We start from the raw sequence: 144,179 nt of genomic DNA, 5'->3' as shown, positions 1-144,179 counted from the left end.
AGAGAATCTGCACCTGTGGCCTCCCCACCTCAGACAGCTGGCCGCACCTTCCCTTTGTCCTGAGGTTCTGTTTGAGATTTTCAGACTGATGTTTTGGTGTGAGTTTCTTTCTCCACCTTTGCTGTGTGGCAGGACTGAAGGCAGACGGTCCCTTGCAGGATGGAGTTACTGATGGACACTGAAGCCCAGCCTGCCCGGGTCCCTGCAGGGTCTGCCTGGCTGTGTTGACACCAGACACCTGTAACTGCTGTAGCAGGCGACAGCTCTCAGATAAAAGACTTGCAGATGGAAAGTGCTTTTCTTGGCTTTAAGAAAATCACCATCTCCTCTTGTGGCTTTGAACCTGTGCGGCTGCCAAGGAAGGGTCTTTGTTTTCCTTATCTAGCCGACTGACCTGCTGCTGTCACAGAGCTCGGCCCAAGACAGAGGCGGGCTCATTTTCTTGTAATTTCTTTCTAGTGGGAGAAAGCCAGAAAATGTGCTCCTTAGGTTCAGGTTGTTGGATTTGCTACAGGAAAGATCAGACCGCACTACAAAGTTTTATCAGATAATTATGTTTTATTTAACCACAAAATAACAGCTCAGGACTTACAAAGGATTGAGAGCATTGGAAGGCAAAATACTGAAGTTGTGAACTTGCTCTTTTCTTTCAAAATCATATTCACATTTCCAACTAAATAAATTATTGTCTTCACCATTCCTGACCTTCCAGGGCTCAGTGAAATGTGGGATGAGCAAAGGAGAGGCCACGATTTCAAGAAATGGGTTGTAATTAGAGCCCTGCTACAGATTTACTCAGAAAAATCACTTTCGATTTGCCTGTTTAATTAGATGTTCTTTGAGATTATCTACTTTCCTTCCCCTAGCACAACTTATTTGATATGTTGTGAACAAATAGTTTGTAAAAAGAATGAAAGTAAATATTTTATATGAAAATTCGTATCAATTGGTATTTTTTCTAAAAATTATATGTTGTACCAAAAGCACATTATTTGTGCATAAACAGTTAAACATTTTAATAGTTAAGCACATTTACATTGGTAAATGTCTAACTTGTTGTTATCTATACACATGTATCTTAAGGTCAGTCTCGACTTTTGGTCACAAGTTAGAATATATTTATTTTCATTCCTTTGTTAATCAATTAGATATAAAGATCAATAAAAGTAAAAATAAACATAGGCATACATGTAGGTTTGGATATGTATATCAATAAAATATAAACACATCCACATTTTCAAGTTCATCTTTTTTTTTAAGCAATTCCTGTTCAAGGAATGGGAGCACGATTAAGTAGGAAAATATTAGGGGAGATTTCAGAATACTTGATGTCTATAGTTGTTTGTGTGTATAATTTCAGAACAAACTAATTTTATAAACAGGATAATAAGATTTAACACACTCACCTAGTAGATGATGAAACCCTTGATGATTAAATGTAATGATACATCTTACACGACATTAAAGAATATCCTCAAAGTGGTCTCCAAAGTAATAATACAAGTAATAATGTAAAAAATACAATTAAAACACAACAGTTATGTTATCAGGTCAGTACTTCTATGAATATCTGAGAATAAATGCTTTTTTGTCCATATTCTTGGACGCAACTTCAAAAAATCTCATGAAATTGCGTCACTGGTTATGTGTACAACTTTGATCATGCTAATTGGGTGCCTATTTTTGCCAGCAAGGTTCGCAGCCATTCATCCTTGTTTGTGGGATGTATGTTTCTCCCAAATTCATCTTAATCCAAACTTGTCATCCAAAACTAATTCTGTCAGCTCTGTGAACTGTGAATGGGCATATTCTGAACTACACAGATCTGCAAAGTTAATGGTGCTATAAATATTCTTTGCAGGTTTGTGAATGTGGTTGCTTTGAATTAAAAGATCAAACAAAAGATTAATCAGAGTAGATCAGAGTTGCCCCGCGTTATACTGCTTTTAGACTATTTCCTCTAGTTGGAGAATTTTCACGAAATACCATAAAATAAAGACAGCTCTCCTTGAGTAATGTTCAGCATTAAGGAACAGGTATACATTTCTAGTACTGGACCTATTCTATTCTATCTGATGTGGGATTAAATAGGTGCGTGTATCTTCCTTGAAGAAAAGAACACACTGGAACCAGAGTAAACTGCATGGCATTATGGCCTTTTCTCTGAAGTGAGATTTCCTCAGATGTCTTGGGTGCATTACAGAGAGACTGGCTGTCCTTGAGCTGTACCGGACTTGCAGTCACTGTCTCCTGGTCACATCTGTTTTGCTGGTTTCCTGGGGGATCTTCTGCTCTACATAAACCACCAGACAGAGTCCTCTGTGCCCTTTGAGAGCCATTCTTCAGCTGTGCGTTCTGCAGGGCGCTGGGCTTTCCCCTTGGCAGGTGGTTTGGTCCTGGCCAGTCCATCTTTCTTCCTGGTTTGGGTGTCAGAATAGATCTCTTGGATTCATCCCTCCCCTTTCCTCCAGTTTGTTTAAATTTAAATGTAGCTGGCATTATCAGATTGTGTACTGAAAAACTTCTGTTGAAACTTGCAAACTAATTCTTAAGATCTTTCTCTTCTTTTGTCTTAATGGTAACAGAAATGAAAGTAAGATATACATGATAGTTTACTTAGTTTATGTTCATTAATATTGCAGGTTTTAAGTAGGAAGTATAATATATGAAGATTTGCTTCTCCTTGATCTTTTGCAATAATATAATTTATATAGAGTTATTAAGATTTTAAAAACCTTCAAAATTCTTATACATTTGCACAAGCATTTTATATGTCATGATTTCTTGAAGATTTTGAGTGCTTTAGTTTACAAATATAGGTTGTATGTCACCATTAGTAACATATTGTCATGAAATATGCATTAATATACATATTATCTCACATATTTATTTTTTGCATGGTGAGAAGACATAGAATTTACTCTCAAAGATTTCCAAGATTACAGTGTATTGTTACCCCCTGAAAACACCAGGTTGTAGAGAGCTCACAAATTCTTACTCTTCATATCTGACTGATATTTTGTATTCTGTGATCAGCATCCCCTCACTGAAACTTGTGTGATTCCCATTGTATTGTTTACCTTATATAAATAAATTTTTAATGTTTTATATATATAAGTGAGACCAAATAAGATTTGATTTCTGGGTCTGGTTTACTTCACTTGAGAAATATACTTCAGTTTTACCCATTGTTACAAAGGATTTCTTTCTTTCTTTCTTTTTAGAACAGGCATTCAGCTGTGTATGCACCATTTTCCCATCCATCCTCATGCCATTGAGGTGATTCTTATCCCAACTGGAGGGAACAATAGCTGTCCCAAAACAATGTGCAAGATTTCCTTCAAGCACGTATTTCTTTTGGACACATACTTAATCTTTTGTAGCCACAACTCCTGCGTGTTATGGTTTATGTCTGGATGTCCCCCAAGGCCTCATGCAGATATGGCAGGGGCTTTACAGAGGTGGCTGAATCTAGAGTTTATGACTGATTCATGGTTCAATGCTAAAATTGTGGGTGTGAGTGCTACAACCACCCTAGGGTGAGTAGCTTACATAGAAGAGACAGAAAGCTCTCCCTCTGTCTCTCCCTTTGTCTCTCTGTCTCTGTCTCTCTGTCTCTCTGTCTCTGTCTCTCTGTCTCTCTGTCTCTCTGTCTCTCTGTCTCTCTCTCTCTCTCTCTCTCTCTGTCTCTGTCTCTCTCTCATTGCTTTTTCTGTTGCCATGAACTATTGCCCCTCTGCCATGTGCCACTCTGCATGGGAGCCAGCCTATTAGGAACTGAAACCTCTACATACTGTGAACTAAATAAACTTTTTCTTCTTAACTTTGGGTGTTGTGTATTTTGTCCCATCAGTAAAAGAAAAGTAACTAAGACAAAACTTGATACCAGATGTGGAGTCCATATTGTGACTACTCTTCACCATATGGTCCAAGAAACTTTGGGAATGGCTTGTTTGAAGTGTTTGAAAATGTTCAAAAGTGCTGGTTAAAAACGTAGAGCTGGAACACCTTAGGCTGTTCTGTATGAGATTCTGATTAGAACTCAGAAGACCAGAAGGCTGATAGCAATTCTGCAACAGCGCCAGTTTCAGGAGGTTTCTGCTATGACAAAGGACTGCTTTGCCTGTTAGACTCCAGATGATGTACGTTATGGCTTGGAAGAAAGTTTGTCTGAATTTTGCACATATTGAGAGACTTTGCTTGAAACTGAGATTAAGAGTGGTTGACTACTTAATATTGCAAATGGAATTTCAAGGCAGTTGAATATTGAGTGGGTGGCATGACAGCTCTTGGGCCTTTTAGCCAGATTTATGTTGAGAATCAAGAGCAAAAGGCCCAGCAGGATGATGTGAAATATTTTGAGTTTGACTACAAAAGAGGCTCCAGTAAAGCCATGAATTGTAAAGATAGAGCAGAGGAGATCTTTATTGCTGAGAAGGAACAGGAGAATATAAAAAATGACATGAAGGTATCTAAAGAATGTCAATCTTTGCAGCCCACCTCAAAATTGCAAAAGTAAAAGATTTTACTTTGAGAAGAGCACCCCTGAGCACCGTGTCCCAGAGTGGCAGCAGCCACACCATGTTCCAGAATGGCAGCCACCTGGAGAGTTTGTTGCTTGGAACTGAAGTCAGAATACTCAGAGATTCAGGCACTTAACCTTTACAGCCAAGAGAGAGGAAAGTCTGACTACTGCTCCAGCTGGTAGCAGCATGAAGAATTCACAATTTGTGGGGACTAGGAAGGCTTCCACGCAGTTTCAGAAGAAGGCCTGGGAATGTGTCCCTGAGAGGGAAATGTGTGAAGTTAAAGGTGCAATGGAGACCTCAGGAGTTTGGAGAAGCCAGGAACATGGATCATCTGAAGAACACTGCAAGGAAGGTGTAGAGCAGACCTAAGAGAGAAGCTATGGGAGCTGCTACCACCAGGTGTGCCATGGAGTGGAGCCACCCAAGCCCTTTGGAGTTCACATCTTGTCACAGATTGTCTCAGATGCTGCACATGGCGCTATGAGACTTAATGGTTTTCCTGCTGAACTTTGGGCTTGCTTAGGTCCCAATCCTTTATAAGCTCTTGTTTGTAACTTTGGAATGGAAATGAGGTAACTTGTACCATTGAATGTTGGATGTATTTAACTTTCTTTTCATTTGTGCAGGGCTCCCACCTAAGAGTTTGTGTTCCATCTCAGAGGAGATTTGGAACTTGAACTTTTCATCAATGCTGAAACTTTTAGGATTTTGGAAATTCTTAGAGATGTGCTAAGTTCCTTTTATATGAAGGAATGTACATGAGTCTTTGGGAGACCAGAGGTGGAATGTTATGGTTTGTGTCTGTATGTCCCCTTAAAGCCTCATGCAGTCATCGGACGTGGGCTTTTTTTGAGGTGGAAGTTGTGGGCTTTATGGAAACAGCTGAATCTAGAGTTTGTGATTGATTCATTGTGCAGTGCTCGGATTATGGGTGTGAGTGCCACACCCAAACTAGGGCAGCTAGCCTGAACACCATACAAGGGACAGAAAGAGACTCATGTGTGCCTCTGTCTGTCTGTCTGTCTGTCTGTCTGTCTCTCTCTCTTTTCATTGCTTTTGCTGTCTTCTGCAGCAACCATAAAATGTCTCCCTGGAACCAACTTGCTACAAATACTGAGGGATCACTATATATCAACTACTGGACTCATTGAATCATGTGGTGTTTTATTTTTAATATTTCTCAGAATATTTCATAATATTTTCCACAATGACTGTACTAATTTTCACATTACTTTTTTATTTTAAAAAAAGAAAATCTTTTTATAATCATAAAATTTTGAAAATTATGTTTTGCATCTTCAATTAAGGAAAATTATAACATCAATTATTTTTCATAAACACTTCAGAGATTAATTGGAATAAGCATTTTACTTATACCAAATATCTTTTTCATATAAGCACTCAGTTTTGTAGTATAAGTGCAATGGTTATTAAGCTTAAAACATTAAATTTAAGCAATATGGAAAAGTTTTATGACTTTATATGACCAACAAAATTTATTAAACATATTTACTTATATTCACAGATTCTTTTAATTGTCATTTTTATGTCGTTTTGTTAAAGAAATGTTATTCAGATCCTATCTTAGTTTTATGTCAATATGTTTGATTTAATGCTATTGAGCTCTTAAATACCTTGGATATCACCTTATTATAAAATATAGGAATTTCAAGTATTTCCTCCCCATTTTGTAGGTTTGTTTTTTCATTCTGTTATTTCCTTAGCTGTACAGTAGCCTTTGTCTTTGATGTAATTTCATTCTTTTTGTTTGATTCCTGTGCTTTTTGGATCATGTAAAAAAGTCATTGCAAAGATCAATGTAGAGATTTTCCGTATTGTATTTTCAAGTAGCTTTGCAAGATAACCTTTCTGTGTAAATTGCTAATCCACCTTGCGTCGGTTTTGTATGTGATAGGACACATGGGTGTGGAAAGTGAAACTGGACCCTTATGTGGTGCCATATCCGAGACAACATAATTTATTTAAGGCTCTGTCCTTACCAGTGTGTGTTCTTAGCACCTGTGATGAAAATAAAACCCACTGACTTTAAGTGTGTGGCCTGATGCACTGATTCTGCTCCTCTGACCCGTGCATGTGCCTGTTTCCTGACGGTTCCGATCACCATGTAGCTGTAGAGCTAAGGAGATCAGGTCATGTGATGTCTTCGGCTTTGACTTTTTGCACAAAATTTGCTCTGGTTTTTGTGACTTCTGTGCATTTAGAATCTTTCTATTTGTCAAAAATATTGTAGTTTCGATATTGATTCTGTTGACTCCAGATTGCTTTGGTTCTAGACTTTATGAATTCTTTTAAACCTTGAACATGGTATAACTTTCCCTTTGCCGCTCGTTTGGTTTCCTACAGCAATGGTTTAAGATTTTCAGTGTATAATTCTTTCTTTTTTAAATTTATTTTTTAAATTGTGTAGCTATGGTAAATAGGATTATTTCTAAATTTCTTTTTGGATAGTTTCTTATTAGTATATAGATATAATACTGTTTTTCTATGATTATATTCTGCAAAGGTACTGATTTCATTTATTTGTTGTAATTGCTTTTGGGTAAATCTCTAGTATTTTCTGTACAGAACATTATTTTGTCTGCAACCAGGAACAAAGTAGCTTCATCCCTTCTAATCGTATGCCTTTGTTTCTTCTTATTCCTGATTTTCCTTGTTAGTGCTCCCAGCACTGTGCTGAAGGGAAGCAGTGAGGTTCTCAGTTTTGTCTTGTTTTTGAGCTCAGTACGTCTTTAGGCTTGTCCCCCTGTTGAGTATGGTGGTAGTTCAAAGCTTGTCAAATATCACCTTAAGCGTGTTGAAATAATTCTTGTATACATAATTTTTCAGAGTTTTGATCATGAAAGGATGTGGAAAAGTGTCAACTGCTTTTTCTGTAGCTGATTAGATGATGAGACTTTGTCCCTACATCTGGTTATAGATTGCAGAATTGTGTATCTTCAATATTCATTGTATTTGACTCCCTACTATTTTATTAAGAATATTTCCACTCTATCACTAGGGATACTAGTCTGTCCTTTTATTATGATATCCTTATCTTACTTTTGCATCACCGTTCTCATAAACTAAATTGAAAACATTTCTTCTTCAAGTTTTTGGAGAATTTGAGATGATTGTTATTGTTCATTTTTCAGTGTTCCCTCAATATGCATAATGATTAACAAAATAAAATAAAACTTGCCTGTTATTACTTCTCTGTATGAAAATTCTGTAAAGTATAGTGATATTAAAAATGGCATATACTTGTAGTCACAGACCTATGATTTGGGATTTGGAGAAAGTATACCATGCCTGAGGTCTCTGTTGAGAAGGTTTCATCAGCAAGGATCAGAAGGTTGGGGCTGGAGGATCTGCTTCAGAGACGATGTCTTCATTTACGTGGTGGACCTGGGGTCACGGACAGGCTGAACTGAGACTGGCTATCAGAAGGCGTGCATGTGGCCTTCCAAGAATTACTCCACTGTGTAAACACCACATTTTCCGTATGCACTCGTGTTGGTGGAGATGCAGGCTGCCTTCTGGATGTAGTTATTCTGAATTGTGTGGCTGTGAACATTGCTGTACACACTGTGCTGTAATGTAATGCAATGTAATGTAATGACTTAACTCTTTAAGGAAGACACTTAGAAGGGGAACCGCTGGATCACATGGAATCTCCTATTTTTGTTCTTTGAAAAATCTCCATACTGATTTCCTGGATTCATCTGGAAAACATGATTTTACGTGGAATAAATCAGACAGAAGCTTAAATACTGCATGATATCTCTCATTTGATCAAGACAAAGTGTAAATAAAAAGCAAAGTGAAGATCTGAAATACCGAGTCAAGGATATAGATCTTTTGCCAATGGGAAGGGGTCCAAAAGACCGCGGTTGAGGGGGACGGAGGGTGGGAAGGGAAGGCACACAGTGAGGATATGTCGTGTACAGGTAACAACTCCTCACAGGGGATGCAAACACGGCGTGTCATAAACAGGATCTAAAACGTGATGATAGTAGTAAAATGGGACAGGGGACCTAGAGGTGGGGAGAGGATGAGGAAGGGGAGTGAAGAAGTTCGGGGTATGTTTCCAGCAGGGCCGGGCTCTTTCTGAGAGTCCCCGGCTGAGTGGCTGCCGACTCCATGGTTTCTGAGGGCAGAGAAGCTGGGGGATGCTAATAAATTCAGGATCGCTGGGGAATCTGTAATACTCACCTATCAGAGTAGAAGTCTCGCTTTAAATAAAATTTTGGTGAGTTCTACAAAAGTGGAGACGGCTATGAGCACAGAGGAAATGACCCGTGAAGATTATCACGTTCAAGAATACAAATGTTTCTCAAAAATATCTGATTATAAAATCTTACTCCACAAAAATCATATGGGCTACATATGTACTTTTAGGGAACTCACTATAGTTTCTTTTGGCTACTCATTAAAATTTTGGGGAAGGCACTGGATCTCATATTAAATACTTCACTGCTACCTGCAATATAATTAATGTCTTGTGATTGAAGTTTGTGCCAGGTATTAACAAATTAGCCATGGCAAAGGGAAAGAAAATCCAGCTGTTGGAAACTATGGATATTTGCACCTAAAATTTTTAAGACGTTATGTACCCATAGAATGTCACTGGGGCTACCTCGTTTTCATGAGTCTGATGACTGGAGTAACATAGGTCTAGGTCTAGCGTGGAGAAGTGGGTTTGGTTCCACTGAAATAAAGTGACTGCCACAATAAGGCAAGTCACATGAAACCCTGGCTTCCCAATATATATGATTCTGGTTCACGATACCTACTAAATGTATGGTGGCTTCCTGTTATAAAACTACAAACCTCAGCTCTGTAAAATCCTAATAGGCACCCGGAGCCTCGGTGAGTCGCAGGCTTCCTCCTGGTGCTGGGACCCTAGGACAGTGGTGACTGCTGCCCAGCCAGGGCGGTGGTGCCAAAGGCAGAGATGATGGGGGTCTTTTACAGTAAGACAGTGACAGCGAGACGCGGCTGTGCCCACTGACCGCCTTTCACCCAGAGCGTCTGTGCGCAGGAAGTGCGTTGGTACAGTTTCCGAGAAGGAAATCCTTTCCGGATTGGAGTCAAGGCCGCTGCTGTTTACCAGAGCATCATACACAATTTTCCAAAGGCTCCGTTGTCATCACAGCCGTTCCCACTACATGTCGTCCAGCGGTTTTTATCTCGAGAAGCCACTTTCTTTGCCCATCACTGCCACTCCTCACCCATGACTTTCTCATGAGATTGCAGGAACACGGTGACGTCTTCAGGATGCGCTTACAGTTCTGATGCTCTGATTGAGTCCTCTATATCTGCCACCATGGAGACCTTGAGTCTCCAGAGTCACCCATGAAGACCAAGATTGGCCTCTTCTGGGATCGATAATAACCATGTGTGGGGCCATCTAGTCTCATCTGGGGGATGGGGACTGCTCTCAGGCCATGGCCCATCTGCAGCAGAAATGCACCTCTTTAATCACACTTTTTGAAAGTCAAAATTATCCCCCATCTATGGAACACAGTGTGGATGTCAAAGAAGCAAACATGAGAACAACACGACTTTCATTGCATACTTACATCAGGTCTCGCGGATGACCAGGCACATTGCCAAGGAGCAGTAATAATTTTTTAAAAAAACCTTAGCATCTCTTTTTCTCTTTTTCTGTGTGGTAGGTCTCCATGATGCCTGAAATCCCCAGGGCCGCATGTTGTCAGCAGATGTGCTGTGCTGCAGATGGCAGTGTTCCATTTGGGGCACAGGCAGAGGGGATGCAGGGCAGTCGTTGGGGCCGGAGGCTTTTGGAGTGGTGTACAGACACTGGCTCGACACTAAAGTCACCACCTACATTGGTCTCTAACAAGAGAATCCGGCTCTACTTGAAGCTTTGGTTCTTCTTCTCCAGCCGTGAGAGTCCTACCCTGCATCTTTATCTGATATAATGCTACTTTTCCATATTAAGAAACCCCGCTGCTTAGTCTAGCCTCCTTCCTTGATCCTTTAACCGGATATTCTAGATGATTTGCTGCAATTTCTCCATCAGTATTTACTCAGCCCGGGGCATTTTTTGATACAGTTATGGCTTCTTGCCTTCAACCTCATAAGCCGGTTTCTGGCTTCTAAATTATCCTTTTGCAGCTTCCTTTCCTCACTCAGACATCACACAATTAAGGAGCAGTGGGCTTTGACCTGCTCTGAATTTGGCTTTGACTGATGAAACGCTGCGGCTGGCTTGGTCTCCCATCCAGGCCACTCGTGCTCATCAGGGATAGGCAGTCGGGCCACAGTACTTTCTTATCAACAGTGTGCTCACTGGAGTAGCACTTTCAATTTCCTTCAGGGGCATTTCCTGTGCACCCCAGCTCGGCTAACTGATTGGCTTAGGGGCCAAGCTTTCAGCCTGTCTCAGTCTTGGACAGAGCATGGTCATTCTCAGCTCTTGATTTAAAATAAGGACTGTGTACTCTTTTCTCCCCCTTGGACACCCAGAGCCCGTGGTAGTGTTATTAACTGGCCTAACTGCAGCTTGTGTCTTGGGCAAGAGTGCAGCCTGAGGAACGGTGGGAGAGAGCTGGGGTTTGCTGGGGCACTGGAGCCAGCAGAGCACACGCTGCTGTGTGAGGTTCCTGTCCCACGGGGGAGAGGCTCATGCTGCTTTAAACAATGACAGTATCCATGTCACAGATCACAGATTCCCATAGCAGAGTCAGTAATAATCACCCAGAAGGGTCATGGAGACAGAGGGAGCCCTGCTGTGGGGACAGGGCACCAGCAGACTTGTCGATGCAGGCTGACCTTGCATTCTTAGGAAGGCAGTGTCCAAGGGGTCGCAGGATTGTTTTTCCTTCAAAGATGAAGATGCAGATTTAGAAGACTTATACCCCTTATACATACGACCTGCAAGTGTGAAAGCTGAGACACAAATTTATCCAATCAATATGTCAAAGGCAAACCAGCATCATCATGAAGGGAACGTGTCTGAGCACGCACAGCACAGGTGTTCCACGTTGCCCTCTGGTCCTGGAAGCGGGTCCTGGGGTGCGAGCTGGAAAGGCACCTTGCAATGTTAGGGCTGCAGCCTCCTCGGGCACTGCTGCTGCTTTGCTCTGCTGAGTCCGCCACCAAGGAGCCACTGACCATGGGAACAGCCCGGGCACAGCCAGTGCAAACCCCGGGTCCTGTAAGATGTGCGTAGCAGGTGTTTGTGCCAGCAACTGGGAAGTGACTTCCACAGCGTCCCCCCAGAAGATGCATATAATAAAGTTTAATAAAATCTAAGCAGTTAAAACACTTCAAAGTCTGATTGCTTTGGAACTTAAAAACCAATCCCATAGAGTATTTCAACTGGTTTTCCATTGTTTCATCTGGAATGAGGCGTGGAGGGTGAGCAATTTGTGAAGTGCTTGGCTGTGACATGGTGAATATTATCAGAGTGAAATGTATCTGGTCATGGGACCATAAAAATCTGGGTTTTGGCAGAGCTGGAGCCTGTCATCCGTCTGCTAGCCAAAAGTATTAAGACTAGGTAGGGCATCTCTGTGTATTAGAATGCCTTGTATTATGTGTGTTAGAATGTCTTGTTTTTATAAAGTTAGTGTATTTCTTGGAAGGAATTTGTAGGAGGTCGTACATCTTAGCACAAGGGAACATAAAACCTTTAAGGTAGAGTTCTTAAGTACAAACAATTTTCCATTCTTTCCACAACTGCTATTCAGTGGAAAAAGACCTAATTTTCTTTGCAACCCTTAGGTGGCATTTTTGATGTTTACACATAGATTTTTGTTGAATCTATTACAACTAAATTTAAAACGCTAAATAAGACATTAATTGAGCATAAAGTATTGCAGTTTGCACATATATGGACTTGTTTGAAGTCATGGAAGGAAATACTTTTAAGTTCTTTGGTTAACTGGTGTAATATTTTTAAATCAACTTTAATTTTCTAATTGACTGGGAGGTCTCTCTAATAGAAAGTAGACCTTAGTAATTAATAATGTCTAATTTGTCGCTAACGTTTTTGCTTTGATTATGCACTATTGGTCATATCCTTTAGCTTCTGGAGATTTCAAATCATCTCAGTTTGTACTAGTAAGAAAAAAATAGCTCTGAAAGAGTTTTAACACTGGAATCCTCAGGGCAGTTATCATACTATACCAGTTCACGGAATGAGCCTCTAGTTGGACTAAGAGCAGACCAAAGAAGTGAACTAGAGTACACCTTCTTCAGTGGTGTGATAAATACACTCTGGACCCCTTTTTGTGGGTTATTAAAAAAAACCTGAATTTTTTTTTCTTTAACAAAATAATATGTTCACCTCCCTCTTACTGTCTATGATCAACGATGAATATAGTGTAGCCCAAGAACGAAAAACAGATCTAGAGAGGTTTGAGTTGGGGATTCTTGGTCTGTTTATACCTTTAAAGGTGTTTCTCTGCTTCTCAGTTCTCAACTGAATTTTCATGTTCCAGAGGAAAGGAAGGTGCTCTGGTCCCAGGGATAACACGCTTAGGAAAAGCACGGTGGCGGGCTTCAGTTTACATCTCAGGGACAACAATCAAACCCTGGGGGTAATGTATGACTTGGCCTGGCTCACCAAGGTAGAAGCCCAGCAGAGTTTGGAATCAAGCACTGCACAACAATAAACAGTACTTTTGCCTTGAGCATTGTCTTCAATAAAGTGCTAATAAAACTCTGGTCTTGGTACTTTTAGTTAATGGGGTAAGTCTAAAGAAATGAAAACGTAGGATATGGGATTATAAACCTCAGAATCACATACTATGAATACATTTTCCTCCTCAAACAGAATTCCATCGATCTATATTACACATTAAAATTCAGATGCTTTTGGAACCTGCAAAATGAATGAAACCATAACTTAATTCTTTGAATTCTAGTCTTCACATTTCTTAAATTATACCATGGACAAACATAAATTCACAATTTGTCTGCCTTAACTTTGCCCCTGTGTTAGATGGAGTAAAAATTCTTCTGAAACTCCAACACGCAAGTATCCAGACGCTTTCCAAATAACCCTGCTTTGTTTGGCTGCCTGAGCACCTGGGTCACGCATCACTCCCGTGACAAAACCCTGATGCAAATAGCGCCCCCCTGGCTTCCTATGAGTTGTTTGTGTCTATCCTTGTCTGGGTCAGCTGCTTTATATGGTCCGCTCACTCAGACCTCACATCGTCTTTTCCAGGGTGTCTTAGATCTTTGGCCATGCATCCTCAAGTCCTAATCCAGAAAACGGGAACCTATGACCTGTCCCTGGGCCTGCCCATCCCATTCATTTGTCTGACTGGATCTCCAAAGCTTCGGTCTGAGTCACGTTTTCCTGTTCACCTGCTAAGATACTTGGTAACTACTCCTGGTAGATTTTTCCCTGTTGTTACCCATTCCTACTCTGCTCAAATGAAAGTTCCATTTGTCTATCTGGACTACCTGTGCGTAATACAACAGCAAGTTTATGTTCCATATTTAGTGCCAATACACAATGCATTTGATTTTGCTTCATCCTTAACCTAATGGGGCTTTGTTTCCTTCACCTCCGAAATGAGAATGGAGTTAATCTCTGTGGTTTGATAGCTAGTTAATATAAGGAAGATGGGTATGGATGAACGACAAATGTGAAGCCATAACGTTAATGGGGCACCTACCGTGGGAACAGACACATCACAGTCTCTTTATAGGGCTGCTGTTTAGGGCTTGCCATAGCTCCCACTTATGGGACCTACTAAGGTCTCACAATACATGCTTGGGTGGGTATGCATTTATTTGCCTGTTTGTGCCATTTTTTGACAAAGTCCATGTATTTCATGCCAGCTGTGAAGTCACTGTGTAGCCCAGGCTGGTCTGGAATGCATGGTGAGACTCCTGCCTCAGTCTCCCAGGTGCTGGCATCACAGACATGCCCCACCATGCTCTAGAGTTGGTATATTTTTTTGATTTGTGTTATACTATTACTGTAAAAACAGATATTAATCTATTAGTTTGGTTCCTCGTATTTAAGGGACAAAGCCATATTTCCTCACAGCGGAGTTTAAGATATGCAGGAACCCTACCAGACTGTGTCTAGTCCAAATCTAGTGGGTTTTTCTGCCCAATTAAAAGCACATACTGCAGGAGCAGCCCCAGCATTGCACCTTGTCTGTCTGTATTTACACCCAAGCACGCTTTTCCTTTCAGGTCAACTCTTTACATATTTATCAAAATAGGGCAGAGAAGAGATGGCAAATGCACTCCTGTGTGGGGAACATCACAGTTAACCCAGCTTTAAATTGAAGCAAAATTAATATGCAAGCCACGTGGTTAACTTGAATTACATGAAGTGGCTGCTTGGTAGTGTGTAAGCTGCATGGATTTCTGGGAGACACCTACCACAGGCAACAAACTTTGTTGCTTGCCCTTAGTACAAAGGAAGTCTTTCAGATTACTTTTGAAAACAACTTAGCTTTTTGAAGACTTGAGACAAAAGGGCCACCCAAGTTGATGCTTTTGGCACTTAATTCTACCACTAGTAGAGACAGAGGAAGCAGCTGGCTTAAAGGCTCACTAAGTAGATTATCGGTGTGAAGAGTCTAAGAATTTACCCTACCTGAGAGCTGACAACCCAGCTGGTGTCCCCTCATGAGCACTGTGGAGACAGAGCCTCCTGGGTCACATTCTGCCCCGGCAGGGCAGGTAGCCTGAGCTCTGCATCTGGGTTGGCTCTGGGCGGTTCAGAGCTCCACCAGGTGCATCAAAATCACACATAGATGCTTCTTGGTTGGGAAATTTGTGTTCCAGTTGGGGTGTTCAGGCTTAGCGATACGGTGTCATTTACATTGGACACTCTGTATGACCTTGACCCCGGAAGGGGATATTTTCTCTATTTTGACTGCTATTGACAACAACAACAACAGCAACAAAGATGAACAACCGGAACCCCTCGTGTCTGCCTTTGGAACGACAGATCCTGCTGCTTCCCAGCTCCTCACTGTGTGAGCACCTTGCAGAGAGGGTCCAGAGCACAGGCCATCAGGGCTTCTCCTGGCAGCCTCCACAGACACACTCTTTGATACTTCAGTAAAAATTCAGTGGTTCTAATTGATGATACAAAATGAAGAAATAAATGTATCTTGGTTTGTGAGTTCAATGTACATGGCTAGGTCTCTATAGCCCTGATAATTTTCTACATTATACTGAAGAAGTGATTCTAGAGATATATAATTTTGCTATGGCACTTTGAAGTCTTCATTCAATTTTACAATAATGGTGAAAATCTGACCTCGTGAATTTGTGATGATGCTCACTTTAAGCACTAAGTGCTGGACCTGTGGGGGACCGGCGGCGGCTGAAAAGATAAGAAGTATGAAATATAAAAGACCTATATTTTGAGAATGCGGGGAGAGACACTCCCGATCCCCTGGGGTGTGGCATCCCCCCCCCCCCCGGGGGTCCTCTATCTCTCTGTGGAACACTTGGGGTGGAGGCATTTAAGTAGCCTAGGTTTGGGGTGGAACCTAAGGGGAATTAGTGATGCACAGGTAGACCATTGGTCTTTGTTTGGCACCATAGGTAAATTCCTAGGGGTGGGGGAGATGGAGCTCCTTGGTTCCAGCTGAGGCTTTTCCAGGTACAGTGTCCTGTCTGGGCCAAAACTCTTTCACTAAGGACAATGCTAATTTTTGTAGTTAGCATCTTTGTGCTAGTCATTCATTCATTCTCTATGCCTGGTGTGTAATTAAGCCCAGAACTGTGTATATATTCTATACATACTATGGTGAATAAACAGAAAAATGTTTTCATCTTACAAAATTTAAAATCTGTGCCGCAAAAGTAAACATGACTGTCTTTGACACTCACAGAACCACAGTGGTTGCTCTCTTTTCTGTCCATGAAGAGTTCTTTACTTCCCTTTCTCTTCTTGATTTTTTCCTCTGTAGTTGCTGATAACATGTATGATGTGCACCTTCCATGTAAAATGTATGCACTCTGTCATTTACCTTTACATACTGACACATAGGTGCGTTAGAGCAGAAAATGCTGTCTGCTCTTCACAGCGTTAGGTGCTCAGAGTGGCAACGTGTTCTGACACAACATGAGGACTCAGCAAGCATCCAATGAATAAAATCAGTGAACAGCAGAGTGGATTCCCAGAGAGCAGATGCCACCATCAGTCTTCCCTAGCATAAATGGAATTGAAAAAGAAAATCCCACATGCATGTGTCGACAGAAAAAGGTGCATATGAAACCTGGTGGGAGCTGTGACTCCTTTCACACTGCGTATACACATGAAAACGGAAATACACTTACTGTCAAGGAACCACATGTGTACCCTCGTGCTGCTCTGGTTTCACATGGAAAAGTCTTCATGGAACTTCTGGACACACGCAGACATACAGTTCATCTGGACAAATACACAGAAGACATTCTCTTAAACTGTGCCATAGTATGTAAAACCAGGGCAAGCCCTTCATGTGTCATTTTGTATTAATGACAATTAATTGAAGGTATATTGGATGATCATTTTGTAAATATGTTTATGAAGACTTTCTAGGCCAAGAATGGTGATTATGTCAATTGCAAATGGTAGATTTATGTTTTTGGCTTTTCTTTCATGCATGACAGCTGGTTTGGAATGAAATGGGGGTTAAAACACATCTTTGCACTATCTGAAAAACAAATCTCTTAACTGGAGCCTTCGGACTGAAAGGCCTGATAAAAGAGTCTTATTAGAAATGCACACCTCTACAAGCAATATTTTTAGAAATCACCGACTAAAACAGAAACAGTGCACTCTAGGAGTTGTCTGCAGCACAGCAGACACTGCGAGAGGTGACTAAGTCCCGTGTAAAGGAGCGGTGGCAGACAGCTGCATGGTCCACATGTGTACACATCTCATAAATGCAGTGCTGTGGCCTCTTTGTCTGTCTGCCACAGGTATCTTTCAGAGCTTTGCCGAGTAGGAAGACATGTCCTGCCCAGGAATTTATATTTGGTTGTAAGAGTCTGTAATTCAGCGAAGCCTTTCCAAGCCTGGCTCACACCCTGTGACCGTCCTGAGGACCCGCTGAGCGCGGTCCTTGGTGACGTGAAAGCAGCAGAAGCCCCAAGCTGAAGACTCATCCAGGAGTATTAGGGGTCTTTACGTGACAGCGTTAAGTTTTCTCAGACTCTGAAGAAAATGAGTCGAACAATTTTAAGGCAGCATAGGTCCAAGTTTAGAGATAATCTAACCTATTTTAGAAGCAATAGTAAAGCCATAATAGTAATTTTTAAATACCGAAGACCTCTAAATTTTTTCAGTAACGTTTCTGTTTTAATCTACAAAGAACAGAAGTTATGTATTAATGGGAAAGGCCAGGAGCCAGGGACTCCTGAGGAGCCTGCTCCGGTCCCTGTCATTACCGTGGCCATCGTAGGGGCAGCCGTGGTTCTCATGTGGTTCACTTCAGAAAGGATCCAGTGGGATAGTCAGGTTTCTTTTACTAGCATGTACAAGACATGCCGGCAGAGGAGAAAAGCGCCAGCACAGATGCATCCTGCGGTCTATTTCTAATTAAAATCCCTAAATAACAGTGACCCTACAGTCATCTTTTATGCATTAGAAAATATGGCCATTAATGTCCACTACAGTCTCCGTATTTTACTCCTAATACTCTTTCCAGAGAGTATCTTACTGTTTTATTTATTTATGTATTTATTTATTTATTTATTTATTTATTTATTTATTTTTACTCACCAAAGTTTTAAAAAAAAAGAATGAAACCAAACCTTTCACCCCGAGGGCACTAATTTGGAGACACTTCTGGAGGCTGCTGGGAAAGGGTGTCTTTCTGACTCTTGACTGACACCGTGGTTACCCAGGAAACCAGGACTCCCCAGACAGGCGCGCAGTGGAACCACCTGGAAACTACAGCTCACTGCGCACCTGCGTGACGACGCGTGTGACCGTTGCCCTGACACTGGAGGACATGGCTCGCTCTCACTGGCGATAATGCAGGGCGACAGTTAACTGAATGCATCACCTTGAGTGAGAAATGCCCAGCTAGGCCGGCTCTGCACCGGGCTGGGCACGGAAGACTCTGCCGAGAGCGGCTGGTCCCGGAGTGGCACGCATGGGAAGGGAGGAGGAGCTGGGTCCTCACGGTCACGCGGGCGTCCTGTCCTGGCTCCCAGCGCGGCCCCTGGTGTGCACTGGCAGAGACCCTGCAGGGAGCTGAGGCCCCTGGCTGCAGAGGCCTGACTCTGGCCCGGGAAGCCGGGCTTGCATATTCGGCTGCACACCTTGCATGGCACCTGCTTCCCAGTGAGCCCCGAGGGGCCCCGCAGGGAGTGGGGGAGGAGGAGGAGGGGAGCCTCAGGGATGCCCTCGAGCTGGGCAGCAGCCCCTCTGGGTGGGCTCAGGGCCGGGAACCACCCGGGTGTGCACCTTTCTTTTACTGTCCTTGCACCGCTCCTGGGAACCAGGGTTTCTCCAGAGTTGCGCCTCTGTTTAATGGAGATGGGGGTTAGAGAGTAGCGTTTGGGCTAAGGGTAAGGCTTCATTTTAAATAGTAGTATTCGCAGCTTTTAAAATAAAAAAAAAATAAAAGGCAAAATTTTAAAAATCGGTTTATAGATGAACTGTGGCAGCCTTTTAATTATATAGCTTAGCAAATTATGTTACTGAAAGCAGAATTTAAGCTTCAGAATGCTTTAACAAGTTGATGGACTAACAAATACTTTAGAAGGACCTAGATTCAGCATCTCTGTCCCACCGACACGGGGACTTCTCTTTCCCCAGTCTGTCTGTCCCTGTCTCCCAGTGTCAGCGTCTCTGTCTTCCCCTCTCCGTCTCTTGTTCTCTCTCCCGCTCACAAATACAGACGATTGGAAGGCAGACGTGTTCATGGAGCCCTTACAATGCATTAGAGGGAGGCCCCGAGGGCAGGAGCCTTGCAGATCCTTCCTAGGGGACAGGCAGGCGGGGCTGTGGCCAGGAGGGCCTCCAGAGTGGCCCCAGGGAGGCAGCAAGGACGCTGGGGCCTGCGACTTAGAGGGGGAAGAGCCCAAGAGGATTGTAAGGTGTCGGAGGCACAGTTCACACTTACACTGCACTGAATTCTCCTGAAGTATGATTTTCCTAATTCATCATCTAACCTAATAAGGGGAAGATGATTTCAATAGAGCAGAGTGAAAGTTTTATGGAAATGGGGTCGAGATATCGCACTTGTTCCTAGATACAGGGATAACCTGGAATGACACATGGATTTCTAAGGCGGACGACTCGTGCCACGTGAGTTTTTCTTAACTCGTGGCATTTAATAATCAAATATTGATCATGAAACTATTTAAAAGTATGAAATTCCCAAAATACTTGCATTGCCTTACTTCTCACATTTTGATTCACAGCTCTATTTTTTCTGAAATTTAATATATTTATATTTTTTGAGGAAAATGAAATGTAGTTAAAAAAGTATGATCACTAAATATTTATTTTAGGAAGTGTAACAGTTTTCCAGAAGAAAAACCTCCAATGTTAAAAAGGATTTAACAGAAGCTAAATCCTGTTATCTCCTTTAAATATAAAAAATAACATGTAATAAACTTAATTTGTAATTAAAATTTAGTAAAACCACACTAATCATAAAATAAAATGAGAAAAGTCTTTGAGTACAGAATTTCTAGCTATTTATGGACGTGGTGTTAGGCTATTGTTACTAGGTATACAGTAATTTCCATTTTTGTGTTTGCTTTTGTGCTGGCCAGCAGTAATAAAATACTTGCTACCATGTAGTTATTTTCATTCTACTTCTATTAAAAATATGACGCAGAGGCCCTATGTAACCAACTAACTTTAAAAAGCTCATTTTTATATTTATTCCTTCTTTTTATTGGTCTCATATCAGCATTTAAAATAAAATTTTCAATTTGCTTATTTTAGAAACTGTTTCCCCCCTGTACTGTTTATTTTTCTAAAGTAAATGGGTATCAGAAAGATACCTGGAGATCCCATTATGTGCTATGATTTTGAATTAAAAAGCATGCCCTGAGCTCTTGCAAGTATGTGGGAAATGCCCGGCTGGGGCAGGGTCAGACCTGATGTTCCAGGGGGCTGCAAAGTCCCTCTGAGGGAAATGCGCCTCACTGTTAGGTTCTTCCCGCGTTCACCTGCAGAACACTGTTAAAGAGAAGACGGTTAGGGTTAGAACAGCACCCAGGGACATGTTGCTAAATCTCCATTTTTGGAAGGAGAAATTAAGATCCTTTGCTTCCTAACTTATGGAAAAGCACAGGACCCCTGCGTGGCAGATGCGGCCTTGTGCGGCCCCAAGCCTGGGACACCGAGCTCTCTCTTGCTGTGCCCGGCTGCTGCCCTGCGTGACCTGCTGTCAGGGGTGTGTGACCCCAGGTGCTGAGTCCTACACAGTGCAGTTGTAGGAGCAGGGTTTGCTTCTAAAATACAGTTTACTAAAGGCAGGCACAGTCACACATTGTGTAGACTTTCCACCTAATTCTTGGTTCTGCTGAAATGCTATGTCTTTGCAAAAAGAAGGAGAGGGTTAAGGAGGTCACATAACATGACCAAAGGTGTGCAGTTATTAAGTGGGGAAACAGATATCCAAACAGAAGTTGCCTGGTTTTACCAAGACCTTATCTTATTCAACTGTGCCATAAACCCAGGAATCTATGCAAGTTTTGAGAATGAGAACACCTGAAATAACTTTCTTAAACTTAAATAGAAAGTGCACAGCAATTCAGGGAAAAGAGACATGTTGTTTAAATCATTTCTGTGGGTACCTATGTTGATCAAATTGATCGCCATTTACTCAGTGTTTGATTTCTCTCTGTCCAGAGTGAAACGGAAGGGCAAAGGTTTTCCTAACTTCTTGGTGGTACATTTTGGCATGGTGGGAGAAACCATGGTGTCATCCGAAGGTTTTCTCCGTTGCATTTGTGAGCCGGTCAGTGGTTGGAACCACTTCCTACTGTGTCCACCCACCACTGTTGTTCCAGCGCAGAGTCCTGCCAAGGCGGGCAGCCTGGGAGGGGGCCCCGGCCCTCCAGCTGGCATTCATGCTTGCAGTGAAAATAGATTTAGATTGATTCCATAGTAACAGAACATTTTCTTTCATTGCTCTGGTCAAACATGCTACCTTGTGTTTTGAAGATGGGCCAGAGAGTCTTTTCAGAGGACCTAAACCTTCTAGTAGTAGTCTCAAACTTGAAGAGATTTGAAAACATTTATGTAGGAATCGTACATTTGGAGAGATGTGAAAACATTTATGTAGGAACCGCAGCCCCGCATAAACAAACATAAGAAGCCAAGGGTGACTATTGAAGTTTAAAACAATAAAAATGTGATCGTTTTGCTACTAGGAGATAAAATAATAACAAAACTGACTGCACAGTTAAATATGATGTTGTCTCCACACGGCACATTTTCCCCCAGAAATAAATTTAATGGCTTTGTTAAGATATCTGAAGATTTTTGAACTGAGAAGGAAAAGACATTGTGAAAGCAAAGATGATGTGGCCTGTAGATGTCAGGCCACGTGATCTCAGCAGCACAGGTCGAGCTGACGGCCTTCATCAGTGCAGGATGGGTCCTTCCAGAGACTTAAGACTCCAGGTGATACAAATGCAGGGAGATAAGCAGAAACTAAAGCTAACACAGATTTCTGCTTACTTTCCCTGTCTTCCGCGTTGTATTTATGCGTCCTCCCGTGTTGCTCCCATGATCCTTCTCACGGGTTTGCAGTCACACTCAGAATTCAGGCTTTTTAATAGAAGGTTTGTAACCTCGCATGGAAAATCAGGTGTAACGGTAGGAGCTGTGATCCGTGGCGATGTGCTATGAACCTGCTAAAGTGATGCGTATGACCGCAGCAGGGTTTCTCCAGAGAGAAGAAGGAGAGAATAAAGATGAGAACGGAGGGGAGAAAGAGTGTGAGGGGGGCTGAATTCTGACTTGCATAGGAAGATGGCCGCTTCCCGTTTGGGACACTAAGCTCTAAGCCTGCCCAGCGCTTTCTCTCTGCTCTGTGGGGCCCAAGTGTGGGAAGGCTGACCCTCGTGGGACTGGGCTGCTCCTGTGACAGGTCTGCTCGTAGGCTGGGCCAACTGGGAAACGGCCTTGGACAGACAGACCCGCCGGTGTTGAGTTGCTGGCCCGGTGCGTCCACTGTTCCCCTGGGAGCTGGGATTTCATTGTCCCTGGTCAAGCATTTGTGCCTGCCTGGCTGTCCTCCCATAAACACCTCGAGTGAGGATCTGGACCGTGTGTCTGTGGGAAGGGCAGCGGCATTGCTTGTTCATGTGGCCTTTGTTCTCTGATGACCACCAGGCTCTCCGGCATGGCTTCTCCTTCAGGAGAGCACAGGTGGATGCCGTGACCTGTTCCTCTCCCTCTGGGTCCTGCTCTGTGCATCCGCTCCAGATGGCGACTCCCAGCATTCTGAGTCCTGGTATTGGAGGTAGTACGGGAATTTAACTCATGACCCTGCGCTTGCCAAGCAGGCATCACACGGCTGAGCTGAATCCCCATCCCCTTCTGAGACTCCTCGCGAGCCGTCAAATGTCTGGATCTCCTGAGGCGGCAGAGCGCCAGACCTTCAGCTTCAGCTTTCCCAGGTTTTGCTTCCTGGGATGGATCTGCAGCCTTCTTGTCACCACGACTCGCTCACCCACCTGAGTTGGGGAGGACATCAAGGGCTGTGTCCACATCCTCAGTGACACAGCTCTGGTCACAGCCCGGCTCTAGCGGTACCTGCCAGGTGCCACCCAGGCATCTGTCTCATGCCACAGGCACAGTCTCCACCTCCCAGTTTCCCAAAACGGGTTCACTTTCCAAATTGGGGTTTGTTTATGCAATTAATTCCGAAAATTTATTCAAAACCGCCTTCTCTCTTAACTCCCCACCATACCTGTACTTGAATGTGGGACCATTTTTATCCCTGAAGTCTTTATGTAAATTTAATGCTATCAAGGCGTTTTGCTGTTTGCCGTGTGTTTGTTTCTGCCTACCGAACAGGCAATAATACATGCTTCTCCCTTTTATTTTCTTTACACTCTATTTGTTTCTCTTGTTATTTGGCACTAATTACATGTAAGTAAGCTATGTTTCTCTTTTTGTTTTGCCTTTGCAATCAATTTTTAAGTTTTGCAAGAAAGGAGCTGGGAAACAGACAGAGATGAAATCACTTAAAGTAAAAAGCAGAAATAGCTAGAAATACTAGAACTGGACATACAAAGCCAAAAATTACTCATGGGGGACAACATCCTACTAAAAGGCTCCATGAAATGAACCATATCCTCTCCTCTTCTCTGCAGTCTCCACCTGGCAGTAGCCCTCCCCCAAAAAAGGAAAGAGAAAAGAGAAGGAGACTTACATGAGACAGACAGACAGACAGACAGACATGCAGACAGACAGAGATAGATGTTTCAGGTACAAAAATGGGGAAGCAAGGAAGCATAAAATGTGTGAACCCCTCTCCTACTTCCTCATGGCGGAAAAGGGATCACAAAGGGAGAAGGAAAAAACTAGCAGGTAGCAGAAATCAGTGAAAAGTGCTTAGAGGGGATGACGGGAATACAAGGGTTTAAGGAGAAAATGAGCCAAAAATTTTACAGCCGCGACACTCAGTACGCCGGTGGTGAATTTCAGGGAACGAGGTGAAACCTGGAGGAGCTAACCAACACTTCAAGATTTGAATTCAGAAAGGATTTGGAATTCTCTAAATAATGCCAGCTGAAAATACTTGCAATGAAAACCAGTTTAGAATTCATACATTCTAGAAATGACCAGTGTAGAGAGAGAGTATCTGATATCGAGGAAAAATTAGTGCATTATGATAAAAAGCTCAAAGAAGTTTAAAAGAAAGTAAAAAAGAACAAGAGAGGGCTTCACAGCAGGCAGATGGCAATAAGGAAACTAAAGTGAGACTAGTCAGAGTCAGAAACAAGCTGGAACAAAGCTGCACAAATGAATTCACCAATACACAGCAATACTGAAGAAAATTTCCAAACACTAAAAAACATTAAACTACAAGTTAACAATCTTTATGAAGCAGCAGAAAATTGTAATGAAGAAGTTCACCAAGGTATACTCTCATTAAATTTGCAGATATCCAGAAAAAAAAAAAAAAAAAAAAAAAAAAAAACAAGAATTTTAAAGAGGTCTGAGAACAAAAAAAGTCATACATAAAGTAAACCAGTTAGAATCACAACAGGCTTCTCAGCACAAATTCTGAAGGCCAGAAGAGTTTGGAGTAAAGTATTTCAAGCCCTGAGATCCAACAGCTTCCAACCCACATTACCTTATCCAGCAAAGATATCATTCAACACATGAGAAATAAGGTGTTTCCATGTAAAAGGCCAGTTCAGAGGATATGAGTGCCAACACAGCCCTAGAGAAAACACTGGAGAATATTCTTGACAAGTGCAATAATTGAACATATCTAAAAACACATAGAAGACTAGGGAAGTCAATGGATAAACAACAAGAGAAAACACCAGGAGAAGTTAAGCAAGAGATACACCAACAGATACAGAAGACAATAACAGCAAATAACGAACACATTTCAGTAGTATCGCTCAATGATAAGGGTCTCAACTCTCTAATCAAAGGACAAACTGATACACGGGATCAGAAAAAGAATACAATCATCAGTTGCCTTCAAGAAACCTATATAAACAAAAAGATTGTTATAGACTTAAAATTAAAGGATGGAAAATAATATTTCATGCAAAAATGAGCCAGAGTAGTAATTCTAATATCAGACATGGTAAACTTCAAATTAAACTTATTAGAAGAAACAAAGAAGGCCACTACATACTGGTTAAGGGAATAATCCAACAAGAAGAGATAATACTGATAAACATATTCCGTGAACACTGGAGCACCTAAAACAAAGGCGGCTAAAATTAAAAGGTTAAATGAGCACTAACACAATCATAGAGGAGGTTTCAACACTCCACTTTCAAAAAAGACAGATCAACAAAAGAAAAAGCTAGTAACAAAGTTTCAGAACTGAACCCCACATGGACCTCAGGGAGTATTCACTGCTGTGAAACAGCGTGCATAGTGCTCATCCAAAATTGATCACCTACGAGCACACAAAGACTATTTAAGCAAAAATAAAATAACTCAAATTGCTCCATGCATAGCGTCTGCGATGAAAACAGAAATCACAGACAGAAGAAAACTTGACAAAAGTAAAGTCTCCTGGAAAATTAACAACATGCTCGTAAACAGTGAACAGTGAACGGAAGAAATCAAAGAAATTTAAAGCTTTTTGGAAGTTAGGGACAATGACTACACACTGAGCTAAACCTCTGGGACAGTTCTAAGACACTCTGGAAACAGTTCTAAGAGGGAAATTTAATGTAACAGATGCTCATGTTAGGAAAACAAAGCACACTCACATAAATAGCCTTATGAGAAATCTAAAGAAACAACAACAAATGAGCCCCAACTGCAACTAAACAGGGAAATTACAAAGCTGACAGTGGAAATGAATGAAATGGAGACTGAAAACCTGTAAAACAAATCCATGAAGCACAGCACTGTTTTCATGAGAATAAATAGAATAGGAAAGCTCACATCAAGAGGAAGAGAGAAAAGACTGGAACAAATTCAGTTAGAAACCACAAAGGTGACATCACAATTTAGAAGATACTTAATAACTACTTTCAAAAACTATATGCCGAAAACTTAGTAAATTCCAAAAATAGGACAGATTCCTAGACAAATACAAACTACCAAAACTAACCAAAGAAATAAATACACTTAACAACCCAATCAAAAGTAAATAAATTGTAATTAAGAATCTACCAGCTAAAGAAAGCCAGGACCTGATGGATTCACAGCTGAATTCAACAAAACCTTTCAGCATGCTATATCACCAATAGTCTTCAGCCTGCTCAAAGAAGTTAAAGTGATAGAGTGCTCCCAAACTCATTTATGGAACCAGTATCACTCTGGTCCCAAAACTAGATGAAGGTGAAATTTAAAAAGAGAACTATTGGCCAATCACCTTAAGGAACATAAATACAAAATACTCAATAGGATATTAGCAAATACAATTCAGTGTATTATCAAAACGCTATACACTATGCTCAAGTGGGTTTCATCCAAGAGATACAAGGATGATTCAACATACGTAAGTCTATAAATACAATAAATCACCTGAAGAGAAACAAGGTAAGCCTACATGATCATATCAATACATGAAGAAAAGCCCTTTGACAAGATCAAACACCTTTTCATGACCAAAAAAAAAAAAAAAGAAGAAGAAGAAGAAGAAGAAGAAGAAGAAGAAGAAGAAGAAGAAGAAGAAATCAAGCGTATAGAGACTTGACTTGCAGATCTAGAGAAAAAGAAGCCTAGAATTCATACATGAATAGCAAGAGTAATTTTTGGCAATAAGATCAAGTCAGGCTGGGGATTTAGCTCAGCAGCCTAAGTGCCCGCCTGGCAAGCATGAGGTTGTGAATTTGATCCCCAGTATAAACAAAATAAGACCAAGTCAGGCAACATGGCAATACCTGACCTGGAGCTATCCTGCTAAGAGTAGGGATAAAAAACGACATCGTACTGGAACGAAGACAGACACACGGGCAATGGAACAGAACTGAGGACACAGAAACACCCCCAGACATAGCCGACCATTTGATCTTTATCAAAAGTTCAAACAGCACATGTTGGAGGAAAGATTCAACTGGTGTTGTTAGAAAGATTGACCGTTTATAGAAGAATGTAAGTAGATCCTTATTTCTCTTTATACGCTAAATTAAAATCAAAGTGGATCAAAGATTTATTGATTTATTTATTTGTCTTTTTGAGACAGGGTCTCACTGTGCAATTCAGGCCAGTCTTGCGCTCACTTTGAGGCCCAGGCTGGTCTCAAACTTGGACCTACCCTCCTGCCTCAGCTTCCCCAGTGCTGGGTTGCAGGCGTGAGTCACCACGCCGGGCTGTGCGAGCACCAGCGCTGTGCAGAGCAGTCTTCCCTGCAGCAGCGTGACTGCTGGCACACAATGGCAAAAGCGGCTGTCACCAGCAGGCTCAGATGCGGTAAGACACTAGGATTCCCTCCAAACGCAGGTTTCACTGGAGACTCAGTTCAATGTCCCCTGGGGAGACAGCCACATGATCTAATTTAAAAATTAACCACAAGGATGTGCGGCAAGCGGATCCCTGCCACTGTTGGTTGGGTTTTAAATTAACATAGCAGGTGTGGAAACCAGCAAGGAAGTTTCCCAAAACGCTCACCAACTGAGCTGTGGCATGCCCGGCCCAGTCCTGCCGCTGCCCGGGATCTGCCCGTGGGAAGTGGCCTCCGCCGGTCCGGGCAGGGCAGCTGCACTGTGTGGCGCCTGCAGCATCATCTGAGTGGCCCGAGGTGGAAAGAGTCTGCACTGGGCAGCTGGCGGCTGCAGGGATGCGTGGGTCCGAGCCCCAGAAGCCCTGGGCCTGGAGGTACGCGGAGGGGAGCAGAGCTCCAGGGTCCTGTGGTACCGGCAGCCTGGCTCTTCTGGGGTGAGCACAGAACCGCGGTGTGCAGAGCCCGGGAGAGCACACGGGCATTGCGGGGCAGTGGCGGCGTCCACGCTCGGCAGCCTGAAGAAAGAAGTTTCAGTTTTCACCATAAAGAAATTATTTAACTTGATTTAAATGTTAAGGATGTATACTAACATGGAAACAGCCTGTTACCCCCAATTTATATTTTTATGTACCAGTTAAAAATAAGTTCATTTAAAAACAAATGAGTTTATATTTATGACAAAACAATAAAAGAATATAAGAATTGACTCCAATTTCTCTCCCAGAAAAGCTTGAAAATCAGTTTGATATTTATGTATGAACTTAGGTAAATACCTACCCAATGTCACCTGTTTCAGCTTTAACCACGAGTCTCAAGTGTGCATGAGAAACTTTATCTGCAAGTCGTTTCCCTCAAAAACAAATTTCAGAAATGCTTATGTCTGTAGAAAATTTGAATCTGGGAAAGATTCTGAATTTTAAAAGCTTCAATATTTATATAAAGTTATAAAAAGTTTTGAGAAGAATTTTTGAGATTGTTTTACATTGATAGCAACTGTTACCAAAATATTTCTAAAGATGTATAATGCAGCATGTACATTTTTCTAAAATACATTCAGTGAGCAACCTTATAAGGCTCCAAAGTTCAGGTATTACGAGCAGCCAGATTTAGCCACCTTGATTCACTTTGCTGCTTTTAACCGAGGAAAGATAAGCAACTCCATCAAGCCAATATCCAGGAAACTCTGCTTAAATGTTTTGTTTAAAGCAGTTGGTTTTGTGAAGCATACCGGCTTTATCGGAAGATCTGTCTTGAAAAATACATTTAAGGAGTTGGAAGCAAGTTGCTGTCTCTGCTTTGAGAAGAATAATATTTATGTAGCATAAGCCATACATGTATTACATGATTCGCTAGACATGAAGTAGACAATCCAATACTTGCTGATCACTCAATTTACTTAACAAGACCAGAAATATGTTTAGGAGGATGAATTATTCCCTTTTTAAGGGAGTGGAAAGTTTCTACTTCTGTGTTTGATGTTTAAAAAAATCAAATCAGAACTCCAAGATATATTTACGCTGATATATTTATTGTTCTGTTTGGTTCATGGTAATGCCCTCTGATGGACTCCAGGTAAGTTATCTTCTTATAAGTGTAACTCTCATTTCTATTCAGTGTAAAGCAATTGCATGCTCAATCCAGAAAAATGCAGGAGACGGACCATGGTTTCCCCTTTCTTTCACAGACAATGAATGAGGAATCCAGTGCAGGGAGTCATGAATCCATGTCTCTGTGCGGGTTCAGGCAGTGAGGGCCACGCCAGGGCCTGGTCGCAGGTCTGAGAATCCGGCAGACAGGATTTGGATCCATGCACAGGGAAAGGGGACCAGTGCTGAGCTCCAGTCTCTGCTCCCAACCACTTGGAAAATTCTACACGGACTGAAAACTTTCGCTGGGAACCAAATTGTGGCGGTTTCCCGCTTCCTGAGGTATGAAGGACCCAGAGAAAATAATTTGGAAAGGAAAAGTTATTTATTAAAGCACAAGCCTGGCGACGCAGCCTCCAGTAGCCAATATGGAAGACTGTGCGCCTAACAGCTAAAGGGCAGGTGTTTATCCTGTAAAACCCAAACAGCTGCTGGTCTCACAATGCAGCGGGGTGGAGTTTGCGGCACACCACAGAACAGGAACGTGGCGGTTGCATTTCTTGGGAAGAACAAGGTTCAGGTGGGCTAACAAGCAAGTTTAGATTAGGCAAACATCTGCTCCTTAGAGTTACCTTTGATAGGTTGCAACACAAATGAGACAAAATCCCTGACTGTTTGGTGCTTGGTGGTGAATACAGAATCAGGCGCTCAGCAGCAGCCAGCTTCTGTCTTAGGGTCCACCCTAGTCACTGAGTCAGCGAGATTTGCTCTGGAGTGCGTGACACTCCCCAGATTCAGCCCCATCTGTTGCCTTTCTTCTCACTGTTTTGTTCCTTTCTTTAAATAAAGAGGGTCGCTGGGCGTGGTGGCTCGCTCCTGTAATCCCAGTACTCAGGAGGCTGAGGTGGGAGGATCCTTGATAGATCCAGACCAGCTTGGGCTACAAAGTGAGCTCAAGGCCTGCCAAAGCTGCATAGTGAGACCCCGTCTCAAAAAAAGACTAAATAAATAAAAAGAGGGTCACAGTATGGATTCCTGATGGGGAGCGCATTTTGTGTTCTCCCTGCCACAGCGGCAGCCCTGTGAGGTGATGTGGAATTAGCTAGCATGTGCTTAGCAATGTCCAGTGACACTGAGGAGTTGTACAAGACAAAGACACCGAAGTGTGACTTTCGATTTAAAATGAAATAATGCGTAAATGGAGTAAGAAATTAACAGTGAACATACTGTCTATATATGCAGTTAGAAGGCACTATTCAGTCCTGAACACACATTTGCACGGGAACGCTGTGCTACACCATCTTCTCTAACTGTGGAATCTGGTGCCCACCTCCTCACTGCCCCAGGTGGATCTACAGGCAGGGCTTCCTGGTTTAGACCAGGAGCTCCCCGGAAGCCTCGTGTGTTTGGCAGGTGACTGGATCATAGGGTGACTTTCCTCTGCCCTGTCCTTGCACTGTGCCCTTTCTGTCTTGGAACCTGCTGACCACGACTGAAAACTCTGAAACCAGAACCAAAGTAGAGCTCTGTCCTTCAGCCAGACATCAGTGGGTCCTGGATGTTCCAGCAGTGAGGACAGAGACTAAGACAAGCTAAATCTGAATCTTCCAACATAATTTCTCCTACCCCTGTGTCAGTAAAAGACACCATCATCCATGTATTTGCTGAAGCTGAAGTCTAAGGATCATTCTTTTCCTTTTCCTTTTCTTAGGCTCAGTATTTCGACAAGAGTCCTCAGATTCCTTCAAAATGCAGCCCCAAGCTGTCTGCGCTGCTGCAGCTCTCTTAACAATTGGATTGCTCCCTAAGCTTCCTGACCTTCCCCTCCAGTCACCATGGGGTTGTCATCTCAGCCCCATTTTGTCCTAGCTTCCCAGAGACACCTATGCAGTCTCCATCCTGGGGCCCCTTCTGGGTAGGAAAGTCTGAGGGACACTCGGAATGTGTACATGCCACGCTTTCCTATCCCTGTGTCTTCTGCACACTGTGGCAGTGCCCTATGTGGAAGTCAAACCCAAAGGTTTACATTTATGGAACTCCACCAGGCCTGCCCCGTCTACCTGATCTCAAGTCACTAGAACACTAGTGTTCCTCAGCCAGGTCACAGGGCTTGGAAACCCAGGCCTGCAAGGAGCCTGGCTGTACTTTGTGTGTTCCTTTCCTGATCTCAGTCTTTATCCTGTTTCCCTCTTGGCAATCAAACTCTCCTTCGAGGCTGCCTCCGTAGTAGATCCAGCCAGGGAGAGAGCAAATGCACTTAGCATTTGCTTTCTTGGTCATCTGCGGTCTGATTCTCACCTACTTCCCCAACAGTCCAAGCTCGATGCACAGCAGTAAGTAACGGATCAGTGCATATCCGTGAAGGAGCGCAAGAAGACAGGATTCGGTCCTAAACTCCTCAAAAGTAAGAATTATGCGCCTATTTGGATAACGGGCTGTGGGTGAATATTTCTGATGGAGGCTGAGCATTGCACTTCTCTTTTATTCTCTGGGAATGAATTTCAGTGAGGTGCTAATTTTTTGCCCTGTGTAACAGCAGGTGGGTAGCTACAACATTTGGCATGTGTGCTGCTAGATTGGGAGCAGGTGTGCTATTTCAGGCATTCCTGTGATTGTGTATTTAGGAATAAAATAAATACAAAAAGATGAGTATTTTATAGTAGTGTTTTATGGTAAGTGAGATATTCATGTATCTGCAGTGATCTGGACATCATGAATCATTTTACTGAGCTCTGAAGGAAACCCAGCAGCTTCCAGACGCTACCTAAGGCTAATTACGAAATACAGAGGAAACTGGGAGTGTTTGCTGGCAAAAGTCACAGAGGTTTAGAACTGAATGGAAAATCGAGGTCTTTAAGGTCCATGATTTGTTTCTTATATCAAGAAATTAAAAGTGGAAAATGTTACTGGCTCGTGGAGCTTCTTACACTTTTAATGAGCTCCTACCAATCCTGATAGTTACAGTTCTGAGACACTGCGGTTCCCATCTGGACTAGAAAAATAAATAGCTCATTAAAGGAGAGCGAGCTGGACAAGTGTAATAAAACCGTCCAGTTCACGGTAGTTTACACCGTCTGAAAGGTCTGAAAGTTAATCAGAGTCTTGGTGCGAAAGTGCTGCCAAGCAGGGTCCCCGTGCCTTCATCAGTGGCCCCCGGCTGAGCCACAGACTGAAACCCCGGAGCTTCTGGGCGGACTCCAGGGAGGACTAGCAAGCCAGAGGTGGGCTGGCTGTTGAGGCTGGTAGAGCAAGTGACTGACTTGACAGTAATTGCTTTTGGGTTTGTGCATGGAAGGGTGCTTGCTTTCTCCTGATCTGAACAAATCACACATACGAAATACTGACACACGTGTAAAATGAATATAGGACCACTGACATGAACGATATCCGTATGTTGCTGCTGTGGGCTGAACTGCCCTATACAGGGGGCATCCTCTCTCTCTCCTCCTCTCCCTCCTCCTCCGCCTCTCTGGTATTGGAGACTGAACCCAGAGCACTGGTACTGAGCTGCATGCCCCAACCTTTTTCATTTTTCATGTGAAGACAGGCATCTCATTAAGTTGACCAGTTGCCCAAAGTGGGCCCAAACTTGTGATCCTCCTGCCTCAGCCTCTCTGAGTACAGGCATGGGTGATCATGATCTTTGCTGCATTTCAAAAACAAAAGGTCAAAGAAGTAAAAATTGCCATTGTGCTTCATGAATAAAGGAACCGGAGAAAACAATTATTAAATCTTAGCATCATGGCATATGATCATACCAATGAAAGTGAACAGAAGTTCTGCTGAAAAGACAGGAGATTTGTGGGTGAGTGGGCTGGGATACACCGTTCTAAGGAACCGTGGTCCAGCTGGTCTGTAACCATGTCCCTGCATTCCGGCCTGTCCAGTGCACACAGTGGCCCTGGATTCTCAGTCTGGAGGGGGAGCTTGGTCTTCCTTTCCCTCCTCCCTTGCTGCTGTTTGGTGCAGTGAAGACTGGACTGAAAGATTCCCCGTGACATCCGTGGGTGTAGTATTGATTAAGGTTAGCAGAGCTTGCCTGGCACCTGGGTGAAATAAAGTGACATTTTCGTTGGGTGCTATGGAAGCTAACTTGAGAAGGCTGGAAAGAACACAGAGGAACAGAAAAAAATCAGATGGCGTTTAGGGGATCTTTGAAGAGCACTGCCAGGAAATGGAACGGGACTATTGCAAAGACAGAGCCTCCGCTTGCGCTCAGGGGGATTGAGGATGGTGGGCCGCATTGCAGTCCACTCACCTCCTGGGATGCAGCTGCCCAGCTCTGGGTGCTGGCTTGATCTGCGTGGTCTACTGACCTTTCTACCGCAGCAGAAGTCAGGGCTTGGCATTGAGAGAATTGCCAGGAATCCTATTACCTGCAACTTCATAAAACCTGTATAATTACTCTGGTGAAGCTTTTAGCTGTGCATTATAAATTACTAAAGTGGGCTTAAGATACTCATTCTTCCGTTGTCTCAATGAAAATGATTCGGGGCTTTATCTCCTATCAGCCTAATCTTGTCATCTTTGTGGGGCGGCTTACCTTGTGAGCTTGAATCTTGGGGCGTGGTGAGAACTCCGAGTGTCTCCCAACAAAGGTTCCTGATGACAGCAGGCAAGGCGATGCTCAGGCTCTGGTGCTGCCCTGTGAGCAGCTCTGCAGGGCCACGTGCCCCTGGAATCATGGTAGAGCGACTGACATGGCAGTGCTGCCTGCTGCCCTGCTGCCCGGTGCTCTGAGTCCAGAAGACTGGCTCCTCGGGACGAGGGCCCAGGCTGCTCAGGAATGGGAGCTGCTGGTTTTGTGTCACTTGACCGTGAGATGAGGACGAGTGCATGTGACGGCCAGTAACCATCCCTGACCAGAAGGTTTGCAACCTTTCTGTTGATCGGGGTCATTTCGGGTTTCACTCTAGAAACCACAGTTTCCAGAGACCTAAGCTGCTTTTGGGTGCAGTGGTGATCTTCTTTGGGCCAATGGGAACTAGAGGAGAGTTGAGACAAAACCTTAAGCACGTCTTTGTTTCATTTCCCAGCATCAGATCACAAGAATGGGCCCACTTCACTGCTAGCAAGTACACTCTTCCAAGGGCTGAGTTCCTTCCTCCATAGAAACACACATCCCGAACACCACTGAGACCCTTCCATTTGTTTCCCATTTTCATTGACACACTCGAACTGCCCTGAACGTCATGTCTTTAATTACTGTGCTCTGTACCCGGAGAAACTTCAAGGAAGCAGACACCATCAGGACGAAGCTAATGGGGGAAGAATGTCTTTGAATTTGAGACTCCATTGCATTGTTGTTTTGATCCTGAGATTAAAGTTGTGGACAAATAAGACCTAGTGTGGTCTGCGGACGGAGAGAAAGGCTGCTGTGCAGATGTTGGGAAGTTCCTGGGAACCAGCCTGGGAGACCCAGAAATTGCGCCTGTGAGCTCCACGCGAAAGCCTCCGACGCAGCCCTGCCGGACATATGGAACAGGGTTGTCTCTTAGTTAAAACTCATGAATGGAAGCAGAGCAAGTGAGCAGAGAATTCATTTATCATCTGGCTTCTGTAGATCAATTGCAAAACTCCCATGCAAAGTGGATTCTATGCCCTAATCGATTCTAAGTTTCCCAGAGTTGAACTCTCAGAAATTCAGCTGAGATAGATTTAGTTGGTCCAAAGGCATTCACTGTAGCTTTGAACAAATTTCGCAAAGGCTTTGTTAAGGGTCGCTGTCATATCTGCTGGAGTTCAGATTAAATTGTAGGTCCTCCATCAACAGAGATTATGATCATGCTGTAATTTTTATATCACCTAGCAGCTGACAGTAATCCTGGGTTTGTTTCAAAGATCAGTGGTTAAGGATCAAAGAAGGCTTTTCATTGGAACGTTTTTGCTTCCAAACAGAAAGCCCAAACCCACAGGTCAGTTCTTTCTCATGAGGATTCAGTAGGTGCATGCCTTCTACCATCTCTAGTAAACATCAATTTATTTAAAAAGGAGTAAGTGTAATGTAAACAAGAGTACGAGGTACTCCTTCATGATCAAAGCAAAGCAAACAGTGGAGTCCGACAGGTTCTCCAAAACAAAGCCTGGCATCTACCTGTGTCTCCATTATGGAATCCACATGCATTCATCTTGCTTATCACCTTCAAAATATTTCTTCCTGGCAAATTTTCCTTTCAACAGTAGAAGACTAAGGAGACTCTAGAAGAAGTTCCGGAGCAGGACAGAGGAGGTGTCTTTGAAGTCAAATCTCACACTGTTGTTTTAATCGCAAAATCAAAGATGCACTAGGCAAGAGCTACGGTGTGGCCTGGAGATGGGAGAAGGGGGCTTTGCAGGTGTCTAAATGCTCCTGGTGGTAGCCCAAGAGGGGCCACCACTGCTGCTCCTGCCTGGAGAAGGAGGTTCGGTCTGTACCTGTAGCTTCTCCTCCACCTGCAGCACCTGGTGAGGAGACCCAGAGGGATAGACAGTTGTGCTGAGTGCGAGTCTTCCTTCTGTGTCAGAGAAACAACCACACAGTCGCCTCAGGGTTGCAGCTGTGGAAGGAAGAATGCTGAGCTGGCTGGACCTGTGCTTTACTGGCCTGCTAAGCTAATGAGTGTAATCTCTGTGTACCTTCTCATTACTCAGGTGATAATGACTACAGTAAGAAGTCACAGGAGTACCATGGAAATAAGGGAGATAAGAAGCCAATTGTGTCAATAATGCAAATTACACAGCAACTAATTCACAGGAATCCCAGTGGATCTTCCTGGGAATTGTTCTGGGACACCTGCCTGGAACTTCCACAAACTGTGGGTGACAGAAGTGTTCAGTGATTTGTTCTTTTCTGTTTAGGTTTGAGGGATGCATTCTTTTGGATTCAAAATGAACTTCAACTTTAGAGTATTTCGTGTTATGAGCAGAAATTGAGAAAAAATGTGTTTGTGTGGACAAATTCCTCTAATAGCAGGAGAAAATTGATATTTAACACACAAATGCTGAGAGAAATCCTTCATGACGGGGGTCGGGGTTGGGAATCTCTCCGTGAGAAGGGTCTGAGAGCAGAGCATTCTGGCTGCTTTGGTCTCTGCCATTGTAGAGTGCAAAGAGTCAGCGAGAATGTGCAAAAAGCCAACGATGGCCGATCTTCAACACACCTTCCTGCAAGGCACATCTGTGTGTTCCCACCTTGTGTCTCAGTTCCCCCACACCTGGCGGGGAGTCGGGCTGGCAGTGCATTTCTGCTTAGTTCTCTGGCCTTAGACCCACACAGGCTGATCTATGAGGCGATTTGGACAATGTTTTTGACCACTGAAAGCAGCAAACAGTGTGCAGTGGTCTTGGAGGAGCAGACGCAGAGGGCACCGGCTCGGCTCTGCTTTCACGAAGACTGGCACGGAGCAGGGAAAAAGCTTTAAGGTCCCAATTAGAATGATCAAAGGATCGGAAAGATTCCTTCATGAAGATACACTTAAACAATTAGGACCCTATAATCTGGAAAGAATAACTAGGAGATGATGTGTCTGAATTTATTAAAAATAATTTAATAGACACTAATGGGCTACATGTGGTTACTTACACAGCCAAGGCATCTTGGGGAGTCACTTTGGTTCAGTGTCTGTGAACACTAAGGAAAGGATGTAAGCAATAACACAGCAGGGCGGACGGAGGAACCTAAGGAAAGGAGGCTCCGCCTTCCAGGAATTCACATTTGTTTTCTGTATCTTCCGGATATGTTACATGCATGCACACCTTCTGCACTGCTCTCATCCTTGTCTCACTGAAGAATGTCACGTGTACTTCTGAGCCGTCCGGCATTGTCCTAACCCCATGAAACTGCATCGTTTTGCTGTCTTTGACTTTTTGTTGGATGGTGTGTGACCTGTTTGATGTCTTCCTGTCCACCTGTGTCAAAAGCTCCCCCAGCCAGCCCCACGCGCCTCCCCTGCAGCCCTGCTCAGGGACATCCGCAGTCCTCCACTCCTCACCTTTGCAGATGAGCAATCAGAAGTCCAGCCTCAGTGAAGATCTGTGCTGACTTCAGCTTCTTTAGTCTCACTCTCTGGGCAATCACTTTTAAATCTGTCACTCCAGGCCTTTAGCACCAACCCTTGAGAGCAGTGCTTACGGAGGCCGCTGCAGAGTGAGCACCAGGCTCCTGCCCACCCCTCATCCTCTGGCCAAAGTGGCCACCTGTCCCTCTAGGTGCATCTGCCTGCACCGCTCCCCTTGAGTTCCCTTGCTGATTCGCATAAAAACTGGGACCCTTTCAGCTGCAAGTGACCCAAGTCTCCCCTGCACCAGCCTCATAATAACTGAGGTGACCCCACACCTGTGGGAGGGTGTCACGTGCCTAAGAATTTCCTGGCCTGAATGTTTTTAGGTCTTTTATCCTCCGACATGGCTATCTCTGTCTCTGTCTCTGTCTCTCTCCTTCAGAAAACAAATTATAGGCAAACTCTCCACGGTCTTTTTTTCTCTCTTATACTCAATTCTACCTTTTCTTTTTCTTTCTATATTTTTAATTCATTGAAGTCAAGTCAATGCATGTGCACCAAAAAAAATATGCTTAGATAAATGAATATTTTAAAAGTTGAATATGCATTTAAGTCTCATAGTGCAGAAGTACATACAAATAAATTTTCCTGTTTCTTTTTACAGTCCTGGAGATGGAGCCCAGGCCTCATCCGTGCTAGTCTGGTAGAGAGTGTGCATGCTTTACCAGTGAGCCACATTCCATGTACTTAACGTTAGGAAAGAGATCTAATTTGAATGCCAGGCATGTTATAAGACACCGGAAGTTATTTTGATCGTTTTGAGCTATAGTTTGCATTAACTGTGGTACATAAATTATTTCTTCTAGTTTATTTTGATTGATCTGAGTTTTTGCCAAACTTGTTAGTTACTTGAACCGTGACCCCCTTCATTCATACCCTAATGCATGAATATCATCAACAACCCATAAAAGGTGACCTGGATACCAAAACAACAGGATTTGGGCCATAAAATCTACTCACGTGCATACCTACACAAGCAGTTCACACCGCAAACTTATTTGACATGCATCTTGCACTACAGTTAAGTTTATGATTTCTAAGTTAACACTCTGAAGAGCAGTGGCCTTCTGAGTGGTAACTACTGCGGGCATTGAATACATTAACAATGAGCAAGACAACAGTTTTGAATTAGGAACTTTGGTTCCCAAATGTTATTTGTTTGCTAACGTTTTGTGCCACACACCAAGTTCCCCTGGCAGTCTCCCTCTTACACAGGGCACAACTACACATCACCATGGAAACAGGGGAAGGAGGGAGGGGCTGAGCTCCATCCCTGTAGCCTTCCTCAGGGAAGCGTGGGAAGCGTCACCCATGACCACATAGCGATGCTGCAGGTCTCGAGGCTGAGGCTTCCATGGCCGGCAGGTGCTTGGCATGGAGCGACAAGCAACCAGGCCGTGTGGTCCAGACTGCTGCTGCTATCCCGCCTGGCCAGCAGACCCAGAAGGACAGATGTCCCGAGACTGCGTCAGTTCCCACAGTGATCTGCCTATTTGTGGAAGGGACACTTTTTCCTCTTCCTCCCAAATCTTGAAACATTTAAGTCCAGAGCATACCAATTGTCAGTTGCAGCTGTCTGAAATTCAAGGCTCCTTCATACCTTCAAGGCTTTCTTTTAAAGTGCCATATGTGAATATAGATGCTCAAAGATGACCTGCTGGTCTTCCATGTGAAATTAATATGCATGGCCTCTCTAGTTCTCTACCTCTTCGTATGTATTATATATGTATTTTGTATATGTAATTTCTTTTTACGTTACCTTTTTTATGATACATACAAGGTAATGCCATAGCTTATTTATCTGGCCCCCTACATTATTTTGTGCCTCTTTCCTTACACAGATCAGTAGGTTTATTTGGCAGCTCCGTGCATCCATACTGAGATCATTTCTCCCACGTCGCCACTGATCCTCCCTCTTCCCTGGCATCGCACTTGTGGGGAGTCTCAGGGCACGTGCTTTGATTGTGTCCATCCCATCTTACCCATCCCTACCTGGTCTTCTTGTTCCTCTTTCCCACGTGAGCAAGAGCGGTCCGCATTTGCCTGTCTGCCTGTGGCTCATTTCACTGACAGGATGCTCTCCAGATCCATCCGTTCTCCTGCAGATAATGGAATTCCTTCCTTTCTTCCGGCTGAAGAGTTTTCCACATACCACCTCTTCGTTATGCACTCCTCCTGTACAGGCACCTATGCCAGCTCCACATCTTGGGAAAGGTGATGCGTGTCGCCATAAACACAGGTATGCAGGTGTCCACAGAATGCTGACTTTAATGGCCTTGGGTATGCACCATGAGATTATACAGCTTGGTCAAAGGTTAACACTACTTTTAGATGTTTAAGGGTCTTCCGTACTGATTTCTACAGTGAGCATACTGATTTACATTCCCAGCTTCAGAGCAGAAGAATTCCTTTCCCCCACACTATCACCAATATTTGATTGTTCTTTTGACTTTTTGAGGACATCCCTTCTGACTGGAGTGTGGTGGAATTTCAGTGTAGTTACAACTTTAATTTCTCTCATAGCCAAAGATGTTGAACCTTTTTCCAATAATTGTTGGAGACGGCTACTTTTTTGAAAGGTATCTGCTCAATTCATTAGTCAATTTTTTCAGGTTATTTGATTCTTTGGTATTAAGATTTTGTTTTTCAGATTCCTCATATTTTCTAGATATTAATCCCTTCTGAGAAGGGCAGCTGGAAAATATTTCCTTTCCATTCTGGAAGCTGTCTTTTCACTCCACTAGATTTTTCACTTGCTGTTCAGAAACGTTTAATGTGATGTGGCTCCCTTTGTTGATTCTTACTTTTATTTCCTGTGCTAATGACATCCTCCTCGGGAAGTCTTTGCCTCTGAATATGGCTTCAAGGGTTCCCCACACGTTTTCTTTCTTTTTTTTTTTTTTTTTTTTTTTAGCAGTTGCAAAGTTTTACATTTTATACGTGGGCCTCTCTTTCACTTTGAAGTGATTTTTGAACAAGGTTCTGGTTTCAGTCTTCTCGAGGTGACTCTCCAGTTTCCTCAGCATCATTCATTGAAGACACCGTCTCTTTGCCAATGTATGTTTCTGGTGTCTTTGTCCAGAATCAGATGGATGCAGTGTGTCCTCTCTTCTGTTTTCTCTTTCTTTGTGTCTATTTTCAGAACAGTACCATGCCTTTTTTGTTACTATGGCTTTGTAGTGTAATTTGGACTGAGTTATGAAGCCTCCAGCCTTGCTCTTTTGCTTTGGACTGCTTTGTCTATACTGGGTCTTTTGTGTTTCCATATAAATTTTTGGATTTTTTTTTTTGTTTGTTTATTTCAGTGAAGAACGTGATTGGCATGCTGATGGGGAACACATTGAATCCATACACCTCTGCTATGGTCTGTATCTGAACCAGTCCCCCAGGCCTCATGTGCTTGGAAGCTGACTGGCTCACATGGATGCTACACCTGACTCTGGTAGCAGCGTGGGTAGAGGTGGGTGACAAGCACGTGACCCGGAAGTGTATCCTGTGCCTGGCTCCTCCTTTCTCTCTCTGCTTCCGGGCCACCATGACTTGAGCAGCTTTCCAGTGTCAGCTGCTCCACCCTGCCAAATGTGAAGTGAAACTTGTGAAACTGTGGTCAGAATATATGTCTCCTTCTTTAGGTTTTGGGTGTGAGGTAGTTTTTCACAGTAATGAGGAAGTGGGTAAGACAGTCGCTTTTGTTCTACAGGCATTTTGACAATGTTAGCTGCCAACCTGCGAGCAGAGGAACTCCACCTGGGTTTCTTTGTCTTCCTTAATTCCTTTCTTCAGTGTTAGATCTGTTTTGGAGAATGTCCCATGAGCTGTTGAGGAGGATGTGTTTATTGTACTCCTTGGATGAAATGTTCTGTGCACATTGGTTAAGTCTGCTTGATCACTGTAGTTAAATTCTTTGTCAAGTTTAGGCTGGGTGATGTGCCCATTGGTGAGAATAGAGTGTTGGAATCCACCAACATTACCCTATTAGATCCGTGTACCCTTCCATAATTGTGTTAGTTTTATGAAATTGGTATGCAAACTTTCAGTGCACATATACTTACAAGTCATACATATTTACAGTAGATTCTTCTCTTTTTCAGCATGGAGTTGCCTTCGTGGCCTCATCTGGCTAGCTTTTCCTGGGCATCTGCTCTGTTGGGTGTGACTGTCCCTAGTTCTCCTTGTTTTCCATTTGCACCTGTGTGGAATATTCTTTCCCAACCTTTTATTTAATCCCATGTCTGTCTTTGATAGCTCTGATTCTTACAAACAGCAAAGATTTGGATCTGGTCTTTAACCCCCAGCCTGCAGGCTTGAATCTTTTAACTGGAGAACAAAGGCCACTTGTGTTCAGAGTTACAGTAGAAATCTACGCGCATGCCCCTGACACTGGCGCCTTCCAATGCCCGATTCTTCCCTAATTCTCAGTAGTTTATCTGTTCCTCCCCCTCTGTGCTCATGAGGCCTTTAGGTATCTGGTCATGGGTTTCCATCACTTTTGCTTCTCCTGGAAGATTGTGATTGGTTGCAGTTTTGAAGCCTGGCTTTGCTGGCTGCAGTGACCTCACTTGGCAGTTCTTTTGGCTCAGGATTTGAAGTGTAGCTTTCCACACCTTCTGGATCTCTAGTGTTGCTATGAGAAGTCTGCAGTTATCCTGACACCCGCTTTCCAGTTCCTCCACTGCACCCTCAGTAGGCTTTACTTCTCTGGTAAATGTGTCATCATAACTAAAGGGTTCTTGGGGGGTTTCTTTTTAGATTTGTCTGTTTGAAGTTCTCAATACTTTCCATACCCGACTATATCTTCCCGAGATTTGGGTTAATATTTTCTGTTTTTATTGTTACATTTTCTATACTACTAGTCTGTACCTAGACAACCTCTTTTATACCAAAAAAAAAAAAAATTGTAAATTGGTCTTTGAACATGCCCCAGAGTTCTTGCATATTTTTATCCATTATTTTTCATTGCTTTAAGTATTAGCATCTGCTGGGGCTCATCCCTCACCCTTACCTTCCAGCTCTGGAATTCTGCCTTCCAAGTGGTCCTGTCTCTGGAGGGTCACTGCTGTGGGGCAGCTTCAAAGACCCTGAGGGGCGGCTTTTCTCTGACTGGTAGCTCCCAGAGTAGCCCAGTCTCTAAGGGTAAACTCACAGCAGCTCCTGACAGCATCACGGCTAAGCACAGGGGTGCTGCAGGAGATTTCCTCTCTAACTCCAGGCTGCATGTGGAAGGAGCCCCTTCCAGGGTCAAACCCCACACTGTGCTGCCAGGTGACAGTGTCGCTGTCTGCTCCTGGGTGGACACTGCCAGCTCTTGGTCTCTCATCCCTGTCAGCTCTTTCTAGATTCCGAGAGCTTTTTCTCCTGGTTCAATAGTTCTTTTCTTGGAATCTACATCCCAGGTCCCAGAAAAGCTGCAATTTTCTGATAATCTTTGTTCTTCTGACAACAATATTTTGACAAGGAAGGACATGGTCTACCACTAAACCTTAATGAACTTACCATCTTTTCTCAGTGGTTCTGTTGAAGTAGGATTTAAGCTGAGTCATGAGGCTTGAATAAAGGCTTCCTAAAGAGCTTACCCCCTGGGCTCTGTCAATGTGTATCTTTGTTAACAACAAAACTGGGTGATGATAAAGTTTCAAATTTACTTGATGTCAGAGTCATCATATTTGATGGTCATGTTTATTTTTAATAGTACAATATGGGGAAGCCATTGAAGAAATAAGATACTATTTGCTAAGTTTAGGAGAAGCATACTAAACTGGGCCGTGGTGTCATGTGAGCATGTGACAGATGTCTTAGTCACTTTCTGGTTACTGGGTCACCGTGCCCATCAGCACGATTTAAAGGAAGAGAGGCCGATTGTGGCCTACGGTGTTTAGAGGGTCAGTCCATGGTCGTCCAACTCTGGGGCAGGGAGGTGTGGGGGAAGGTACAGCAGAGAAGGGCTGCTCAGGTCTAGAGCACAAGGAGCGGTGAGAAGGGGAGGCCAGGCAGGGAGGCCAGCACTTCCAGCTCACGTGGCCAGGGGCCTTCCTCTTTGGGCCGGACCTGCTTTTCTAAGGGCACACTGAGCTTAATCCCCTGGTGAGCGCACCCCACTCCACAATGTGACTACGTCACCTGAGGCTTTGTGGGGACATTATAGATCTAAGGGCGGTAATCACTTGATCTGGAGTTAATTAGAAGGTTCCTACTTTTTGAGCGGTGGCTCCTGGATCCATCTCAGATGTGCCGTTCCTTCCACTGTTCGCTGGGCTCCCTCTTAGCTGCTTTCCTGTCACCTGCACGAAGTCCCTGACACTCACAATTTAGAGAAGCAGAGACTTACGGTGGCTTGCGGTGTAAGGTGTAAGATGGTCAGCTGTCTCCAAGGCATGGAAAGCTGCTTACCCCATGTGCCCAGAATGGAGAGAGACAAGAGGAGCTGGGAGGAAGACACCCTCCCAGGCTGCGACCCTGGTGACCCACACCTGCCCAACCCACACCTGACAGCTGACAGCTACCCAGCCGTGAGCTCCCCGCTGACTAAGACTGGGAGAGTAGCCACTCCACACTTGGGTAGCTTTCGGGGACACACAGGCTGGATCCGCGCCTGGCAGCCTGACTAACTTCATTCCACAGCACGGATACCCTAAGAAATCAGGGAGGAAACAAGGCAGTCTGAAATACTGACCCTGAACTTGAGAAATCAAAAGTTAATAGTAACATCTTTTATACCAATTTGATAGTAACACCAAATGCAGCACCGTATTAGAAAAAATGTACTCTTTTCAGACAGTTTACCATGGAGCTGTAACTCCGCGTAGCAGCTCAACATTTGGGAGATGCTCTATGCATCCTATTAAATTATATGTGTATATACACAGATGTGTACATACATGTGTGTATATAGTACTTATAATTTTGTTAGAAACAAAATCAATAATTCAATTAGACTGCAGTAGCACATACAAGGTTAACTTTTGCTCTAACATCAATTGGCCAAGTTCCTTTAACTCATTTGCGCAATTTAAATTTCTAAACTATTTTAAAGTGTGTTTGAGTTTTCTGTAATGTGTTGAGTATTTTCACTTCAGCTCGTATCTGTGTTTGGTGCCTACATGATACAGTGTCATGCCAAGCACACACACGCACACACATGTGTTCCACCCAACATCCAAACACCTGGCGCGTGCCGGGAGCACACACTTCCAGGCGTGGTGGCTTCTCAGCAAGAAGTAAACACTTCGCACACATGCATCCCGGTTAAGATTTCTGCTAATTCACATGAACACCCAAGTCCTAAATTTGCTGTATTTACTTTAGCATTTGTTTTTAACATTTACATGAAATCTATTGAATTGATGGGGAGAAACTTCTTCACTTTAGTCTCAGTTAGTGCAAATCTAACTCTATGGGAGCTGCTGATGTGAGAAAATCTCCAGTGAAATCCAGGCACGTGACTTCAGCCCACGGCACTGACCGGCTCAGCGCAGTCCTGTGATCCCAGTACTCGGGAGGCCGAGGCAGGTAGGTCACAAGGTAAGTGACAGCGGGCACTACCCAGAGAGCTCAAAGCCAGACTGGACTACACAGTGAAATCCTGCTCACCAAATAACACACAGAAGAACAGCACAGGATGTCCGCCATGCCACAGAGGAGACAGCTGGGCTGCTCCACACAAGGAGCCCTGTGGGAGGAACTTTAATTTGCTCCTGCTGGTACTGTGCCGCATTACATTCCCTTCAACAATGTGCCCATTGTGTAAATTTTACCATGTGCCGTCTGTGACACATGCATTGTATAGCAAAATATAGTGAAGGCTATAATTAGGTTTTCTTAAATGTCATTTGCAAATACTTCTTTGTGGGAATCTAGAGTTCTTCAGTCTGCGAAACCAGAGTAAAATAAATTTGACCCAGCATCATAAAAATTATTGAAATAAACTTTTAATATGAAAGCTATACATATTGCCAATTCAGGAAACATGTTTATAAGGATGAATTTTAATACAGTAATTCTCAGGCTTCACGAACATTCGTAGACGCAAATAAATTGTTGTAGGGGCACGAGTGTCTGCCTTACTGTTTTAAGGTAAGTGGAAAGGAAAAATCGCTCAAAGGAACTTGTATGTGTGTGCATGCATGTGTGTGTGTGTGTGTGTGTGTGTGCGTGTGCGTGTGTGTGTGTGTGTGCATGTGTGTGTGTTTATGCTTTACAGCCTGTATCTGGGGTGAGGGTGAATAAGACTCACTTTGCCACACACACAAACCAATCCCTCCTAAGAGCAGAAGTCACCAGGCGGGCATGCATTGCAGAGTTTTCACACTTCCTCTAGGAGAAGCTTGATTTTTTCACACCACCATTTTAAGGTATGAGTTCATATATTTTCATTCATGTGAGTTTATCTAATTTTCCTAAGAAGTATGTGCATTTTAGAGGACAGAGAATTTGGGTCTCACTAGACCAGAAAGCTGCTTCCTGAGAGAACCGAGGCTGGATCCATCCACTTTCCGCTTGGTGTCATCTTTTGCTGTGATTTCTCCCTAGTTCTAGGGCAGTTGATTGTGCAAGTGAAAAATGAGTAACACAGATTTGGAAGTACAAGGCAAACATGTGCCACAGTTAGTGATGCTTTCTGCACCGAAGATTGAGAACCCAAAGCCTGCCGGTGGAAAATGGGCTCCGGCTAAGGGGCGGCCTGAGAGACCCACCCAATGCACACCCAAGGTACCTGCGCCTGGGTGCCCCTGACCCAGTGACCGGGTCCCTGTGATCAGCCCACACCCTTCAGAGCCTTATGCCACCCCTGTTCCTGTACGATCAAATTTCTTACTGTCCTGGGGATGCCACCGCTCGAAATGTACTATGTACCCATTAATAGGCATCTACTGAATGATTTCGTCTTTCCTGATGTATGGAAAACCAGTCTAAAAGCCACACTTTAAAAAATCATTTCTGAACTGGGCATGGTGCCTGAGGCCTGTGATCCCACAACTTGGGAGGCTGAGGCAGGAGTATCTGGGCAGCCTGAACTATGTAGCGAGACTCCATCTCAAAAAATAAAAAAATAAATAAAAAATAATAACAAAGAAAACCCGTTTTTGAGAGAGTATTATCAAAGCAGAATTTTTGCTGTTGGTAGTTACTGATCCTAAGGATTCAGAACAGACCAGAAATCAAAGAGTTATTCTTGTATTTGCACAGTAGGCTTTTGGTCCTGGGGCTGCCTCCAAACTGTCTCTTTATTTGAGAAACAAATGAAAGTGAAGACCCATTTGAGATGTGTATTCTCAGTGAAAACACCAGCTTCACTTTGTGAAACCTGAGAATCGCATTGATTCTACTGCTTGGGTGCCTCTGCTGGAGGTTTTGTGTGTGTGCGTGTGTGTGCATGCGTGTGTGTACATGCCTATGCACACACTGTGGGAAAATGAAAGGAAGGGCAGGCGAAGGCTCAGCCGGCTCCTCCTCCGTGGCCCCTTACAACCAGACGCCCACTGAGAGAGGAGACAGACCAAGGACGCCTCCTGTTCGGGACCCCGGCACGCCGCCACCCCCGATAGTGAAGCCGGGTGTGAGCGGAGCCTTGCTCTCCAGCCCTTTAGCCAAGTACACGGGACCTCCGTCCTCCGCACAGCCCCGCACAGGGTGTTGCTATTGTGCAAACAAGTCTGTCCAGTGAGTGCAATGTGAGTGTGAGGCACTTAGGATCAAGTGTACAAACTTACTACTTCTGATGCGGACTTTGAAATTTTTGAGTAACGCAATAATTTCCCTCTGTTGTCTGCTGATCAGTGCTGTGATTGTTCTGACCTGTGTCTGTGTCTCTCTGTGTTTCTGTCTCTGTGTCTCTGTGTCTGTCTGTCTCTCTCTCTCTCTCTCTCTCTCTCTCTCTATATATATATATATATATATATATATATATATATATATATATATTCTTGGCATGCTCTACTGGGCAGTGCTGAAGTATAATTTAGTTTTTAGTTTTCCTGGGGTTGGGAGGAGATGGAGAGGGTCAGGGTGTGGACAATAGATTCAAAGCTACATTTAGACAGGAGAGCTGAGTCCCGGTGTTCCACTGGACAGCAGGTGACTTCAGGCAGCCATGGCACTGCACATTTCTAAGTTGGTTTGTCAATGTCTCATTCTGAAGCTATGCCTATGGCAATGCCTCTAACTTGGTGTTTTTTTGTTTGTTTGTTTGTTTGTTTGTTTGTTTTTGTGATGTGGAAAATTGTTTTTCAATTTTTTCTCATTTTATTAATTTTGTTTTCAAATTTTAATTTCTATTAGCATGTGTTTTTGGTCCAAAGGATTACATTCACTGTGGGGGGTTGATGAGTGGCTCTAAAATTACGGGAGTATATACAGATAGTGAAGCTTAATGTGTGATCTTTAACAAGTGCATCCATTATGGGCCAATTAGAATCAAATGCACAATTCAAGATTTTTTTTTGTCCTTTTGAGACAGGGTCTCTGTATGCAGTTCAGGCTGGCCTTGAGCTCACTTTGGATCCCAGGCTGGTCTCAAACTCTTAATGTTCCTCCTGCCTCTGCCTCTCAGTGCTGGGATTACAGGCATGCATGCCTGTGTCTGGCTGTAACTCCATTTTGAGACATAGGAAAGACTTCATTAGTGTACTTTAAAATTAGGTCACTTATTTCATGTCAAGGAATTTCATTTCCATTTTCAAAACTTTTTAAGAAGTAATAGAGAGGGGCTGGGGATTTATCTCAGCGGCATAAGCACCTGCCTTGCAAGTGTGTGGTCGTAAGTTTGATCCCCTGGACCAATACAAAAGAAAAAGACAAAAAAAAAATTTTTTTTTTAAAAGAAGGAGTGGAGAAGTGGGTTTGAGACCTCTGCATCCGCCTCCCCATCCAGCTGCACTTGGAGAACTGTGGAGCTTCCAACAAGTAGGCGGGAGCACGCTATGCCCGGAGCCCAGCCTGTTTGGGACTCCCGTGCCTCCCCATCAGTGTGCAGAGGAGGGGCTGGGCGGATCTGGGGCGCCTGCATCTGCCTCCTCGTGTGTCTGGAGGACTGTGGATATCTCAGCAAGCAGGGGAGGATCGCAGGTTCCAGAGGCACCACAGCCTGTGGTGAGCACTCAGCGCAACGTGCCCAAAGCCCAGACTGTTCAGGTCCCTCCAGGCTTCCGGGTGCAGTGAAGTGGAGAGGTGGGTTTGAGGCGTCTACATCTGCCTCCCCATCCCAGCTGCGCTTGGAGAGCTGTGGAGCTTCCAACAGGCAGGTGGGCGCACAGTGTCCCTGAGGCCCAGCTTATTGGAACTGTAGAGTTCTGAACAGGCAGAGGAGGGCCATTGGTTCTGCAGGCCCAGTGGCTTGGGGTAACGGGATGCCAGAGTCTCAGGAGCTGCAAACATAGAAGGGGATTTCCAACAGACCCTGAGGAAGCTTTCAAATAACACTTGAAACACAGAAATATAGGAAAATGACAAAACAAAAGACCAAATTACAACCTCAAACCTCCAGCCCATCTCAAGAAACCTTAGGAGCAATGTATATAGAACAAAATATATGCCATTCACCTCAAATATCGGACACAATAGCTGCTAAAATTAACAAGCAATTCCAGGAAGCTTTAAAGAAATTCAAACTCGAAATAATCTCCCAAGTAAAAGAAGAAATGATAAAAGACATGAAAGAGATTCTGAATATATCTAAATAAAACACAGTTAAAAAATTGGAGGAAATAAACAAAAAGATAGAATCCCAAGATGAGCAATATAAGAAACAAACAAAATACATAATGCAGATGCACAGAGATATACAGGAAATAAAAAACTCCACTGAAAGTTGTAAAAACTGCCTTAATGAAAGTGAAGATAGAATTTCAGACCTTGAATACAGGATTGCAGCTAGTGAACAGGAAAGGAAAGATCTTTTAAAAATAACAAGGAATCAGGAAACAACAATTCAACAACTGCAAGACGATGCAAAGAAAAATAACATAAGAATGATAGGGATTAATGAAAAAGAAGGAGACAACATAAAGGATGTCAAGCGGATATTTAGAGAAGTAATAGCTGAAAATTTCCCAAGCATGAGATCAGAAACCGACATCAGGATCAGTGAAGCATATAGAACTCCAAATAGTCATAACCAAAATAAAACTACACCCAGACATATAATAATCACCATCCCAGAAATCCAACACAAGAATAGATTATTAAAAGCTGTCAGAGAGAAAAGACAGATAACTAATAAAGGAAAACCTATCAGAATCACAGCAGACTTTGCAGCACAAACAATAAAGTCAAGAAGAGCATGGAGTGAAGTATTCCAGATCCTAAAGCAAAATGATTTCCAACCTAGACTGATGTATCCTGCAAAACTATCATTCAAAATTGATGGTGAAATACGATACTTCCGTGACAAAGAACAGCTGAAGAACTTCATGAACACCAAACCAACCCTGCAAAAAATATTGAAAGACAGTTTAGATACACAAAGGAAAAAACCACTAAGCAAAGCAGATAATTAAACATAACAGAGAGATAAAGATGCAACAGCAGAGAGATAACATGTCAACAATAAACCACCATTTAACAGTAATAACCATTAATGTAAATGGTCTCAATGCACCAATCAAAAGAAACAGACTAGCAGAATGGATCAAGAAACAAAATCCAACCATATGCTGTTTACAGGAAACCCATCTAACCCAGATGGATACTCTTTTGACTGAAAGTCAAAGGATGGAAAACAATACTTTATGCAGCAGGAATCAAAAAAAAAAAAAAAAAAAAAAAAACAACAACAAAAAAAAAAAAAAAAAAAAAAAAAAACAAAGGCAGGAGTAGCCATTCTGTTTGCAGACAACATGAACTTTAAACCAACAATGACCATAAAGGGCAAAGAAGGTCACTACATACTCGTAAGGGGAAAACTCCAAGAGCAAGAGATAACTATCTTAAATATATATGCAGCAAACTCCAGAGCACTCAGTTATATAAAACAACTATTAACAGAAATGAAAACTCAAATTATCAGTAACACAATTGTAACAGGAGACCTTAATATGCCATTGACACCAAGGGACAAATCAACCAGACACAAAATGAGCAAAGAAATAACAGAACTGAATCAAACCTGTGAACAAATGGATTTGATAGACATATACAGAATGTTCCACCCCACAACAACAGAATACACATTCTTCTCAGCAGTACATGGATCATTCTCTAAAATAGACCATATATTAGCTCACAGAACATATTTGAACAAATGCAAAAGAGTTGAAATCATACCTTGCATATTACTGGCTCATAGGGCTCTGAAATTAGAAATTAATGATAAAAGACACTGCAAAAATCCCGCAAACACAAAAACTGAATAACACACTCTTGAATAATCAGTGGGTCACAGAAGAAATTAAAGAAGAAATTAAACAATACCTAAAAGAAAATGAAAATGCAGATACAACTTACCGGAATTTGTGGGATGCAATGAAAGCCGTCCTCAGAGGAAAATTTATTGCACTGAGTTCCCACATCAGGAAAACAGAATGAATACAAATAAATAACTTGATGCTACACCTCAAACAGCTAGAAAAAGAAGAGCAAGTCAAGCCCAAAGCCAAAAGAAGAGAGGAAATTATAAAAATCAGAGCAGAAATCAATGCAATAGAGACTAAAAAAAAAACAAAAAAAACAAACAAAAAAAAAAACCAAAAAAACAATCCAAAGAATCAACGAATCAAAGAGTTGGTTCTTTGAAAGAATAAATAAAATTGATAAGCCCCTAGCCAATCTTATTTTAAAAAAGGGAAGAAAAAGCTCAAATTCATGCAATAAGAAATGAAAAAGGTGAAATCACTACAGACCCAATAAAAATACAGAAGATCATCAACACCTATTTCGAAAACCTCTACTCTCAAAAGTTTGATAACACGGAAGAAATAGACAGATAGATTCTTAGAAACATATGAAGTACCAAAGCTAGATCAAGAGGATGTAAAACTGTTGAATAACCCAATCTCTGTTAATGAAATTGAAAATGTAATTAAGTCCTTACCTACAAAGAAGAGCCCAGGCCCAGATAGATTCACTGCAGAATTCTACAAGAAATACAAAGAAGACCTAATGCCGACACTCCTCAAACTATTCAATGAAATTGAAAGGGAAGCAATCCTTCCTAAGTCATTCCTGGAAGCAAATATTACTCTAGTACCAAAACCTGAGAAAGACCCAACTAAAAAAGAGAACTATAGACCAATCTCCTTAATGAACACAGATGCAAAAATCCTCAATAAAATATTGGCAAGTAGGATGCAGCAAATCATCAAGAACATTATACACCATGACCAAGTGGAATTCATCCCAGGAATGTAAGGATGGTTCAACATATGTAAATCAATAAATGTAATCCACCATATCAATAAAGCCAAAAGTAAGAATCACATGATCATTAATATAGATGCAGAAAAAGCCTTTGATAAGGTCCAACATTTATTCATGATAAGAACTTTACAGAAAATTGGAATAGATGGTCTTTACCTCAATATAATAAAGGCCATTTATGACAAACCAACAGCCAACATCATACTAAATAGCCAAAAATTGAAAGCCTTTACTTTAAAATCAGGCACAAGACAAGGATGTCCTTTATCACCACTCCTATTTAATATAGTACTGGAAGTACTAGCCAGAGCAATTAGGCAAGAGAGAAATAAAAGGGGTAAAGATAGAAAAAGAAGAAGTTAAATTATCATTGTTTGCAGATGACATGATATTCTACATCAAAGACCACCTAAACTCCATTGAAAGACTCTTTGATACAATAAATAAATTCAGTAATGTGGCTGGATATAAAATCAGTACTGAGAAATCAATAGCATTCCTATACACTAACAACAAAATCACAGAGAGGGAAATAAGAGAAACTACACTCTTCACATTAGCAGCAAAAAATGAAATATTTAGAAATTACTCGTACGAAAGAAGTGAAAGACCTATACAGTGAAAATTATAATACACTGAAAAAGAAATTGAATATGATCTCAGAAAATGGAAAGACATCCCTTGCTCATGGATAGGAAGAACAAACATTGTGAAAATGGCCATTCTCCCAAAACTGTTATACAGATTCAATGAAATCCCAATAAAAATACCATCAACATACCGTATAGATCTAGAGAAATCACTCCTAAAATTCATCTGGAACCAGAAGAGACCTAGAATAGCAAAGGCAATTATAAGCAGCAAAAGCAAAGCAGGAGGCATCACAATCCCTGACTTGAAGTTATACTACAAAGCAACAGTAGTAAAATCAACATGGTATTGGAATCAAAACAGAGCCGAAGATCAATGGAATAGATTAGAAGATACAACCACAGCTACAAACACACTCAACCACCTTATCTTTGATAAAGGAGCCAAGCAGGTTCACTGGAAGAATGACAGTCTCTTTAATAAATGGTGCTGGAAAAACTGGCTCTCCATTTGCCGAAAACTAAAGCGAGACCCATGTCTATCACCATGTACTAAATTAAAATCTAAATGGGTCAAAGATCTGAATATTAAAACAGAAACACTAAATCTATTGGAAGACAAATTGGGTAGAAACCTTGAAGACATAGGAGTAGGTAGAGAATTCATGAACAGGACTCAAACCGTACAGGAAATACTTCCCAGAATCAATAACTGGGACCACTTCTTATTAAAAAGTTTCTGCATGTCAAAAGAAATATCCAGCATAGTGAAAAGAAAACCCACAAACTGGGAAAAGATTTTAGTGAACTCTCTCTCCGACAAGGGACTCTTGTCTAAAACATATAAAGAATTAAAAAAACTCAGACCCCCAAAATTCAAAGATCCAATCCAAAAATGGGCATTTGAGATGAATACGCACTTCTCAGATGAAGAAATGCAAATGGAAAATACATACATGAAAAAATGTTTATCATCATTGGTCATTAGAGAAATGCAAATTAAAACCACACTGAGATACCATCTCACTCCTGAAAGAATGGCCAGGATCAAGAAAACCAACAACAACAAATGCTGGAGAGGCTGTGGGGAAAAAGGAACTCTCCTACACTGTTGGTGGGAGTGTAGACTGGTGCAGCCTTTGTGGAGGTCAGTCTGGAGATTTCTCAAAAAGCTGGGATTGGAAGTCCCATTTGTTCCAGCTATTCCACTTCTAGGTATATTCCCAGAAGAACTGAAAGCATCATACCACAGTGATATATGTGCACCTATGTTTACAGCAGCACAATTTGTAATCTCCAGATCTTGGAAACAACCCAAGTGTCCATCAACTGAGGAATGGATAAAAAAAGCTGTGGTATTTCTATGCAATGGAGTATTATTCAGCTATAAAGAAGAATCACATTGAGATATTTATCAGTAAATGGGCGCAGCTTGAGACCATACTCATAAGTGAAATAAATCAATCTCGCATGTGTGAATACCGAATAGTTTCCCTAATGTAAGTAATGATTCAAATATATAAAAAATGTGGTAATCATGATTCCCCATTATGTGGCCTTGAAGCCTTATAAAGTTTTCACTTATTAATTGGAAAGGCTTTATTCTGGGCTTCTTGATATGGAAATATTTGAAGCTATAGTATATTGTTTTATTCAAATATTTCAAGGAAAAAGACAGACACTATGGTAACTACTATTAAGTCGGGTTATTTGGTATTGAAGCACTAGGTTGCTGAAACAGTCATGCTTTGACCTGTATTGTTATATTGTTATGTCCTGTTTTATCTCAATCTCTCCCTTATTCATTAAAAAAATATTTAGTTATTTTTATGGTTTTTTTAATTAAGGGGAAAATTTTAAAAATTAGCAGGATATATAATAGTAACTTTTTTTGATTTCCCATTAACTTGTTTTGAAGTCCTGTAATACTTCCACGATCTTGTTTTGACTGATTAGACTCTGTTCCATTCTGTGCGATAGTATCAAGTTTGAGGGTATAGGCAACTACTTTGAAGGCAATAAGATTCACTAAGATACCCATTCTGCTTTGACTATTGTCTCCTTTGGAAGTCCTGTAATGTTTACAATGCTTAAGTTTTATTGGTCTTGTTCTCTACTGTTTTGTTCAACTTTATAATATATAATGAGATAGACAGTTCTTTTTAAGGAAACAAAAGACATTGTTGATAACCATTGTTGATAACCTTGTACTCAGTTTTACATCATGTGCTATGTCTATCCTTGGTTTTGACTGACAGCTTTGTTTTGCCGTATTTGACTTTATTCTCTCCCCCCCCCAAAAAAAGTAATAAGAACTAAGGAGTAATAAAACCCAAAATGTGTAAATTTTGTTGTAAAAAAGAAAGGGGAAAAAAAGTGCTCTAAAGGATACAACAGCAAGTGTGTTTAGGGGTGTTAAATAGCTGACCATATTAATGTTTTTGGTTGGATCATTGAACACAGCTGTTTGCAGTCTCACTGTTTGAATGTCCACTTTTTATGCTTTGATACTGTGATTTGAGCAACTATCTCTAAGATGGTAATATGTAATCTATTAACTGGTGATTTCTTACTGTTTTTTTTTTTTTTTTTTGTAGTTCTGTATTACTTGTACCCTTATACCGCTTTGTTTTGTTTTGTTTTTTCTCTTTTTCCTTTTAAATAAAATTTAAAAAAAGAAAAAAGAAAAGAAGAAATAGAGAAACCTCTAGGATTCTGGCTATGATGTGACCGTGATTCTCTTCTGAAAAGGGACTTTGCTTCTCTGACTGGCTCCACCATTCAGCATTGTAGCCTCGGTTTTTCCTTCCTGGACCTTCAGTGAAGTCAATGTGCACATTCTCTGAAGGCAAATTCAGAGTTGGTTACCACTTTTGGAGGAAGACGGTAGTGATGCTCTGTTATAATTCAGCAGTGAGCAGCTGGGGACCACAGGCCCTCTGCGGCCTGGAAGGCTGCTCCCTGCCAGCTCCACAGTGTACATCTCATCAGTCTACTCTGGCAGGGCGACAGCTCTGAGAGACTTTTCACCCATGTTTCTGTTCACTGATAGATGCTGAAAGTCATTTAGGGTCACCTTCGCTTTTGTAGGTTCTTTGGAGGAGCTTAATCATGTCGGGTACTGAAGTTGTTTGTTTGCTTTCTCATACGTACCATGGTTTTAGCTGTTCATGAACAGAACCACCCCGATTCCTGAGCATCAGGACAGCAAAGCACACCTCACCAAGGCCCGTGCTTCCCGGCACCTGCCAGGTCCTTCTCCTCAGCTCAGCCCTAGGATCTGGACCCCTGTCCTGCAGATCCTCGAGGCCCTAGGGGGCCTCCCCTTCAAGGAGTCTTCTCACCTGTGCAACCTCCTCCTGCAGGTCTGTATGTCCCCACGGGTTTGCCCCAGGTCTTATACTTAATTTAACAAAAGCCAACTGAGTTGCTAGTGTAAGCTACACAAATATTCAATAAAAACATACACACAACTCCTGTGAGCTAGGGGAGCTGGGTCAGACAGAAAATGTGCAACTATTTGTGATGAAAATGAGTAGACTATGTGTAGACAGATTTAACAAAAAGATCAGGTGTGGCCACACTGCTTCTCGTGAACTTATTTTATTTGAATGTGTTTATTTTTTTATTACAGAGTTTTGCTATGTAGTTCAGGATGCCTAGAACTCAGTAAGTAGCCCAGACTGGCCTTGAGTTCGTAGGGATCCTCCAGCCTTAGCCTCCCACGCGCTGGGATGACAGACATGTACCACCACTGCCAGCCTTGCCAGCTGGTTTTAGTCAATGACTTTATTCTAGGTGTGGAAGACCTGAAAGGAATTGACACAGATTTTAACAGTAGATGTATGCATTTTCCCCAAAATCATGTTTCCAACTCATTTATTTTGGGGTTGTTTGTTTGATACCATGCACATGAGAATAGGAATGTGGTAAATTGCGCTATGTGGGTGGGAATCATGTCTATCTGCATGTGAAGTCAGCCCTGGATAATAGACAGAATGACAGAACTGCTCTGCGTCAGTACCACAAACTTCGAAGGCACGTGGGCACTGTCCTCACAGAAGCTCTCTGAAGCAGAGGCTCATGCACAGCAGAGAAGTGGGTGTACTTGCGAGGGGGACCACGAGATCACGGGGATCTCAGTCTCTGCCTGCATCTCTGCCCCTGAATGCTGGGGCAGGAAGGCTGAGTGGGAGCCCAGTGGCTGGGTCGTCACAGCCTCTGGGCTGGCTGCTCCTGATGCCCCGCGTGAAACACCTAGTTTTGGATGCTCCCAGATATGTGTACCAGCTACTCTCCCCTGCAGTCACACCTTCGTTTTTAGTGAGGATGCTTGTGTGTCGTTCAGCCTCGAGAAGCACACACCAAGGAAAGTGCTTGTGAATTCTGAGAATCATGTGTCCTGAGGCATCTTTCCAGATTGTGCCTACCCGGCATATCACCCTGGAGATAAACGCATACCAAGGACTGTGGAGACAGGGTGAGCAAAATAGCTGTCCTGAAAGTTTGTTCCACCTCCTGCCGTCATAGAACTAGCCTGCACGATAACCATATCAGAACAGCTACGTTATTTTAAAGCATTTTGATATCCAAACAACTTCCTGCTCTTACTCCCTATTTAGATTTGCTGTCTTTACGCACTTGTGCAAGTGATTTATTGCTTGAACATGAAATAGAGCAGGAGAAAATATGAAAGAAATATCTTTGAGGAGATATATTTTCAGACCCAATAGTCACGGATGCAAAAGATTTTCCAACTGGATCCAGTTTATTCATATTTTTAAAATGAATTTGCTACTAAGAAGCCAAAGTTGAGAAAGTCCAGAATGGTTTATGACAATTTCCTGCTGTGCTTTTGATATAATTTAACTCTGAGTCAACAACTTTTTTACATCACATGATTTGACAACATTAAGTGAATACTTCCCTTTAGAATTTGAACCATTGACAAAAAGCCAACTCTTTTTGATGTCTCCAGGGGTCAAAAGTTAATTAGCAGTAGTAGTTTCTTGGGCAAGTAGTTGTGTTCTGGAAAAATCAGTCCTTCATAATGTACGCTATTGCCTATTTAGTAAAACATATTCTCATTACTCAATTTAATGCCCATTTCCTAGGTGAGAAGAACTGGATCCACTGGAGAGCAGCCAGAGTATTGTGATAACCAAGGTCAAATTTGTTTGCTCAACAATCTGCTTTGAATTTTAGTTATTTAGCTTTATTTACTGCAAGCAGATAAACGAGTCATCTTAGAGACACTGTTCCTAAACGGTTTCCAAAACACTGGTCCAAATTGTGAAACCCATTCACAAAACATTTCCTTTGCCAAGCAAAAGACTGATAAGCAAAGCAGAGGCAGTTGGTCTGAATCTGTGACAGCTTCTGCTGCACATGATAGACTTTTCAGGAACATTCTAGTAGGTTCTATCACCAAGGGGTAGCAATAAGAGCAAATTTCACATCATGAGCATCTATGACACAGAGATTTTAAATGAAACATACAAAAGACAAGGAAGTAAGCTTGTCCATATTTTAAAGCTGCAAGGTCCAGAGTTTCTGCCCTGACCTTACCCACAGGCTCTGTTTCCCTGGTCAGAGAAATGGATTTCATGCTTTGGAGTTTCCAAGATTTTCTTTATCATTCCACTCAGATCATCACATCAGTCATATCTGCCAATTTAATTAGTTAGTTAGTTTACTTGGTAGTCTAGATCTAGTAAAAAGAAAATGGAATTTAACATACTATAACAAACTCAACTCAACAATTGCACTATGTTTTAGGAATTATAAAAGAAAGAAAAAGGAATCAAACAAGCAGAGAAAAATTAAAGTCATAAAATTCCTCTGGTGTCTATGGTTCTGAGTTAGGTCCATGCCAGATTTTGTTGTATACTACAGCCAGGTTTGTGTGGGATCTGTGCTGGCTATGGGAGAAAGGAAAGGAAGGGAGAGAAAAGGAAAAAAAAATACAAGATAGTTATGCTAGTAGTTTGCCCTAGTTCACTGTAAAGAAAGGTTTGTGCTAATCTTCTTTGGAGAACATTCTGATGCCATGTCTTGTACTCTGAGTAGCTACTTTGAAGATAACAATATGCAATGAATTAAAAATTATATTTCCTATTAAACAGTAGTTTATAAAAAATTAAATTTAATTTTTTACTCAAAACAAGATACATATCTTGCGTGTGTGTGTGTGTGTGTGTGTGTGTGTATTTTGGAATCCAATGTAAGTCAAAATTAAGTCATTGAGTTTTTTTAGAATTCCATTTAAAAACAATTTTAAAGAAATATTTTTTAAGCTTTTAAACGAAAAAAAGTTGAATTTGAAAAATTAAGACAGACTCATGGGATTAGAATGAATTTTTCAGAAGTATTCAGAAAAGCAACATTTTGTAGGTTTTTAAAGCACCGCAGTGAGGATACTTGTTTACATTTCATATGGTTTGAAATATTTTGAGTTCTGCGTTTTGGCTCAAACATCAATATTTTGGAGGACAAATTTTGGCAACACGTTTAAATAAGTTTCTTATAACCCTCCAGTGCCCCTTCCCAATTGGGCAGCTGTGATGAGCCAGCAGTCCTTGGGTCCTGGGCCCACCGTAGTGTCTGCCACAGGCTGTGGATGCCTCCATCCCTCTCCATCCCAGGCCTCGAGCAGCCTGAAACAGGGGCACCACGACATCTCCTTCCTGACCTGGGCCTCTAGCAGAGGAGTAAGTCTGTCCTGCTGGCAGCCACCCGTCTCTGGCTTTGTTACCCTAGAAACTGTTGCAGGATGGGGCTGTGTATTTTCTATAATCAGTGTGCATTGATTACTGTTCATGCCTGTTCCCCACTGCCTGGAAGGGAATCAGGTTTCCGTCCTCCCCGAGGTACCAGCACCTCAGGGCCCCGGTGTGTGTCAGCAGTCACTGCACGTAATCTGTGCAGAAAGTGTTTCTGAGGCCACAAGTAAGCATGTGTGATGCTCACAGCTGCCTCAGATAGCAGGCCCAGGTGACACACAGGTGACCTTCATGAAGCGTCCCTCCACGAGCCAGCGAGAGGGTGAGACCTGTGACACAGACTTCTGTTCTGAATTGCCTTTAAGGACAGGATGGACAGGAAGTGGATCTTGGATTGACTTTGAGCATCGGTGCAGCAATGAGAGCAGTAAGAGCCTCTGGTTCAGGAGCTCAGGCCGTGAGAGTCCTGGAGCCACAGCGCCCTGCGGAGCCGGCCGTGTGGACCCGGCCTGTGCTGCCCTGACCCAGGACTGCTCCCCTCAGGTCCCAGACCTCCCCACACCCGCCACAGCCTGCCGCTTAGCGTAACCCAGATGAGGTGCTGCTGTGAGCCTTCCCACTAAGGCATCGCAAGGGACTGGAAGAGCGCCCCGCTCACCGGCCGTCTGCACTTCTGTGGGTGAGCACAGCTGGTGAGAAGTCACGTGTCTGTGAACGCGGATGCAACAGAATACAAAGTGTAGCTGATTTCAGGTTGCCTTCATTATTGATTATTACTGTTTATTATTATTTCCTTGAAAAATTTCAAACTTTACACAAATGCTAATGAATGCAGTCCCAGCTACTTGGGAAACTGAGGCGAGATGATGCCTACTAGCAGAATGAAATGCTGCCTCAAAAATAAAATGAAATAAATGAAAAGCTTAAGTGAACGCACAAAGTGTCCACTTGAAAGTGAGACTTGCTTCTCCAGGTGTGGTCTGATGCATGGACCAGGTCTGTGCTCTTGAAATTCATATAAACTTGGTCAAGTAAATTTTTCTTTAAAAATTGCTAAAGCAAATTACAAGTGTTTGTTGTAGTCTCAGTGATGCATGCTTTGAGTTTATTTGGGGGCAGTGATCAATCTATGTGGTAAATCCGGAGAATTTTGGGGACCAGCAGGCGGGGCCCCTCATAATAGATGAAAGAGGTAATTTACCAAATGTAGGTGTTTTTTTTAAAGGTAGGATTTTAAAGCAAACCTAGAGTAAATGTGAATCCATTTATTTCAGAATAAAGAGACATTGACTTAGCCCAGGGGTGGGAGGAACCCGAGGTCCACCGTGTGGAGCAGGTGGCTTGCAGGGTTGTTTACCAGTAAGGAAGAGAGCCCGTCACACCCGGGCAGGGCCGCGCCCAGAGGGCAGGGTGCCCGGCCAGCTGAGGCCTGTGCGTGCTGCCCGCGCGGGTCTGACCAGCAGTGCTGCGGAGAGCGGAGCTGGCCGGGGAGCCACAGGAGGCAGCGGCTGTGCCCTGCAGAGCCTGGGCCTGCAGGACCGGGACCGGGACCCTCCTGAGGCTGCGTCTCCCGGGACAGCACGCGACACCCCAAGGCGCGCTGAAAGGGGTCACGGGGAATTCACCGTGTGCAGGGCACCCGGGAGAGGACGCAGGACTCCCGTTCAGTGGCTCCCTTTCCATTCACTCTAGTCAGCAGGCACCTCGGTCAAGGAGAGCCCGGGGTGCAGCGCCCCACGGCAGGCAGCTTCCTCTCCTGTGCCCATGTCCTCCCGCTGCAGGAGAGCCGGCCTAGACCTGGCCATAGTGACCTGTCCTGCAGGCTGTGGCCTGCAGGCTGCTAACCGCGGCGCTGGCAGGTGCACTGGCTGCTCCTGCCACAAAGGGGTCGCCCGGTGCATTTCTCAGAGCAGCCCCTGTTATTAGGCGGCACACGGCAGGCATTCACACGGCTTCCCTTCCCGGCTCAGAGGCGGCAGGTGTCCTGGGAGGTCAATCGGAAGTCACTAACTGCGGATGTAGGTTAGGGCTGCTTTTTCTCACACCCTGTCTGTTTACCTAATAACTGTGTTTCAAAGGTGATGCGCCTCCCCGCTCACAGAACTGTGTCCCAGTTATGCACAAGAAGACAATATAAGTGAACTTTTCAAAAACAATTTGGAGATAGTGTTCAAAATGGTAGTAATTATTAAGTTACCCAAATATTTTAAGAATAAACTTCTGAAATTAACTTTCCATTGTAAAGAAACCTTTTTTAAAAAGAAAAACAACTTGATTTTTAAACTTTTCTGACTCTTTGAATTTTATGTGTAGAAATGAGATTTAATCCATGTAGTGCTATTAAAATAATTTTCTCCCACTTCAACAGTGAGGAAACATTGCTTAAAAATTACTTCCATAGCAACATATGCCATAGGAGAGTTTTCAGTGATTTTACTTTTGTAAGCAATGATAAATTTAAAATAATATAAGTTTGTAAATCTTACATCTTCATAATGGATTTTAAAATGCCTGACACTTACAAGGGTAAGAAATTAGAATAAGATGAAAGGAAACATAGGACAGTAAACTTTAATGTGTGGTCAAGATCATGACTGAATATTTTTGAAGATCTGATGTCTTTTTGCACTACTGACATGTTAGAGGAGATATCAGTAAAACTGGTAACTATTGTGGAAATGTTGACATTAGAAGAACAATAAATACAAAGCTATAAATGTCGCTACACATCAAGCTCATTTTCCCCTTTTCAGGAAAGTTAGCATTTATAAATATAACATCAAGATTTTCTGTTTTAGTCTGTGTTCCAAATTCTTCCATTTGCATGGGATTAAGAGTAGTTTTTCCAACTAGGTACACTGGCAATTCCATGCAAGGTGAGCTTCCACTTCTTGGCTCACGCTAAGCACTTCTGGTGTGCTGTTTCTGTGGCATTTCAGAAAGCGCCATCCTGTCAGTTTTTTTTTTACCCCTGTGGATTTGCCTGGTTAGGCAGAATAGGTAACTACTTTAGAAAAGGTGTCTCTTGTTTGTTGTGGCTGCTTTTCATGTGAAATACAGAGTGTCACATTACAGTCTTCTAAATCTGTCAGCAAAACTCCAACAGAAACAACAACAGAACCCCAGCTCCAGGCCTTCAGGGAGCAGGAGGCAATCACCCTGCTCCTCCGGTGAGCGGTAAGCCTCAGGCTCTTTGGCTCATAATAAACACCTCTCTTCCTGTGCTGGGGAATCTGATCTTTCACTGAGGTGAATTCTGCCCCAAGGGTCTGGAGAGGATGGAAAGAATTTAGAAACCTCAAAGGTGGCTTCTGTGAACACCTGGTCAATTATTTAGACAATAAGCAGGAAGCATGGCGGGTTATAAAATAATTTATTTTCAGAATGGGTCTCTGCTTCCTACCCAGGCAGAGTCTGTGGAAGGTGATCCTGTGGACTCGGAAGTGATTATCCAGCTCCACCTTAGATGGGCGGAATTAGTCACCAACCCCAAGACCTAAAACCTGGACATCTACCAGGCAGGCCACAGGGACCAGAAATCACAGCGTGTGGCCTGTTAGGGAGGGTCTGCAGAATCCAAGCTTTGCTCCTAGCTTTGTGAGCTCTTTACATTTTAGCCATCTCTGTGATTTCTAGTGGTAACGTGTGCGTAAATAGCTGGTACGATGGCTGTTTCTATTGACAGCTGCTTCCCTCACTGTTTTCCAGTGATTTGCTATTAACCACAGGGACACAAATAGCTGCTATTAGACATGCTGGTAGTGACATTTGTGACTCTCTCCCAAATCGAGGTGATTTTATCCTCATGATGATGGTTTCACTGATGCAAAGATTTAGGCTAATAGTAGTTCAACAGTTAGTTCCCAAGAGTCACCCAGTTTGCTGGTGACAGAAGTCGGACTGGAAGTCAGGGTGAGCTCCTGCTGAGTTGTCAGGCACCCAGGGAGAGCCTTAACATTGTGACCTTGCACCGCCAGCAGGACTGAGCACAGGTCAAGGCCGGCGGGACTGAAGGTGCCCCGGGAACATCCCCTCCACCACATGTTCTCCTCTGTGTTTGTGACAACTCACAGGAAGCACGGTTCACTTCACAAGAGTGTGTTTACTTCACAGACACTTGCAGATGTCGCATCTCTACCACTAAGAAGTGTGAATGGCTCATGGTCTATTTCCAGTACTTAGGAAACCGAGTCCATGGTGAGTGGACTAACCCATGAGAATGAGCTGCTTCCTCCCAGGTTGACAGCTTCCCACTCCACACACGTCCACCCCGCAATGACTTATATAAGCTCTAAGGGGTCTCTGTGGAGTGGACATGGAAAGGCCTCCAGGGGGATAGAGTTGGTCGGAGGACAGTGCAGCATGGGGACCTTAGGGGCCCTCCCGCCACCACATCTCAGGAGTCTGGAGGAACATGGTCGCTAACAAAGTCATGATGTGAGAGGAATTGAGATGCGTTCTTTTAAAATTCTAAATGATACTGAAATCTAGAAAATAACATACTTTCAGAAACCCTGTTATAGAATCCTAACGCAGGAGCTGTATGACACTGCAAAAAGTCTAATCTGGTCCTGTGCTTCTTCAGATCAAGAGTGATGCTTTAGATTTAAAATGTCATCCACAGGTCTCACCTGTGAGGAAGAGCGAGCAGTGCTCTTTGGGGTGAGTTGCTGATGAGTCCTTGATGTGAATGTGCAGTGAGGGGGGCTCAGGACGGAGCCCACGGAGCTTTACTGGGAAGACGAGTCCCCTTGCCTGGGCTCTCTGTCTCTCCATCTGTCCATCTGTCTCTCCTTGGCTGCCACAGAGTAAGGATTTCTCCCGCCTTATGCCATGCTGGTCTGCCATGGAGACAATCAGTCTAAAATCCACGGTCCAAAGTTAACCATTTACCCCTCAATTTGTAGATATGTTTTATATTTTGTCCTACTGACAGGAATGCACTTAATACATTTTCTTAAGGATGGTGCTCAACTTTACAAATGAGACTTTGCTTGAATTCAGTCAGAAGGTGTATTTACAGTGCTGCTCTTGTAAATTCTGTGTTGTCTTGCTTTTTGGTAATGATCCTGCCACCAAGGTTGTCCACTGTATGCACCCTGAGCCTCCACCCTGCAGCTCTTCAGGCAAGAGGTAGTGAGTGTGCTCCCACCCTGGGCTCTCAGCATGTCCCCCTGACTGGCTCTGACAGCATCAGCAGGTCTGATGCTGATGGAGACTTGAGAACCCCTGATTCTATCCCATCCCAATCCAGGCCTGGAGGATGAGTCCACAAATCAGTCCCCCTGCTAGGGCCAGCCGTGGGAGAGAGGCCACGGCAGACTGTCACACGTTGAGCTAGTCTGTCTAGACAGAGGAACTGAGTGTGGAATCCAGAGACAGGAGAAATAATAAATGTGTGTGATTACAGGTACCAAAGTTTCAGGATGGTTTGTTACACAGCAACAGAACATTGATACATTTTCTGCATTTCCTTTGCTGCTCTTGTGAATAGAAATCTTTCAGGAAATGTGGCTAGCGTTTCCCAACATGAGCAGAGCCTCGAGGAATGTGGACATGTAAGCCTCCCACTGCACAGCAGCACTGGGAAAGCGGGATGATCCTGTTAAACAACACGAGCGCCACGCTCAGCTCGTGAACACAAAGCCCGTGTGAGGAAAAGGAGAAGCAAGGTGATGTTTATGTTGACATGTCTTCATGCAGGATCAACTCTGTGATTTGTTTATGCTTTTCCCCATCTCCTCAGTCCCACCGCACTGTCTGGGTTTTAGCAGGCTTCAGTTTTCCTCAATTGCTGAAACAGTGTCTGAGTTAAGGATTAACATGTGTGCGGTGAAACATAAATGCTAGTGGATTGTATATAATATTTTAGGAGAAGCTTATGTAGCTTCACCCCTTCTCAGAGTTTCGGTTCAGCAAGGAGCCTTCTGATATTTCCTTACAAGTCCACTCTGATGCATGCTGCGATGCAGAGGGAAAAGCAGAACCTTTTTGTTCTGAGGCCAGTAGCCATAATAGGAGGTTACTTCATGCAGTAAGTTACAGAGAATAGCTTTCAAATTGTGCCTCTTGTTTTCTGTTTTCAACTGTCTCCTATTTCCACTGCCTACCTTAATAGATTAATCTAAATACCTTAAGTTACATTGAACTAAGTGTATAATATGATCAGATTGTGTAAGAATACTACTTCTTAGCACATCAAAAGTCCATGTTATAAAACCTCATATTTCCATCTTATATCTGGAATGTGGTTTTGAAATCATTTGTTTTTCCTTCTCTGAGTCTCTTGGAATCAGCTCCCTCTGTTCCATAAATCAAATTATCTAAATATCCTAGAGCTAGAAGACAATTAAGAAGACTCTATAGTTTATTATTATACTTGTTCAGAGTAAAATATACCTATATAAATGTGCAGTATTATGGCTTGTATCTAGATGTCCATGCAAAACCTCATCTACTTATAGATAGTATGAGGCTTTCAGGGCCAACTGGTTGTGTGATAGTGGATCACAAGTGTGTGATGGGATCATCACGGGTGTATGATAGGGGATCATGGGTGTGTGATGGGGATCAAAGGGTGTGTGATAGGGGATCACAGATTGTGATAGGGAATCATGGTGTATGATAGTGGATCATGAGTGTGTGATAGGGGATCATGGGAGTCCATCATGGGTGTGTGACAGTGGGTCATGGGTGTATAGTACTAGATGAGGCCATTAGCCCATTGATTAGTTTCACATGGTTCTGGCTGTGAATGATGGATCTATTAAAGAGGGAGGAAACCCTCTGGATATGGTGGCTCTAGCTAATAGGCTTGTAGCCTGGATGGAATAAAAAAAGAAAGAAGAAAGGCCACTGCTTCCTGTCTGCCCTGCCGTGGACTGTTTCTCCTCTGCAGTGACACCCTACCTTGGACCCAGCCAACAATGGACTGGCTGAAACCTCTGCAAACCATGAGTCAAGATAAAACTTCCCTCCCTGAACTTGTGGGTGTTGGGTATTTTGTCCCAGTGATAAGAAAGTAAGTAAAGTGTGCATTTAAAATTGATGCAATATTTTTATTTATTTGCAGAATTCAACACATACTGATACTCTCAATCTATTGTATTCCATTCATAGTCTCTATTTTAGACTTTCCTTTTGTTTTTCCTGGTCTCAGCAATGGTCTCATGTCTTCCAGACCAGAATTTGTAATCCTCCCCAGTCCCAGATGAATGCAAGAAGACAAAGACATACTTGTCTCTTAGAGGACTTTACTGGCTCAGAAGATTACCAAATTTATTGTATTTCTAATGAGTATCTTTTGATAGGGAGGAAGACAATGAGTGACAGTCGTCTTACCTTACATTGGAAAGTCACTTTCGCTTACCCTTTTGCTAACTAACTCGGGTTATACTTGTAATCCCTTTTATAGTAAAATGAGCAATGAAGTAATGTATCAACCTGCTGGTCAATAGTTACTTGTTCCTTTATATCTGGAGAACAAGCTAAATTTTCAGCATTGGAGGAGAAAGCACAAGATAGAATCTATTCTTGAAATAAGATCACTGGGTCTGTGTGTCCCCAAATCAGTAAGCACCACATCTGTGGAGGCTAGAAAGTGAGGGTGAGCAAGGTGGGTCAGGTTCTGTGCACAGGACTTGCTGCCTTGTCTGCAGAGCTTCTGTGGGCGTGGTTCCCCGAGACTCCAGGGTCCTGTCTGGGACTTCCTTTTGCTACACAGATTGACTTCCTGAAATAGCAGCCCAACCGGGTGCAGTATATGGGGGTGGAAACTGCTGGTACACCTGGAACATAAGGAAGCGAGGTTTCTGCCTCACACAGTCAAACAGGTACCTCGTTCTAGTTGAAATTAGGACTGGAAGGTAGAGGTTCAAAAGTTTAAAAAAGAACCTGGAAAGCATTGAAATGCTGACTTCAAGTTACATTAAGGGTATACTCCTTAGATAAGGTGTGCAAAAGTAAGATAAAGCTTGATGTGTTTAACTATATTATGTTGTTTTAGAAATCCAAGTTAAAGTGTGCCTTATGTAGTTGCATGCATAGAAAGGCAAGCTACAATTGGATAAAGTCATCTGTCATATGTACAGCTTGCAAAGGATTATCCACAGAATGCACAGATAATGCTTTAAAATAAGCAAAATCCATAAACACTCCAGATAAAGGAATGTACAGGAGCGGCCAGCCCATCTGTGAAAGGGTGCCTGTTACCAGAACACCTTCGATAGTCCCCACCCAGACTCAAGCCCTGTCTGCCCGCAGGCGATCCCTGCCCAGCTTTGCTCATAGCCACAGAGCTGGAGTCCCAGGAGTTGATCTGGAGCCCTGGAAAGTCCCCACTGGAAAAGCTCCCTGTGGGATTCTGCTGTGTAGGGTGGTAGGAAATATTTTCCTCCATTTGTACAGATCCTTGTCCAGGATGATCAGCATCACATCCTGATGCTGTGACTTCCAAACAGCCTCCAATCTGCAGCCTCTGCCTGACGGCTCCAGCTGAGTGATGGACTTTGGTGAGCACAAACACATTGGTCCTTAAAGCCAGGGGTGATGCACTATGCTGTTCGGTAGGTGCAAAGACCCAGACCAGAGAGACCCCAACCGTGGGGGAGATGCAGAAGAGGTGACCATGAAGCCCCAGCTATGGCAGTTACTTCCACCACAGTGGAACTCCAGCCATGCGTCTCCTTAGAGAATCACACCTCCACGCTTGATCAGAACTCTCGCTCACCCTTTCCCTGTCACTGCCCTGTGACAAAGGGAAGGGCTCCTGCTGCTCCTTAGGAAAAGCAGGGAAGGGCAGGTGCAGGTCTTCTGAGGACCCCGAAGGGCCAATTAGCTGCTCTTGCATGAGCTGGGGAAAGGCGTGTTCCACAGCAGTGACTTCTGCGTCACTTGTGTGGGGCACAACAAAAATCCGTATAGTGCCCCACGAGATTCCATATTAGCTAATCCCTCTAGCATGCCAAAGGCTGTAAATATGAAGAATAAAAGTTGAAAAACATGATGACAAATGTCCAAGACATTGTTAGAATTTATACAGAAAACATTTGCATAGAGAACATTAAAATACGGGCTATTTGGTTTCCAATAAAGTGCAAACTCAAACTCTGCTGAAATGGCTATTTCTTGCCTGTGATGCACTGGAAACCCAGCAGCTGACGGATTTCTCTGGAGGTGAGCTGCAGAGAGCGGGTGCTCTTGGGGATGACGAAAAGGGCAACAGCTTCGGGAGGGGTGTGCTAATAGGTGTGAGACTGGCTGAGCTATGGGTGTGGTTTTCCTGCCTCTTCCCTGGAATTCTTTGTATGATTTAGTGATCAGTTGGGTGATAATTTACCACTGAATGAAGACCGTTTATCAGACCTTTAATCCTGTGATGCTATGGCCTGAATCAGTTCTTACCTTGGGAACCACAACCAGGTTAGTTCTTTAATTTTATAGAGTGGAAACACTTCGTCTGTAGCTGTTATTTGGCACTGTTCTCTGAAAAGAGACTCTTCGTTCTATTAGTGTTCATGATTTTGAACTCATGCTTTTTAAGGTATTCTTTCCTAATCTGTTAGATTCCTAATGTGGCCAGTGAGAACTGCTTGAGGTGGAGGCTCCCTCCCTCCCTTTATTTCCGTGGTGTTGTAGTGTTTCAGTATGTTCCTTTCGCTGGCATAATGCATACTTTAATTAGTGATTGTTTTTAGAAAACAATATCTGGGCCCTGGGAATTACAAACGATGGGAAACGTGTTTTAATATTTTTAAACAAAAGTTCAAGCTAATATTTCTAGTGAAATTTACCTTAATGTAGTTCTTTCTTTTTTTACATTAATCCTTCTTTCTTTTCTCAGTGAAAAATCTTTCAGCAATGTTGACATAGTTGTTTATTTTATTATACACTTAAATGGAACCAGAAATATTTCATTGCTACAGCTACCAAGTCTACCCAATAAGTGGCTTCAGATGCTTTTTTATTTTTATTTAGATTTCTAAAACTATATTAAAATTCTTACTCAAGGAAATCTTGCTCGTATAATAATTGGCTTACTCTTGCCTTCCCATTCACTGGAAATAACTCTTTTAATTAGTTTCTTGTCCATCTTTATCCAGCTCTTCCTGAGACTGGAAAGTATATACACTCCTTACACAAATTACAAATTATAGCCTTCTAAGTGCACTTGTGATCTTGCTTTGCCCTTTAGAACATGTTCTAGAAATTATTTTCATGTCGCAGTTGCTCTATAAAGTATTCTGTCCAATGGCTACGCTTTACTTTGTGTTTATCTTGGGCTTTTATTTAATCAGTTTCTTCTTATGTCCTGTTAAGTTTTCAAAGTTTACCATTACAAAATAAACAGCAAAATGAAAAATACGACAAAGCAACACTAAAGGAGTGTGTGTGAGGAGCTGAAGTAGACAAAATTAGAACAAGCACACAAAACGGGGAAGCCAGACTGAATTGTACAAAACTGCTGCAAAATACCTTCGGGGGCAAGCGGAGGCCTCCGAGGTTCGACTGCTACTCAGGGCTGTGTGAAATCATTGCTACTATTTTAGGGCTGAGGTAACAATACTGTGGGCATGCAGGCAGATGCCTTTGTTTTTTGAGGGTGTGGTGACCTGCTTATGAAGACTCGTGCCTGGAATCCCCTTGTCATGTAGCAAGAGCAACAAAGCCATGATCGAGCCTGACTGTGTAGCCACCTGGTGAATCTAGGCCAGTGCTGCGGAGTCAGCCCTGCCTCCTTTGCTTCTCCACACACAGTGTGTCTTTCTAGAATACAGAGTCAGGGGAGGAGCCCTTCCTGCTGCTGTGGGGCTTGTTCCTCACATAGTAACAGTTCATAGTAACTGTGCTGTTGGACCGAGCTGCCGCAAGGCCCTCCCATTGAGAAATTAGCTCATGGCAGCAGCAGCAGCAGTATCCACCTGAGTGGCAGTCGCGCTGTGATCACTGCTCACCTTAGGAGCAGAGAAGCCGCCTCTGAGCAGAAGAGCAGGGTGACACCGTGGGCACCCTTCACCCTCCGGCACTGCATGCTCAGCTGCTGGCCGAAGGCTCTGGCGACTTAGTGATACTGTGGCCATTGTTTTCGCTCATTTACATGATTTTCCCACAGAAAAGGGGTTCTTGATACTATCAGGGATTATACCTTCCATTTCATGGCAAGCCAGCTTTCCAAAATCCTTAATTTATAAGTTCCATTACACTGGTTGTAGGGTATCTTCAAAATTAAATATGTATTTATTGAAGTCAACCTGGTAATTCTTCATGTATTGTCAGTCTTCCTCTTTAGATTAGGCATGCGTAGCACTAAAATTTAATTATGGCTTAGTACGTGTGTGCCGAGTAAACCTGAAATTTGAGGATCAACTGCAATAAGTAATAGATAAATCTCAGCACAAATGAGATCTCCAAGACAATGAATAGAATAAAAAGAAATTGAGAAGGTCAAAGAGGAAAAACACACCAGAAAGAAAAGAGAAGCCAGAGAAAGACTAGAAGCCAGAAGGGCCCTCCAGGCCAGCAGCACCGACAGCAGCGACACATCCCTCTTGAATGTTCTCTAAGTCGCAGCATCTCGGAAGTCTGCCCACCATCCTGCAGCTAGGAGCCCCGTCCTCACCAGTGTGTGGGGACGCCATCATCATAGGACATTTTCCAGGACAATGCTGGGGCGGAAGTGTCAGGGAAAGGTGCCAAGAAATAAAACTTAAAGAAACCCAAATCCACAAATGAGAAAAGTGGCTAAAAGGGCGATGGAGAGGGAAAGTGGACGGCACGGGCCGTCTAAGGATGTGCGATGACAAGGCCAGCTGGGAAGCAACACAAACGCAAGGGTACCACACTGTCAGGCTCCCCGCAGCTTTACTGGCTTCTTTAAAGAAACAGCTTTGGATGGGTTACAGACTCTGCCACAATGGCAGCTCTTTCACTTGATGTCCATAACTTGAGAGGCCTGAAAAATATTTAATGCCCCTGATTTTAAATCGGGCTGGCACCATAGATTTGGTTTCCTTGACTTCTACCTCAGTATTTCCAACTGTTGGTGTAGTGAATAATCCCTGCCAATTTTAAAACACTTTAAAGGACCCCAGAACTAGACCTTCTAACTGTGTACGCTGCACATAAAACAATCATAGCCGTAGCGAATGCTTCGGAAACCAAAGTCAAGGCAATTCAAAGACAGATGATGGAAAGAGAGGGGGAGTCAAGTTGAGAAGTAACAATTAAGGAAATGTCTTAAACACCAACTCTATTTTGGTTTTCTTGAGCCTTTCCACGCTTCCCACTGGTGTTAGTCACCATCCCACAGCTTCCTTTCATGTCCTGGAGAGCCAGTCAACTCAGAAAATAAAGAATCATCTGTCTCCACGCCTGTCCTACCCTAAAAACAACTTGCCTGCCCACTGCTGTGGTGTGGAAGTCTAGTCAGACATTTTTTTCCAAGTACCATCCCCTGTCTGCTCAGAATAAACACTGCTGGAAAAATTTACTGTAGTAGTCTTATGTGAGTTGTTCCCTCTTTGAACTCAAAACATTCCTTCCCTGTGTGTGAAGGATGAAGCCAGCCTTTGCACTGTACAGGATTTCATTGACTCCTCTGACGGTTCAGATAAACTCCCAAATGAGTGTTTATGAGAAGTACCCACAGAACTGTACATTACAGGGAGGAAACCACTTGAAGTAGTTTTCTACCTGTAAACACAATGCACCCTGGAAAACATTTTTTCTCCCTAGGAAAATGCCATAGGAGACGTGGGGAACAAAATCTGTGTGTTCTAATGTTGTGTGACCGACTCTGTACCTTGTTCAGCAGGAAAGTCGAATGAGTCTCATGGTGCTTGAATTTGGACTAAGGAGAAAGTTGACAAGTGACAAGATGTCCATTGTTTGCAAACATCACAACCTTAGATAGGCATACATCATCACCCCAGGGGCTGCAGGATGTGAGGGAAGCTGGGAAATGCATAATTAGATGGATAACTACACAGTTAGAGAGATGAACAGACGAATGGATGGATGGATGGTTGAGTGTATGAATGGATGGATGGATGGATGGATGGATGGATGGATGGATGGGCAGTTGGGTGGGTGGATGGATGGATGCCTGATGCATGAATGGATAGTTGAATGAATGGATGGATGGACAGATTGGTGAATGCATGGATGAATGGATAGTTGAGTGGATGGATGGATGGATAGATGGGTGGATGGATGGATGGATAGATGGTTGGGTAGTGGATGGCTTCATAGATGGTAATAGGTGAGGTGGGTAGATAAAAATACAACTTCAGTGTCAGTCCTAAGTATTGTATGAATGCTTTGTTTGTCTTTAACAGGTTTTAAAGTTTATTTTGCCATAGTTGTAAAACCAGTGAACAGCTAGAACTTTCTATAATTTCAACAATGGTTTTAACACAAATTTCAACATGCAATATCAGCACATATAAGACATTTTGAGTACTTTGAGATTTGTTATCTTTTTTGTTAGCAGAGTTACAATGACTAGAACAACCAAAGCTGATCTATTAGAATCTGATGAGTTGAAAATGTTACTTATAACTATCTGAGAAATAGCATAACTACAGAGGAAATCATGGCTATTAATCACAGGAAATAAATAAAAATGAAACTCACACAATGCTACGTATTTTTTAGACATCCTCAGAGAACTGCAGATGTGACCCAAGTTTTTCTCTATAAAGAGGCCAGTTTAAGGCATGCGTGAAATAACAAACATAGAAGTGTGGTTCTAATGTTTCTAATGGACATTCTGATGGTGACTATCATATAATCATGTCACTTCTTTGTGTGACACTGATTAGAACTGTAACTGGAAAAGAAGAAAAGTAATAAAGGGGAGATGAGTCAGGAAGGGGGACCGAGAAAGGGAGAGAAGACGTCTAGCAGCACTGCAACAGAAGATGCTTCCACTCCTCCCCAGGCAGCACGGTTTCTTGGTTGCCCAGGTAACAGTTCTGGTTACAGTTCCTGTCCTTTTGTTTCTTAGAAACAGCTGGTCACTGTGAGCACACTATATAAACCAACCCCCCCAAACTGATAAGCCATTCTCGTTCTGTACTTCCTGCTTATTTATCCCATGTAAGCCCTAGCTCACCAGAGATCAGGGCCTGATATTTTGGGAATGATCCCAATCAGTGTCCATCTATGTAAATAAATGTGCCTCCAACTCCAGAGTGTCCTTTCGGTGTTTCTGCCGTGCCATTTCAGCACAACAACACTAGTGCGCTGTTTACTAAGGCATTGCTGTCATAGTGACCTGCGCGGTTATCTATTGTATGTTGGGTACTCCCATGGGCACAGCAAGTGTGGGTTATGTCAGAACCGACGCACCTGGCTACCCACGTCAAGGTCCTGAGCTGCTCCCTTGGGTTCCTGTCTCAGCAGTCCCAGTCGGAGTTGGCTCCTTCCTCTCCTGAGCACACAGCTGGGTACAGAGCCCAGACAGAAGGCCAGGTGCTCATCACATGTCCACACCCAAGCATCCTGAAGGCCATCAGCACCTGGAAACACTTCTGCTACCTAAGATATCGGTTCCCACTAGCAATCTAAATTATTTAGACTGTTTGGTAAACTTACCTAATTTTCTACAAAACAGTACATTTTAAAGGTAATGCAACATTTTTAGGTCAAATTCTTACTTCATATCAATCTTCAAAAGAAAAATCAAAGTGGTTAATGTCACTAGAATGCTCTTTTAAACTCCCCCCACTCACAGCTGTTCCCCAAGTCACAGAAGACTTACACTCACAGCTGTGGAAAACAGCCATCAAATGCCTCCATTGTCTCCATTTTTATTTCCTCCCCTTTGAAAAAGTTGTGACCCCAGCTTGTTCATGAGGTTCTGTCCGTTTCTCTTTTTCTTTTCTCCTTTTGTACTGGGGACTGAGGTCAGGGCCTTTTTGCTGAGTTACTTTCCCAGCCCTTTTACAATCTTTGTGATTTAATTTTGAATTAGCGTCTGAGTCATCAAGCTGCCCAGGAAGGCTCCCATATTCAGCCTTACTGCCTCAGCCTGCCAGGAAGCTGGGGTCCTAGCTGTGCACCATCACCTCCTCAAGTGACAAGGAGAGAGCGAGGTATTTGTACTGCTTTAGGTTCATTCTGTAAAGACATTTTAAAAATGCATAAAAGTTGTATATATTAATTTCCAAGACCAAATCACATATTTATAATGCAAATAAAATGCAAGTAACTTAAAGTCATGAAGAATAAAAAACATCGATGTTAAATTACTTTTTATTTAGCTCAACTCTCAGACTTACAGCACTGAATAAATATACTCTTCCTGTCCAGTATGAGTACCTGCATTTAAAATGCATCAGGTATGGAAGAAAATATTCACAAATGTCTTCCTATAATTTAGTCAGCATTGCTGACCAGTATGAAAATAGGAAGAGATTAGTACGTAGCCTCTTAAAAGGGAATCAGGTTTAATTACACAGACAATCATTTTGTCTGACTCCAGTCTCCCCGGCACTGTTGTCTCCTAATCATAGCAGAACTGCATCTCCCCTCTGCAGTTCAGTGGCCCACATACGCCTGTATCTGTCAGTCTCTTCTTCCTGCAGCCTGCTCATCCTCTGAATTGCAGAGAACAAAGGATATCAATTAGTACCAGTCACACGTGACATGCCAGGCATTTGCTGGTGGTAATCAATAACAGATGAATAGATGGATAAAAATGAATCTTTAGATATTGTCAAGATTTACATCTAGCAATTCTGCAGATGACTTCAAGAGAGGAATTAACATGCAGAGCCAGCAACTTTAGTGACATAGAGCTTGATAGCCTTGAATGCAGCTTGCTTAACACTAACTCACTTATTTACTCCATATCAACAATTCTCAACCATTAAACAGGGATGATATATATTATTGTCTCTAAAAATAGCAAACAACTATACTACACAAACAATAAATTTTGGTGCTTTGAGTTGAGTAAAAGCTTCAGTCAGTTCCATTTAAATTAAAAGGCCTCATGTTGTGAAGGGTTTTGTGTTTGTTTGTTTGTTTGTGTGTTTTTTCCAGCTGAGTGGCATTCATGACAACTAAATGGGCCACCTTCATCAAGGGGGACGATGCCCTAGTAGAACCCTCATACCCACACCAGACTGTTCCTTTCCTGAAAGCAGCAGCTGGAAACTTCCTGCTGTCCACACCCACGCCAGGACTTGCTGCTCTGATTGGAAGGGAGAATTTGAAGGTGGGCCCATGACTGACGGCATTGCGCAGAGCTGTGGTCAGGAAATTGGGAGCTACCTTCAGTGAAGCAGAAAGCCTCAAGGTAATTGCCATGTGCTCAGCTCCCACTCCTGCTTGGAAAACAGAAATAAACAGTGCATTTGCCTTCAGAGCCTACTGTATTTACCAACATTGTTCTTGGGATATATTTTCCCCATTGACATTACTTAGTGAAGTTATTATTACATGGTCAACACCTGCACCATAAATATAGTAGAGGGGAGTTATATTATATTTGTGTTTGGTGAAATGAAGTGTTACCCAAACTCTGATGTGGTGGGGATCTCTTGTGCTCCCTGTACTTATGGGAACTACATACCACTTAACGTATACCAAATTTGGTAAGTGAACCAACTTGACTCGAAGTTCAACTCTACATGATCTCTGTGACCGGAGATTGGGTCACTCAGTTTTTAATGTATAGTTTCAACTAAGTTAGGTTTCTAAATATGTTGCAGAAGCTTGAACTATATTTTTAAAATCAAGCTTCTTACTGAATAGCTACAAACTGAAGCAAAGGCAAACTTGGACAACAGATTAGTAGACTTTGTTCTTATTAACACAGGAAATAACCAAAAGTTTGCTTGAAGTTAGATATTACTGAAGAAGATGCAATTAAGAAGAGAGCCTTATCTTTGGCTAAAGCAACATGACGTAATGGTTAGAGAGACCAGAAACCCAAGGCCTGCACTTATGCCCTGCTATGTTGGGTGTAGCTATGTTTTCATGTATAACTCACTCCACCCCTCTGCATCCTAACTTCCGTATTTAAAGACATAGACAGCACTGTGCAAGATTGGTTTGAGTGTTCAAAAGTAAGATATGTAGAAGGCCACACGCCTTGGTACAGAAAAAGAGAATATCAATATACTATTTCTGTGATTGCTGTTGATGCCACTGTACTTGTGTTTTAGCAAACTATTTTGTAGTGCAATTATGCTGACACTGCGTCTATCTCCCATCTGCCTTATTGTGATGAACAGAGCTAAGCTGCCATGGTGACTGTCAGCACTGCAAACATCCCTGGTGCCCCTGGTTCCCGGTACTGTGGCTGTGTGAAGTGTGGCCCAGATGTAACTTCACAAGCTTCCCCTGGGTTACTTGGCATTACCACTGGAGAGAGGCATGGGCAGGGTCTTCACAAAAATCTATACAGCCAGAGCTAGAGCTGCACTCCCTAAAATGCATTTTCTGTGATGGAAACTGAGGGCTGTTGGTTGAAAGCTAAGGCCGTGTAAGGCTCTGGCAGGAACTTGTCCTGCAGTGAGAAGTGTCTGCAGGCTACTGGTTTCTCCAGGTGGATTTTGTGCTCATTTTCTTCCTCCATCTCCATGTGAGAGTAAATGTGCCTTTATCGAATGTCCCGCAGTGAACTCTTGTGAACCCTTGGCACCCACCCCTCTCTGTCTGCAGCCTCTGCTCTCAGAAACTGGATACAGGAGGCTGTGCAAAGCATTTTAAATGTTGATGGAGACTTCTGGGTCTTTCTCTGTTGGATTTTTTTCTCATTTACATGGATACTAATTGAGTGTCTCTCTGGATCTATAGATTTGGGAAATGGCTAGCCATGCTTCTATATAATGAGGTTTCTTGTAACATTGTAATTGAGACAGTTGTATATAAACTAATGTGAGAAATGACAATGCATGTTATTAAGGTGATTCAACAAGGTTTAGAAAAAGCATTTTTTGTTGATGTTCTGGTACCAGTATGTTCATTTCACTTATTGATTGGGGCAAAAACCACATAACTGAGTTTATCTTCAACAAAATTTTTAAGTGCGCACTTCAATACTATCAAATATATTTGCATTTTTGTAGGGCAGATCTGCAAAACTTCATCCTGCAAATCTGAGAAGTTATAACCATTAAACACCAATTCTCTCCCCATCTGAGGTCCTGGTAACTACTGTTCTACTTTCTGTTTCTATGAATTTGACTGCTTTAGATCACTCATGTAAATGAAATTAGACAGAATCTCTCTTTTCTTGTCACTATCTTATTTAACAGCATAATGTCCTCAATTTCCTACATATCGTTGCAAATGGTAGAGTTTCCTTCCTTTTGAAACTAAATAATATTCTGTCTTATGTATGTATCATATTTTGTTTATACAGTCTTATGCTAGTGGAATTTAGGCTGCCTAGCTTCATTATTTAAAATGGAAATGGATAAGATATCAATATGTACATGCATTTATAATGCTATTTACAATGTACATTCCCATATATATTAACAATAAAAAATAATTTTACAAGTAAATCAAGATATATCTTACTTCCTCAACAAAAGAATATTAGTCTTCCTAATAAAACTATTCTTAAGGTTCAATATGTGTATCAATGACATTTTACATAAACTTACACTTGCATATGTACATATCACAAGGAAACGCTGTGTTATATATAATATGGCATCTGTGACTCTGCTCTTACAATTTAAACACAGCTGTGTTAGAGTTACATTTGTGTCAGTAAATAGAGCTCTATCTTGTTCACTTAAACTGTTTATTAAATGTATGATTAATCATGACTATGAGATTGCTTCTACTTTTGTATTTTTGAGGTTTAAATTTATTTGGAAAAGTACTTATACAATGTCCTTCTGTCTTTCCAAACTGAGTTTTCCTGGATCTGATAACAGATGACCACTGGCACCAAGAGTCTGGCTGCTCCAGTCCAGTCCCAGGCACAGGCTCTATCTGGATTCCCACCTCTATCCAGATTACTTACTTTTTCCTCTTTTTGTATTTTCTGTAGCTTTAATCATGCACAATTTCATCCTTGTGCATGTTTCCTTCAATCCAACATGACCTGATTTTTATGGACACTGTTGCAAACACTGATGTTTTTTCCACTGGCATTGCTGTGTATGCTGCAGTGTGAAGATAACAAAGTATTCATTCCCCTTTGATAAGTGCTTAGATCCTTTTGAATTCTGGGTCACTCACGGAAAACTGCCATGAGAAATCTTATTCAAAACCTCGCATGTGCCAGGATTCACACATGCACACATTTCTGGTGGCTGCATATCTGGGAGTGGAATTGTTAAGTCATAGAGTGGACACAGGTCCAGCTTGACAAACCATGTCCCAAAGCCTCTGTACAAAGCATGGCTCACTTTCCAAACAGCAGTGTTTTATCACCTTTGAGCTGCCCATTGCTGCCCATCGCGCGTTACTGTGGTCATCCTGCTGAGTACACAGTAGCACTGTGTGATAACAAACCCACAGGAGCTGCCTAGGCATGAACCATTTGTGGACAAACCAGTGAGACTGCGAAGATTGCCTTGGCCAGGAAGTGGAGATTTTCACTCAGGAATGTAGGGAGAATTATTTCCCATTATGCATTTTTGGTAATTACATTTTTTACTACGTGGAGTATTTTTAGTGTTAATTTATTTTTCAGTATGAAGAAAAACAGTCAGGTTAACCTATTGTCTTAATCTTCAGAGCAATTTGGTTTTGAACCCACAGCCCCTGGAAATCAGACTGTCACATCCGGCATAGACGTGTAAAGCACAGCTTTTACCTGATTCCTAAGTTGTTATAAACAAAGAAACGAAAGAGGAAACAGCAGGGAATAAGATGGAGACTTTGGAAGAAGGTCCAGCCAGATATCACTTCTTTCCTTGTTTACAGAGAAGCGGGTGCGTGCGTGTCTGGGTATAACTGCCTGCGTCAGAGCAGCCTGTGTGTGCACCTCCATCAGGAGGGTCCAACCCACAGGGTGGAACCAGGGTCTCTGCTTCCCATCGGCCCCCGCTCAGCTTGAGCTGAGGTAGAAGCCCAGAGAAAACTGTTCCCCTGGTGTACGGGCCACGGCCAGTCCCAGCACTGCCGTGGCACAGAAAACTGGAGGGTGATGCGTGCATCCACTGCCAGGGCAGTGCTTGTGCGCAGCGGCCCCACCCGCGGTCCTGCAGGACGGACCACGCCAAGGCAAGAGCCGCTGTGGACAGAGCCTCGCACACAGGGCCCTGCGTGTGACCATGGGCAGCGGGGTCAGGGAGGTGACTGGGTTAGAGCAGGCCCAGAGAAGATGCGCTCAGGACTGATTATTTTGTTTTTTAAGTTGGGCTGGGGAAGTCCCATTTGTTTGCCTCTGGAGTACCCTGGGAGTGGTTCCATTTGTTATTAGAATTTTTCCTGGTGCTAAAGACAGATTAAAGAAAGGAGCCTATAAGCCAGTGGCACTGGCTGCAGAACAGTGACAACACTGAGTCCAAGGTCGCCTCACCCCAGAGAGGACCAGTGTGTTTCTGTTGCAAGTGCAGAATTCACTGTGATTGTTAGGCGATGTCCTCACCGCCATGCCTACTGTGTGAACCCCGCAACTCCTAGTGATGCAGGAGAGGTGTCTTCCTGGTTTCTCTGCCTGTCACTCAGACAGCCCGCTCCCCCCTCCTTTGGGAGACCCAAGTCTCCTCCATGACTGCAGAGGCTCAGGAGTGGCATCCCCCATATGCTGCCACCTGTCACTCCTTCCTCTGACCACAGTCACCATCAGGCTGTGACACTCAGGTGCTAACAGAAAGACGGCAGATTCTGGGCTCACGTGGTGGGACCTTGTCTGCACCAGCTGTGATCCTTCCTCACGTGGAGAGATCTCACCTGCGATAAAAGCAGGTGACTCCCAGGGAAGAGGAGGCGGAATGGACAAACTGGGGACAGACGGAGGAGCTGCCTGTGTCCCAGAGGTGCTGGCTCCTGTGGCCCTGCAGCAGTCTCCTGCAGCGAGAGAACCAGTCAAGTGTAAGAGATCGTGGGTGCGCAGGATGCTTAAACGAGAGAAGCCTGCTGCCCCCTCAGGTTGCATGCATTCGGAGAGGTTGTCACCACTATTTCAAAGTCATGGTCAGATGGAGTTGGAACTTTTTTACATAAAAACAAAAAGCCTCTGCTTATCAAATTATACAGTTCATGTTACCATGACAGGAAGATGAGCAGTTATTTAAGTAGATGTGACTTTGTCAATAGCTTGCTATGTGCTTTTCTACAGAGCTTGGCTTGGGACTAAGAATCAACCATCATTGAAAAGGGTATGACATTACTAAATGATTAATACCTATTAAATTAATAAGAAATAACATACTTAGTAGGCTGCGTTATCCTGGAAGATAACTGCTTACACTAAGAGAACATAAAGTCCAAGTAATGGGTACTTCCGCATCCACTAACGGTAACACACTCTTAGAGAGCAGGACCTGAGGGGAGAAAGCAGGTTCATGTTGTGCTAAAGTAAGAGCATCATTTCGTGTTTTACTTAAGACTCAGTGATCTACGATAGGAGGAACTGTTTACTGGAATTCCCACCTAAGCCACCGAGGGAAATGTAAATACTCCACACACTGAAGACCTCACCCTTTCAGCGATGTACGAAAGAAGCAGATACCGTGCTGGGAGCGGTGTGAGATATAAAGCATAGTAAGTGTATTATATTCGTGCGCTGTTTGCCTTTTTCCATTTCCTCAGCCAAGTGGAAGTGACGAGTCTTCCAGGTCCTTATTTGGAGTAAGCTTCGACTGCAGGCGCAGACGGCGCCAGGCAGGCAGGTGCGGGGGACGAGCCTGACTCACTGGCACCTGAGCTTGGGCACGGTCTGTGCGTCTCCTCCCCGCAGCCCGGGGTTGATTAAGCTGCATTTCAGGCTGCTCAACTGTGTTGACTGGAGGTTGGCAGAAAAGGAAAAATCCGCGTTGATTATTTTTAGTGCTCTGCTAATGGTAGAAGGTAAAATACTTTCTGAGGCCTATAATTTGAAGCTTTTAGGATTATTTGCTACATAATAAATCTCCATGGACTTCAAATATGGTAAACTCATTAACTGATTTAAAGGACAAGATTATTTAATACAGTATGCATATTTTCAATGCTTGAGTCACAACATACTTGAGGCTGTTTACCTAATGGCTCTTGAAATCACCTGTGGCGATGGCTAAGTTATATGTCAGGTGGAACATGACTTCTTATAAAGTGAATGTTCTGTGGGGAATCTGAAATTAATTTGCCTTTATTCTGTTCTTCCTTATAATTACTGACCAAATAATTGACTCTATAAATTACTCATACATAGTAAAAATGCACATTAAATGACACCCAAAGTTTGTAAAGCCCACTTTTGGTTAATGTGCATGGGGAATCAGAGTCTCTCTGGGCTTACAGTCATGAAGAGCACAGAGCTTGTGCGATTTGTGTAGTAAAGATCAGGTTCCAGACACAGTCCTGGTTAGCGCTGTTCTCGCTCACTAGAGAGAGGCCCGGCTGAGTGGCTAAGATTGTCTTGGGGAGAATAAAATAATGGAGGTTTTGTTGTTTAGTTACTGAAAAATTATACAAGTTGCTAATACCAAACGTCTTGGAATCCTCTTGTATGTGGATCTTGGAGATGTTAGCTGCTCCAGGACGTTACAATACAGTGACAGGGAAAGATGTTAGAGAAACTTCGGAGGACCGTCAGGACCCTGAGTCTGTGATTCTGAGATGTTAGCAAACAAGACTATGGATTTGGAGTGGGTGTGTTTCAGCCAAGCCTTTTCCTGTGCCAGGCAAGTCATCTGGTTCCAATGAGCCCTCCTGAAACGTGAAAGTCCCAATGCTTTGCTTGGGGGTACTCAACTTCTAATTACTTCTATTTGACAGGGGTCCAGCACCAACTGAACGCTGATAATTTCCCAGCTCGGTGTTTGGCTGATTGTAGCCCAGTGTAAGATGAAGTGTAAAATACTGGCATTTTTCAGGTAGGATAAGTGTAAAGAATTATAGACAGGGCATTAAATTTCCCATGAAGCTCCAAAAATTCATGATTGTCTATAGTTAACATGACCTGTTGTCCCTTTACAGTTCTGCTCAAAAACTTAAAACAACATCATGTAACTTTGAATGAGATTATGAAAACTTAATCCTAATCATATGCTTAGAAACTCCTGACAAAGAGCAAAGAGAGAAATACACTAGATCACAGCCTTTAAGGCAATGAGTTTGCTGAAACAGTAAATTAGTACCTAAACCTTTTCAAGTTCAAGGACCTGGTTTTAAATATAAAAATGCTTTACAGATACCATTTTAGTAAATACTGACCATAAAACCACACAGTAATCAAAACTATTCAAATGGCAATGACATTTTAAATAAATTGATCTTTCAAGTTGTAGCACAGTTGATTGGCATTTAAAAATAAATGAACCTGATTATAAGAAGTTCTATTTACTAAATCTATAAAATCATGAATTTTAGATTCTCTTATTTTTCTGAGAATTTCCTGATACATCTACATAGTTCAACTAATTTACTACAAATTAATCTAATGCTTGTTTTTTAAGAAAATAAGTCAACTTTCACACTATTTTAGGAATACAAAATTAACTACCAAATAAGTGAATGAACAAAAGTGCATATATTATAAATATACTGGATATATTTTATATATGATAGAAATTGTCTATTTTTGTCTCTGACAAGCTAGCATGTATAAAGTTACCAAATTAGAACACAGAGGTTCTGTTGTATCAAATGAAAAAAAAAATGCTTAAAGAAATTATTTCTCATATAAGAACCTTTCCTTAACTATTTTTAGTAGGTGTGAAGTGTTTTTCCAGTTTAACCAGACATTTTAGGTAAGTTAAGTTAAGAAACTCACTTCACTCCACTTCCTTCTGTATATATGAGCTTCGTAGGAAGGATGACATTTATGTATATAAACCATATTTCTTACTATTTAACTGATAAACAAAGGGGATGAATGGAATTACCACATATAAACCTATCACTGAGATTATAAAAATAAGATGCTTCCTAACATGAAAATGATGTTCTAATATTTCCACGTAAAGCAAGAACGCCTGTAGCCACAGGAAATGTAGTTCTAAAAGCCAGAAGTGCCCTGTTCCGATTCTTGTGTTCCGAGAACCCCAGTCTGTCAGTTCTCAGATCCTTGTGCCGCGCCTCTGGCAGGATTCTACAAGCCCACAGGAGACACACACGAGAGAGAAAAATACGAGAGGGTGTATGTGGCCATTGAATCCACCCCAGTGTACCCAGGGAGACTGCCGCTCGAGCCTCGTTTACTCCATGGAACCGAGAAGGAGCAGTTCTGTTATTTCATCCGCGTTAAGACCTTTACCTACTTGACTGTGTTACCATCACAAACAAGACGGTATTTCTACACAGCTTTACAAAATACAATAAAAATACAGTGAATGTTCAGGCTTTTAAAGCATATTATGAAGCCACATTGCTCTCAGAACGTGTCCGCCCTTCAGTCCCGCTCGGGCCATCTGTCCTGCCAGGTCCCGAAGTGGCTCACAGTCCTCTTCTGGGAGGGTCTGCACTTTGCCCTAGCAGCTGCCTCAGTGTCCTTCCAGCCCTTTATCTTCCACCGTCACTTTGACACTGAGGAAGGACCAGAAGTCACCCAGTGTCAGACCTGGAGAATTTGGTGGTGACGATGCACTGCGGTGGCCCACTGCCAGCCGCCTCTCCTGCGGCCCCTCTCTGGGCAGCGCCCTCCGTCTCCCCACTGGGCACTCTTGGACTCCGAGTGCAGAGCTGCCACTGCTGGCGTGGCTCCCTCTCTGACCCGTTCTGTGCGCATCCTACACACTGACACACACTGACATAGTTCCCTGATTGCTGCGCTTCTGCAAACCCGGGAGAGACCAGTAGGGTGAGGCTACCAGTTTAATCTTTGTGCATCAGGATTACTTTTGTTCTTTGAAGTCTTCTTGGTTCTATATGAACTCTAGGACTTCTTTCTATTTCTTTGAAAAATTCCCTTGTAATCTTATAGGAACTGCTTTGAATCTGTCCATTTCTTTGATTGTATGAACATTTTAGTGCTGCCCATTATTCCAATCTGTGAACACAGGGAATATTTCTATTTATAGGTGTGGCCTTCTGTAGTTTTGGTAAGTGTTTTAAGGTCTTTGATGTACACAACTTCGACCCCTCAAGTAAATATATTCCTAAATACCTTGCGACAGTGTAGATGAGATGCTCCTTATTGATTTGATAATCAGTTCACTGTTACTCTGTAGAAATCTACTGATTTTTATGTGTTACTGCATACCCTGTAGTTTTACTGAGTTTATTAATGCAAATAGTTTCTTATCCAATTACCTATTATCATCCTTTGTTTCTAAAGATGGCATTCAATCCAGGAGTACAGTGATTAATAACTCAAAGTCACGGGTCACATGCCACTGTCCACAGTGTCTCCAAATTTACTCACCACTACATTTCTACAGGCTTTGTATATGCCTTATCAATGTTTTCACTTGTGATATAAAACTTTGATGTGTTTCACAAAGTTTCTTTGCATACTACCTATCAATATAAAATAATACATGATTAGATACAGTTAATTTTAGAACCGTAAATTGCTGCCACATTTCATAATTTATGATTTCCGCCAAATATTTATGCCATTTCATCGGTCCCACTAAATGTATCTGTTTTACTTAACATAATTAATAGAATTCTAGCTATAGTTTATAATCGACTGACCAGATGATTCTCCCCTCACATGTGCTACATTATTTTGAATGTTCTTTATAAACTAAACCAGATGTTTTCTGTCCCAGTGCCTACGTTATATTAAGTCACAGTGTATATTTACTGTCACCATTTTATATGCAGCCTCAGCACTAGGTTCATGTTTTCCAGGACGAATCTACTCCAGTGCCGGAAGTCGTGGCCATCCTCTCCCAGAGGTGGCCTCCAGGCTATGGGTCTCTCCCGGCCACTTGCCCACGGTGCCAGCGACTCTTCCTCCCCTTTGCCTGAGCCACACCAGATGGTGGGGAGGCGGGGGAGGCACCCTGTCCCCTGGTTGTAAAATCGCTGAATGGGGTCAGCGTTTCCACTGCTTGAGTCATCTGGAACTCCGTGCTGTGGTCAGCACCTGTGTGCAAAAAGAATAAAGGAAACTATTTTTGTTGATAACAGTTCTTCAAATATGGTCTGATCCAAAGAGTTCCAACCACAGGCTGGTTCCCGTCAGACACCCCCATGCTCCCCGTGAGTCAGAGGGACTATCTCACTTGTGGTCAGGGATTCCCTTGGCAGGCCCCCGCGCCTTCTGAGACAGAGGCTCTGAGGCATCGCTCTGCTGGCCACGTTTAGTTTGCTGACTTTTAATTTGGCTCAGTGACTTCTTTGACCTCTGTGTGTGAGTCATGGAACTCTGTCCCACTGTAGATTCAAAACAGAACAGGACACAGTGAACACGTTGAGGTTGCTCACGTGTATCAGGCAGCTTTAAGAAAACAGCAGTAGCTCAGCCACTAGATTATAATTAAGAACATCGAACAAGGGCTTGGGAGGGAAAAGATGTGAGATCTGTTTGGAAATATCACAAAGACTTCACAGAGATCCCCCAAGTGATTCCACACTATGTGAAATGTGGGTTTCAACGCTTCAAGAAAAAAGGGTGTTTTAGGCAGAAATGTCTGCAGCCTTGTTTTAGGAAGAGAATTGTCCAAGTGGAGTTAGGATTCGTTCTTGAAAAACATTGAGTTCTGGTTTTGGATGCTAGTTTGAGTCATTTGTATTAAATTTGGTAGCTTTTTTTTTGCACATTCTTGTGTCATTATCTAAATGACATACTGGTTATTCTGAAGTCTTGAGTAGAACCAATAGTGACAGGAATGACTAAAGAAATAAGATCGTTACGGAAATGAGAGGCTAGAGGACAACACAGGTACAGAGAAAGGAAAATAACCCAGAAGTATGTTGCCAAAGCAGAAATTATGCAGCCTGACTGATAAAGAAAGACATCGGACCAGGAGAGCTGCAACTGTCCGCCACTTAGGATTTGATCTGCTACAATGGGACACACATCGCAGGTCTGGGAAATTTCTCCAGGAGTTTAACTAATAGGCAGTAGGACTATGGAGATGAGAGCACCAGAGATTAACCAGTTGTGGTGATTAGGAAAGTCATCAAACACTAGATAAAGGCCTTTATTTCTGTAGCAATGTTTTGCAGTATTCAGTGTGTGTATGAGTAGCTTTACACAACAGGATTATCCGTAACGGACAGCCATGTAGCTGTGTACGCTGATGTTAGCAGACAAGAGTTAAGCTTGGTTGAGGAGTAGGTTGTTCCTGTTCATTGATGTCTTTTTCTTAGAATCAAGATTCAAAATGCCTGTTCTGTTGATTTGTGGTACAGAGTTTACTAGATCAAGAGTAACTGGCAAATATATTCACATAAAAATATGAAAGACATTTGCAAGTATGTGAAAAATGGGTTAGGAATGTCTGTTTTTGAGAAATAAGAATCATGCTTTTGCAGAGTTGGTCTTCTTTCCCAGTTTGAGCTAACAAGCGGTATGAAGGATGTTATTGATTTCTAATACAGCTGAAGTTTTACATTGTTACAGATTTTATTTCTGATTTTTGCCTTGATCTACTAGTGTCTACATTTGTTTTAATATGTCACGTCCAGGCCTGACTTGTGGCATGTGGAGGATGACTTTGATATCATCAGCCGTTTCTTCATTCTTTCTTTCCCTTTCATGGTTTTCCATTCCTCTGTTCTTTTCTAATAAAGTCAAGATTCTAAGAATCTATGCCTGCTTGTGGGACTGAAATACTGTCACTATGACAGAAATAATACATTTAAATATTTCAATTAATTAAACAGCCTTAGTAGATACCAATTATTGAATAAAATATAAACATATGCTGCTTCTTTGCTGTTGGTTTATTCTTATCCAAACATGCCCAGTTCCATCAGAGTATTATCCACAGGGCTGACGCCTGAGTGACACTGGCAGTGGCACAGGGCATTTATAGCTGGGATGCTCCCTCTGGATTTAGGGTTACTAAAAGTAACTACCTTTCACATATTCTTTTGAGATTTTGTAACTAAGAATTCTGTTTTGAATTATGTACTCTATACCTGTGTTATTTGTTATTGTTAAAATTTAATTTTCTGTTTAGAAGTAAATTGATTAATGAGAGTACTACTGTAGCATTCTTTTGGGGTGTATAATTTCTTACTGAAAAAAGATGGACTAGACATGAAAGCAGCATCATTTCCTTTTATGTTAATCACTTTTCCTCTTCGGAATCATCTATGAATTTGTATATAAAAACAAAACATTGGTGCCTCGCAGCACAGAGAAACATGAAGAAGTGAAAAACAGAGGATTTGCTTGCCATGATTCCCGGGTGGTGCAGGCCGTGGGCTAGGGAGCCCAGCGTCTCCGGGTCTCCCTGTGAACTCTTGACTAAAGTTACTGACGGATAATTACTAAATTGGGGTGGTGGTTTTATCCCAAATTTAAAACAACATAGAAGAACTCCTTGGATTTTCCTATGTGGAGTAATTCCAAGTAAATTCACAGTGTAAATTATCTGTAAATTTCTTGGGTTTTATTTTTAAATTAAGTTTCTCTAGATATTTTCTGAAAAGATAGATTTTATAAACCCATGCTTTAACTACTTCCTCATGTCAAGATCAAAGCTTGTGAAAATATAATGCCTTCTTTTTTGCTGGGTTTACTTTTTCATCCTCTTCTTTCTCCACTTTGCTCGTTGGGAATACACTCTTTAATTTTTTTCTTAGCACCTCAAAACAAACAAAAAACACTTCAGAACTTTGGGTTTTCTTATTTAGCCAAAGAAAACATTGACTGTGAACATCAAATGCTCTGGTAAGAATGTCATGATTCTTTACTAAAACGTTGCCTTTGCTTTTCATTTTCTGTTTTAAAATTGTCAATGTAGTCTGTAAAAACTGGGGCCACCTGGAAATTGGCAATTTTGCCTAAACACAACTTTTTTTTTTTATTAACCTTTCTAGGTGGCGAATAAAATTACATGTCTTTATAGTGTGCACCATGATGTTCTGAAGCATTCAGAAATGCTGTGGTGATTAAATCCAGCTAAGTTGCTTATGCTTTACTTTTCAGAGTCACAGTTTCTTGATGAAAACATCGGACATCAACCCACATTGCTTTTTGAAATACAGTGTGTTCTCATTACCAGGTACTGTGCTGCAAATCAAACTTTTAACTTACTCTTTCTACTTAACTTTTTAAATTCTTTGACCAACAAGTGCAAAAAGCACTCCAGCCTGCTCTCCCTGACTCTCCAGTCTCTGGTCATCACTGTCTGCTCTTCTGAGAAGCTGGTAGCCATGTCTGTAGATTTCACATGTCCACAGGACTCTGGTACTTCTGTCCTGCTTTATTATTCCACGTCATCGTAATGTCCTCCAGCCTCACCCATTTGCCAGCGAGAGGACTTCTTTCATTATGACTGTGAAGTTCTCTGTGTCTCCATTTCCTTCCTTCCCTCCTCCGTTCCTTGGGTGCGCTGGCTACTCTGCAAATGCTACATTAGAACTGGGCGAGTGGAGACGCCTCCTCAACACGCCGAGCTCAGTTCTTCTGATATCTGCTCGGTATTTGTGTGTGTGTGTGTGTGTGTGTGTCATGTCATAGTTCTGTTTAATTTTGTTAGAAACCTCCATACTGTTTTCTAGTATTTCTAAATTGAATTCACTTGTTTTTTCAGAGTTTTAAATTGAATGCAGATGATACTCTTACAAGCACAATATCACCCTATGGGTTAAAGCATCAAAACGTTTAAAATAAAACAGTAATGGAAATTTAGAGGTTTCAAACCTGCAAGAACCTACACATTGGAACAGACATGGCTGAAAACAACACTCTAGCTTACCGAAACAGTGCCTTCACGAGAACAGGGGGCACTGTTCATACATTTCCTTAAAAGGCGGCCACCATAGTCTGTGAGTGGCCGTAACCAATCCCTCTGCCTGAATGCTTCCAGAGACAGGTCCTTGCTCTCAAATCATTCTACGCAGCACTAGCCAAGATCTGCTGTCAGCAGGGCTGGCTCCTGGAGGCCTCTCTGCTGCCCTGGCCTGCAGGAGGACTTCTCTCCCTCTGTGTCCACTTGGTCTTCCCTCTGGGTGTCTGCACCTGGGCTTCCCTTTCTCCAAAGGACATGTGGCCCGGGTTCAAGGACATCGGGTCCTAAAGACCATCTTTGAACATCATTATCTCCTTAAGGCCAAGGACCATAATCCCTTTCTGAGTACTGGGGATGAGGATTGGACGTGTAAATACTGGGAGTGTGAAATTCGGAAATTCGTCCTATAAACTATTAAAATCAAAATGTTTCATTTAAATGCAATCTTATATGTGGCCTTTTAAAATTAAATACAGATTAAGATTTGAAACATAGTTGATTGTATATAAAACTAGTATGAGTAAAATGTTTTAGACACCAAATCTTTTTCTCTAAATGTTATTGTTTAAGATTTTTGAATGAGAAATCTTCTGAACTAGGATTTAAACATCAAATAAATTAAATCCACTGCTAGGTCTGGGTCTGCTAGCTGCTTCTTGTCCTGGAAATATCTTCTATTGGGCAGTCAGAGAATGAAGTGGGTATTTTAAATAGGAAATGGCTATTTTCCCCTGACCAAATATTCCCCGATGTAAAAAATAGTCATGCTGGAGATACAGCCCAGTGGCATAAGTGCCTGCTTGGCTAGCATAGATCCTGAGTTTGATTCCTAGGACAAATAAAAATAAAATAGTCCTGCACATAAAAACATTTCAACTCTTCTATTTTTCTCATTGTGATTATCCTTCTGCTGTCAACCTGGGATAAAGGCTTAATTATGTAGAAATGAAACATTATTTACTGAACAGGCTGCTCTCTATTTTTGTTTCAGTTCACCTGCCACACTTAGATATTTAGTTGGAAGAGGAAGGACACTATTTTCATGGTATTGGGTGGCAACTAAATTAAAAATGATAGTAACTAAATTAAAAGCAATTAAGTGAAAAATGCTTGAAAAAGTCAAAGTAAAAAATCACATGGCTTATTTTTATACTTTCGTATTATAGCACTTTGCCTATTACTAATGATAAGGCTTGAGTTAATTCATTATATTTATTTTCTATTAACATATTTTATGGTGTAAATTTGCAATAATGATCTTTAGTAGAGACAGTCACCAAAATGGAGATACATATATATGTAATTTTGCATGCTTATGTGCTTAGCTTTATCCAATGCTAATGGTTTCCTCTAGACATTGATTTATCACCATCTTTTAGTTTCTAGTCTCTTTGGATATTTACCAACAACTGATCTTGCTAATCTGCCTATTTCATCAAAGTAATAGTTACAATACAATTTCAACAAAATTCATGTCCTCTGTCCTGCAGGTTAAAATTTTTATACTAATTTTATCTGGATCTCAGTTACTGCTAAAGTGAAGTAAAAGTAAAAGAATTTAGTGCTCGGGAAGACTAGAAATACAGTTTACCTTTTATGTTAGCATGCACTGCAACCGCTGCCCGATAGCTGAGTGTTAACTAAACCGTGTCTGATAATACGTGTTTTGTACCCATCCGTAAAGTGCACTTAATGTAACCCGTGTGTCAGAACACATTTAGCTGAGCACACCAACCTGGAAGACGTAGTGGAGAAGCAAAGATCAAAAGGAAAGAGAATTTACTCACCTTCTTTATATGTTAGAAAAAGTCTTAAGAGTGATTTTCCTAGTATATGTCTTTTTAAAGAAAGAACAGAAACTCCTCATAATTCCATTTTATTTCAATGCAGGTAAGCTAAGTGGGCTATTTTTCTTCACATTTAGTGGTTCTTTACAGTGTCTTCTCTCTCTCTCTCTCTCTCTCTCTCTCTCTCTCTCTCTCTGTCTCTCTCTCTCTCCCCTGGTTTTTTTAGGATCAGTCATACTACACGTTAAGACATCCCATCGTGATCACGTTACGTACGGTTTTCCTGTGGCAATGTTAGCATTTGGCTCTTGTTAATTAGTTTCTTTTGCCCTTGGAACTTCTTGTTGGATCATGAAAGCATGTTGTCTTTTCTGCCAATGAAAGTAACTTGACAGTTGTTACACCATCTTTTACCAGCTTTCCATCGTTGCCCACGACACTAAAACTCACGATTGGAAGGAGGAAAGCCTTCACTTGGCTCATGGTTCAGAGGGCTCAGCTCATGGTCAGCCAACCCCAAGGCGGGAACATCACGGTGGGAGGGCAGGGGGGAGGAGAGCTGCTCACTTCAGGACCCCAGGAAGTCGGGAGAGACAGGAAGAGCCAGGGAGGGAGCTGCACCCTCTGAGCACCCGTGGGCAGGAGCATGCCCTCCACAGAGCCCATCTCCTAACAGCATGGTCAGCTGCGGTCTCACCGGTGGATTAGCCCATTGGCAAGTATGGTGCCCCTTGGATCCACTCACTTCCTGAACCCCCACCTCACTACATAGGATGGAACATTCTAGAGGGAAATGATAGCACCATCTTTGACTCCTAACTCCAGAACCTGGATTATCAGTCTTGTTGTGTTGCCTTGTGAAGACAGATCCACTTTCGGATGTGCTCTGGACGCTGTGAATGACGACTGGCAAAGACTAGTTTGATCATAGTTCTCTGAAGTTAAGGCTTGTGTTTGGAAAAGCACATTACACTGGCTCGGCTCACGCTCGAGCCTTCCTGAGGCTCAAGGCAGCAGAAGTCCCCTTCGGGCTCCGGCTCCCTGGTCTCCTCCTGGAAGCATCGCCTGGGAGCCCACCGGGGATTTGGAAACAGTGCAGGGGAACTCTTTGGGTTTCCCCTGAGATCTCTTTCTAGTTGTGTGGCAAGCACCAGACTCTTTCCAGCAGTTCTTTAAGCAAGAAATCTGTAAGTTTCTAAATGTCTCTACGCATGCCACAGGATGGGCTTGCTGTCAGGAAAAGCCACAAATAAAAAGATAAACTCCTCTCCTGCTGTTCCCTTCTTCTGAACAGTGACTCCCCCAGTGTTCCCAGCCTGCGTCTGGACTTTCTCAGCCGCTTGCTGATAATTGCCTAATTTAATTTATTTTTTCTCCAGAGATTACAATTTTTTATCTGCTCGAGGAAAAGTCTGACAAGAACCTCTGTCTTTACCGGAAGCAGAACTTCCTACATGAATTACCACATCTAATCTTCTGAGGAAATTTATCTCTAATGGAGGATAATTATTTAGTCCATGATCTGTCTGTAGCTCTTCTAAAAATAATGCTTTCAAAATATTGTCAACCAATTCCCCAATAATATGAATAGGAAAGCTATTTAGATCATTATAAGTACTGTTAAAATACAAAACAATATATATATTTTTATCAACATTTTCTGATTCTCATGCAGCTTCCTTCATATAAAACAGTATTAGCAATTTAACCTGAACAGTATCACCAAAATGAGAGACGCTGACACACATTCTTAATTATATTGTTTTACTATTAAATTCTGTTTTTGCTTTACATTTCAAGTCGTTTTATAAAAATTAGCAGCATTTTGCATATCTCAGTGGCACGTAAGGTAATGAACACCCTGTACCTTAACATGTCTTGATTTGAAGACACAATACAAATAAAATTTCCATAAACTCATGTAATCATGCTAAAATTATAGGAAGGTGCCATAGAAAGTATGTTTTTGTTTCTCTTGAATTGAAAATGTCTCATACTTCAATAATGAGCATATAAAGTGAGCACACATTTGTTCCGTTTTAATGCCTGTCTTCAAATGTGCGACAGTGACAATTCCACGTAAAAATATCACATTTTGTGTTATCATAGCTGAATGTGTCTTTGTGTGCATGGAAAAAAGAAGCTTAAGCTAAACACTTTTAATTCAACCCCATCTCTTACACGAATAGAAGTAAATACTGTATTATACAAACAGGGTCAGAATATTAAGGCTAAAGCTCAGGGGATGGATGTGTCTCTCATGTGGATTATAAAATAAAGGATTGAAGTCACCCACTTTTGGTCCAATAAGGAAACTTTCAGCTGTAAAAATTAATGACAAAGCAAAAAGCATTATGGAATAGATAAAAGAAATGTGGTTTTAAAACTGGGCCTGTAGCCAACGGTGACTATTGTTTAATTCTGCAAATATGTTTTAAAGCCAAGACTGTCAAAACGATCTTGAACCCAATTACCGGGATTATGAAATCCTCCAGAGGGACGCAGCCCCTGGACCACTTGAGAGGCTCATATTAAGGGTTGTGTGGTGCCAAGGAAACTGAGAACACTCTGTGTTCGGATTTCCCTCACTTGATATCATCACAGCCTTTGCAACAGGGGGATTTTAATAGTGGGTTCCAGAAGTCCCAGGCAGCTAGCTCGCTTATGTACACAGTTCCCGCCTTGTGGCGTAGGTGGAGGGCGGCACGGTGGCCACACTTTTCCTGGAAGAAGGGGTCTCGAACCTGGAGCCAGGGAAGGAGCACGGGAGACAGCAGCGGTCAGCACCTCCAGGCACAGCGGGGACAGAGCCGCATGCTGCACAGCGCCTTGTGGGCAGGTGGACGTCTGGAGCCCGGGCTCTCAGCAGAGCAGCTGCGCCCAGAGGAGGACGGAATCCCTGTTAGGAGTGCAACCTAAGCTGTTTCCTTAACTCACATGATGTCCGCCCGGGGTTTAGTACCATGCGGTGGGCTCTGCTTTCCATGGTGCGCGCTCCTTTATTAAGAAAACGCAGCCTTTAGTCAACAATAAAGTGGACACGTGGCCACCACTCAGAGCTTTGTGCGGGCCTCTCTGGCACGCTCTGCCCACGCCCACAGTGGGTTCCGGCAGCCAGGGTCAGGCAGGCTCTCCGCGGGTGGGGGTGGGGTGCAGGGCTGCAGGGCTGCAGGGCTGCAGGGCTGCAGGGCTGCAGGGCCGAGCTCGGCGTGGACCAGGCCAGCACAGACCTCCGTCTTCCCCTTGGCATGCTCTACTTCAGGTCCCTGCGCCCTGCGTCCTCCTCTCCTGGCCTCCTTCTCCTGCTGGCGCAGAGGGAGGCGCGCACCCACCGCACAGCACCCCCTGCCCTGTGCTCTGAAGCTGGGGCAACCGTAGGGGAGCTGAAGGGAGCTGGGCAGTGACCAATGGGAGCCCGCAGGGCTGTTCCCGAGGAAGCCACTCCTTGTCGTTTTCTTTGAGCCTGGCGTCAGGCACCACGATGTCTTCTGGAAGCGACCTGAGGCCCCAGCTCCGAGCGCACCACTTTCTTTCTTTCTTTTTTTAATTTAAAAGGAAAAAAGAGAAAAAAAGCAGAACAAAACAGTGTAAGGGTACAAGTAATTCAGAAGTACAAAAAAACAAAAATAAAACAAAAACAAAAACAAAAAACAGTAAGCTATCACCAGTTAATAGATTATACGCTATCATCTTAGAAACAGTGTTTCAGGTTACAGGATCAAAGCATACAAAGTGAACATTCAAACAGTGAGACTGCAAATAGTTGTGTTCAGTAACCCAATCAAAAATATTAATATGGTCTTCTATTTAACACACCTAAACACCCTTGCTGTTGTATCCTTTAGGGCACTTTTTTTCCCTCTCTTTATTACAACAAAATTTACACATTTTGGGTTTAATTGCTCCCTTAGATCTTATTACTATTTTTTTGTAAGAGAATAAAATCAAAGCATGATAAAACAAAGCTGTCAGTCAAAACCAAGGATAGACACAGCACATGATGTAAAAACAGAGTACAAGGTTATCAACAACGGTTACCATAATGCCTCTTGCTTCCTTAAGAAGAATTGTCTATCTCATTAGGTATTGTAAAGTTGAACAAAACAGTAGAGAACAAGACCAATAAAACCTAAACATTGTAAATCTTACAGAACCTCAAAAGAGGATAATAGTCAAACCAGAATGGGCATCATAGTGAATCTTATTGCCTTCAAAGTAGTTGCCTATACTCTGATACTTGATAAGTTCATACAGAGCAGACTAGAGTCTAATCAGTCAAAACAAGATAATGGGAGTATTACAGGATTTCAAGTTAATAGGAAATCAAAAAGTTACTATAATATGTCCTGCTAGTTTTTTTTTCCCCTTAGTTTAAAAAAGAAATTTAAAAAATTAAATAATTTTTTAATGAATAAGGGAGAGGTTGAGATAAAAGGGGGCATAACAACATAACAATACAGGTTAAAGCATGACTGTTTCAGCAACCTAGTGCTTCACCCCCAAATAACCCAACTTAATCATAGTTACCATAGTGTCTTTTTCCTTGAAATATTTGAATATAACTTCATATGCTATAGCATCAAACATATCAAGACTGTGTAACACCATTCAAGTGGATGAAAGCATTGTAGAGTATTTAGAACCAGCTAACAGAAAAATGATCAATGGTTTCTATGTTGTCTCTTTGCCTATAACAATTTTTGTTTATACTACGACATACGATAAAATCCAGCAAGATACAACATGATAAAATCAATAGAGACAGAAGAGCCGTAGTTTGGTGCGGCTTCAAAACAAGATGGTATTAAATCAGCACTAGCTATTATCATGTCTTGTTTTCCTCAAAGTAGCTGTTGAGGAGCTCCCCTTCCCACCCGGGCTCCCTGTCCTGGGGCTCCGCTGCAGGCCGAGGCGGCTGGAGCGTGGCTCGCGCGTGCACCGCTTTCCTTTCTTTCCAGTCCGACCGTTAATCTTCATCTTTGCATTTAGTTTTATCCTCGTTTCACATTTGCAGTTTTTGTGCTTTTATTCTTTCGCATTTTTGTATTCTCTCATTACCCTTATTCTATCACGTCCGAAGGTAATGATGTTTGCTTTTAGTTTTATTGATTGTCTGTAATAATTTGAAAATTATAAACACAGTTTCAATTCTTAAACTACCTATTTAAATGTTTCAAGTACTACTATTGGGCATTATCTGTTGTGCTTTCTAAAAAGAGCAAATTTAAACTAAAACTTGCTATAAATTTTGCATGTTAAAATTTACTATCACAGAATGTAAAAACGTTGTCACTTGTCTGGCATTTTCTTTGCCTGTAAACTGCTGCAATGATCTCTCACTTTTGCTGTAATTCTTTTCTTTCTCAAGTATATATTTTGGAAATGTCTTTTATGAAGGAAGCTAATGGTAAAATTTTCATTTCTTGTCTCTATTTCTTCTTCATTTTTATTAGCTCTGCTGGGAATGTAATTCTAATTTGATGAATCTCACTAACTTTCTAAAGCCGTGGAAGACCCTCTTCATTCCCCTCCTCATTACTGTGTTGAGAATCTGGATGTCCGCCTCAGTGGGTGCTCTGTAGATGACCACCGTTTACATCTCTGCTACTGTTAGGCACTTGCAACAATCCTGGGTAATTCTCCAGCCGGTTCCAGTAGGTGCTGTCCTGCCGTCCTGCTTGCCCTAAGATCTGTTCTTTACAGTTTACAGTTTCACCTGTGTTATGAGTTCTCGGAAACCCCATCGCTGTCCCAAGGCAGCAGCCTCTGTGTAGCTCTGCCGTCTTCCTGTCTGCAGACACCCACACAGCCCGCCTGCCCTCCGCCCTGCTCAGCTCTTGCTGTCTCCCCTGGATTTCTGCGGCTTCCCGGGTTAGTTCTTACACCTCGCCTGTAGTGAGAGCTGTTCTGTTCTTTGTTTCAGGTCTGTTCTTTTCTGTCACTGAATTTCTGAGTCTTGAATCCCAACTTTTATCCTCGAGGCCTTTACTTGATTTTTTTAACCACCTCACTTTTCCAAGAGGGGAATCTAGTGGTTATTTATTATTTATACCCTCAGTGACAGCTAACTTGGGTGTTAACACTACTGACTGATGAGGGGAATGGATGTTTGTTCAAACATGTGTGTGTGTGTGTGTGTGTGTGTGTGTGTGTGTGCGTGCAAGTACACACACAAGCTGTGGAGGAGGCACACACTTGGAGCGGTTCTCTGAGCACAGCACACCCCCTCACTCCACTCCAGTGTGTGGGTCTCATCACGTCCATCGAAGCCCAGCATGAAGAAAGCCAGCAGCTGAGTGAGCAGGCTCGGTCTGGCCTGCAGGTCTGGACGCCAGGCTGCTTTCCCAGCGTCCACCCGGCACTGACTCCAGAGCTCTCCCTGGATGTTGGACCCGGTGACACCACCCTGCCTCCTCAGACCTGTGGCACAGGCAGCCTGCCCTCAGTCTCTCCCCATCGGCTCGTGGAGTGCCCCACACAGAGCCTGTGGCCTGCAGGACCCGGCCAGCGAGGGCAGCCGGCACTGGCCGACAGCAGTGCCTTCTCACGAGCTCTTATTAGGTGCTGTCTAAAAGGAGTTTTAGTGAGTATTTTATTTATTTAGACACATCAGGTATATCATTTTCTCTGAACCAAAAATTCCAATTAAGCTACCTTATGCATGTTCTAGGCTTACCACACCAGATCCTCTGAGATGCTGGCGTCTGTCAAGGACCTTGCCGCTGCTTCTTCCCCTCATGGCTGACTCGGCCTTGCTGGGGTTCTGGCTTATTGTTAGTCTGTAATACAATCATGCATGCCTGTGATTCCATTTGTTCCTCCCTCTTTATGTATTAATCATACTTCTTAAATTTGTTCCCTAGAGTCTACAGTTCTCAGTGTTACCGATCTGCATTCTACATCATGCAAGGGCTTCTGGCGTCCCCACCCTGCCTGTGACACAGGGGAGCTTTCCCAGTGCCCACCTCCCCTGTGGGTGGCTGCTGTCCACTGCACTTGTCCATCTGCTCCCATCAACCAGTACACTGTTACCATTATTTGAAGTTTTTATTAATTGAGGTTTTTAGAGCAACCTTTTTTTTTTTTAAAGTTGTATTAATTGGCCATCCAATTGCTGGGACAAATCCCAATGCCCACAGTTTAAGGAAGAGAGGTTAAATTTGGCTCACGGTTTCATCGGGGGACAATCCATGGTTCCAAAGGCAGAAATGGCACAGTGAGGGAATGGCAGAGAAAGGGGGCTGGTGCCATGAGGCCAGTAAGTAGAGAGAAGGGAAAGCTGGGGACTGGAACACACCCTTCCAGGTCAGGGCCTCAGTGACCTCCTCCAGCCAGAACCCACTTCCCAAGAGCACGTTCAGCTCTGCACTCATCTGGGGATCAGAAGAGCAGGAATCAGTGCAGCGCCCTGAGACTTGGTCAGCTTCCAAGAATCCTATCTTTGGACACAGGAAACTTTTGCAGGGTATGTTGGACTAAAATGTAACACACGTCTTTATCTTACCTTAAACTGTTCATCTCCAACACTGGTCTCTTTGTGTAGATTCATCTTGCTGACCTGAATAATTTTCTCCTGTCTGGAAAACTTCTTTTGACATTTTCTTGTAGGGCATGTCCGTGGGAAGTACATTCTTTTAGCTTTTATTTGACTGATAATATTTTACCTTTCAATTTCAGGGGCCCCTTCTCTGTGTATAGAATGCTAAAGTTCTTGAGCCCTGTAAGACACAGCCCTGAACTCTGCTGCTTTGGTGGCTCCTGATGGGAGAACAACGCAGCTCACACCTTTGCTCTTACCTGGATTAAAGCCACATCCCTCTGGGTTCCCGCAAGATTTGTTCGTTGGCTTCGGCTTCTTCAGTTGGAAGATAGTACATCAGAGTTATGTTTTCACTGTTTGTCCTTCTCTGAGCTGGTTGCTTGGTCTGTGCTGTCATATCTGTTATAAATTTGGAAAATTCATGGTCATTTCTTCTTCATGTATTTATTTTGCTCTGTTCTCTTTTTAATCTCTCTGGCATTTCCATTTAGTATATGCGATTCCTTTTGAAATTTCTCACAGATCTCCCTTGCTCTGTTGTTTGTTTGTTCCCACACTTTTTCTCTTTGATTTTCAATTCAGGGAGTTTTCCTGACCTGCTTTCCAATTGCTCTCATCTGTATTACATTTACTGATGGAGCCCAGGAGGTCTGTTTTACTTTTGTTATTGTAATTTTTACTTCTAGAATTTGCTTCTGATTTTTTGGATTCTGTCTGTCCGTCCCATTGCCTGCAGTTGTATCTGTTCCCTTAGAACACGATATATGGGCACATTGAAGAGCGGAGTGCAGGGGTGTGTGCTGTGCCCCCCGTCCTGGAATCACCTGCTGCCGTGATAAAAGCCTGCCTCTGACTTGGGCTGGCTCGTGGCCAAGCCTCCTTCTAAGTGGGCGTCTGTCTCAGGACCACAGCATCGACTTCCACTCACCCCCATTCCCTCCTCTGGTTGCAGAAATCCCCATCTATTTCTTTAGATCCCTGAAAACTATGTATTGATCCCTCTTCACCCTTAGACGAGACATGCAAGGTGGAGGGACAGCCCACTCTCGGCTGGAGCTAGGACTCAGAGCCATGCTTCCTGCAGGAGGCTGCCGTGGGTTTAGCTTCCAGGGTGCTGGCGTCCCCAGCCACACTCCCTGTGCCCGAGAGGATCCTGAGACTCCAGTCCCAGGGACCCACCAGGCTTCCAGAAGGAGAACGAACGTGTTGTAAGCCTTCCCTGCTGCATGGTACCAAGTGGTTGCTCACTCTCATGCTGGAGCAGGCACCGATCCGGCCACCCTTCAGCTCCGCTGTTTCAGGGCTCCGTCTGTTCTGTCCCCAGGGCCTGTGCCAGTCAAGCAGCCAGCGCTCCGCTGTTCTGTCCCCCGGTGGCATCGTGTCTTCAGGCTTCAGGGGCTGCTTTGTCTGTGAGCCTCAGTCCTTCTGTGAGTCTGAGAGACACACATTTCTCTAAGGTTAATCGTTCTTCTAGTCTTGGGCATAGAATAAACGCGTTCTGGGAACTTCCGTGGAGAACGTCAAACTAGAGTTTCTCCGGGAGCCCTGGGTGTGTAGGGGACACCAGAGCCACCCCTACCCCTGAGGTGGTTTGCCCGGGGCGTTGTCTTCACCCTGATGCTCGCCCAGGTCCAGTTGCTGACTCCTGACTCAGTGGCCTCTTTTGCTGCTGTGGCACGGATTCTAGATGACCTCACACAACAGGACGTGACAGCACTCGCTTGGCACAGTTACTTTAAGTTTTGTCCTTTTACATTGCAGCTCCTTCCAACACCTCCTGGTGCTGTTTGCTGAACTGAGGCTGTGTTCACAGTATGCTGTGCCGAGGCCTCCACAGCCATCCCTCGTCCTGGCCTGGAGCCCCGAAACACACCATTGCAAGCTGAGCACCTGAGGTCTCTTTTGGGGTTGAATGCAGTTTCTGGTTTTCAGTTTAATTAATCTTGCGTGCCGCTGTCCTCAGCTCCATCTTGTAACCCCAACAGAGCCCTGTTATATGTGTTGTTGCAGAGGTAATCTGAGAATCCTATAAGAATGATTTGCATTTAGATTGGCACTTTATTGCAATACACTTGTGTTTGGTTTCACTCAGAGCTCTAGGAAAAAGCACAAGGCTTTATAGATACAACTGCTTCCTGTGTCTTCACAGAACCCGGCTCCTTCGTCACCAGGGACCCCACAGTGCTGCCATCTCCTTAACCCCTTAGCTGTTTGTATAGATGTCTCAGAGCATCCATGTGGGTCCTTTGATGTGTCACTCGAATGTGACTGGGTGTTGAGCTCAGTTCTCCCTGTCATCTGGAAACCTCACCTGCATTCGTGCAGTGCAGAATAATAACTGAGAGGTACTTAGCATGCAGCACTAGGACTCATCCATAGAGAACACACTGGACCCCAGAGCCACTGAAACCCCACTGATAAGTTCAGGTCACATCAAACAAGACCAGAAGTTTTAAAGCGAAATCTTCACCTTGAAGAATATTTTGGATTTCTGCTTTCCTTGTTCTGAGATACATTCCCTGCCTCCATCAGATCCACAGTAATGGTGCAAGAAAATTCTCCTAAGTGCAGACATTGTTCAAGAAAGGCGGGGAGGGGAGGGGCACAAAAGACTGAGCAGTGTCAGGTACATGAACCAGCTTCCGCAAGGACAGCACCTGTGTACTGCGCAGCCATATTAATCACACAGCAATGGAAAAGAAAAGGACAGCAGAGTCTTCCTGCCTGTGCAGAGCTAGCAGAACCGTGCAGATCAGAGGACAGAGGCAACCACGAGTTCCAGGAGATTCTTCAGTAAATCAAGAGTGCAGAGCTGGGAGGGGAGGCCCACTCTGTGATCCTGCACTGGGGGCTGAGGCAGAAGGATTGCTGTGAGCTCCAGGCCAGTATGGGTTACATAGCGAGTTCAAGGCCCACCTGCATTACAATGCAAGACTCTGTCCAGAAACAGAAAGGAAGAGAGAAAGAGAGAAAGACAACCTGGTGGCTGCTTCCACCCAGAAGGCTCTGTATGGACTAGGCTGGCAGGAGCTCCCTCCAAAAGCACAGGGGAATCGAGAGAGACCCCAGGCTCCCCCTCGGTGGCTGGCCTTGTGCTCCCGGACCAGTGTGCTGCTGGGACCAGCGCACGTCCCTTAAAATTAAGCCGTGCTGAGCGGGGACAACCTGGCCCTGGAGATGCCTCTGCTTGGGGAAGATGGAGCTGGGCTGGAGCCAGGCTGGGGAAAGACACAGGCTGCAGGGTCCTCAGTGGGCCACTCCCTGCCAGGGAGGGGCATCCAGGTGTCACTAAGGCCCATGGTGTTCCAGGTGGCCCTGACCTCGCTGGAGACTCTGACTGCTGACCAAGGCTGGGCCAGGTCTTGACCCAGGAATCAGGCCCCTCCTCCACCACAGGGGAGGGGACCTTTGACTTAGAGTGAGTGAATATTTTAATTCCTTCAAAAAAGGTGTGAATGTGTAGATTACTGAGCGATGCCCTTTATGAAATGAATGAACTATATCATTATTAATTTTCACTGAAGAAACTATACTGAAGTTTGGGTGAATTTCAGGCAATTACAGTGTAACAAGAATGAGGGTCCTTCAAGTGTTTTGAGGGACCTAATCTCTGCTTTGTCATTGTTTCTTTGATATTTCTTAATTCAAAAAATAATTTGAGATCTTGAATAAATATATATTTAAAGATCTAGTTTATTGAACATTGGCTTTGTCATGGTGACTCTGCCATGTGCGACAATGTCTGTAGATCTCACAGGTACTTTCCGAAGGAAATCACTGTCATTTGGCAGAGAAAAAGGGAGAAACACAAAAACTAATAAGTTTACAAATATGCAACTTAATAATATAAAATTTAGTGAGACATTGTGGGAGATAAATGCTTCTTTTTTAATGTAAATATGTTACATAAGAGCAACCAACCAAAACTAAGGAAACTGTAACAGTAAAGCTGAGAAATCCCATGTGAATACTCTTTTAATCTTATTTCTGACCTTGGAAAAGTGACTAAAGACTTTGAAGATAATAAATATCCTTTTAGGTTTTGAATGAAAAATATTTACTCTCTCTGATACTCATTTTCTGTTTTTTTCACGACTTCTTTCTTCATTAAACAAAGAACCAGTGTATTCTAGGGTGGTTTCCTCCAAAGGTTTTCCTTGTTTTATTTTTTGAAATGTTTTTAAAACTGATTTATCATGGAAAGACATTTTAAGAGTTTACTATTAATCATGCTGAATTTTTCAAAATATAAAGATATATGCTCAAAACATACCTACTAAATCAATGGTGAACACACTTCCTTTTAGAAAGTAAAGTAAATGCAGAATCCAAATCTTAGATACTCAAAAGAACAGAACTAATTCTAATATTTTTTGGAACACTTAAGATATTTTATATTTGAACAATCAACAAATAAGTAAGTTTTCCAATTCCAACAAGACTTGCCCATCTAAATTATCCATAGAAACACTGAACGTGCATTGTAAACAAAAAAGTACTCTTTCCATTTGGGATGGCAAAGAATAATTACAGTTTTGAGACTTTACGTGAAGTTTGGGTTGCGCAAGCTGTGCGTGCTCTGATGGACACTGGGCAGCGAGAACGCAGAGGCTGGCCTCCTTCTGGGAGAGGCCAGGCCTTCAGAATTCATCGAAAGTATGCTGAAAAACTTCCTAGGGAGACAGAGAAGTGTTTAAACTGTGAGAGTAACATTGCCTGTGCCGTGCTTTTGTTTGGAGTATGAAGGAAGAAGGAGAGAGGAGGCAAAAGAGAAAGACTAGAGCGAGCAAGGAGGAGAGAGAGAGAGAGAGAGAGAGAGAGAGAGAGAGAGAGAGAGAGAGAGAAGAAAGAGAGAGAGAGAGAGGTGGAGACCAGGAGAGAACTCACAAGATCTTCTCTGCTTCAGTAGGCTGGCACCAGGAACTAGTGTCAGCTGATTCACAGTGAACAAGGAAGTTTCTGCAGCAAACTCGGGAACTAATCGTGTGATATAAATGTTGGGGTAGAGTGTGTGGTCTCAAGCTCACAAGGCCCTGTCCCATCCGAGTGCCTCAGTGTCCCGGACCCCGAGGAGCGACCTTCAGAACGCCCTTCTTGGTGATGCTTCAGCGTTGTGGGAGGGGCTGCAGGGAGCTGGAGTCCAGCGTCCTTTGATTCTGTGCCTGGCTGTGCAGCCAGTTGGCTGCTAATGAAACACACAGTAGTTAGATGCTGTACAGTTAGGTGTAGTGGGGTAAATTGTTTACACTTTTGAATTTAAAAAGCACACTATCTGAATAGGCTCAAATAATTTTGTAGAGCTACCATTTGACATACTTACCTATTTCGGTGTGATTGTAGAGGAGTAACTTCTTCAAGCATAGTAAATCAAGCCAATGGTTATCGCCAGGAATAGTCTTTTGTACTGTGCTGAGTTGAAAATACGTACTACCTAGTTTTGAAGCTCTAAAATTTGTGAGACATATTCCTGGTGATATTTATTAAAGCCTAATAAATAAGGTTTTATACTAATGACATTTTAGTTGTTTACGTGTGGCAACTGTGCAGGTTTCTGTCGTAGAAGGCTAGGACACAAGTTCAAGAAGCGTTTCCACTCTTCGTCTGGTGGTGAGCATCCTCAGTTACCTGCTGGCTGCATGTCTTCACCCGATAATCTCTGACCCATCCTAATTCTCCACCTTTTACTCAGTTTACTCTTGGTGTTTCTGGATGTTAAGCCTGGTCTGATTAAACACAAATGTTTTCTAATTGTCTTCTCTTCACTCTGGTGCTTCCTTCCTTTGCTGAGCAGAAGCATTTTAGTTTGCTGCAATTCCAGGTCTTTTTCCTTTTCAATCTCTGCTTTTGGGGTCTTGTCAGAATGTCCTTTCCCATCCAGTGTCTCAGAGCATTTGCACTGTTTTGATCTAGAAATTTCACACTTTCAGGCCTTACAGTTCAGTCGTGATGAGCCCTTGAATAATACACTTGCTTGCAGTTTTCCGTCTTCTGCTGGTACTCATAAAATTGAGGGCTACTTGCAGGTTTGAAGTTACTGTAAAATCGCATTCCTCTTATCATTCTTAACAATAAACTGTAGACCTGAGAGGGAAAGATTTAGCTCAAGTGCTAACATTTTTTTGTACATTACAATGAGTCCAAAAACACCGACATAACATACCCAGATCCTGAGGACATTTTTGCACGTCTCCATGATGAAGATGCTGCTATTGTGTGCCGAGTTAATCATTTAATACGTAGCGCTGGGCTTATATTTTTGGGCACTGTTTCTCTGGAAAGACCTGAACAATGGTGAACCATGGCAGGATCTGTCCAAGGCAGGGACCACTGCAGCATGAGGGGTGTTTCTTCCCACGCCTGCCCACATCTGCACTTGCTGTGTGCCACACACAAGCTCCGTGGATTCACACTCTCTGCTCATGGACCACATCACACTGGTCCAGGTTGCTTCTCTTCTGCATGCCTTGGTCTCCTCGCTTATAAAACCGTACAGTTTAAGAGCTGCTCTACGGTGGTGAAGACTAAGGCCGTCACTATCTTCAAAGCTTGAATGCAGTGCTTAGAGTGAGAAGTCAGTGACTCAGAGTGCAGCGGTGCCTGGGTTCACACACTTCATTCTCTCCACGTGCCTGGCCAAACCGAATTGGGTGAGAACCCAGCCGAATCCCCGTAAGCTCAACACTGACCCTAACTATTGAACCTGAGTCAATGTATATGTGTGTATACACATTATTTAGCATGTATACTGTATATACATGTATGCACATATGTATGAAATGTATCCGCACATATATGGACATCTTCAGTTCCAGCTGAGCTGTAAATTCCTAACACTATACCGAATAGGCACAAGGATTCTCAGGGCTGCAGAGTCCATTCACAATGGATTTGGCCCTAGATGTTCCTGCTGAGTTAGAAATTCATTCCTTTCCGCTTCAGCTGTTCATTCACTTATCTGTTATTTCACAGTTATTTATTCAGGACCTGGTGGCCAGATCATGTGAGTGCTGGTGCCCCCAGTGAAGAGAAGCGGGTGGGAGAGGAGCCCCATGCAGGGAGTCTCCCTCCTGAGGCTGAGGGCCCCGCGTGGCCAAAGAGAATAAGGTTGGTGCCACGGGACAAGGAGCAAGGCACGGCTGCACATGTGACAGTGGATCTGGCCGAGGACCCCAAGCTGCAGCCCAGACGATGGCCTGGCGATGCCACAGCATCAGCCTGTGTGGCTTGCATTGGGTCCCCAGTCACACCTGTCCAGACCCGTGACCTGCGAACTGCAAGCTGATACCTCCATGCAGGTTCAAGCCTCTACATTTGTGGCAAATTATTAATCAGCCATAGAAAACAGAGATGACGTTCTACCAGGCTCTGAAATTCAGATTTTTTTCTGCTATTTGGTTGTGAGATTCTCTGCATTTTCTAGTTTCTCTTCTCCACCTGACTATTAGTATGGTTTCAGTTTGTGCTGTTTGATGCAGAAGGGGATGCGGGGATGGTACGGAGCTCGGATGTGGAAGCTGACCTGAGTAAATGTCTCTGCTGATGCAGGCCAGGGTCTTCCTGAGGCTGCACTTCGGTGCACGGTGCTGGACCCCGAATAGACATTTGCCTCCCTGCATGGAAAGCTGAGCTCGTGTCCTTTCTCTGCGAGGTGCAGGAGCTTGGCCCGGTTTTCCTTGGCACATTTGCTCTGCGGAGGACTTAAGGTTCAAAGAGAGTTCTACCAAGGCTGAGGTATTTGTATCTTTTAACCCATAGACCACTTCAAGGGGAGTTTCCTTCAAACTTTCCATGACAATCTTTCATTTATTTCTCAGCTTCCAAGACATTCCATTTCTGTGGTATTTCCTTAGTGTGGCAAAACCACACCTCAAACTCTAGCTTTGGCAGCCAGTCCTCCTGCTGGCAAGCACTCAGTCGCTTAAAAGTCGACTGTGGGTTTAGGGCCTATATTTTCGCCTACCCTGGAAACAGCCCTGTGGGTCAGAGGCCTGTCTGTGCCTCCCGGGGATGAGCCAGCATCCCGGGGTCTCGGTGACCACGGCTGCACACCCCGGAGGGACACAAGCACTTTCTGTGTGTTTCCTTCTGTGTATTTTAAACGTATTTCTCTGGGGCATTCTGTGGAGAGAACACTGAGAGCCACTTGCGAACCAGAAAATGCCCCTCACCAGGTTCCTCAGCCAGAGAAGGCCCGGTATGAGTCTGTCTGAAACTAGGCTTCTGGTCGACGTCATTCAGACCAAGAAGTGTGAAAAGCACTGTGACGTGAAATCATAACCATTGGGGACTCTGGATAAAATCAGCGTACTGGTCAGTGGAGGCACCAGTGCTGGCCCCATACGTCAGGTCCACTCTCACAGGGCCACAGGACCAAGGTGGCCACCTACAGGCCAAAGAGCATCCTCATCAGAGCTGACCTTGTGGGACCTCAATGTCCAACTTCTTGGCCCCAGAACTGGGGGAAACAGAGTTCAGTGTGAGCCAGCAGCCCATGGTGAGTCACTCATGCAGCCCGAGCTCAGAAGGCACACGGAGGAGCGGGCTCAAGTGGACTGAGTGCACAGCACCAGGCTGGGACTCAGTCTCCCTGCAGCGCCCTCACCCAGTCATCTCAGAACGCGCCGAGTCTTCTCGTGTTCACATTTTGCCGCTGATGCTAGGGAAGATGAGAAGGTGCAGGGCAAGCGCCAAGGTTTCTGGGTTGGTAAGTGCAAAACGAAGCGAGTTCCTATTGTTCTCATAAAAATTACCACAAATTTGAAACCATCACATGTGAGGAATTTATTTCTTCCCAATCCCGGAGGCCAAAGTTTGAATAAAGCTCTTGGTAGCCTGCACTTTAGAGGATCCAGGGATCTGGAGAGAAGCTCAGGCTCTCTCCCTTCCAGCTGAGGGTTTTGGCCACACCCGGTCCTTTGTGGTTGTCTTCCTATTACCTTTCCTTCGTGTCTGCTTCATTAACCCTTTACTTTTCCCCATAAAAATTACTACTTGTTACCGCCTTATTTTTTTTTTTTTTTCAGCTTTCATGTAACCCAGGATGACCTGGTTATCTCAGGAACCTGCACTTGGTGATCCACAAACATGGTGTCCCCATCTTCCTGTCTTGAGTGTGAGAATGTGGATGCAGCCTTTGATGCTGTCACTCAAACCCAGCAAGGAGCCTTTGCCTGGACCCAGGCAGCCTCGCTCTGTGCCCAGCTGCTGCCCAAATGCATTCTGGCAGACTGGCAGCGTGGCTTCCCTGTAAATGCTGACTGTTTTGTGCCCTCCTCTTTGTGCACGTCGCCCAGAATATGTTTGCTGACTTGTGTAGGAGCCACGTGGCTGTAAACGGTGCCCCACGTGTGAGTGGCCCGGTGCGGTGTCCTGCAAGCTTCTGCTTACTGGTGCTGCCTGAGCTGGTGGTTGGTACGCTTGCATGAGCTGGCACGAACACACTTCTTATTTTATAAAAGTAAATCTGATGACATCTTCCACTTAAAATGACTTTCTCCAATTACCCAGTGCTGTTTTGAATTAAGGTTTTGTTAAACACAGCACTTGAATGGTAGTTTTCCGAAGACGGTCATTTGAGGAGCATTTCCAGTGTGAACCATGCTTCCGAGGGGTGTCCGACCTGCTGCCGTCTTCCCTGCTTTCACTGCTGTAATGATAACATGTGTGTATGAAGCTTTAGTACTTATGTACATTAAATGTATTGTGTACTTTACATGCAGCTCAAGACAACTCTTCTTCATTCAGAAAGAGTAATGACAAAAAGTGGGTTGCCAGTTTGCTCCAGCCTGTGACTCAAGACCAATGCCCTGCACGGGTGATGTAGCGTCTCAGCATCCAGGTCAGGGCCTCGAGGATCTGGGGGCACCAATGCAGGGCAGGTCTGTGGGGACCCTCTCAGCTGGACTGCCCAGGACACATGCATTGAGACCTAGTGAACAAAAGAGGTTGAAAACATTTGATAAATCATTTCCATGGTAAGAGCATACCTCTATCAAAGGGTTTGCTGTCAGTACCAGAACAACTAAACCTTGGAAATACAACTTTCTATCACAGAGCAGAAATAGCAATGGATCAAGTGTTGTGTCTGTTCTCTGCCCTTTGTTCCAACCACCCCATCATTTTTAGGACACGAATGGTGGCCCCTTCCCAGCTTCCTACCAATATACCACAGACTTCGAACTAGAGATTTTCTACCAATTCTGTTTCAGTGATATAAACATTCCTCTGTCTTATAACCTCACTTAGAGTTGTCTTACCCTAAATTTTATCCTTAAAATTAATTATTAACTTTTTTAAAGTAAATCTTAAATGGAAAGTTTGTAACCCTTACCTAGCATCTTTGTGTAAGTCAAATGTCAATGAGCATTAAAAATGAATTAATTCTTGTGCAAACAAAGTCACAAAGTGCAAACATGCTCTATATTTAACTCCAAAGTAAAAGTTATAAAATGGAAAATGGAAGTAACCAACGCAAAGGAAGGAAAGTGAGAGACCAAAAGGGACATTAAAAGCACCGGCAGCAGTGACGTGCTTTGGACTCTAGCGTTACAAAAGTTTCACATCACTTACTCACTTGGGAACCACCTGACAGCACTAAATTATGCTAAACCCCACGTGTACATAATTGCTGTTTATCACAGTGTGTCAGCGTGTGCTGTGAGCACAGGTGAATGGCCTGTCACCTCACAACGCGGCTGCGGCTAACTCGAACAGCCATGGGTGCCCGGCAGGTTTGTCCGCACTGACGTCACCCTAAACAACTGAGGACGCGCTGTGGAGTTGTGATACAGCCGCCTCTGTGCAAGGGGACTTTTCAGCTGCCGCATAACCTGAAGGGACAATCATGCCACACACGGTCCACAGGCAAGGCTGACGGGAGTGTTACGGTGTAGTTCATGGCTGGATATCTGAGTTGGAAGAGGCGAGGCAGACAATGCACAGTGTTTGAGCTTATCTAGTGTTTAAGGTGTGTCTGTATAAGGCTTGGCTAAAGATTAAAATCAGAAAACAATTGTAAGTGTGCAAAGCCCATTGTGTGAGCACAGGGCAGTGCCTCACTGTCCCAGCCATTAGGAAGAAGGGTGCTTCGATTCCAGTGCTTGAATACAGTGACCATGCCTGACCCTGTGAGTAGACTTCCTTCCACGTGTGATCCTGGAAATATTATTCCAAAGCACGGGCAATCTTCAGAGCAGCCAGTGGATTCCTTGGGAAGTTGATTTATCCTTCAAGATGGGCTTGAAATTTCTAAAATTTTAAACTCACAAAACCCCATATAAGTTATAGCTTTGCACAATGCTATTTTACTACCTTTGGGGTCTTTTGTTTCTAAGATCTGTACTGTTGCACAGTGTAAGGCACTTGTGTATCTTCGAATACACAGGATCTTGTGTGAGGCAGTGGTGTAGAGAGCCCTGGCACAGACTCCTGCTCAGTAAGAACATTATGAAGGCTAAGATTTGAAACCATGGTCTCCCAGCTCCTACGGTGAGCTTCCCAGGATGCTGTAAATGTGAGTCTGGAGTGGACTGCAGAGGGTCAGTGGAACTGTATGAGAAAATACTGCTCAGGGAAGATGATCTATATCTGTAGAGATAATAGAGAGACCTCCAGTAAAATTTAGCTGTCCCTGTGGTTACCAAGGTACATGAAACTTTAATGAGGTTAGCAGCATCTAAGACTTAGCCCCATAATAGCACCACATGATATTTTCACACAGGTATAATGATGCTTCCTTCAAAATATCTTTGTCTTTCATGTGAAACCACCTGTCACAAAAGTAAGTTATGGGGAAGACAGCACAGGAAAAGAGGGAAGTTCTGTGTTTAAGTAGGCAAGTTTCCAAATGATTTACATTTGCTAATTGAATAAAAAATTTTGCCACAGAACCAATTTATTTAATCAGCTTAACACACAAATTCGATCTTAGTTTATTTTATAAAGCATTCAAAATAATTGTTCAAATGTAGTTGGTTCATTTGTATGTTAAAGTGATCTCTTGTTTTTAGAGAATATAAATGGATTATAAATTGGAGATACAGTGTTTAGCTGATATGTCTAATAAACCTAAATATTTGATTTTACTAGGAGTTACTAAAATGCCATGATCATATTGGGTTCATTTATTCTTCAGGAAGAATCGCACCATATCCTGAGCAGAAGCAAAAAAATCATTTGATATGAATTCAGCACAGGTTTTTTTTTTTTTTTTTTTTTTTTTTAAGCTACAGAAGTAATCTTTGTGAAGCATAACATCACAAGGGAGTGAGCTACATATTCAAGGCTTGGTATGAAGAACTGCACATAAGTAAATACAGGTTATTTGGGGATAAACCTGTCCATCCCAGTTAAATGAATGGATTCCAGCCTGAGTCCCACTGCCCACAAACTCTGTGCAGCTTGGTCTTCCTGGACTGGGGAAGATAGCCAGTCCCTCCTGCGGGAGCTCTCTAGGGCAGTCTCCAGTGATGCCTGCTCCCTAGTGCTTGGTAAAAATTAATATTTTCCGGTATTTTGCCTCCTGTCCTAAAACATTCTATAATTAACTTGTAGCATAAATACCGAATGTTTTGGTTACTTTTCTCTTCTTGCTGAGACAGAATACCTGATGCCCAAAATTAAGGAAGGACATGTTTGTTTAGCTTACAGTTTGTGGAGGTTTCAGTCCGTAACTGTCTGGCTTCTGGGTGGCATATGGCAGAGGGCAACAGTTGATGGTGGTAGAAGATCAAAAAAGCAATAAGAGAAAAAGGGAGGAGATGGAGAGAAGATACTTTCTGTCCCTTAGATTGTCTGTAGGTCACACCCACTTGGGTGCAGCACTCACACACAATCCCCGCATTGGACCATGAGTCATTCACAGTCTCTAGAAGCTCCGCTCCATGACTGCCTGGGGGCACAACCAGATTCAAATCATAATACTGATGATTGAGAATGAAAACCATAATCAATAATTCACAAATTCGTTGAAGTTGTCTTATAAAATTTTGATCCTAGGAAATAAAAGGACAGCATTCATATTGAGTTTTGAACTGGTTAATTGTGGAAAATGTCTATCATTTTTAGCATTTAAATACTTTGGGGGGGGGGAAATAACTGATCTAAAGACAGGTAAAGACCTATATGTAAATGGCCTGTTGTGAATGATACCCAATTCTGAACACAACCTTTTGGGTAACTGTACCAATATTCAATTTAAGAATATCACAAGAGTTTTGCTGGATATATAATATCCTGTTAAGAAGCATTAATGTTTTTTCTCAGACTCCATAAGTAGATCAAATTCTGCTGTTGCTATGAAACTTCAAACCCAAATGATGACGAAAGCCCCACCCGAAGAATCCAGGGAGAACACAGCCCTCTCCACCACAGCATCATCACCCCTCTGCCCTCGCACGAAGCAGAAAGAAAAATGCTTGCAGCGCACACTCTGCGGTGTGTTCCTCTGTGTGTGTGTTGTTCTGCTTGCCTTTTATGGGTCTCCCCGAGGTCTGGAGGATGAGCCATTGTTCATGAGGTCAGGGTGTCAGCTCTGGTCGCTCTAACCACCCTGTGACACCCTGGGACGTGGTGGGTAGGAGCGGCCGAGGCTCCCTCCAGCCTGGAGTGCAGAGCTGGGAAAGGATGCTGCATGGTGAGGGCCATTTCAGACACATGTAGTCTTCTTCGGCTGCTCTATAGGAAACTGTGTTTCACGAAGCTGCCACCAGAGGCAGGTAACAGTGAGACACTCCAGAAATGGAACTTTGTGTCAGCATATCTGTTCTAACACTAAACCAGAAATCACTAAGTTTGGGTTAGAGTTTCTGCTACTGCACAAAGTCTGCAAAATAGACTAACTCTAGTTTAATAGAGTTCTGATCCAGGAAAACAAGGGGTGTGGTACCTGATCTTAGTGAAAAAAATCTATAAATTAGATAATTTATAATTAATAAATTACAATTTTGAGTTGAGTTGATTGAACCATATTAGGAATATGATTGACTGTGATTTGGGGTGATATGACACCTAAAATGTGGGGCTTATGCTGTATCAGAAACAAGCCGCGCAGGAGAAGCATCCAGACAGATGTCTAAGAGACTTGTGGAGGAGGAGGACATAGGACATAACACTTCCATTTAATATTAAAGTGGTCTTTAGAGCAGCAAAGTGGTGCACTCAATGGATAGAAATCAGTTTTGCACATTGTCATGATTTATTTGTCTTTTGATTAAGCTGTCCCTCCTAATAGATTTTATGAGTCCCAATCTATTTATTCACGACCCTTCTTCATATATTTAATTCAATTTGTTTTCCTCCAAATACATTTCTTGTAAAGGTTGATTGCTGTAAGAGCGGTCTTGGTGTCTCCCCAGACTGTTCTGGGAGTGACCCCAGTGAAAGGGTTCCCGTGTGGGTGCTTAGCACGCCGGCCTCCCCACGCGGTGCACATTCGCGGCTCTCATTTCATGAAAAAACCATCCCCAGCTATTTCTCAGAGATGCTCTTGAGATGTGAAGGAGATACTTTAAACCTTTATGAAACTATTCTCAATTCTATTTATGCCTGCTAATCCAGGCCAGTAAGGCACGTGGAGAGAACTGCTAATTATGTTCTCTTCGTGCTTTTTTAGATCCACTTTTTTTTTGGTTAAACAGTTCAAATTTTAAACTACACCTGTATAATTTTCAGAAAATTTTGTCTTTTTTTTTCACTTGTTTTCAATGGAGAGAATTTCTTCACAGTGATCCTGTGGCAGTCATCTTAATATTTTTCACCAAATATACTCTGAACATTTTCTAAATATATTTTTCTAGAATATATTTTTAAGTGTTAGAAAACTTTATAATATCCCTAAAGAGAGAAGTTTACTAGTGTACTGTCAATGCTACACTTTGATGCTTTTTTCTACCCATTTATCTCCTCTGTTTAGAATTCCATTCTGTTCATACCATTTTATTGCTTTAAATGTTATATTAATATGGTAATTTCAAAATGACTTTTCAAGCCCTGACCACTAATCTGTTTTACACCTGTGTATTTACAGGCTGACATTTGCAGGTGTGTATATTTAAAATCCATCTCAAGCATAAAATGGGAACACAAAGAAGCAGCAGTTCTGCCCTCCTCCCTGAACCTCTTCTTTGACTCGCGTTTCAATAAAATGAGCAGCATTATCGGCTAACGTCTAGAAATCACTGTTCCTCAGACCAGCATCTAACCTGATAGTCCCGAGATACCCGAGATCCGCCTGCTTCTCCGCCTTCCTCCAGTCCAGACCACAGCCGCTCATGGCTGGAACATTCCTTGTTTCCTGTTTTGGATTGTTCCTTCTACCTTCGAGCTTCAGAATTAATCCGCATCTACAGCTGTCTATGTTGAAAGTCCTCATCAGACAGCATCATGTATTAAATAGATTCCATAATTTCCTAGAAGACTGTAAGCTGCTCAAATGGCCCTCAGGACAATGGTGGACCCTCTCAGCCTGGCCACCCTGTCCACCTTAACTCCTCCCATTCTCCCGCATGTCCCCTGAGCCCTGTCCATGGGAGGGACCCTTGTACCCTTGATCAAGCCAGTGGGCTCCTGTCTCGGGTCTGCCCTGCAGAGCTCCTTGAGCCAGTTTATCTTTTTTGTGTCATTCTGCTCTCACCTCTCCTGAATACTCAAACCCATTTTTAACCTGCACATTGCAACAGTGACAGTTTGACTTCCTTATGTAATTCATTAATGCATACAATTAATTTGTATCTGCTAATTTTCCCTACTGAATATAGGCTTCATGAAAGAAAAAAAAGTTTGCTTATTTGTTCACTATTATATTCTTAGTGTGTTCCTAAAGCACAATCCAAGAACTAAATAACTTAGAATTAGCATGAGATAGTACAGCTGATTAAAGTTTATTTCAACTCTGAGTTATTTGACAAAATTATGATAGTATCAAATAGAATGCCAAGGTCCAATACCAAGAGCACAGTAGTATTTTAGGGCGACTGTGTATAAACACTGCCGAGACACTCAGGGAGTCATGGTTAAATTGCCACTGTGCTTTAAATTATTTTTAGCTGGATACTTATTCCAAAATACTTCAATGTATACTTTGTCATCCTTTAAGCTAGAGAAATCACTCATCTTCAGTGTGCTGGAACTCTTTACACTGTTGCCTCTGCTTGGAGAATTTCAAGATGTATCTTTTGTTATTTTTTTCTTGTAATCGTTTACTTATACGAGCATCCTAGATCTTGTTGCTTCTTTTTACGGAGTTAAATATGGTTCAGTAAAAGCATTATGCTCTCCTTGCTTATAAAGTTTTCATGGCCTTCATTTATTCTCGGGTAAGAAGGAAAATGTGAATGCCTATTGCAAACCGAATCCAAGGCTGTGTGCAATTTTGGCTGCTCTGTAAAAGGAAAGTTTGATAGAAAGCTTGGTATACCTTTGGGACTTCCCATACAGTTACATACATATATATTAGTAACAAAAGAAACACTGATTTCCATTGTAATAGCCTGTTCTTCTGATTTGGTTCCTTGTTAAGAAAGAATTTTTACTGATTTTAAGCAAACCAATAGAAAACAAATACGGCCATTGAAATGCTGGAAATATTGCCCAATGCCCCACATTCCTTGTGGTGTAATTAGACTACATGTTTCGGATGCCATGAACTATATTGTTTCCACTCTGTAAGTGACTATTTTTTTCAATGTTGATGTTCAACATAAATTGTATGTTATAGGACTTCACTGTTAGTGGCTTCATTTTAAAATGTTTGTAAATTAAAACAGCGATAAATAATACAGTTGAATCAGCAAACTGAAAAACAACAGTTTAATCATTATTAAAACTTATGCAAATTTACTTTCAATTTTAAAGAAGTACCAGACACATTCTGAAAGATTCTCCCACTGTTTGCATCATGCTGTATCACCTGGCAGTACAAATGTACGCGCCCTTTACCTGTAGCTGTGTGTTACAAAATGCCACAAGAATTGTTCCATTATGCAGTCTGTTTTTCCTGCATCTTGTAGTAGCTAATGCTGTCCTGATCTGCTATTATTTTATTAAAAATAGATTTTAGCTTTTAAGGTACTGTCCAGTTCACGGCCACTTTGAGCAGAAAACACAGGGATTCCTCCCGCCCCTCTTCTTTCCCAGTGCACAGCACCCTGCACTGTCATGCATCCTCACAGACTGGCTTCCCCCAGGACTGAGGAGCCTGCAATGATACATGATCACCACACAGGTCCACAGTACTCGGAGGTTTCCTCTTGGTGTCACACACTGTCTGGGTCAGGCATACATGTGAGGACGCGGCCCCCCATTATTAGGTACAGGAAGTCCTTTTTGGCTCCTGAGATCCTCTGGGTTCTCCCTGGGCATCCTACCTCCTCCCTGACCCTGGCCACTGAGACTAGATTGCTTCATTGTTTTGCTGATTATCCGCTGGAATCAGCTGGCACGTGGCCTCTTCAGGTAGCAGTTTCACTCTGTGATAGGGACTCATCCTATCCTGCCCCTTGAGCTGATAGTGCCTTTTCCTGTTCCTCCTGCGCATGCACCTCGGCCCCTCACTCACCTTCTGTAGACACTGGGTTTCCATTACTCTGAGGCAAGCTACTATAAATATGTGAGTCGACTCTGTGTAGATCTCCAGTTCCGGTTCACTTGGGCAGCTGCCAAGGCCTGAGTGTACGTGGTAAGTGTGGACACCATGGAACATCCTTCCAGGCAGCAGTGCTATTTTGCACGCTCACCAGTGGTGAGGCAGTGTTCCTGTCCCTCCAGCTCCTGTGGGCCTCTGGAGCTGTCAGCTGTGGGTTTTGATGCTCTGAACTACAAGCAGTGGTTCTCATTGTGTCCCGGTGTGTTCACTGGCAGAATGCGGTGTGATGCTTCTTTTCAGATGTTAGTTAGGTGTCCACCTGCTTTTCTGAGGTGCCCATCAGGTCACTGGGCCAGTTTTGTTTGTGTTGGGGATTTTTGTTTTATTTGGGGAAACAGTTTCTTTTTGTCAGTTTTATGAGTCTTTTGTATTTCTCCACCACCTTCTGCCACCCTGATGTTGAGCCTTGCAACCAGGGAACCATGGACTGAACACTCCAAAACCGTAAGCCAAAATAAACCTCTTCCTTTAGGTTGTGGTTTTGGATATTTTTGTTCCGATAACAGGAAGCTGACGAATGTGACCTAGAAGAATTTGGACCTGTCTGCCTCACTGTGACTGATTTCTAGTTTATTAGATTGTAGTGTAAGATAAGGTATTGTAGGGTTTCTAGTTTCTTTTTTACTCTACTTAAGGTATGTTTTATGGCCCTGGAGGTGGTCTTTCTTGGTTAATATTCCACGGAAACTTGGTAAAGTATGTGTTCCACTGGTGTTGAGTGTCAATAGATGGTTATTATAGCTGCTTAACAGACAGTGTCAACTGCAAGTGAGACCTCAGCACTTTCCCATCTGCTGGAGTTCTCCACTTCTGACAGCTGAAGTCTCCCAGTGTTAGAGTAGATTCGTACGATATCCTTGCAGTTGTATCAGTTTTTGACCTACGTATGGTACGCACAGTGATGTGCCGGAAAGTGCACACATCTTAGAGATTTCATGTCTTCTTAGAGAACTGTCCCTTTAGCAGTAGTGTCTCTCTTTGTCATTGCTGACTTTTACTGTGCTGAAATCTGTTGTATCTGAAATTAAATAGCTCCTTCTCCTGCATTTCTCTAGCACTGTCAGCATTCTCTCTCTTTCTCTCTCTCTCTCTCTCTTTCTCTTTCTCTCTCTTTCTATTAGTGCATTTAGACCATTGATATTCAAAATAACTACTTAATGAAATTGAATGAATTTTCCTGTGTTTTTACTGTAGTCTATCTGTTATACTTGTTCTTTTTCCTGATTATTCTCTTACACTTTCTTTCCTCTTTTGTTGTTGTAAATCAGAATATGTAAAGTTGCATGACTCACAGTAATGTCCCCATAAACATGCATGTCCCCATAAGCCTATCATAAACTGAAACTAAAGTACATTGAACATGCAAAGAATATACCAACCCTGAAGAGCACAGCCTGGCCTCACACTGCACTGTGGAGGGTGGGCTGCTCATATGTTGCATTTTGTCACTGAGCAGGAGCTGTAGCTTGCTGTTGATGTCCAACATCAGGAAAGGGCACCGCATTGCATGTCTCAGACCTCAGAAAATATTTCAATTCAGATATTTAAGAAATGCTTTTGTTTAATATGTATTCATTTCACACCACCGTAAAGCTGAAAATTGTATTGATTGTGTCAAATTATCTACACAGGACTGTTTTCTCTTCTAGTGTTTCAAGTGTTTTCCCTAGAGCTTGAGGTATGTGTTTACAAATAACTTACTTCCAATCTTATCTATTCACAGATAGTGTATCTTATAATCACAGATAATCTTAATTCTCTTTATTGTCCTGTTTAATGTAATATAATGCATTTATGACAATTGCATATCCGAATCAATATAAGACAGGGAACCAAAGAAGTGAAGTGTAGCAAAGTGATGAATTTGTCCTTTGTTTTAAGTACATCAAAAACATAAATTCAAGTGAATGGAATAATGATTCAAATAATGCCATTTCTACATGAGGTGGTGTTTCATGCTGGGAATATTTGATTTCAGCTTCTCCCATGGACTTTTACTCTCTAACTCACTGGGGAGAAAACCCTGACTTTGCAGCCGCGGGTTATTCACAGGGTGCAAAGCATACACTTAGGGTAGCACTGAACACTGCTTCACCTTGGTTATTTTTACATCCATGTTGTTGAATACTAAATACAAAGTTATGTGCTTTTGATGCTCATTTTTTCCCACATGCAATTATCTGATTTTAAGCAAATCATTTAGTACACAAACACACGCAAAGATAAGTGAGGTCAAAAAGTGTTGATAAGATACAGATAGTAGGCACCTGGACAGTAGATGGTGTTAGATTCCTGGAGACTGGATGATCTTTCTGCCTTTCCTCACTAATGACATTTTGTGTACATAGACCTGAATTTTAAACTGATTAATGTTGACTACCGCGACCTATGAAACAACTATTGCTCTGTCAGCCCAAACACAGTGATTAATGACTGAGATTTTCCAAAGTGGCTTTGAGCATGGTTTTTAATGTGGCTCTCTCTGAAAAGCAGCTACCCTGAGTTCCTCAATCTGTACTCCTGTAAACATTACCTTCATGTCCTGATAGAAATTTACTATGGTTTGAATGTTTGTCTCCTCTGAAATCCAGGCTGGAATTTACTAGCCATGGTGACGGTGTCAAAAAGGGGCACAAGGGGGCTCCGGAGGGCAGAGACCTCACTGGTAGTGTTGATGCCACATAAAAGTGTGGGTCTCAGCCTTTGCCTTCTGTAGGGGAGAGATGCCAGGAAGTCCTTGCCGGACGTGAGCACTTTGACATTGGATTTCTCAGAATCCACAACTATGTGCTAATATATTTCTGTTAATTATAAATTATCTGCTGCGTGGGTTTCTGTTACAGCAACACAAATCAGAGTGGCAGGAATGTTCCCAGATAACTGGTGAGAAGACCTGCCATCTCTCCAACTCTTCACCACTTCAGAGGTGGAGATTTGCTCAGACCTGTGCCATCTGGGTCTTGCTGTGTGACGTATCGCTGCATAGAATTTACTTAACTGAGAAGTTTGAACTAAAAGGGAAGTCAGTCTTCATAATCAAGCAGTACCGAATGTGTGCTTAAGGTTATATCTGTGGCGTTATCTGTGGGCTAATTAAACTGAATCACATCCATGTCCACAGAGACCCCCTCCTCCCTGCAGGCTTCACCTTCCATGTCACCCCTGACTCAAAACCCATCAGTGGATTAATTCAGTGATGAGGAGCACACAACTGTGATCCAACCACGACCTCAAGACCCCATCTATGGGGGGATCAGCCTTTGGGAGGACATCTAGTATAAGCCATAACATGTATGAACGTGTGTGTTCCTGGGAAGAGTATTCATCATAGCCCCACGCTGGCTAATACTTAGGGGATATTCATACAGTGGGATAGTCTACAGTCAGGCTGAAGCATGATCAAAACTTCCTAGAAGTTTATGCTAAATGGAATAAGTCAGAAGTACACCTGCTGAGTGATTGAGTTTATATAGTGTTCAGAAAAATACAAAGCTCATCTAGGTATTGGGATATGGGCACAAGGATACAGGGAGGGAATGCATGTTAGGAAGTTCCAGAGTTCCATTAAGGGCCTAATTACTGGTGGATATTAGGTGAATTTATTTTGTGAAAAGAAAAGCCACTCATTGATATCTTTAAGGACATGTATATGTTCACATTGTATCAAATACAGTCTATGAAAACTTCCCCCCAAACACGTTTTCCTTCTGGGTTATGGAATTTGAAACATGTTGAATATGTTTCAGGAATTTACTGCATAAAATTTCCCTCAATTCTCCGTCACTGCTCCCTTTACAGATATCTTACCCCCTTCAATCAAATGTGTGGAAAACTTAGAGCTCTAGTTTGTAGTCAGGCAGTGTCTGAGTCAGGTGTGCATTCTGTACCTCTGTGACCAGGGTTCACTGAGAAAGGGAACTCGCCTTACAGACATCTTCCACCTGCTCAGTGTGGATGGGAAAATGATTCGGGGTCTGCTGCAGCTGGGAGCTTCCAGCTTCACGTGCACACAACTAGCAGTGCAATAGTTTCAGATATTTCTACTCTAAATTGTTTCAAACAATTGTGGAATCTACTGACTTTGCAGGTAAGAGAGGTGTGTATAAATACAAAATGTGGGAAGTTCATAGTACAGAAATCTAATCACCTTCCAGTCTCACAGCTTTATAGAGTAGGTCAAGGTTTATAAATTATCTCCTACAGTAGCACAAAAGTAGAATATTTCTGAGTTAAGTAAATGTTATTGATGTTATATTTAAAGTAAGTTTATAAATACGTAGCAACTGTATAGTAATGCTTTGAAATGCTACATTATCATAGATACTGGAAAAACAAGCAAAAAGTTGCACAGGATAGAGGAACACATTTTCCAGTTATTTCCCTCAGGTCAGATCTTCTTTCTTGAACAAAAGTGCTAATATGTAAGTTTCCTGTTCTTTGCAAACATTTCACACCTCAGATTTGTATCCAAATTAAGAATCACAAAATAGTCAAATCTGTTTCAAGCAGCAGGAACAAAGCAGGAGGCCTCATCCTGGCTGACTTCAAAATACACTCCCCAGCTGTAATCAGAACAGCGTGGCACTGGCATGAGGACAGATGCGCATTCCAAAGCAGGCTGGAGAGGTGGACACGGGCACACATCTGCAGCCAGTGGAGTGCTGGCAAGGCAGCCCGGAATGCACTTTGGAGGAAGGACACGGTTCTCTGTGAATGGTGTTGGGAAAATGTGACAGCCATGCCCAAAGGATGCTGGTCCTGCTTTGTGAGGAGAGCAAATCAAACTTAAGGAGAACAGATCCTTACATAGAACATCTGTAAGTACTGACTGACCGAAGAAGACACAGTGGACACTTTCAGGACAGTGGAGTGGCAAGACGCTTTTAGGACAAGAATCCAAAACACAGGAAACAAAACCAAAAACAGACAATCAGGATTGCATTAAACTAAAAAGCTGCAGCTCAGCCAATGATACAACCATCAGAGGAAGACACAGGCTGCCTCATGGGATAAATACTGGCAGATGTTCAACAGACCAGGGTGGGATAGCCAGGACATGTCAGGAGCTCCAAAAACACAACAGCAACAAAACATAACACAACAAATCTGATAAAAAAAAATGGGCATGAGATTTAAGCAGACAGGTCTCAAAAAAGCATCTATGCATGGCCAAGAAGTGGATGACAAATGCTTGAAATCATCAATCATCCGGAAAAGGCACATCAGAGCCACAGTCAGCCACCCAGGAGGAAATGGCTGCTCTCAGAAAGACCAGATAGCTCATGCAGGCAAGGCGTGGAGCGAAGCACACTGTTGGTAGGAACATGAATGAGTGGAGACTGTATGCAAGACAGGACCGGGCTTCCTCAAAACCTTAAAAATAGAACTGCAACATGATCCCGCAGCTCTACTGCTGTGTATTCATGCTAAGAACACCAAGGAAGCACAGCATCTCATGCTCAGCACATCCACAATGGCTAAGAAACGTGAATGCCCAAGTGTCCAGTTACTGGGCACTTGGGCACCAGTGTCTGTTGTGTTGTGGTAGCAACACAACAGAAGGATCCCAGCCATCTGTGACGACATGGGTGGACCTGGAGGTCATTATGTAAAGTGAATTAAGTGGGTGCCAGAAGCCAAGCACAGCACAAAAACACGGCATATGGATGCAGCTTGTATATGAAGGTGTGTGTATATATATGCATATATATGCATATTAAAGTTTTTCAAATGCTGCATGAACTGGCCTCCAGCTGACAGATTGCTTAGCTATCTTAGGGTCACCACCATGGCATCTTTGCCTTTACCTTATTTTGGGGGGAATGTGCAAAATAAAACCTAGAGACACCACAGGAGCCTGGCTTCTCCTCTTTCTTCCAGATGCATCATGTTATTAATGCAAAGCACTGTCTGCTGCGTGCCAGGGGCAGAGCTCTCAGCAAACAGCCAGTCAGAGGCGCATACTAGAAGGCTTTGGAGGAGCCCAGTCAGTCATCCTAGGGGCAGAGCAGTCAGACGAAGGTCAGCCACTCTCTCTGGCTTCCTGGAAACAGAGCTGGATTGAAGACCATGCAAGTCACAAATGCAACTGTACGCTCTTCTTTGACGTGGCACAGGGAGGGATTTCAAAGCAGCTATGCACCTGTGATGGTTGCATTTCCCCCTGGCTAGTGCTTTAAGTGGATCTCATCTATTTATTAGCAATGGCCAGTAACCCACATTTCACCAATTTATTTGACACTTTCATATACATACTGCCACCTGCTGGTAGCTTCAAATATCAGCGGTAGTACAGGTGTAAGAAATTGATCTGTTTGGATTCTAAGGAATCTTTCTGATAATCTTTAGAGAAACACTGCTTCTGTCAATGTCTTGGTACAAGGGAATACACGTGATGATAAATAATGGTTTTTATACAGGGTTCTTTAATTTCAGTCAATGTTTTCCAGACCAAGTGAGTGATTTTAGCGAAATGTATAGTCAGTTTGAATGAACACATTGTGGGAGACCAAGAGATTTGACCTGTCCTGAATACCTTAATAATTTTTGGGTAGATAATCTGATAATCTCACTGATAACCTCAGTGATAACTGTTGTTGATGCCAAAGGTACACAGGAGCTTGGGTGTAGACTGTGTCTCTCATCCTTACAACACATTCTTGTGAGGCATGTGCTAGAAAAATCTTCAACTTAAACAATAAATTTTAAAAATAAATCAAAGGATCACAGCTGATGAGTGGTGTAGAGAAACACGAGGGCCCTTATGAATGGGTAGAGAAAGCCAATTTTATGTTGGTCCAGTCCACCATCTAGTTGATCTGGAAGTTAGTTTATGACCATCTGAAAACTGACAGCTATTTTTTCTTTCGTAATCTAATTGCAAACCTACATTTAATTTTGAAGGGCTCTAGGTAGGTAAAATACACAGAAAGATTTATAACTGTCTAAAAGCACAAATGGGAGGATTGGAATAAGGAGTCATTGGACAGAATGTGTAATTGGGATAGACTATAAAGGACAAGGCAAATATTCCAAGGAATGGGCCAAGGGTCCAAATGTGTGGAATAAAATGTGATGGAGACATTTATGATGGTAATACCTATACTATTACATCAATGTGATAAATATACTCATGGTTGAATTAATAAAATGGCAGACAAATACTTAAATATGTATTTAGGGATTAGGTAATTTTCGGGAGAAGATATATGAGTCCACGTTTGGAAAACGCTGTCACATAAGGACTGAGAGTGGCCCCCTACTGTGTATCCATTTACGTGGACTTGGGAGGCACAGATGATGTGGGAAGAGTGAGAAGCCTGATTTGTTTTAGCATGCTCCCCTGGACGGCTCAATTTTAGATGTATTCAAATTTATAGTAACCATATGTTCTTTATTTTTGTGAGATAGGGTATCATACAGTCACGTGTTTTTCAGTAAAGATGACCACTTAAATTTATAACTAATATGATTTCATTTTTATACATTTAGAATATCTCATTGAAATCAACAGCAAATGTTTTGCTTCAATTTCTACTTGGTCAATATAATTATTCTTTGAATTTCGAAGACATTTTAGGATGGAGGACTTTGGCCTCACAGTGAGTGTGACTTGGGACTCTGCAGTTTTCAGTACTCTTAGAAATATCCAGGCTTACAAAATAAGCTCAAATACCAGTGGACATCGGTAAATTCTAGGTCCACAGAAAAGACTGCACTGACTTTGCACTTTGATCTCCTGCACTGAGGACACTGCACAATGAGCATTTTGTTCTTTCCATCCTGTAAGCGCAGGCTTCTCCTGAGATGGAGAGGCTGTCATAACCCGGAAGTGCTCCAGTAGTTACCCGGAAGTGCTCCTGTGGTTACCCGGAAGTGCTCCTGTAGTAACCTGGAAGCGCTCCCGGTTGTGTGCATGAAGGGCGGGCAGCCTTTCGTGTGATCCAGTCACAGAAGCATGGGAAGCGCAACCAGCTTCTTCTACTTTGCTACTTTTGCCACCTACGTGATACGATGTCTTTTATTCCGCATTTGTCCTGAAAGTGAAGCTGCTAATTCCACTGGGCCTGCCTGCGTAGACTCTGAGATTATTATAAAACACATTTTATAGTGGTGTTTACTTTCCTTAATAATTTAAATCCGGTCTCTGCACTGGATTCATGACACATTCCACGTATATGTGCCTTTCTTTGCTCAAACTTGATTGTCACTCCGTCTACACATGGTTCAAGCCATGCCCTCTAAAGTGGACTTGAAGCTGCATTTTCACCCGCGAGGCTGGATGCTGCACTGCGAGGCCTCGCCCACGCGTGTTTCTCCTATCGCATCTGTGAACCCCACTCCCGCCCTGAAGCACCCCGAACCCCGCTCTCGGCAGCCGCAGGCCGGAGGAGCCGAGAGCTGTGGCAGAGCCACCAGTCCACTCCCTCCGTGCACCCAGCAGCCCTGGGCAGGAGCACTGAGCCACGGAGGCCCTGCACGTTCCCGCCCCAGGCCTTCTGGTGCCACACTGAAGTCACGGAGGCAGGGCCTGGGGCGCCTGCAGGCTGGCAAAGGCAGCTTCCACCGCCGCTGGCTGTTTGGACCTTGTCTCCAGCACAGTGCATTCGGGTTTGATGGAGGTGTTCACGGTGCCTTGGAAACCGCATCACGGGGGCGGTTTCAGTGGGGTCGGAAAAGGGTCCGAGCACAGTCCAGGGTCCGAAGGCAGACTGAACCGACCCACGATTTCTTCCACTCCGTCCTCTTGCCGCGTGCCTTGTGCTCTGAAGGGAAAGGATTCTTTCCTGACTTTCGCCCTTGCCCTTATTGTTCTTTCCTTCCCTGTGTAGGGATGTAGGCCACGTCGCGGCCCCGGTATTTCTGCTTTTCTTCTGACACTGCTGTAGACTCGCAATGAACCCCAAGCCCTCTCCTCCCTGACCCGAAGACCTCTTTCCTCAAGGTCAGCAGACCACTGTCAGGCTGGTCTTCTGCCCTCTGCCATCCTTCCTCCTGGGTTCGATTCTGTCTGCATGTTCATTGTCGCCATGAACTTGGCTGGAGTGTAAACACCGCGGGATACTCATCCTTAGGCCCTCATATGGCAGCTTGGGCTACGTTATTTGTAATAAAATATGTGGAATACATGACTTGTGAATAATTATTTGCTGAGCACACTAATTTCCTCCTGCACTTCTCTCTAATTATGTTTGCTACCCAGTTCTTTGATTTTCAATCCCTGCAGACCTGTCTGCTTTTTTACTTACCATCCCAATGGCCACCCACGTTCCTCACTAATCAGGGCGCTCTGAGGGCAGCGCTCAGTTAAAGGCAGCCCTTGCTGGCTTCTCCGTGGCCAGTGGTCATCCTGTACCGAGACAGGCAAGGAGGAAGTGCTCTGGAGTTCTTTTCTCATTCTGCAGAGAAGACGGACTCGCGTTCCCCTTCCTGTTGCTGGAATGTAAGTGCAGTAGATTGATATGAGCAGCAGACATGTGAGGCCTTTGGGAGTCAGACACAGGAAGGAGGGACAGGAGAGAGAGACAGAGAGGGCGCCTGTGTTCCTGATACAGGCACACCATCGTATTATCTCCTGACAAAGTAGAAATTACTGTGATGAGGAGGGAAAACCGCCCTGAATTCTCATCTATTATTATAATACACCCACCCTATGTCTTGCTAAGTAGACCTAATCTTAACCTAATTGATTCTTCCATTTCTTGAGTTTTACCTGTACTTCCCAAATTCATTTCGTCTTTGTAATCTACCACTTGTTTCCATCAAGCACTGTGCTTTCAGCACAATTTTCTAAGTAAATGACTGACTCAAGATCTCTAAGGGGCCAATGCAGGCTGCTTGGAGACAGAGCAGGTCCTGAGGCTCTGCCCCGTCAGAGCCCGTGATCTCCACAGTGCTGCTGCCTCTGGTGTTGGAGGGGGCTCTGTGCTGAACTCTGGGTAACTATCCTGGTTTCTTGGAGCCAGCAGAGCTCTTTCTCGATCTAGGAAATGAAGAATCTTTGGATGCAGGCTCACCTAGCAGACTCTACAGAGTGTATTTTTCAGACTCTAGGTTTTCCTGTCTTCCCAGCTGCCTCCTGTAGTGGCTGCTGGGCTTTGTGACTTCATGAAAATACTAGGAATCTGTTACTCACTTTGAGAAGACCAAGACTTTCGTCTGCCTCATAAGATACTTGCTGCAATATATGATGTAGGTAACCTTAATGTGACAGATGTGGACTGAAAATATTTTATGTGTGAAATTCTTTGGAGTCTGCAGTCTTGGCCATCATTGATCTTACTGACTCTTTTTAAAACCTAATGAGAGAAGAACCAGTTTCACTGTTTCTCCTGCAAGGAAAGGACAGAGTCTCAGGCTTGTGCTTGAAACCTGAACCGTGGATTTCAGTGCAGGTGCTCTTGGCCACAGGTCCCACAGTCCTCCCTCTTTTATACCTCTTCAGCCCCAACTGGGCCATATTTATACTTACATCAAGGCAATTAGGAGGAGTGGTCAGTTTTTATTTGAACATCAAGAGGAAATTGTTGAGCCCCAAATGTCTCTGCAAGCTTGACTGTGGGCGGAGGTACACTGTAGAGCCTAACTGGGCCCAGAACAACAGATGCTGACTTGGTGATGGAGAGTGAACCTGAACCAGCAAGCAACCTGCTCACCAGGCAGCCAGGCAGCCTCTTCCCTGCCCCTTGTCCACGCAGAGGGCCACAGTGGTGGTCAGGGGCCCTGCAAGGCAGGTGGCAGGGAGACCACATCTGACCTGGCAACTGCACATTCCCTCAGGGGACCCTGATCATTGTTGCACAGATATATTGGACAACACAGGTCCCAAGCCCCTGGTGGGTATTGGTGTCCCAGAGCTACTGTGTCTCACCTCTGTCAACCTTCACAGTGAAGACAGCCAGCTGACTGGCTCCCTCACACATGGTTCGGGGGCCAGAAGCCAGCATTGGGGGCCGTGAAGGAAGGCCTTCACCAACACCTCCTAGGGAGAGACCCTCACTTTGTCTTCCTGCTGTGCCCACCTTGGCTGTTTCCTTACTAGTGGCTTTAAAACTTCAGAATCCATCAACACCTTAGCGCATCCTTCTCTTTGCTTCAGGACACTTGTCATGGAATTTGGGGTGCAGCTGGATAACCCGGGATGATCTCAGGAAAGGTCCTCAAGGAGCACTTCTATCTAAGCACATATTTATAAATGGTAGCAATGTGGGATGCAGAGATACCTGGGCAGCTACCATTCCACTTACCTTACTGGCACTTTTTCAGCTCCAATTTCAAACACGGTGAGGGCAGTTTTGGAAACAGTGAAACCTCCCAGAAGCCTGAGTTAAGAGCTGTGCAGAGCTGTGGTCAAGAAAAACACACCCAAAAAATGGAACCCAGACTGGAGACGAGACGCTGTCCACTCCTGCAGTATGGCGTCTTAAAAATGCTTCCAAGGGTACCTCAGAATTGGTACCGCAGGGAGACTGCTGATTGCTTCCTGTGCGGCACCATTTGATGGGGAGCCACCCCTTGGTTCCCTGTGAAACAGGTGTGCTTGTAGCAGAGCCCACTGATCTCATACTGGGATGGCTTTAGGACTGAGGGAGTCAGGTCTGGGACAGACAGGAAGCTGCCTGTGCATGATCCCCAGTGCTGAGATTGTCACACATCACCCAGATGCTCCACATTCCACACGTGTGCTGGATGGTGGTGCTGGGGAACCCCACTGAAGAGCGCATGGGGTTACCACACTTGCTGAGGGAGGCTGGATGCCACAGGCAGATGGTGGGGACAACAGCTGCTCGCAGGTGCTTCTCCACTGCTGCTGGGCTCCTGGTGAGGAGGTGCTCACTCACAGGCCCCTGAAACTGGGCGTGGCCCCTCCATCCTTCACACTGATCCCTGTGAGGAGGGTCACTGTGCATGGCTGTCAGGACTCCCCAGAGGCCCCTCCATTTGCAAGGAAGCTCCATCATCTGCTCATCATGGTCGCACTGCACGTCTCGTCTGTGCTGTGTCTCTGCTGCAGATAGATGCAGAGGCTCGGTGTACGCTCCTGCACGTCCAGAGGAAGCCCCATCGTGTCTCACCACTTCTCAGACCCATGTCTGTGGAAAACAAAGAATTGCAGCCCAGCGAGGAAAGCAGGCCAGCCTCGCCCAGCTGTGGGGCTGCACTGGGGCTGCGCTCTCCTGGGCTTCTCTGGACACACAGCACTCCGGTGTCCTTTTATCTCTTTGTACCACAATAAAGAAAGCAGAACTGGAATTGTAAAAATGCTTTCAGCTGCGGGGTTTCATTTTCTGTCAGCAAAAGCAACTCCAGTTTCCACAGTGAACTATGTCTCCATTAAAAATATTTTGTAAATCATTCATAATTTTAATAGATACATTGTGTTTTAAAAGTTAAAATGAACTTGTACCCACACAAAGGTAATTTCCCTGTGAGTTTTGAGTTTGTGTTAAGGAGGTTGATTTGTGGCCTTTTCACTGGCACCCATGGCCGCCTGGGCCTTCCTCGGAGCAGAGCGAGACCCGCCTGCTTCGCTTCCACTAACTGCAGACGCAGCAGAGAGGCGCACTGAGTTCCTGAGCCAACAAACGAAAGCCAAGTTTCATCCATTCTGCAAAAATAGCATAATGAGGCTCAGAGCTCAGGGACACACGGCTCATCCCAGCCAGGCCCAGGAGGTCGAAGGGGAGAGAGTCACTCAGGCCCCTCTACTGTGGCCAGCAGCCCTCGCTGCACTGCGGCGACCCCGGTTCCGAGGCAGCTTGACCGCAGTTTCATTGCTGGCCCTGTGTGCCTGGCTGCGGACGCCGGCCAAGCTCTCTCAGTGAAAGCTGCTGTCTGACCGGGCCCGAAGGTAAGGAAGGTGCCATGTTGTCTCCTTCCCTTTCCTACCCATCGGCCCAGAAGTCCTGAGGGCTTCCACCCCCACGCCGCCCGCACCCGCAGATTTCCAGAGGCGCAATGTAGGAACATGGTAAGCAGACTTCTGAGATGGACAGGATTCCTGACCCCCAGCTCACTTCTGCCCCTTGAGGATCAGTATGCAAGGGGTGAGCTGTCACTTCTGTGATTATGTAATAACCCACCGCAAATGCTGTGCTGAGGATTTTTTTTTTTTTTTTTTTGGTACTGGAAATTGAACCAAGGTCTTCACACCAAACAATATTTCTAGCCTGCTTTTAATTTGCTAATTTGATACAGGGTCTCACTAAGTTACTAAGCTGCCAGAACTGGGCTTTAAATTGTGAGCCCCCACTTCAGCTTCCTAGAGTGAGTGTTAGGATCACAGACGTGCACCACAGTGTCTGTCAACTTTGAGGATTTAAAATAGTGAATCAGGCGGGCTTTGAGTTGTTAAATTGCCTGGGGCAGTCTTATCTGAAAACATTAGCCCTTATAGAACATCACCAGTATGAAAACTCACTTGATAACACCCTTGAAAAAGGAAAGGTCATCCTCCTGGGAATGATGTCTCAGGAACAGTAGGTGTGGGAAAGGTTTTGGGAAAATGATGGGAAGCTTTTAGAAGCAGAGGACTTCAGTGATTCAACCTCTGGAAACTGAATCTGGCTACAACCAGCATGTGCCTAGGCATGGGTCCTCAGCCCTCCAGGAGACACCAAGCAAGGATTGGCCTTGAGAAACCAAGTGCAGAGACCCAGAAATGTCAGATAATAAATGTATTTCGCTTTAGGTGCTGTTTTCTGTAATGTGTTAGCTGTGGGAAGCAAATCTGTAGAACATGACGCTGTGTGCTGAGAGTGACAGTTGGCTTCTCCTGCACACCGAGTAGCCACGGTGTGCAGGTCTCCACAGTGGCCTGCCCACCTCTGACCAGGGCCTCACTGACCTGCGGCAGGGACAGTGAGCACCCCCCCCCAGTTCCAGTCCTCTGCATGACAATGGCCCAGGTGGACCCCCGCAGCTCCAGCTCAGCCCAGCACCACATCCGAACACATCTCCCACCCTCCCGCGTCTGCTGTCCCTGCTTTCCAGGGAACCAACAATGAGAAACTTCATCTGTGCTGGGGAAACGCCAAGAGCGACTGCACCGAAACTATTGTTAAATTGATTAAAATACCAAGAATGTCTAAGCAGGAGTTCATGTAGCTGCCCTTCCTCATTAACATCAATGAGATTCTGATAGAATATTCCTCAGAGTAGCAAAGAACAGAGGTGGTTATAGATGATGCGAGTTTATTACATAGTAGCCGTGGGGCTGCAGACATTAGGATTTGTCTTTCAACTTAAAAATAGTGCTTAACTTTCACCGAGTTCTGCACTTCTATGGGACAGGTCCCCGCCCCTGTGAGTTCTTTATGTTAACTTTTAAACATCGCTTGTCAGCATTTCTGCAGTCTCTGGGCGGATTCTAATCTACACTCTCACTTTCTTCTTTAAATCTGCACAGGTTTGGATGCCTCGGGCCATCTGCGCTGCACACCTCAGTATATCATGTCAGTGCTGAGAGTTCATCCCCAGAGCAGAGATGATGAGCAGGACGCCACAGCAGGGAAATTTAAAATAGAAGGAGAGCATATTTACTGGTGTGCCTCTGGAGAGGGAGGAGGCACACACTGCCCGACTTTCCGCCAGCTCTTCCAGGATCATACTCCCCACAGCCTCCATCCAGCCCACGGAGAATTCCTCCCATCTGATGTGCATTCCTGTCCACCGGATGGGGAGAGATAGGCAGGCTCGGGAATTCCTGTGGTTAGTAGGCAGGCAAGTGGGAAGACACATGGCAGCTGGGTGTGGGGTCACTCAGGAGCTCAGGACAGATGGAGGAGGCCGCCCAGCCTCGGATAAACTTGACCAGGGAAAAGGACAGCCTGTGCGTGTCCAGAGTGGCTCTTCTTTGTCAGAGATCAGAAGCACCTAGGGCTGGACTGAAGGATGATGTCAGAGATGAGAAGCACCCAGGGCAGGGCTGGACTAAGGGCTGTGCTCCGCCTGCCTGGGGCGCCCTGGGGCTGGCTGAGAAACCGAGCCTTGGGCCTGGTGCTGAAGGAAGAGAGGTGACATTTCTTAGGGCTTCACTGAGTCCTGCTGCAAAACACTCTGCCCTTTAAGTGAAAAATGTTGAAATATGTAAAATAGCATCATCGGTTTCCTTCTAGTTGATTGATTACATAAATGAAAGTCATATTATAGTTTTTACCAATAACAGTCAAGTCCAGGTCTAAAACTGATTAGATTTTAAGTTTCCCCTTTTAGTGATAAATGTCTCAAGCCAAATGTTTAATATATCGTAAATACACGGCAAAAAATAAAGAAATACAACCACATATGTACATTTGTTTTACTGTAGTCAAGTACTGAACTCCAGGTAATACATAGTAATTATCTCAAATATTTGAGATAAAAATAAAGCTAAGAAAAACAAAATAGTTCCTGTATGCCCTTGTTGTCTGGGGCGCTATGTCTTTATTAATGAATGAGCTGCATAGCTCATGTTCAGGCACATTTATATTCTTAAAATTGCTTCCAGCAAACAAAAAAGAGGTAGCAATTATTTTACACCAAGAAATACAAATGTTTCTAAGATTTTATCTGTTGCTAGGTAAACTGCCATCGTTTATCATGGAAAGATTTTACATTTAAATATTGTGGAAGCCACAAAGAGTATAACCACTTGTCCTTAAGGAGTCTAAACTGCTTTCTGGTGAGTAAAGTTTGTAAACATGAAACTCTATTGAAGATAAAACAGAAAGCACAGAGCAGGACACCTTCAAAACGAGGTCCAGAATCATTGAGTATGCAAATGATACATGCTTCTGAATGTATTTAACTTCAACACAGTAAGAGCAAGATTTATTTTCAAGATTGAGATTATTATTAGTGGTAGTACTAGCATTTGGTACTGAGGATCTAACTTATGACCTCACATTTGCCAGGCAGGTGCTTGTGCCACTCAACTAAATCCCCAGCCTGACATTATTATTTCTTATGGTGATTTGTGGAAGCCTTAGCTTACAGAAAAGAAGAATACCCTCTTCACACTCCGAGGTGAAGCTGACAGTGGTACCCGTGGTTTGAGGTACACAGTGTGGGGTACACACCACATGGTGTGAGGTACAGGCGGTGTGAGGTACAGGCGGTGTGAGGTACACTTGTGTGAGGTACACGCAGTGTGCACAGGCCGCTGGCTGAGGAGACTTCAGAGGCTGGGAGGAGGCTGCAGTGAGAAGTGGGGGAAGGCTGGAGAGAAGTTTCCAGGGCAGGCAGAGTCCCCTGCTGTGGACACACACTGTCACCAGGACATGGCGTTCACCTTCGGTCTCCTCTTCCACAGACCTCTGTCTGTTGGCACTGGGCCAGGCAGGGCACAACGTGGCCACCGTAGGACCCGAGCTTTCTGTTTTGCTGTTTTGAGTTCTGCCATCCACCCGGCTCCGCCAACCCCACTTCTGATACTGGTCCCCAGCTACCTCTGGAGGTGCCATGCTTGGTTCCCAGAGAAATGACATCTGACTCCAGCCCTGATTCCCCAGCAGGGAAGAGGCGGCCACAACAGGGAAGCCGTCCAGGGAGGAAGCCAGGAGCTGCATTCAGCTGGAGGGAAACGGAAGCCGCCTCAGGCCAGGGCTGCGTGGGCTCGGAAGGGAGCTGCTCCTCACAGCAGCAAACTAAAGGAAGCAGAACTGCGAGCAGCCCAGAGGTCTGGGGGGGACCTGGGCCTGGAGATTGCCCTCAGCTAAACATTCAGACAGATCTGCACCTGGCTCGCTCTGTTCCTGGGAGCTGTCAGGTGTGAGCAGAGTGAGCAAAACAATCCCCCAAGTGGTCCATGTTCTCATCCTGGAAACTCCCCATTTGTTGGACTGCCTGGCAATCAGAAGCGAAGGTGGAAGAAGGAATTCACAAAGCAAATCCTCTCCCAGCACTGGAGAGATGACTCCAGGTTCTCAGAGGGGGAAGGGAGGGTGAGACACTGTGGAAAAGTGACCAGATCCTGCCAACTTCACTGCCCTTGTGGATGGGGGAGGATCTCTTGAGGAGCCCAGAAAGCTCAGAGACCCAGGTTCACCAGCAAAGCCACAGAACTGTCAGCACAAGCTGTGCGATTTTACATCCGGAGTCTGGGAAATGGGTACAAAGTCACAGCAGGAAACAACCTATCACTTCTCCATTTACATTTCGTTTGGGTCAAGCCCCTTTTCTCTTGCAGAAAGTGATGTAACTGAGGAAGGTAAGAGAATATACCCAAAGCTTGTGTCATGGTTTGTGTTTGTGTCCCCCAGGCCTCATGAGTTTGCACTGTTCACATGTGATGGTTCATTGTATAGTGCTTGGATTGATGGTGTCAGTGCTCCACCCACATAGGGGTGGAGCCAAGATGTGATGTAATGGCAGGAAGAAGGTGTGTCTTTCTCTTTGCTGGTTCGAGCTCGCTGTGGGCGGCCGCCATGAACTGCGGCCCAATCATGCCTGCCTGTCTTGGAGCCAACTGAGTGTGGACTGAACCCTCCAAAAACTGTAAGAAATAAACCTTTCCTTTCCCCAGTTTGGACTTTAGGTATTTTGTCTCAGCGACGAGCATAAAGTGACTAAGACAGCTTGCACATAATTCTGATAAGCTTAGGGTCTGTGGCCAGGTGCAAGGGTAAGACAGGACCCACAGGCAGGATCTATGGACAGGACCCACAGACAGGACCCACAGAATACCCTTTAAATTTGGGAAATGTAGAGAAAAAGGTTTAACTCTGCTATCCACTGACCCTTTGGAAGATTAATACCAAAAGTGCTGATAACTACAGAAGCAACATAAGCATTATGTGAATTTTAACTTGTTACATATTTTGCTTTAACTCCCTTCTCTTTAGGTATATCAGTACTTATCATTTTTAAATATAATACTTTTCATAAGCATTGTTAATGGTAACTACAGGGTTAATAATTTAATAATTGCATTTTAATTATGACTGCTGTAAGGCATACTTACCATTTAATGAGTTCTAATATACATGCATGTGCTGCGAGGGGAACACTAACTGAATAGAATAATGCTACCTAAATGAAATGCATCTTCTGTGCATAAGAAAACTGTGTAGAGGAAAAGCCACATAAATTCAGTGCAAGCGGGAAGTCAGCCCCGCACTTCCGAGGTGCTTTCTTTGTAGTATGTGCTCTGTTCGGCACTGAGGAAAGTCCAGCCTCTAACTGCAGTGAGGCACCCTGGACGCTTGATGGCCCAGGAGGAAGGACACGAAACGCCACCCCTGGGAGAGCAGCAGCCGCCGCCTGGCTTTCGGGCCACAGGCCTCTCCTCTCCTGGTGCCCATCCTGAGGCCTCTGGGCTTGGAGTAAGGTCTCAGCGGGCACTATAGTTGTGCCTCGAAGCAACTGCAATGGAACCCAGCAGTTTCGCTTGAAACGCACCTCCTCCTCTCCTCTTCAGGGTGCCTGGGTGTGTGCAGGCGGACACTTTCAGCAGGAGATATGCAAACTGTTACTAACCCATTTAAACTCCATATGCACCCTGACAGTGGAAGGACCAGGCTCAGCTGCTGAAAGGGAAACTTAATAGAATATGTGAAAACAGACAACCGACAGTCCTTGCACACAGAGCCCAGGCTGGTACCACGCTGCAGAAGTCCCAAGCGCTCTAGGGGTCCTGAGCCAGGAACAGCCGCCCTCGGAAGCCCTCTCCCCCAGGAGGAGAGCGGGCAGCCGGGAGCAGCTGTCCTGCAAGGGCTGTCCGGCCTCGTCTCCACCTGTTGGGACATAAGCCAGGAAGTCCAACGCCAGCTCAGTAACGCAGACAAGTGTCCTTCGTTCCAGAATAAGTCTGTGGGTCCCATCTGCTAATTCTCAGGGAACAAGAGAAAATGATGTTTCTTAAAACGTTAAGGGTCCGGGAGGCAGGATCCTGGGGGGTGGGCGCCCGCGGAGGACCTGGGTTCTGACTGCACTGCGCACTGAAGTCTTGCGTAAGGTCAAATACTTCTGTGAAGATATACTTTTTCACTTAAATACTCTTTTTCCTACTCAAAGGAAGAAGTACCGACTTCATGGTATAAGATAAAAGAAAGCCATCAACATAACAGAGTGAAAACACTCCTAAGGTTTGAATATGGTGACCCTTTCCCAAGACTGCTCTTCACTAGTGGTAAATGCTGCAAGAAATACCTAAAAATGATTTATAGTTAGCAAAATTCTTGCATCTTTTAAAAACTCCTGGGTCCCTTACACCTTGTGACCTCATCTCTTCATGTCCTGCTTGCACTCCCCGCCCCCACTTACACCAGCACGCAGAGACCACTGCAGTCTTCGAAGGGGTGGGGAAGGAAACCGCCCTGGCTCAGCGCTGGGTGCTCCTGAGCGGGTGTGTGGGGTCTTGGCCCCCACGGCCCCCGCAGAGGCCATGCCGTGCCAGCATGACATGATTATGGACGTTTGCTATCCTAGGAATTTCAAGTGCAAAACCATGATAAGGACAGAGACGCTGATTTCCTGCCAGAATAAACGTCAATAGTGTGCCGAATCCATTATCATTCTGGAAACCATCTGCGCAGCCCCGGAATACTGGAATATCACATTTCTGGCTTGTTAGGGGGAAAATGAATGTTTACGGCTTCCAACATTCCTTGTGGTGTCAAGATGAGAGGAGCAATCCTGCTCCGCTCTAGCCAAGTCTAAAAGTGAGCGTTCCATTCCTTATGATAAGCAGACCCTGCAGGACATTAATAAACCAAGGAGAAGAAAAAACGCACTTTGGAGTCACCAGGACTCAGCACATTTTTATAAGAAAAACAGTGGAGGGAACACGTCTCTGCACTGAAGGTAACAGTAAATAAGCAGCTGCTCCACAGACACTTTAGTCACCTGCCGCCCCCATCGGGGCTCTGGTGTCCAAAATTTGCAGCTTTCCCTGCAGGTGACTCGCCAGTCAGTGCAGCTAGAGGATCCTAACTGAAGTGGAAACCAGGCCACACACGCCCCCTGCCGAGAGCTTTCCTGGGGACCTCTGGTGTCCAGGCCAGTGCTTGAGCTTCCCGGTTGGCCTCGCCTCCTGTTTCAGCTTTGGGGACGCTGGCTCACCCGCAGAGCTACACAGTCTGTGCCCACGTGTTTGCTGCCTTTTCTGTCCCGTCCCCTGAGTGGGTTGCCCAAGTGACTTGCATTCAGCCCATTAGACTTTATCCTCTTCTGTAAATTAGCTGAACTGAAATTAAGTTAGCTTCGCTGTTGTGCCTGAGCTGTGTATTCCTGTGTTCCCTTGAGGGCCCTCCTTTGCACGTGTCTCTGATAGTACTTATTGCTTCATTCTGGCACTGTCCTCCTCTTACATTAGTCTCTAAATTCCCCATGACCAGTTTTTAATCCTCCACAACTAGCATAATTCCTGACACATGTTGATTCATGAAGAATTTTTCAGGATGAGTTAAAGTAAATCCACATTGCGGAGCGTGTTATTACCTAAATAATGCTCAAGCCAATATTTAAAGTCACAGTGACTTTTAATACTCACATTTTTACATGTGAGAAAGTTGATGCATAAACATTCTAGTGACTGGCTCCAACCACACACTGAGCAGGAGGAGATGCTGCAACTACAATCCGGGACTTCTGATTATCAGCTCTCCTTCTCTTCACTGACTTTCTGCAGCAAGACAGCAGCAGGTGGAAGCCCTGGCCTCAACTTTTACCTTGCACACACTGTGTGACGTTATGCAGGTTGTGTTAATATTTTCACAATATTAACACTTTTGCTCACCTAACTTTATGTTCAATTTCCATTGGCCGCTTTGTGCTCATTGTTAGGTTAGGCAGTGTTAAGGGTTGAGTGTGTTAGCTCTATTCGTGGATTTTCTAGGATTTGAACTAAATGAGACACAAGAGCTAGCAGACAGACAAAGCCATGTCATTGCTGTGGAAGCATGCTGACTTAGAAAAAGGTAGCTTCCTCTGATGGTCACACGTGCCCCATCTCTCTGTCTCGACCAAGTGTGTCCAAATCCCACCACCCACAGCTAGCAGTGCAGCTTGACATGACTGTGAATGCAGCACTTTTATGTTATTTGTAGCAATAGCTTTCATGGCTCAGTCGTACTGTGTGTGATCCTGGGCTGAGCAGAAAGCTGTGCAGGAGCTGGCAAGGTGCAGCACGAGCTCCGCCCCTGTGCCCATCGTGTGTGCCCGGGTCTGCGAGACCCACCGACATCAGGCATGGCGGGCACTGTGTGCCTGCGGCAGGGCCCAAGGCTCACAGAGTCTCGAGCTGGTGTGTGAACACAGACGTGTGCTGTTGTTAGATGGCACGCAAGTTTCTTATTTATTAAGCTTGAGATTTTTTTTTTATTTTTAATACTATACTACAAATAGAAAAATAAAGTTTCACTACTTACATGTATTAACTGCATTATACATCTTGCATTTGACCAGGGCATTCTCCCTATTGTCTTGGAAAGATAAAACATTACATACCTGTAGTCTAGCCGCAGGTCAGACTAACCCCACAGTAAGCATTTCATTAGAGCATGACCTAAAGGGGGGCAGAGGGTAAGTTTTAATAGGTTTCCGGACCAGTGACTTTTCCCAGACTGTGTTGAGGCTTAGATCTCTCCCTCACTGCTGCACATACATGTGAGGAGGATTTGGAAGGGCACTGGTCGTGGGGATGCCATACTCACCAGGGGATCAATTAGTATATTGAGTTCATGGCCTAATGTGCTGTTAGGAGGTGGGAGCTGGACAGAAGCAGCTGACCAGTGCGGTGTGGCCTGGAAGGGTGTGTCCTCCAGCCTGCCTTCTCCATTCTCTCTCTGATTTCTGGCTTTCTGAATGTTAACATCTTTCCTCCACCATGTCATTTCTGTCTGACACCCAAGCAACCATGGACTGAATCCTCTGAAAACTGTGACTTTAATTGTATCTTTCCTCCTTTAAATTGGGAAAGTTGAGTATTTTGTCCCAATTATTGGAAAGTGACTAAACAGAAAATTGTTATCAAGAGTGTGCGTATGCATGTGTGTGTGTGTAGGTTGTTGTGACCATCCCTAATTCTGTGGTTCAAAAGCCTTTGAAACTGGTTTGTAGGAAAAGTACCAAAAGTATTAAAGATGCAGACTGCAGAATTCTTAAATGGTTGTAAGCAGAGCGTGACTGGTGATTCTGCTCAGAGCTCAGAAGACCAGAATGCTACTGGAACAGAGCAGTGGACATGGGGCTAGAAGCCAGCCGAGAACCCAGGAGTCTGGAGTGTAGGACACTGGAATGCTGGCTGAGAAAAGCCACAGGCAGTGACCTGAGCAAACCCAAGGAACAGACCGTGCTGATCACAGGCTGCAAGGCCACAGGGGTGCAGCACCCGAACCTGCTGGATCTCACCCCTCCTCACAGCCTCCTCTTGGTGCTGGACGTGTAGCTAGAAAACTCAATGCTTGCCCTGCTGGGTTTCTGTCTTCTGTGGTCCAGTAAGCTTCTCTCCCCATCTCTCCTTTGGGAATGAGAACCTTTATCTTGTGCCATCGAATGTTGGGAGTATTTGACTTTCTTTTTTACTTCTACAGGTCTCACAGATAAAAGTTTGCCTTGAGTCTCAAAAGAGACTTTGAGCTTGGACTTTTCAGCAATACTGAAACGATTAAGAATTTGGTGACTCTTAGAGATGGACTACATGTATTTTATGTAATGTGAAGAACACAAATCTTCAGAGCCCAGGTTGGAAGGTTAAGATTTAGTTCTAAAATTTTCCTCAAATGATCCACCTATTGAGAGGTGAGGCTTTTAGAAGTCGATGGTCACATGCAGCCCCATGCCGGCCAGTGGGTCAATCTGCTGATGGGTTCAGGGCTGAATGTCTTCTTAGGGTGCAAGTTCTGGTTGAAGATGGTCCCTGGGATGTGACCTAGGGTCCCTGGGATGTGACCAATGTCTCCTTGGCCCCAGCTCCTCCCTTCTCACTGTGTGCTGGTGTTGTATCTCCTCCACCAGGTCCTCTGGCATCCATTGCAGCCCACCAACCATGGATTGAACCTTCTGATATCATGAAGCAAATTAAATATTTCTTTCTTTAGATTGTTCTTGTTGGACATTTTCTTCTTGGGATAGGAGATCTCAGTAACACAGAAAATATTACAGTTTAATGATACAGCCTAATCACTAATGCCTGCTTATAATCTCAAAGAAAGCAATAGTTGAATCAGCCAAGTTCAATTCGACATATCTATTAAGAAAACAAAACAAAAATTGTCATAGCTGGGTGTATTGGCACATGTCTGTAATCCCAGTATTCTGGGAGGCTGAGGCAGGAGAATCACAAGTTGGAGCCCAGCCTGGGCAATTTGGTGACTGAAAGAGACCCTGCCTCAAGTTTCAAAGAACTAGGGGTGTAACTCAGTGTAAAGGCCTTTGGTTCAACCCATAGTACTATGATGATGGTGAAGATAACACAGCACAGCCTTTATATACTGAAATTGATGATTATATATAAGACTGAGTACATGTTATAACTCAAGATTACAACAAAATTAGTGAATGGTGTGTTAAGAGTGGATTATTAGGACACATCCAGCCCCACCTTCCTAATCAGAAATGATGTCACACACTTGCTTCCACTTGGCTCTAGTTTAAGTGTACTACAAAGTGTGGCCAATCTAGCTGAAACCCGAGACCCCACTTTGTAAGAAATAACGGAGTCCTGTGAGGAGGGCCATAGCTGAGAGGTACCTTTCTAGTTCATCCGCAGTGAGAACTGTTACACAAGCTCCTGCCAAGGGAACAGAGTCCGCCCTTGCTGAAAACCCTCCTTCCTGGGAGTTCTTGCCTCCCATTACGGAAACAGCTCTCCCGCCTCACACTTCTGAAGACATGCATTCATCCCGCAATCTCCAGTAAGATGGAAGGAGCAGCGCTGTGCCACTATCTCAGAGTACATGAAACAGACGCCCGAGGTGCTCGCTGCATCCGTGGTGAATACCAGCTGTCGCCGCACCTCTGGCGAGTCTCCTGCAGCCCGGCTCCGTCTGTCACTGCTAATACACTTCATCCCACTCAGAAACAAAGCAGAGCAGACCCTGCTCCTGAATGCATTTCCCTGTGCAAAGTCCCCAAGTGGGATCCATTATTATTTTAAGTAATTAACTCCCAGTATCGGGCAGAGCGGCTAAAGGAGCAATTTTAATGTTTTCTCTAATGTTACAGTATCTCTGGTATGTACAAGATGTTTTTTTTTTAAAAGCTCACATTTTAGATAAACTTTGAACAACTCCCCTCAGTGAACAGACTCCTGTTGAAGAGAGCTGTCATTTTGCTCTCATCATTGCAGTCACAAGATTGGGAAGGACGTCTTTCAAATTAGTTCTTAGGGGCCACGTTGCCTGGACACGTGGTCCCCCTCTATACTGCAAGATCTCATGCTCCCCACGCTTCTGCCTCCTTTTGGCTCTGGAAGATTTGCAGTTCCAAGTGATCTTGTGAGTTCAGAATATTATGCTTTGCTCAATAAGATAATTACCATGAAGACAGCCGGCCAGCGGACGTTGAGAGGGAAGAGAAGTTGCAGCCTCCAGAGTCTCTGTCCTGCTAATGTGGGGCATCTGACTTTGGCTTCAGACATTGCAAAGAATGAAATTTGAAAATTCACTGGAGTAGTTCTGACTGGCTGTGAACTAAAAGTCATACAAGTCTGCAGAGAGATATTCCACACAAAGAGTTTATTTGACCAACTATCATTCCTTTGTTTATCAGCTTCAAAAATTAGCGACATACTTCACAATTTATGTTGAGGTCAACATAGCCCTGATAATGGCCTTGAAGAATATGTTACAGTGTACTCCTTATCCACGGGGGATATGTTTCCAGACATTTCACAGATGCCTGGGACAGCAGATAGCTTTGAAGTCTCTGTACACTATTTTTTGCCCTTACATACATTCATACCTGTGATAAGACTTGATTTGTAAGCAAGGCTCAATAAGAAATTAACAATAACAAAAGCTAAAATAAGCATAGCAATGTACTGCAATGAAACTTATTTTCAAATTAGAAATTGTTTATTTCTAGAATCTTTTACTTAATATATTAAGACCATGGGAAAAATCATAGACTAATTATAGGTCAATCTAGATCATAAGGATGAATTTTAAAATAAAAATGACAAACAAAATTAGCAGAAGTAAACAGAAAAAAAAATTTGTAATCTCAACAATTTAAAAACCTAAACATCTTTTTATTTAACTTTTCTCTCTCCATGATTAAAATAAAAGCAGATTTTCCCATACTAATAAAAACATCTGAGAAAACTTTAACATTTTAACTGTGGAATATTATTTTCTTATAGGTTATAAAATGTGAAGATATTTGTGCACCTTGCAATTAGTCAAGATTTAGAAATAAAAATCTAAACTTTCACAGATCTTACTTTAATGACTTATACTCACAAAAGTAAAGGTGTTTGAAAACTACTACAAAACATGAATTAATTTGAAGATGTCACAGGATCCAAGGTCAACATAAGAAATTATTACTTGGGTCCACCTAATAGCAATTTACATTTAAATGAGAATTCAAAATGCATGTCAGCAATAAAAGGTGAATGCCCCCCAAAATGGTCAAAGGAGTTAAATAAGAGCTTAACAGACATAAAATCTAAATGAACAACAGGTTCAGGAAGATGCTCAGCATTGCTGGTCATCAGGGACCGGCTCATCTCAAACCCAGAAAATGACAAACAAAAATGATGGCCACCGCTGCTCTGCAGCTGCAGTAACTTTCTGTGGGTTAATGAGGGATCTCAGCTCGCCCACCTCTTCAGAGCACTTCCTGCAGGTTTCTTGTTAAGCTGAGTTATGCAATTTGGCTACCAGTATAAACCTGAGAAGTTAAAACATTTCCATACAGAAATTTGTACAAAGAAGTTCAGAAATTTCTTCTTAATCACATCAAACTCTCAACAACTCGATGTCTGTCAACAAAAGAAAGCATGAACACATTTTACCATATCATCTAATATATTTATAACTTTAAAAAGGGCATTAACTACTAAACTGTCAATGCATGGGGAAAGATCTCAAAATAATATAAGCACATGAAACCAGACACACAAGGGTTAAGGGCAACTTCACTTCTCTAAATCCGAATACAGGGCAGCACTGTGCAGGGCAGTGATGTCCACTGCTTTGATTTGGGTGTTCCCTATACACGGGGAAGCTTTCTTTCTTCAAAAGTCATGGAACTGGATCACTAAGCTGTGTATTTTATTATCTAATAATTATATCTCAGCTTTTGCCAAGAAAAGAACAGTATATTGTCTAGAACATAGGTCGAGTTTGAAAAATGGAACTAATCCTAAAGAAAATGGTCACCATCACATTTTATATTGAATTTGTGTCGGTATTATAAGAACACTCTAATCTGCTATCTTTTCTTGTTTAAAATTTATTTTAAAGAGAGTAAAACAAAAGAGGATGTAACAAAGCAGACTAGAACAGAACAATTTAAGCAACACAGTGTTTGACAACAAGACAACCTGATATAACAGTAGCTATCATAATGGCTCTTTCCTTGAAATAGTTGAGCATACCCTTCATGCAGAATAGGATCAAACATAACAAAATAGAATTAGAGCCATTAAAGAGAATGAAAGTATTACAGGGCATTCAGAACCAAAAAACAGGAAACGAACAATGGTTACTATATTATCTCATTGTCCACAAAAAATTCATTTATACTACCACACACGATAAAATCCAATAAGATTCTACATGATAGAACCAGGGGAGGCAGAAGAACAGAAGTGTGGTAGGACTTCAAAACAAGATGATGTTAAACCAGTACTGACTATAATAATGACTTGTTTTCTTCAAAATAGCTGTTCACACCATCACAGATACACAATCAAACAACCCGGGATAAAACAATTCCAACTGATGAATGGAAACATGGTAAGGTTTCAGAGCAATGTAATGGGGAGTCATGATTGCCATAACCTATTAAGTACTCTTACCATTTCTTACACTAGAGAGACTATACGGTACTTATACATGTGAGTGTGATTTATTTCGCTTATAAGTATGGTCTCAAGTTGCATCCATTTACTTATAAATATCTCCATGTGATTATTCTTTATAGCTGAGTAGCACTCCATTGTGTACAAATTTCACAACTTTTATCCATTCCTCAGTTGATGGGCACTTAGGTTGTTTCCAAGATCTGGCTCTTACAAAGTGTGCAGCTATAGACATGGGTGCGCATATATTACTGTGGTATAATATTTTCAGTTCTTCTGGGAATATGCCTAGAAGCAGAATAGTTGGATCAAATGAGACTTCTAATCCCAGCCTTTTGAGAAATCTCCAGACTGATCTCCACAGTGGTTGCACCAGTCTATACTCCCACCAACAGTGTAGGAGAATTTATTTTTCCCCACAGTCTCTCCAGCATTTGTTATTGGTATTTTTCTTGATCCTGGCCACTCTTTCTGGAGTGAGATGGAATCTCAGTGTTGTTTTAATTTGCATTTCTCTAATGACTAATGGTGATGAACATTTTTTCATGTATTTATTTGCCATTTGTATTTCTTCATCTGAGAAGTGTATTTTCATTTCAGATGCCCATTTTTGAATTGAGTCTTTGAATTTTGGGGGTTTGATTTTTCTTAATTCCTTATATGTTTTAGACAGAAGTCCTTTGTCTGAGGGACAGTTCACTAAGATTTTTTCCATTTGTGGGTTTTCTTTTCACTAAGCTGGAGATTTCTTTTGATATGCAGAAACTTTTTAATGAGACCTGATCCCAGGGGGCTGGGGATTTAGCTCAGTGGCATAAGCACCTGCCTTGCAAGCAGGCAGTTGTGAGTTCGATCCCTGGTACCGATAAAAATGAAAAAGACCAAAAAAAAAAAAAAAATTGTAAAAAAAAGACCTGATCCCAGTTATTGATTCTGGGCAGTATTCCCATGCAGTTTGATTCCTGTGCATGAATACCTACCCCTATGTGTTCGAGATTTTTACCTACTTTGCCTTCCAACAGATTTAGTGTTTCTGTTTTAATATTCAGATATTTGCCCCATTTAGATTTGAGTTTAGTATATGGTGATAGGCATGGGTCTAGTTTTAGTTTTTGGCATATGGAGAGCCAGTTTTCCAGCACCATTTATTAAAGAAACTGTCATTCTTCCAGTGAATATGTTTGGCCCATTAATCAAAGATAAGGTGGATGAGTGTGTTTGTAGTTGTGGGTGTATCTTCTATCCATTCATCAGATCCACTGATCTTCAGATCTGTTTTTATTCCAGTACCATGTTGATTTCATTACAGTTGCTTTGTAGTATAACTTCAAGTCAGGGATTGTGATGCCTCCTGCCTTGCCTTTGCTGTTTTGTCTTTGCTATTCTAGGT

Source organism: Cavia porcellus, unplaced genomic scaffold (genome assembly GCF_034190915.1).
Source record: "Cavia porcellus strain 051 isolate PalLab524CR breed Dunkin Hartley unplaced genomic scaffold, mCavPor4.1 scaffold_2, whole genome shotgun sequence".
In the NCBI taxonomy this organism is placed as follows: Eukaryota; Metazoa; Chordata; class Mammalia; order Rodentia; family Caviidae; genus Cavia; species Cavia porcellus.
The sequence above is the reverse complement of the archived record's forward strand: the minus strand, read 5'-3'. Positions refer to the sequence as shown.